The sequence below is a fragment of the Bombina bombina genome, chromosome 7 (assembly GCF_027579735.1).
Source record: "Bombina bombina isolate aBomBom1 chromosome 7, aBomBom1.pri, whole genome shotgun sequence".
In the NCBI taxonomy this organism is placed as follows: Eukaryota; Metazoa; Chordata; class Amphibia; order Anura; family Bombinatoridae; genus Bombina; species Bombina bombina.
Window position 1 is genome coordinate 34,433,862 of NC_069505.1, and position 144,179 is coordinate 34,578,040.

The following is a 144,179-nucleotide window of genomic DNA, read 5'->3' on the forward strand; positions in this document are numbered from 1 at the left end:
ACGTACACATCTGCTGATCACACAGCCTGGCACCGTATTGGCACACACAGACAGGCCCTCTGGTTATATAGTTATTTACATCAGATTCTGTATGGTGCATGCGCCTCTCTCCTGCGGCACGTACACATCTGCTGATCACACAGCATGGCACCTTATTGGCACACACAGACAGGTCCCTCTGGTTATATAGTTATTTACATCAGTGAGATTCTGTATGGTGCATGTGCCTCTCTCCTACGGCACGTACACATCTGCTGATCACACAGCCTGGCACCTAATTGGCACACACAGACAGCCCCTCTGGTTATATAGTTATTTACATCAGATTCTGTATGGTGCATGCGCCTCTCTCCTGCTGCACGTACACATCTGCTGATCACACAGACAGGCCCTCTGGTTATGTAGTTATTTACATCAGATTCTGTATGGTGCATGCGCCTCTCTCCTACGGCACGTACACATCTGCTGATCACACAGCCTGGCACCTTATTGGCACACACAGACAGCCCCTCTGGTTATATAGTTATCTACATCAGTGAGATTCTGTATGGTGCGTGCGCCTCTCTCCTACGGCACGTACACATCTGCTGATCACACGGCCTGGCACCTTATTGGCACACAGACAGCCCCTCTGGTTATATAATTATTTACATCAGTGAGATTCTGTATGGTGCATGCGCCTCTCTCCTGCGGCACGTACACATCTGCTGATCACACAGCCTGGCACCTTATTGGCACACACAGACGGCCCCTCTGGTTATATAGTTATTTACATCAGATTCTGTATGGTGCGTGCGCGCCTCTCCTGCTGCACGTACACATCTGCTGATCACACAGCCTGGCACCTTATTGGCACACACAGACAGGCCCCTCTGGTTATATAGTTATTTACATCAGATTCTGTATGGTACGTGCGCCTCTCTCCTGCTGCACGTACACATCTGCTGATCACACAGCATGGCACCTTATTGGCACACAGACAGCCCCTCTGGTTATATAGTTATTTACATCAGTGAGATTCTGTATGGTGCATGCGCCTCTCTCCTGCGGCACGTACACATCTGCTGATCACACAGCATGGCACCTTATTGGCACACAGACAGCCCCTCTGGTTATATAGTTATTTACATCAGTGAGATTCTATATGGTGCATGCGCCTCTCTCCTACGGCACGTACACATCTGCTGATCACACAGCCTGGCACCTTATTGGCGCACACAGACAGGCCCTCTGGTTATTTACATCAGTGAGATTCTGTATGGTGCATGCGCCTCTCTCCTGCGGCACGTACACATCTGCTGATCACACAGCATGGCACCTTATTGGCACACACAGTCAGCCCCTCTGGTTATGTAGTTATTTACATCAGTGAGATTCTGTATGGTGTATGCGCCTCTCTCCTGCTGCACGTACACATCTGCCTTTTTTGTCTAACCATCCTAAAGGACATAAGCACAAAGTCGCACTCTAGCCACGCAATGTAGTTGATAGTGGCATACACAAGTATTCACCAATCGGTATTTATTTGTCTCTGTCTTAGAGGCTGCAGTGTGTTGATGAGGCACATTAAATTTATATTCTAGTTGTGGCTCTTGTAGGTTGTGTAACATATTTTGATTGACTGAAGTTACTGGGAACTCCTGACCTATGTTACCATATCTGTATAGCTGTTATTTAACACCTGTCTCCTGCTTTTTGACAGATATGGACGACATGGATTGCGAGCGGCGCAGAAACGAGTGTCTGGATGAGATGTGTCACCTGGAGAAGCAGTTCTCGGAACTGAAAGAGAAGTGTGTACTGTGTTTGTGGAGGGGGGAGCTGTATAATAGCTCTGTTTATTTTTATGGGGGGGGCAATGAATACTATCTTCTTGAGCTGGTGACTGCTATGGGGGCAGTTGATAGTAATTCATAGCTGGTGGGTTCCGGGGGGTTTGATGGTAATTCTGAGCTGGCGGCTGCCCCGTGTGTGTGTGGGAGGGTTAATGGTAATTCTGAGCTGGCAGCTGCCCTGTGTGTGTGGGGAGGGGTTTGATAGTAATTCATAGATGGTGGGTGCCGTGGGGTTTGATGGTAATTCTGAGCTGGCGGCTGCCCCGTGTGTGTTGGGGGGGTTTGATAATTCATAGATGGTGGCTGCCCTGTGTGTGGTGGTGGGGGGGCAGGGTTAATAGTAATTCTTAGCTGGTGGGTGCCGGGGGGTTTGATGGAAATTCTGAGCTGGCGACTGCCCTGTGTGTGTGGGGGGTTGATAGTAATTCATAACTGGTGGCTGCCCCATGTGTGTGTGTGTGGGGGGGGGGGGGGGGTGCAGGGTTGATAGTAATTCTTAGCTGGTGGGTGCTGGGGTGTTCAATGGTAATTCTGAGCTGGCGACTGCCCCGTGTGTGTGTGGGGGGGTTGATAGTAATTCATAACTGGTGGCTGCCCTGTGTGTGTGTGCGGGGGAGGGCAGGGTTGATAGTAATTCTTAGCTGGTGGATGCTGGGGTGTTCGATGGCAATTCTGAGCAAGCGGCTGCCCTGTGTGTAGGGGGGCGGGGTTCATGGTAATTCATAGCTTGTGGGTGCCGGTGTGTTTGATGGTAATTCTGAGCTGATGGCTGTCCTGTGTGTGTGTGGGGGGGATGATAGTAATTCTTAGCTGGTAGGTGCCGGGTGTTCGATGGTAATTCTGAGCTGATGGCTGCCCTGTGTGTGTGTGTGTGTGGGGGGGGGGCAGGGATGATAGTAATTCTTAGCTGGTGGGTGCCGGGTGTTCGATGGTAATTCTGAGCTGATGGCTGCCCTGTGTGTGTGTGTGTGTGGGGGGGGGGGGCAGGGATGATAGTAATTCTTAGCTGGTGGGTGCCGGGGTGTTCGATGGCAATTCTGAGCTGGCGGCTGCCCTGTGTGTGTGGGGGGGTTGATGGTAATTCATAGCTTGTGGGTGCCGGGGGGTTTGATGGTAATTCTGAGCTGGCGGCTGCCCCGTGTGTGTGGGGGTTTCATAGTAATTCATAGCTGGTGGCTGCCCTGTGTGTGTGTGTGTGTGTGGGAGGGGGGGCAGGGTTGATAGTAATTGTTAGCTGACGGTGCCCTGTGTGTGTGTGTCGGGGGGTTGATAGTAATTGTTAGCTGGTGGGTGCCGGGGGTTTGATGGTAATTCTGAGCTGAACTCTTTGTTCCCAGGTTATTTAAAGAACGATTAAACCAATTAAAAGCCAAATTAGAGGAGGTGACATCAGGCCGAGCCCTGGAGTATATCAACCCCTTAGCTGAGCTACAGAACAACATGAAGATCCGCATTGAAGTTGCAGGTATTCCGTGACTGCGCTTGACGGTGACATTTCATTGGTTCCCCTTACTTACCGGTGTCTGAGCTTTGTTGCTTCATTATGAGGTCAGCATGGTCTAAACTAAGTACTTTCTGATAGACTTTGAGTTTGTTTACTGTATATTACACAGTTAACATCACTGGTTATACATTTTTGCATAAGAAGTGCTGCTTCAGATCCAGCATTTTGTTTCTCTTTATGAATTTGGCTCCATCTCTTGTCTTTATTTGTTACCTCATTACTAGATGTGTCGGCCACTAGTGCTTGTTCATTAAAGTAATAATAAAAACACTGCGTTTCACCCATTCTCATCGGGTCAGCGCTACATGTACGCCCAGCATTTTTAGTGCACATACCTTGTATGTAGTATACGTCATGCTGCATGAAACAACAAAGAGCTGTGGGCGGAGACTGTTAAAGCCTTAAAGTAGCAAAATAAGTGCACAGTGTGTTAATACGCCATGCTCCTGCGCAGGTATCTACAAGGGCTTCTGCTTGGACGTCATCAAGAATCGCTACGAATGTGAGATCCAGGCGGCCAAGCAGCACCTAGAGGTGAGACTGACATCGCATTGGCCTTAAAGGGACATTCAGATTTTTTTCTTTCTTTTACCTTAACAGGACAGTCTAGTCCAAAATAAACTTATTATTCAGATAGGACATGTAATTTTAAATCACTTTCCAATTTACTTTTATCACCAACTTTGCTTTGTTCTCTTGGTATTCTTAGTTGAAAGCTAAACATAGGTGGCTCATATGCTAATTTCGAAGCCCTTGAAGGTCGCCTCTTATCCGAATGCATTTTGACAGTTTTTCACCACTAGAGGGTGTTAGTTCATGTGTGTCATATAGATAACCTTGTGCTCACGCACGCAGAGTTACCTAGGAGTGAGCACTGATTGTCTAAAATGCAAGTCTGTCAAAAGCACTGAGATAAGGGGCAGTCTGCAGAGGTTTAGATACAAGGTAATCACAGAGGTAAAAAGTACATTAATATAACAGTGTTGTTTATGCAAAACCGGGGGATGGGTAATAAAGGGATTATCTAGCTTTTAAAACAATCACAATTCTGGTGTAGACTGTCCCTTTAAAAAGTGCACTTGATAAACTCCTGTTCCCAGATGTCCTTGCCCACCAGTAAGGCAGCAGGAAGGAACAATAGGCTGTGCACAAACATCCACTTCCTGGGAAAATGTTTAACCTGTAGAGCTGCTGCTGTTTTATGTCTGACTTCTGTGAGGTGCACGTTGTATAGGCGCACGTACTAGTGCCATAGTCGCCCTTTCTTGCCTGAGGGTGGGGAGCAGTGTCGTCCTCTGCCTGTCAGAGTGCGCTGTACCTATGATCGGTTTTCCCTCTAAGGCCAGTTTTGTGAGCAGCCCAGCAGTGAAACGGTTAATTAGAGCAATTAGCAAACACTACACAATGCAGAATGCAAGGTGTGGTTCCCTTATTAACCGTTTCGCTGTTGGACTGCTCACAAAATTTGCCTTAGAGGGAACACTGCCTATGATATTGGGATTTTACTTCTAATATTCACCAATCTCTCTTGCCTTTCTTTTCCATGAGAGCATACTGAGGTAGGAACGTGCACGTCTGACTATATGAATAATACAATTCCAAACACTATGCTTCACATGCATACTCATAAGCCTACCTCAGTATGCTGTTTAGAGTTTAGAGATGCAAATGATGAAAGGGTTTTCCCTGGTACAACATTCGTGATTCACGCTGTGCTGCTTTAGTTGGTTTAGCAGTTTCGCACATTTTCACGTACTGCGCAGTAATCTAGCTGTTTGTCTCGCTGTTCCCATTACAGAGTGAGAAGGTTCTCCTGTTCGATAACATGCAGTGTGAGCTGCTAGAGCGTATCCAGAGGCTGGAGGAGGACCGGCAGAGCATTGATATATCCTCAGGTGCGGAGCACAGACCTCTGTGTACATTCTCTAGTTGCTGAACCCAAGAGCTTACACTCTGTCCTTCTCTACATTCCCTGCAGAATGGTGGGATGAGGAACTGAGGTCCAAACGCAGCCGCAAGAAGTGGGATCCTTTCCGCTCTGAGAAGAAGAGGAGGGTCCCCTTGGTGTCTGGTATCCTTTTCCTGACTTACAAAGTGTCAAGTACAGGGGGCACACGAGAAACCTCTCAACCATCTTCTTTCTTATTAATCCTTTTTTAGCTTTTAAAGGAGCAGTATAATGATTTGTCATTAGAATGTTACATTTAACCTTTTCAGATCATTTAGTTTATTGTTAATTTATTCCAGCATATAGTGCGCAAATGTTTACAGATCGGCATCCGTTTTTCTCTCTGGATTGTCATTTTATCTGCATATAAGTTGCATATTAGCCAAATGTTGAAAATGTTACTTTAGAGTTAGGTGTTAGCTGATATTGAGGCTCTACCTTGGACTCTACCTAAGTATACCATTGGAAATTCTACATCATATTTTCACTGAACCTGGGATTACAAATTACACTCAACTGATAGGAACAATTTGTGACTTCTTACTACACCACGGCCAAGACCCCGCTGGACGCTTAGTGCCCCATTTGTGTACCAAGGTGGTGTAGTAGTGCTTTAGTGGTACTTTCTTTAGTGGTACATATATATCTATGTATATATCGCTTTTATTTGCATATTATTATCAATATTGTCTACTGTCACATCTTACCAGTCTTTTTGTATGTTGATAAGCATGGATCCATGTTAATGTACTATTTGAATATTCCACATAGGTACCTTTGCATATTGCATATTATTTATTGTTTTAAACTTTTGTTTTAATTATTGTTTTAATTGTTTTAACTGTCAACAATTATTGTGATTACTAAATACACGAGTACTACCTATTCACATCCTAGCCCACTTCTAGTTGAGGCGCTCAGGCTACATCCATATATTCTTAGAGTTCCTTATTGACAGCTAGAGGTCAAGACAGGCGGAACATATAGGATTACACAGGCGCTAGGTATATATTCCATCAATCCTTGATATTGAGGCACACATGGTTCGTTGTTAGTGAGCAGATGGTTTTATACTTGTACTGCATTATCCTACGAGCTAGGAGCCTAAAGTAAAATACTATTAGCTGGGATTTGTTGCACATAGTTGTAAGATCTCTCGGACATTGCTGTCATTTCCTTTTGGTTTTTCTCTCCCTCTGTCTCCTGCCACCGGCAACTGAACCGCTTCTTCCTTCTGTTGACAACTAAAATCCCATACACACACGTGTGATAGCGCAGCAGGATTGTCACATAAAATGCAGAGAAAATAATAGATTTTCAGAAGACAAATACTCTTATATGCTAAAAATATGATTTGTTTGCCCTCTATTACCTTTTAGCTAATAAATGGCGTCTAAAGGAGGGAATTATTGTATTGGTGTAAAAGACATTAAAGGTTCACCAACCCCAATCTTTTTTTTCTTTTATGATTCAGATAGAGCAGCAATCTCAAGCAACATTTGATTCTCTTGAGATCTTTATTTGAAAAAGCAGGAATGTAAGCTTGGGAGTCAGTCCATTTTTGGTTCAGCCACCAGTCACCAAGCGCTTCCCAAGTGCTGAACCAAAAACAGAATTTATTCTTACCGAACAATAAATTTCCTTTGTGCTGATGAAAGTCCAAAGCTTCATAACCTGTGGGATATATTCCAGCCTATCAGCAGGCGGTCAATAACTCTCAGCTTTAGCCCTTCCCACCCACTCTCCCTCCGCAGGACCATAAATAGGCCAGCTCCTAAGCTTACACTTCTGCTTTTTCAAATGATACCAAGAGAACAAAGAAACATTTGGGTTTCATATCCCTTGTGTGCGTGATAAAATCCTGAGCAGAGGATTTTTGTCTTCACATAATGAGTAGTTATACTGACAAGATACTTGAACGTTTCCCCCCGGTACCCAGTGTGTCGGGTGTTTATTGCTGTGGTTGAGGGGCAGATAGTTTGGTGATGTAGCGCTCTTTCAGCCTTTGTTGTGTTTCCATAACGATGTACCTAGGTCCCTACATTGTGTACATGTTGCGGGATTTGGACATCCTGGAAGACTGGACTGCCATAAAGAAGGTAACGGGGTCATGTGTGTGTCAGACAGAGCACCCTGACTAAGCACTAGGTTTTAGCTATTTGCTCTCAGGGTGCACTCGTCTTGTAGAGCCTGGGGTGGCAGAGCCGCACTGAATACTTTCTTTTGGTAGGTTGTGACCAGGTGCACAACCCCCCTTAATGCTCTAAGCTCTTTGTCAACACCTGCCGCTTCCTCATATTACAGTCTAGCCTTAGTGTTGATACCACTAGTATTGTAATTGCTCTCTTGTTGTCTATCTTACCGTTTTTGCCTCTCGTCTCTATCTCTCATTCTCTTGTCTATCTCTGTCTCTCATTCTCTGTCTCTCATTCTCTATCTCTCATTCTCTGTCTCTATCTCTCATTCTCTTGTCTATCTCTGTCTCTCATTCTCTCTCCATCTCTCATTCTCTGTCTCTATCTCTCATTCTTTGTCTCTATCTCTCATTCTTTGTCTCTATCTCTCATTCTTTGTCTCTATCTCTCATTCTCTGTCTCCATCTCTCATTCTCTGTCTCCATCTCTCATTCTCTCTCCATCTCTCATTCTCTCTCCATCTCTCATTCTCTGTCTCCATCTCTCATTCTCTGTCTCCATCTCTCATTCTCTGTCTCCATCTCTCATTCTCTGTCTCCATCTCTCATTCTCTGTCTCCATCTCTCATTCTCTGTCTCCATCTCTCATTCTCTGTCTCTATCTCTCATTCTCTGTCTCTATCTCTCATTCTCTGTCTCTATCTCTCATTCTCTGTCTCTGTCTCTCATTCTCTGTCTCTATCTCTCATTCTCTGTCTCTATCTCTGTCTCTCATTCTCTGTCTCTCATTCTGTCTCCATCTCTCATTCTCTCTCCATCTCTCATTCTCTCTCCATCTCTTATTCTCTGTCTCTATCTCTTATTCTCTGTCTCTATCTCTCATTCTGTCTCCATCTCTCATTCTCTCTCCATCTCTCATTCTCTCTCCATCTCTCATTCTCTGTCTCTATCTCTCATTCTCTGTCTCTATCTCTCATTCTCTCGTCTCTATCTCTGTCTCGCTCGCCACTCTCACTTGCTGTGTATATAACATATAAAACTTCTCCCCCTGTGTTTTCCATTCAGGCGAAGGCTGCAGTTTCACCACAGAAACGAAAATCAGACGGTGAGTGCGGTTTGTGGCCTTATGCTTGTGTGTTCTCCTCTCTAGCTACCCAGTTCCTGATGTTCGTCACACACCCCCTCCACTAACTCCCTGTGCTCCCCCTATAGGTGTGAAGGTTGAAAAGCAGCAGTTCAGCGCCCGCTGTGAGGACGGCTGTCTATATTACGAGGGCGAGAGTTTTACCAAAGGCGAAGCCATCGTACTACATGTGAAGGATGAACCTCCGTCACAGTAAGTTTTGTAAACCTCTGTCTGGACTTATCACAAACATTTTATTGCTCTTCTAACTAGTGATGTCACTTCTCCTTAGGGCGATTATCACCGCGGTGAGCACCGGAGAGGTCTGGCTGAGACGAGGTGACAGCAGCAAGACAAAGATCTACGTCTCGCAGCTACAGAAGGGCAAATACTCTGTCAGGAGAGCTGGGAAATGACGTACGGATATTTAATGGACATTGCAGGAAGATTAGTCCACAATGCTGTGTGTGCACAGGGGACGTGTGATCTGAGAACAAGACCTGTACGGATGCTGTGCAAAGGGCGGGGCCTGTAAGGATGAGGCGCATGGTGTGTGTAGGGTCTGTAAGATTGGCATATTTATGTATAGGATGCTGTGTGTGCAGAAGGGGAGTGGGCTATAGCTGAGAATGCTGTTTAGTTACCAGCTAAAATTATTTTACTATATTTACATTTTTTTCCCACAAACCTAAATATGTATTTTTGTAACTGCCTAAATTTAGTACCTAATAAAGAGCTGTGTTTATTCCTTTACTGTGTCGTCATGATTTACATGTCTGTTATTTACCATTGTTACATTAAAGGGACATTAAACACTTCTGAGATGGTAATATAAAATGATAAATTGTATATATAAAAACAACTCTGCAATATACTTTCATCATTTATTTTTTCCCCTTTTCCTGTAATCCTATTATGAAATTGTGAGCTTTTCAGTCCCTGTTAGAAATGGAAGTGCAGAACACTGTTAAATCCAGCACAACCATTGGCTGCACACTCTAGTGACCTATTTAGAACTGACCCTAATTGGCCACAGCAGATAATGTAACCTAAGTTACAACATGGCAGCTCCTATTGTTTTATAGACACTAAAACTTTACACTTATTTTGTCAATATTTACACAGCTAATGAAACTTTATAAAATACATAAACATGTTATTCTCAGGCTAATCTTTTACGTTTTTGAACACATCATTCTATCTAGCATTTATTTAATGTTTACTGTCCCTTTAAGGTAATCACCCTTGTCACTGTACATGGACTCCATACATTTTCATGTGAAACTCACTCTTTCATGATTCAGATAGGGCATGCAATTTTAAACAAATTTCCAATCAAATTTGCTTTGCTCTTTTGGTATTCTTTGTTAAAAGCTAAACCTAGGTAGGCTCATATACTAATTTCTAAGCCCTTGAAAGCCGCCACTTAGCTCAGTGCATTTTGACTGTTTTTCACAGCTAGAGGGTGTTAGTTCATGTGTGTCATATAGAATCTAGTGGATTTACCTAGGAGTCAGCACTGATTGGCTAAAATGCAAGTCTGTCAAAAGAAATGAGATAATTAGCAGTCTGCAGAGGCTTAGATACAAGGTAATTACAGATGTAAAAAAAGTGTATTAATTGTGTTGGTTATGCAGAACTGGGGAATGGGTAATAAAGGGATTATCCATATTTTTAAACCTTTCTGGAGTACACTGTCCCTTTTAAACCCCCCTCCCTTTTCTGGCTTTGTTACTCCTTTCAAGGTTATTATGGACAAAGCAAATAATCTTTGTATCTCACTGTAACATCTACTGATACCCAACGGCTGATGACAGTAAACCTGCTGGATACATTGTATTTTGTTACTAACACAATATAAACACAAACTGCCAAAAGTATCCTGATAAATATTATACCCAGTTAAAGGGACCTCTCTATACTGTGTCAGTAACTGAAACAACTGCTCGGATTTTATTGTGCGTGTCCACAGGCGGGTCAGGGTTACATTTTTATTTATTTAAGCTTTGGGATTGTAAAATGATGGCTATTTGAGATTCTCAAGGGATGGGTTTGGTCAGGGCTGAGTCAGACAGTGACTACTTGTGCAGAAAGAGTAATAACCCTTTTGTGAGACAGGAGGCGCTAATACTATACAGCGAACAGCTTCATTGGTTTCTGAAACCCATCCACGTTAAAAAAAAAAAAAAAAAAAAAAAAAAAAAAAATCAGTGTGGTCCAAGAGATGGACATAAGAAAAACACATAAAGGGACACTAAACCCAATTTTTTTTCCTTTCACGATTCAGATAGAAAATACAATTTTAAAAAGCATTCCAATTTGCTTAATTTTCTAGATATCCTTGAAGAAATAGCAATGCACATGGGTGTGCCAATCACATGAGGCATCTATGGGCAACCACCAATCGGCAGTTACTGAGCCTATCTAGATATGCTTTTCAGTAAAGGGTATCGGGAGAATAAAGCAAATTAGATAATAAAAGTAAATTAGGTTGTTTAAAAATGCATGTTCTTTCTAAATCATGAAAGGAAAAAAAATTGTGTTTCATGTCCCTTTTAAGCATTTTGGGTTCTATGGACAGGAAATTTCAAGTTGGCCTGGGAAGACCTAGGTTATTAAATATAAAATAATAAATATTCAGTTTTGTAAACACAAAGTGTGTGTAGATCTGTACATAACATCATTCATGGCTCTACTTAAAGGGAACCTTGTTGTTCCTGGCACCAGGTGCCTTATTGTAATGGTCCCAAAATGTTTCGCCCTTCTGTTCCTCACACACAAGGACCATAGCCTGTCAAGAATTATTAAAGGGACAGTCTAGACAAAAATAAACTTTCATGATTCAGAGAGGGCATGTCATTTTTAAACAAGTTTTCAATTTACTTATATCATTAAATATACTTTGTTCTTTTGGTATTCTTTGTTGAAAGCTAAACCTAGGTAGACATATGCTAATTTCTAAGACCTTGCAGGCTGTTTCTTATCTCGGTGCTATTGACAGTTTTTCACAGCTAGACAGTGCTAGTTCATGTGTGCCATATAGATGACATTGTGCTCAATCATGTGGAGTTATTTATGAGTCAGCACTGATTGGCTAAAATACAAGTCTGACAAAAGCACTGAGATAAGGGACAGTCTGCAGAGGCTTAGATACAAGGTAATCACAGAGGTAAAAAGTGTAATAATATAACTGTGTTGGTTTATGCAGAACTGAGGAATGGGTAATAAAGGTATTATCCATCTTTTTAAACAATAACAATTCTGGAGTAGACTGTCCCTTTAACCCAGATCAGGTGCCACCCTGGCTTGATCCCAGTCATGTATGGCACAGAGGTCGACTCTTCAATGCTGTGATTGCTTTGGGTAAAACCTTTGAGTACAACGTGTCTTATTAATACATAAATATAATGTCTTACTGAAGTATATAAAAGTAATGACAAGCCAGAGGTTATGTCCCTGCTCAGAAAGAGACGAAGCCTGGATATGTTACGCTTTGTTTTCACTCAGTTGCAAATAAACGTACAGCTTTAAATGGTCCTTCAACTCCCTCATTTTTTCTATACTTTAAAAGTGACAGAGGGGGGGCGGAGCTAGCTCTGAGTCTGGACGGCCGCACAATGCTATAGCTCCGGCTACACTACCACAAATAAATACATATTTAGCCGTCCAGCTCAGCTGATTTCATTATCACAGGGTCCCTAACTCTGTGCTGCACTCCATGGTGAAGATTGTGGGACAATGCTGAACGACGCTACGCCATGAGATTTTGTGGCGATCTTAGCTGGGGCCTATGTGAGCGGCCATTTTACAACCCCATAAGGAGACTCTCGCAAAAGAAAAGACCCATAAACAATTCTACCGAGCGACTATATGCTACTTGAGGAGGCAGAGAGTCTTTGCTCTTGGTAATCCAGTACGGCAGATATGTTAGCACCTTGCTCCATAAGGATTAAGCCTTTACAATGCTCCTGCTGACCAACCATACTGGCGGACAGTAAGAGAACTGTAGTTCAACTTAATACAAATCCACAGTTCCCCAGCTAGACGCCATCAACCCCACCGTCAACCCGACATAACAGCAAGCTATCCTAATACCGGATACATCAACTTTTATTCTGATACCTACTAGAGGGGCAATACCCACAACCTAAACATGACTCCTAGTGAACGCATCTCTACTCGCACTTATATGGATCTGAAGCTATGTTTAAAGATACTTGCCGAAGAGGTGGAGACTTATTTTACCCCTGTATGCGTCCCTCATGGGGCCACGGATTCAGCGTTTTTAAGCCAGCAGGTTCAGGAGTTAGTGTCACCTCCCCAGACGGGCAGCCTTGAGCCTCTAAAGACCGAGCCTTACTTCTCTCATAGCAATGTCTACGCGGTCTCTTCTAACCTAAATGTTGCGACCCGTGACATACACCCGCTCTGGGTTCCTGCTCACTCCACAGATCTAACTGAAGCTAAGTCCCCCTCATACTTACAGCCTCCGGCGGGTACCCGGAACATACCCGACCACTAAGACGCCTCAGAAGACTCGGACACTTTCAGGGTCAATATCGATTGGGACAATGGCTTGACCGAGAGGGAGGCGATCAGGCTCACTCACCAATGGTAGCACTAGTCATCTTTTCTGCAACCCTCGGCCTCAGCATTAGGCCGACAGGACAATACGATCATAGACAGCTTGCACTTCCTGTCTTCACGCTGAGAACAGGTGTCAGCTAGCAGGCTCGCAGATCGACTGTTTCCACAGATTCCTTTGCCGCTCTTCATTGCTCAGGGAAGGCATCGGTGGATGTCGGAGACAATGCTTTTTTTTGCTAGAGTTGTTAATACCTTGTCTGTGCATTATCTTTATATACAAGGCTCCGTTTCTCCAATCACACCTTAGTTCCTATGCCAAATGTTATTCCTCCCATGTTTGAGTGTAACATTTTAGTGTATTACATATCTAAGTTTAGAGAATATACATAATCTTAGCTAAGTGACAATAACTGCCAGAATATGTGTTGTACCCCCAACGCTCACGCCCTTATCCTAGTTCATATCTCTTAACAGGTGAATATCTTGGTGTCTATCGCCTTGTAACTTAGTTCGAAGATATATGCACATTGAGGAACTATTCACTGAGGGCCATTTGCACACCGTTAAGAATAAGTCTCATGGTCAGTCTCACCATATACACACATTGGGTTCCAGAGGGGCAATGGAGGGCTTTATATCCCGAAGCTCCTGTAAACATAGCTTTAAATGTGGGAATTGTAGAGTCTGTGAGCCCCACCTCCCTCTATATTTTACTTCCCCATAACTCAGGTTAGCCTACAATGCTATATCTAAGCAGCTCCTTAGATACTGTATTAGTTACAGGTCTCACTAAGAGGGGAGAATGTACCTATTCAGTTTGCACCAATGCCACCATACAGGATTATAGTAGGTTTATGGATGTTTGTATGCACTGCTTTATCCAGCCTATATTGGGCACATTATATTCATCTGAGTTTGCCTTACCCTCTAGACCATATATCATGACACATTACTGTAACTTACCTGAAGGTAGTTCCCATCCGAGACCCCAAAAGGTTATACCCTTTATGTCAATGTCATATAGTGCCCCCTATTAAAATATAGGTCCCTGTCTAGCTCTATAGGAGGGATATCAGAGTCATAATGGATACACATACAATTACCTACTCCTAAGATACACCGGCTAGTGAAATAATCTTTTGTTAGACTTCCAACTTTGGTGCTTCATCAAATAGTTTTAAGCTAAATAATGATAATTAACAAATAGCTTCCTCCCCTCCCCTCCTGGTCACAGATATTTAATACCAGAAATAACCACCGCCTACGTACACATTTGGGATGTTTGCCTATCCCCCCTCCTCCTCTGGTTACTATATTATGATGCCCATGTTGGTACGGCTCTCCCCCCCCCCCCTTCTCCTCACCCTTTCTCTCTTTTGTTTCTCCTTTTTTCTTCTTTCCCCTATACTCCGAGCGGCTCTTGCCCGCTGCCTTTTCTCTCTCTTCTTTACATAATATGGCCTAGGTGTAGCCAGTACAGTATCTAACTCCCCACTTCTAGTTACTATTGGTATAGAAAGTTACTGAGTACCCTTCTCATAGTTGTGGGGATCATCCTCTGCTTAATATAAAATAAAATGAAGTTCCACTTTATATAGCTCCAACATTGCTATCCTATCTAACCAGGACATGATACATAGTCTCCTAATTGTATATTAATTTTTTTGTGTTCTCGTTTTTAAGATTTTGTGTTCTCGTTTTTATCTATAAAGTGCAGCTCTTCTTACTATATTCACAAGTCCTTTCGTTAATATTTATGTATTCTTCAATAATAGAACATGGACTTAATATGTGATGCCACATTTTACATGTCTTAATAGGATATCCTTCAAAATATGAGAGTAATGTATATCGTGCCTTGTTGTACCTGATCTTAATGGGCGAATCCTGTATGTTATGTTACCTTGAAACTTCAATAAAAAATTGTTATATTATATACAGTCATTATTTATTCTTCTAGTTCCAGTCGGGCTACAGTACTTCCATCATACCTAATACTCGAGTACAAATCTTCATAGTTTTATTCCTTGTTTTGCAGAACAGCCATTTTTTCCAATATAATTTGCGGCAATGAACAGAATAAGCAAACAAGTTTGTTTATTTGCAGAACAAATAAACTATTACCAAGATTTGTACGTGTCTAAAATCCTATTGGCTGTTCAAATCAGCCAATAGAATTTTAGCAGCCCTAATTCCTATTGGCTGATTCAAATTTTTCAGCCAATAGGAATGCAAGGGACGCCAATTCAAATCACGTCCCTTGCATTGAAGATTCAGTGTAAGGTGGCGAACGTATGGAGAGGATGCTCCGTGCCGGATGTCTTCCGGACGGACACGCTCTGCGCCTCTGCTTCAAGATAGAAGATGCCACCTGGATGAAGACTGAAGAGGCTGCCTAGATGAAGACTTCTCACCTCTTAAATCAGGACTTCGCCGCCGGGATGAAGATTGAAGAGACCGCCTGGATGAAGACTTCTCGCGGTCTGGATCAGGACTTCAACTCCGGGATGAAGATCGTTCAAGTGGGAATTCAAAAACTGTAAGTGGATTGTCGGGGTTTAGTGTTAGGCTTTTTAAAGGTTTTTTTGGGTGTTTTTTTTTTTTTTTAAGTTTAGGGTCTGGGTAGTAAAAGTGCTAAATGCCCATACAAATGCCCTTTTCAGGGCAATGGGTAGCTTAGGTTTTTTTAGATAGTTTTTTTTATTTTGGGGGGGTGGGGGTTTGTCATGTTAGCGGGTGTTTTTAATTCTTTTTCATAAACAGAGCTGATTTCTTTAGGGGCAATGCCCTACAAAAGGCCCTTTTAAGGGCCATTGGTAGTTTATTCCAGTTTAGGTTTTTTTGTGTTGGGGTGTTTTTTTTATGGGTATTAGAATAGGATTTTTTAAAAAAAATTTTGATAATTTGTTATTTTGTGTAATGTATATTTAGCTTTTAGCAAAAGAGCTGTTTAACTTAGGGCAATGCCTTACAAAAGGCCCTTTTAAGGGCCCTTGGTAGTTTGGGGGGTGGGGGTTTATATATATTTTATTTGGCGCAAAAGAGCTGTTTAACTCAGGGCAATGCCCTACAAAAGGCCCTTTTAAGGGCCCTTGGTAGTTTATTCTAGATTAGGCTTTTTATTTTGGGGTGTTTTTTTTTTTTTTTTTTTGTAAAGAGTATTAGAATAGTAATAATCTTTATTTTTTGGATAATTTCGTTTTTGTGTTTTTTGTAATTGTAGTTTTTTTATTTTTTGTAATTTTAGGTTTTAGTGTAAGGCAGGTTAGGTTTTATTTCACAGGTAAGTTTGTATTTATTTTAGCTAGGTAGTTATTAAATAGTTAATAACTATTTAATAACTAGTCTACCTAGTTAAAATAAATACAAACTTACCTGTGAAATAAAAATAAAACCTAAGCTAGCTACAATATAACTATTAGTTATATTGTAGCTAGCTTAGGTTTTATTTCACAGGTAAGTATTTAGTTTTAAATAGGAATTATTTAGTTAATAATTGTAAATTTAATTTAGATCTATTTTCATTATGTTAGTTAGGTGGTGTTAGGGTTAGGGGTAGGTTTAGGGGTTAATATAGTTTAATTTAGGTTTTTTGCGATGTGGGGGCTGGCGGCAGTTTAGGGGTTAATAGGTTTATTTAGTGGTAGTGATGTGGAAGGACAGAGGTTTAGGGGTTAATAACTTTATTTAGTTGTGGCAATGTTGGGAAGCGGCGGAATAGGGGTTAATAACTTTAGTATAGTTGCGGCAATATCGGGAGCGGCAGACAGGGCCGCCACTAGAAATTTTGGGGCCCCTGACTTGACCATTGATCAGCCCCCCCCCCCCTTTGACATGTGCAATTTTTTACCAAGTGACTAAAACGTATATGCACTTTATTCTTAAGTGTCTATTTAAACTTGGAAATGTTGTAAAGGTAGTAACATACAAACACACAGACACACTCATACACTGAAACACACACTCACACATAAGGATTCACATATAGACACTCTAGCAGGCACGCAAAGAAACACACAAACACACTCAGACACAGACACCCACACAGACACTCAGCGCTTGATTACATTGACCTGACAAGTAGACTACAGTTTTGTATAAAAAAAAGGAGATTTAGAAAACAAAATATGGAGTTCTGATTATCTTTTTGTAAAGGAAGATGCCAACTAAATGATGGCAACAGCATGCAGTGGCTGAAAGGAAGGGCCCTGAACTGCCTAAACAATAATTTAAAGGTTAAATGGTGGATTGGTGACTTCCGTAAAGGTCTCATTAGTCTCAAAGTCTGTAGAAAGATGTGAATAATCAGTAGTAAGGTCAAAATGTCCTAAAAAGGAACAGATAATGTACACACACACACAAACTCAAACTTGCACATACACCCAAGGAAACACTGACAGAGACAGCCTCAGAAAACACACAAAGACATACAAACACACACACAGAGACAACTGCATAAAACACAGAAAATACATGGATACACACACCCTCACTGAGACATCCACAAAAAACACACAAAGACATACACACACCCTCACAGAGACACCCACAGAAAACACACACCCTCACTGAGACATCAAAAGAAAACACACAGACATACACACACCTCACAGAGACACCCACAGAAAAAACACACCCTCACAGAGACATCCACAGAAAACACAGACATACATACATATACACACACACACCCTCACAGAGATGTCCACAGAAAACACAGACATACACACCCACCCTCACAGAGGCATCCAGAGAAAATACACAAAGGCAAACATACACACACCCTCGCAGAGACACCCATAGAAAAAGCTCAAAGACATACACACCCACCCTCACAGAGATACCAACAGAAAAAAAAATACGTACACACTCATAGAGACACAAACCAAAGCACAAAGAAATAAACACAGACACCCACAGAAACACTCACAGGAGGAAACATTTATGCACCTTGCATCCCCTAAATCAACAGTGTGTGACATGCATGATAAACAAATTGCAGAAATAAAGAGATCACTTTTTAAAGAATCATATTTGTAAATGTGTAAACAAAAATAATTCTGTGAATTCAAAATTGTACATTAATGATCTGGGTAGATTGCTAGATGAAGAAAAGTACTTTTAAAAGGTTGACATATGTTTGTATGTTTTTTCCCCATTTTCCCCAACCAAGAGCACCACTTCAAATATAGTGTACAAATGTTCCCATCTGTCAGCTGTACTTATGGATTTTGAAAATGCTGTACTTTATATGGTCTTGGTGGAACCATAAGCTGTGGTACTCATACCATTAGATCTGGTTAAATGCATAATTTAGGCTTGTTGGTATGTATTTAAAAATAAAGTCAGCTGTAGTGTAAACTGAACAGTTTTAAGTTAACCTGTCTCATTTCAAACACTGAGCAATCTTAGTCTGAGAGTATAACATTTTATGCAGATGTAAAAATCTTAGATAAAATGTCTCCTTGCATCTGGAAAGTCCTTGCATAAAGGGGCAGTAAACTGTAATGTTTTATATATATATATATATATATATATATATGTTATCCCAAATAGATCAAGCACATCAAACAGTTTTTAGCAGCAGCCAGGGTGCACTTTAAAGGTTATCCACAGGTCCAGCAAAAAAAGGCACTCACTGTTCACATAAAATTTAATACTTAATAAGTTTTCAAAAATTTAAAATGACGTCATTTTAAATTTTTGAAAACTTATTAAAAGTTAAATTTTATGTGAACAGTGAGTGCCTTTTTTTGCTGGACCTGTATATATATATATATATATATATATATATATATATATATATATATATAAATAAAAAAATGCATATCTGCCAAAAGGGCACCTACCATTTGTGTATTGAGGAGGAAACATTTCTACATAGTTTTAAATATAGAATTTCTACAGCATTGTCAAATAATCATAAATACACTGCTGCTAAAAAAAATAAATGTTTTTTATGGACCCCTGGCCCCACCATACAACTACTATCACACTGAAGTTACAATCCGAAATTGCACAAAGAAATAAAAAACATTTGCTAAGTAAGTCCTACCTCCTCTGCAAAAAGTTATCTGCAGTCTGACTCAGGCACACGCTGAACAAACTTAAGTGCCAAGTCTGTCTCACACTGTGCATAGTGGTTTAGTACACATTCAGAAATCCTCTCAAATGCTAATACTTTACTCATGGTAATAACATTTCCCTTGCTCAATTAGCACTCTGCTGTAGAACCCACTGGTGGCTGCCAAAATAAAAAAAATAATAATTTTTATTTCTTTATTTTTTTTTAGTTCTTGCCTCATGGGGGCCTCCCTGGCCCATTGGGCCCCTGACAGGAGTCACCCCTGTCTCCCCCTGATGGCGGCCCTGGCGGCAGATTAGGGGTTAATAATTTTAATTAGGTGGCGGCGATATCGGGAGCGGCAGATTATGGGTCAATAACTGTAGGCAGGCGTTGGCGATGTCAGGGGCAGCAGATTAGGGGTGTTTAGACTCTGGGTTTATGTTAGGGTGTTAGGTTTAAACTGTATTTTCTTTTTCCCCCTAGACATCAATGGGGCTGCGTTACGGAGCTTTTGTTTCCGTGATCACAGGTGTTAGACTTTTTTTTTTGCTGGTTCTCCCCAGTGATGTCTATGGGGAAAGCATGCACGAGCACGTCAAAATAGTGCTTGTATTTGGTGTGGTATGGAGCTCAAAATCTCCATATCGCCCGCACAAGCCGTTTTTTTTTATTTTTTAAACTTGTAATGGCAGCGCTATAGGGGGTTAAATAACGCAGCTTTTGTTGCGTTCGTTAATTTACCTATAGCGCTCAAAGCTCGTAATCTAGGTGAATGTTATCTATATGACACACATGAAAGAGCGCTGTCTAGCTGTGAAAAACTGTCAAAATGCACTGAGATAAGAGGTAGCCTAGGGCTTAGAAATTAGCATATGAGTCTACCTAGGTTTCGCTTTTATCAAAGAATACCAAATGTGATGCTAAAAGTAAATTAGAAAGTTGTGTAAAATTGCATGTCCTATCTGAATCATTAGTTTAATTTTGACTAAACTGTCCCTTTAAGCTACACATTTCTAATATGTGCGTATATCTGTAATTAAAGGGACACTGAACCCAAACATTTTCTTTTGTGATTCAGATAGAGCATGACATTTTAAGCAACTTTCTAATTTACTCCTATTATCAATTTTTCTTCATTCTCTTGGTATCCTAATTTGAAATGCAAGAATGTAAGTTTAGATGCCGGAACATTTTTGGTGAGCAACCTGGGTTGTTCTTGCTGATTGGTGGATAAATTCATCCACCAATAAAAAAGTGCTTTCCAGAGTCTCAACCAAAAAAAAGCTTATATGCCTTCTTTTTTAAATAAAGATAGCAAGAGAATGAAGAAAAATAATAAATAATTAATAGGAGTTAATTAGAAAGTTGCTTAAAGGGACAGTATACACTCATTTTCATATAACTGCATGTAATAGACACTACTATAAAGAATAAGATGCACAGATACTGATAAAAATCCAGTATAAAACTGTTTAAAAACTTACTTAGAAGCTTTCAGTTTAGCTTTGTTGAAAAGGTAGCTGGAAAGCCCACTGCAAGTGGGAAATTAGACACTTTTCCCCCCTCCCCCTTCTTTTGCATATGAAAAGACCCTTTACACAAACAGGAGCAAGCTGGAGAAGGTATACATCAGTACTCACATAAAACTTTGGGGCTTGGTTAGGAGTCTGAAAATCTGAGCAATGTTATTTAAAAATAAGCAAAACTAAACATTTTTTTTTTTAAAAAACTTCATGGGCTATATAAATAGATCATGTACAAAGCATTTATGCAAAGAAAAAGTGAGTGTATAATGTCCCTTTAAAGGGACAGTAAAGTTAAAACTAAACTTTCATGATTCAGATAGGGCATGCAATTTTAAACAACTTTCCAATTTACTTTTATCATCAAATTTGCTTTGTTCCCTTGGTGGTATTTTTGAAAAGCTAAACCTAGCTAGCTTCAAACTGATTTCTAAACAGTTGAAAACCGCCTCCTAGCTTAGAGCATTTTGAAAAATGTTCACAGTTAGACTGTGCTAGTTCACATGTGTCATATAGATAACATTGTGCTCACTCCTGTGAAGTTATTTAGGAGTCTTCACTGATTGACTACACTTCATGTCTGTCAAAGGCACTTAGATAAGGAGGCTGTCTGCAGAGGCTTAGATACAAGGTAATCACAGAGGTAAAAAGTATATTAATATAACTGTGTTGGTTATGCAAAAACGGGGAATGGGTAATAAAGGGATTATCTATCTTTTTAAATAAGAAAAATTTTGGTGTAGACTGTCCCTTTAAAATTGCATGCTCTATCTGAATCACGAGAAAAAAAAATTGGAGTTCAGTGTCCCTTTAAGCGCTGCATTGCATAATAAACAGTGTTACCGCTGTCACTTTGTCAGCATTAATTACAAGGTTTTTCAAATCGGTAGAAGTTCAGGGATGCACCTCTTAAAAAGTAAGTGTGGTGCAAGCTCCTTTGCTGTGGTAGATAAGAAAGAGGTTTAAATGATCTTATGCTCTGAACTAACCAATCATATCCATTTCACCACGTATACCTAGTTGCAGGGTTAGGAGCAGAATGCACTCCAGCCTTTCTGCAGAGGTAAATTACAGGACATGACAACTAATACCTGGGTATTATTTACTGAACTGTTTGGGATGTTTTCTGCTAACATTACTGTCCCTTTAATGACAGATGCACCACAAGCTGGCCTTAGTGTGGTGACATAATGATTTGTGCAGCAAACAGTTAACTCTAGTTTGTGATGCTCCGGCCTGCACAATATGTGCCTGGGCATGCAGCAGGGCGCGTCTCACACGTGTGTGCGTCAGTAGCAGTCGGTTATTGAGAGGAATGTGCTACCCAGCACGGAGAGGAGGGGGCAACCAGCCAGGAAAGCCCCAGAATTCCCACCACATGAACATGCAGAAAATGTGTTTGTAGAGCAGCAACACCCTGTGCACCCAGCATGAAATATAAATTATTTGTTCATCACTTGCAAACTTCTGCTCCCATGCACCTGATGAGCCAATCAGAACCAGGCATACATGGGTATTTTCCAGTCACTGGCAGTATACTCATCTGGAGCAGGGAGTTTCCAGGAGTACATCTTCTAATATCTGTTTAACATTTGTGTAACGGCTAAATACATAGTAGAAGTAGGAAACTTAGGTTTAACTGACATTTCATAAGGAAACAGGTGTGTTTAATTATCTCCCACCCCTCAGTATTATCATCTCTATCACTTATTCCCTTTATCTGCTCTCCCCAGTGAGTGACCTCTCTACCCTCTGTTATCATCTCTATCACATTCCCTTTATCTGCTGTCCCCAGTGAGTGACCCCTCTACCCTCAGTATTATCATCTCTATCACTTATTCCCTCTGTCTCTATCACATTCCCCTTATCTGCTGTCCCCAGTGAGTGGCCTCTCTACCCTCTGTTATCATCTCTATCACATTCCCTTTATCTGCTGTCCCCAGTGAGTGACCCCTCTACCCTCAGTATTATCATCTCTATCACTTATTCCCTCTGTCTCTATCACATTCCCTTTATCTGCTGTCCCCAGTGAGTGACCCCTCTACCCTCAGTATTATCGTCTCTATCACTTATTCCCTTTATCTGCTCTCCCCAGTGAGTGACCTCTCTACCCTCTGTTATCATCTCTATCACATTCCCTTTATCTGCTGTCCCCAGTGAGTGACCCCTCTACCCTCAGTATTATCCTCTCTATCACTTATTCCCTCTGTCTCTATCACATTCCCTTTATCTGCTGTCCCCAGTGAGTGACCCCTCTACCCTCAGTATTATCGTCTCTATCACTTATTCCCTTTATCTGCTCTCCCCAGTGAGTGACCTCTCTACCCTCTGTTATCATCTCTATCACATTCCCTTTATCTGCTGTCCCCAGTGAGTGACCCCTCTACCCTCAGTATTATCATCTCTATCACTTATTCCCTCTGTCTCTATCACATTCCCCTTATCTGCTGTCCCCAGTGAGTGACCCCTCTACCCTCAGTATTATCGTCTCTATCACTTATTCCCTTTATCTGCTCTCCCCAGTGAGTGACCTCTCTACCCTCTGTTATCATCTCTATCACATTCCCTTTATCTGCTGTCCCCAGTGAGTGACCCCTCTACCCTCAGTATTATCATCTCTATCACTTATTCCCTCTGTCTTTATCACATTCCCCTTATCTGCTGTCCCCAGTGAGTGACCCCTCTACCCTCAGTTTTCTCATCTCTATCACTTATTCCCTTTATCTGCTCTCCCCAGATAGTGACCTCTCTACCCTCTGTTATCTTTATCACATTCCCTTTATCTGCCCTCCCCCGTGAGTGACCCCTCTACCCTCAGTATTATCATCTCTATCACATTCCCTTTATCTGCCCTCCCCCATGAGTGACCCCTCTACCCTCAGTATTATCATCTCTATCACTTATTCCTTTTATCTGCCCTCCCCCGTGAGTGGCCTCTCTACCCTCTGTTATCATCTCTATCACATTCCCTTTATCTGCTGTCCCCAGGGAGTGACCCCTCTACCCTCAGTATTATCTCTATCACTTATTCCCTCTGTCTCTATCACATTCCATTTATCTGCTTTCCCAGTGAGTGACCCCTTTAACATCAGTATTATCATCTCTATCACATTCCCTTTATCTGCTCTCCCCAGTGAGTGACCCCTCTACCCTCAGTATTATCTCTATCACTTATTCCCAGTGTCTCTATCACATTCCCTTTATCTGTTCTCCCCAGTGAGTGACCCCTCTACCCTCAGTATTATCATCTCTATCACATTCCCTTTATCTGCTCTCCCCAGTGAGTGACCCCTCTACCCTCAGTATTATCATCTCTATCACTTATTCCCTCTGTCTCTATCACATTCCCCTTATCTGCTCTCCCCAGTGAGTGACCCCTCTACCCTCAGTATTATCATCTCTATCACTTATTCCCTCTGTCTCTATCACATTCCCTTTATCTGCTGTCCCCAGTGAGTGACCCCTCTACCCTCAGTATTCTCATCTCTATCACTTATTCCCTCTGTCTCTATCACATTCCCCTTATCTGCTGTCCCCAGTGAGTGAACCCTCTACCCTCAGTATTATCGTATCTATCACTTATTCCCTTTATCTGCTCTCCCCAGTGAGTGACCTCTCTACCCTCTGTTATCATCTCTATCACATTCCCTTTATCTGCTGTCCCCAGTGAGTGACCCCTCTACCCTCAGTATTATCATCTCTATCACTTATTCCCTCTGTCTCTATCACATTCCCCTTATCTGCTGTCCCCAGTGAGTGACCCCTCTACCCTCAGTATTATCATCTCTATCACTTATTCCCTCTGTCTCTATCACATTCCCCTTATCTGCTGTCCCCAGTGAGTGACCCCTCTATGCTCAGTATTATCATCTCTATCACTTATTCCCTTTATCTGCCCTCCCCGTCAGTGACCCCTCTACCCTCAGTATTATCACTTATGCCTTTTATCTGCCCTCCCCTGTGAGTGGCTTCTCTACCCTCTGTTATCATCTCTATCACGTTCCCTTTATCTGCTGTCCCCAGTGAGTGACCCCTCTACCCTCAGTATTATCATCTCTATCACTTATTCCCTCTGTCTCTATCACATTCCCCTTATCTGCTGTCCCCAGTGAGTGAACCCTCTACCCTCAGTATTATCGTATCTATCACTTATTCCCTTTATCTGCTCTCCCCAGTGAGTGACCCCTCTACCCTCAGTATTATCATCTCTATCACTTATTCCCTCTGTCTCTATCACATTCCCCTTATCTGCTCTCCCCAGTGAGTGACCCCTCTATGCTCAGTATTATCATCTCTATTACTTATTCCCTCTGTCTCTATCACATTCCCTTTATCTGCTCTCCCCACTGAGTGACCCCTCTACCCTTTGTATTATCATCTCTATTACTTATTCCTTCTTTCTCTATCACTTATTCCCTTTAGCTGCTGTCCCCAGTGAGTGACCCCTCTACCCTCAGTATTATCATCTCTATCACTTATTCCCTCTGTCTCTATCACATTCCCTTTATCTGCTGTCCCCAGTGAGTGACCCCTCTACCCTCAGTATTATCATCTCTATCACTTATTCCCTCTGTCTCTATCACATTCCCTTTATCTGCTCTCCCCACTGAGTGACCCCTCTACCCTTTGTATTATCATCTCTATTACTTATTCCTTCTTTCTCTATCACTTATTCCCTTTAGCTGCTGTCCCCAGTGAGTGACCCCTCTACCCTCAGTATTATCATCTCTATCACTTATTCCTTCTTTCTCTATCACTTATTCCCTTTAGCTGCTGTCCCCAGTGAGTGACCCCTCTACCCTCAGTATTATCATCTCTATCACATTCCTTTTATCTGCTGTCCCAGGCGTTTCTGTCCTTCTGTCTGTGGTTCCCTGTCAGGAATGTCTTAAACTTTCAGCCAGTTAGAGTAAGTGGGAAAGGAAAGGGAGGGAGAGAGGGAGAAGGAGGTGGCATGGAAATAATGAGTTAGGAACTGAATATACACCTTGCAACACCCTAAGGTTACTCACTCAGGGAACACCCATAGGGGCGGGAAATGGAATCAGGAAAGGAGCCTAGGATCCCGGACATAGTGTCCCAAGGGAAGGAAAAGGTAAGTTTGACACTCTGACCCCAGGAGCTGACAATCTATATATACAGAGTACTGCAGAACATAGATCATACGAAGTACACATCGTACGATGCACAGATATATATTGTAGTGCTGCTAGACAGCTTACAGCTGGTATACAGATATAGTATAGGGATATGCAATACAGAGAGGAGCAGTGGCCATACAGTAAAACTGGGGGAGAATCTAGGCACAGAGCTGACAATCTATATACAGATACAATACAGAGACTAGCTGTGGTCATACAGTAACACTAGGGGAGAATCTGGGCACAGAGCTGACAATCTATATACAGATACAATACAGAGAGGAGCAGTGGTCATACAGTAACACTGGGGGAGAATCTGGGCACAGAGCTGACAATCTATACACAGATACAATACAGAGACTAGCTGTGGTCATACAGTAACACTGGGGGAGAATCTGGGCACAGAGCTGACAATCTATATACAGATACAATACAGAGAGGAGCAGTGCTCATACAGTAACACTGGGGGAGAATCTGGGCACAGAGCTGACAATCTATATACAGATACAATACAGAGAGGAGCAGTGGTTATACAGTAACACTGGGGGAGAATCTGGGCACAGAGCTGACAATCTATATACAGATACAATACAGAGACTAGCTGTGGTCATACAGTAACACTAGGGGAGAATCTGGGCACAGAGCTGACAATCTATATACAGATACAATACAGAGAGGAGCAGTGGTTATACAGTAACACTAGGGGAGAATCTGGGCACAGAGCTGACAATCTATATACAGATACAATACAGAGAGGAGCAGTGGTCATACAGTAACACTAGGGGAGAATCTGGGCACAGAGCTGACAATCTATATACAGATACAATACAGAGAGGAGCAGTGGTTATACAGTAACACTGGGAGAGAATCTGGGCACAGAGCTGACAATCTATATACAGATACAATACAGAGACTAGCTGTGGTCATACAGTAACACTGGGGGAGAATCTGGGCACAGAGCTGACAATCTATATACAGATACAATACAGAGAGGAGCAGTGGTTATACAGTAACACTGGGGTAGAATCTGGGCACAGAGCTGACAATCTATATACAGATACAATACAGAGAGGAGCAGTGGTCATACAGTAACACTGGTGGAGAATCTGGGCACAGAGCTGACAATCTATACACAGATACAATACAGAGAGGAGCTGTGGTCATACAGTAACACTAGGGGAGAATCTGGGCACAGAGCTGACAATCTATACACAGATACAATACAGAGAGGAGCTGTGGTCATACAGTAACACTAGGGGAGAATCTGGGCACAGAGCTGACAATCTATATACAAATACAATACAGAGACTAGCTGTGGTCATACAGTAACACTAGGGGAGAATCTGGGCACAGAGCTGACAATCTATACACATACAATACAGAGAGGAGCTGTGGTCATACAGTAACACTAGGGGAGAATCTGGGCACAGAGCTGACAATCTATACACAGATACAATACAGAGAGGAGCTGGGGTCATTTAGTAACACTAGGGGAGAATCTGGGCACAGAGCTGACAATCTATATACAGATACAATACAGAGAGGAGCTGGGGTCATACAGTAACACTAGGGGAAAATCTGGGCACAGAGCTGACTATCTATACACAGATACAATACATAGAGGAGCTGGGGTCATACAGTTACATTGGGGGACAATCTGGGCACAGAGCTGACAATCTATATACATATACAATACAGAGAGGAGCTGTGGTCATACAGTAACACTAGGGGAGAATCTGGGCACAGAGCTGACAATCTATACACAGGTACAATACAGAGAGGAGCTGGGGTCATACAGTAACACTAGGGGAGAATCTGGGCACAGAGCTGACAATCTATATACAGATACAATACAGAGAGGAGCTGGGGTCATACAGTAACACTAGGGGAGAATCTGGGCACAGAGCTGACAATCTATATACAGAGAGGAGCAGTGGTCATACAGTAACACTAGCGGAGAATCTGGGCACAGAGCTGACAATCTATATACAGGTACAATACAGAGAGGAGCAGTGGTTATACAGTAACACTAGGGGAGAATCTGGGCACAGAGCTGACAATCTGTACACAACAACAATAAAGAGAGAAGCACTAAACCTGAAAGAGAATTACTGACCAGCAGAGCTGACAATCTGTATACAGATGCAATAAATAGACCAGGCAATGACATTTAGGAAAACAGAGAAAAGTGCCCTTTGCCTGTAGAGCTTACAGTCTTACAGCACTGACTACAAATACATACAACGTTAGTTATTTTGTTTTGCACAATAATAATGATCCTTTCATGTTGGTGATAATCTCTTTCTGATTAATTCTAGCGTGATCGCATAATCCCCTAAATACAGGGCTGGAAACGGCCGGACACACAGATCTTGGCATGGGGACATTAGACTCTGAGCAGTCAGTCATAAGGTAACTACCCAACTTAAAGTCATTTGTATATATGCTCAGGATCATTATACAATGCAGTGTGCTCATTATCAGTGTATAGATACATCATTATACAGTGCAGTGTGCTCATTATCAGTGTATAGAGACTCACATCATTATACAGTGCAGTGTGCTCATTATCAGTGTATAGATACTCACGTCATTATACAGTACAGTGTGCTCATTATCTGTGTATAGATACTCACATCATTATACAGTGCAGTGTGTTCATTATCAGTGTATACTCACATCATTATACAGTGCAGCGTGCTCATTATCAGTGTATAGATACTCACATCATTATACAGTGCAGTGTGCTCATTATCAGTGTATAGATACTCACATCATTATGCAGTGCAGTGTGCTCATTATCAGTGTATAGATACATCATTATACAGTGCAGTGTGCTCATTATCAGTGTATAGATACTCACATCATTATACAGTGCAGTGTGCTCATTATCAGTGTATAAATACTCACGTCATTATACAGTACAGTGTGCTCATTATCTGTGTATAGATACTCACATCATTATACAGTGCAGTGTGCTCATTATCAGTGTATACTCAAAACATTATACAGTGCAGCGTGCTCATTATCAGTGTATAGATACATCATTATACAGTACAGTGTGCTCATTATCAGTGTATAGATACATCATTATACAGTGCAGTGTGCTCATTATCAGTGTATAGATACATCATTATACAGTGCAGTGTGCTCATTATCAGTGTATAGATACATCATTATACAGTGCAGTGTGCTCATTATCAGTGTATAGATACATCATTATACAGTGCAGTGTGCTCATTACCAGTGTATAGATACATCATTATACAGTGCAGTGTACTCATTATCAGTGTATAGATACATCATTATACAGTGCAGTGTGCTCATTATCAGTGTATAGGTACTCACATCATTATACAGTGCAGCGTGCTCATTATCAGTGTATAGATACTTACATCATTATACAGTGCAGTGTGCTCATTATCAGTGTATAAATACTCACATCATTATACTGTGCAGTGTGCTCATTATCAGTGTATAGATACTCACATCATTATACAGTGCAGCGTGCTTATTATCAGTGTATAGATACTTACATCATTATACAGTGCAGTGTGCTCATTATCAGTGTATAGATACTCACATCATTATACAGTACAGTGTGCTCATTATCAGTGTATAGATACTCACATCATTATACAGTACAGTGTGCTCATTATCAGTGTATAGATACTCACATCATTATACAGTGCAGCATGCTCATTATCAGTGTATAGATACTTACATCATTATACAGTGCAGTGTGCTCATTATCAGTGTATAGATACTCACATCATTATACAGTGCAGTGTGCTCATTATCAGTGTATAAATACTCACATCAATTTACAGTTCAGTGTGCTCATTATCAGTGTATAGATACCCACATCATTATACAGTGCAGTGTGCTCATTATCAGTGTATAGATACTCACATCATTATACAATGCAGTGTGCTCATTATCAGTGTATAGATACTCACATTATTATACAGTGCAGTGTGTTCATTATCAGTGTATAGATTACTCACATTATTATACAGTGCAGTGTGTTCATTATCAGTGTTTAGATACTCACATCATTATAAATTACAGTGTGCTCATAACCAGTGTATATATACATCATTATACAGTGCAGTGTGCTCATTATCAGTGTATAGATACATCATTATACAGTGCAGTGTGCTCATTATCAGTGTATAGATAGATCATTATACAGTGCATTGTGCTCATTACTAGTGTATAGATACATCATTATACAGTGCAGTGTGCACATTATCAGTGTATAGATACATCATTATACAGTGCAGTGTGCTCATTATCAGTGTATAGGTACTCACATCATTATACAGTGCAGCGTGCTCATTATCAGTGTATAGATACTTACATCATTATACAGTGCAGTGTGCTCATTATCAGTGTATAAATACTCACATCATTATACTGTGCAGTGTGCTCATTATCAGTGTATAGATACTCACATCATTATACAGTGCAGCGTGCTTATTATCAGTGTATAGATACTTACATCATTATACAGTGCAGTGTGCTCATTATCAGTGTATAGATACTCACATCATTATACAGTACAGTGTGCTCATTATCAGTGTATAGATACTCACATCATTATACAGTACAGTGTGCTCATTATCAGTGTATAGATACTCGCATCATTATACAGTGCAGCATGCTCATTATCAGTGTATAGATACTTACATCATTATACAGTGCAGTGTGCTCATTATCAGTGTATAGATACTCACATCATTATACAGTGCAGTGTGCTCATTATCAGTGTATAAATACTCACATCAATTTACAGTTCAGTGTGCTCATTATCAGTGTATAGATACCCACATCATTATACAGTGCAGTGTGCTCATTATCAGTGTATAGATACTCACATCATTATACAATGCAGTGTGCTCATTATCAGTGTATAGATACTCACATTATTATACAGTGCAGTGTGTTCATTATCAGTGTATAGATTACTCACATTATTATACAGTGCAGTGTGTTCATTATCAGTGTATAGATACTCACATCATTATAAATTACAGTGTGCTCATAACCAGTGTATAGATACATCATTATACAATGCAGTGTGCTCATTATCAGTGTATAGATACATCATTATACAATGCAGTGTGCTCATTATCAGTGTATAGATACATCATTATACAATGCAGTGTGCTCATTATCAGTGTATAGGTACTCACATCATTATATAGTGCAGTGTGCTCATTATCAATGTATAGATACTCACATCATTATACAGTGTAGCATGCTCATTATCAGTGTATAGATACTCCCATCATTATACAGTGCAGCGTGCTCATTATCATTGTATAAATACTCACATCATTATACAGTACAGTGTGCTCATTATCAGTGTATAGATACTCACATCATTATACAGTGCAAAGTGCTCATTATCAGTGTATAGATACTCACATCATTATACAGTGCAGTGTGCTCATTATCAGTGTAAAGATACATCATTATACAGTACAGCATGCTCATTATCAGTGTATATATACTCACATCATTATACAAGGCAGTGTGCTCATTATCAGTGTATAGATACATCATTATACAATGCAGTGTGCTCATTATCAGTGTATAGATACATCATTATACAATGCAGTGTGCTCATTATCAGTGTATAGATACTCACATCATTATAAAGTACAGTGTGCTCATTATCAGTGTATAGAAACTCACATCATTATACAGTGCAGCGTGCTCATTATCAGTGTATAGATACTCACATCATTGTACAGTACAGTGTGCTCATTATCAGTGCATAGATACTCACATCATTATACAGTGCAGCGTTCCCATTATCAGTGTATAGATACTCAAATCATTATACAGTGCAGTGTGCTCATTATCAGTGTATAAATACTCACATCATTATACAGTGCAGCGTGCTCATAATCAGTGTATAGATACTCACATCATTATACAGTGCAGCGTGCTCATTATCAAGGTATAGATACATCATTATACAGTGCAGTGTGCTCATTATCAGTGTATAGATACTCACATCATTATACAATGCAGTGTGCTCATTATCAGGGTATAGATACTCACATCATTATACAGTGCAGCGCGCTCATTATCAGTGTATAGATACTAACATCATTATACAGTGCAGCATGCTCATTATCAGTGTATAGATACATCATTATACAGTGCAGTGTACTCATCATCAGTGTATAGATACTCACATTATTATACAATGCAGTGTGCTCATTATCAGTGTATAGATAGTCACGTCATTATATAGTGCAGTGTGTGCTTATTATCTGTGTATAAATACTTAGTATCATTATACAGTACAGCATGCTTATTTTCAGTGTATAAATACTTAGTATCATTATACAGTGCAGCATGCTCATTATCAGTGTATAGATACTCACATCATTATACAGTGCAGTATGCTCATTTTCCGTGTATAGATACTCACATCATTATACAGTGCAGTGTACTCGATGTCAGTATATAGAAACTCACATCATTATGCAGTGCAGTGTGCTCATTATCAGTGTATAGATACTCACATAATTATACAGTGCAGTGTGCTCATTATCAGTGTATAGATACTCACATCATTATACAGTGCAGTCAGTGTGCTCATTATCAGTGTATAGATACTCACATCATTATATAGTGCAGTATGCTCCTTATCAGTGTATAGATACTCACATCATTATACAGTGGGGTGTGCTCACTATCAGTGTATAGATACTCACATCATTATACATTTCAGTGTGCTTATTATCAGTGTATAGATAATCACATCATTATACAGCGCAGTGTGATCATTATCAGTGTATAGATACATCATTATACAGTGCAGTGTGCTCATTTTCAGTGTATAGATACTCACATCATTATACAGTACAGTGTGCTCATTATCAGTGTACTGATACTCACATCATTATACAGTACAGTGTGCTCATTATCAGTGTACTGATACTCACATCATTATACAGTGCAGTGTGCTCATTATCAGTGTACTGATACTCACATCATTATACAGTGCAGCGTGCTCATTATCAGTGTATAGATACTTACATCATTATACAGCGCAGTGTGCTCATTATCAGTGTATAGATACTCACATCATTGTACAGCGCAATGTGATCATTATCAGTGTATAGATACTCAAATCATTATACAGTGCCACTTGCTCATCAGTGTATAGATACTCACATTATTATACAGTACAGTGTGCTCATTATCAGTGTATAGATACTCACATCATTATACAGTGCAGCGTGCTTATTATCAGTGTATAGATACTCACATCATTATACAGTGCAGCGTGCTTATTATCAGTGTATAGATACTCACATCATTATACAGTGCAGCATGCTCATTATCAGTGTATATATACTCACATCATTATACAGTGCAGTGTGCTCATTATCAGTGTATATATACTCACATCATTATACAGTACAGCGTGCTCATTATCAGTGTATAGATACTCACATCATTATACAGTGCTGCATGCTCATTATCAGTGTATATATACTCACATCATTATACAGTACAACGTGCTCATTATCAGTGTATAGATACTCACATCATTATACAGTACAGTGTGCTCATTATCAGTGTACTGATACTCACATCATTATACAGTGCAGTGTGCTCATTATCAGTGTACTGATATTCACATCATTCTACAGTGCAGTGCTCATTATCAGTGTATAGATACTTACATCATTATACAGCACAGTGTGCTCATTATCAGTGTATAGATACTCACATCATTATACAGTGAAGCATGCTCATTATCAGTGTATAGATACCCTCATCATTATACAGTGCAGTGTGCTCATTATCGTTGTATAGATACTGACATCATTATACAGTGCAGTGTGCTCATTATCAGTGTATAGATACTCACATCATTATACAGTACAGTGTGCTCACTATCAGTATATAGATACTCACATCATTATGCAGTGTGCTCATTATCAGTGTATAGATACTCACATCATTATACAGTGCAGCTTGCTCATTATCAGTGTATAGATACTCACATCATTATACAGTGCAGTGTGCTCATTATCAGTGTATAGATACTCACATCATTATACAGAGCAGCGTGCCCATTATCAGTGTATAGATACTCACATCATTATACAGTGCAGTGTGCTCATTATCAGTGTATAGATACTCACATCATTATACAGTGAAGTGTCTCATTATCAGTGTGTAGATACTCACATCATTATACAGCGCAACGTGATCATTATCAGTGTATAGATACATCATTATACAGTGCAGTGTGCTCATTTTCAGTGTATAGATACTCACATCATTATACAGTGCAGTGTGCTCATTATCAGTGTATAGATACTCACATCATTATACAGTACAGTGTGCTCATTATCAGTGTATAGATACTCACATCATTATACAGTACAGTGTGCTCATTATCAGTGTATAGATACTCAAATCATTATACAGTGCAACTTGCTCATCAGTGTATAGATACTCAAATCATTATACAGTGCAGCATGCTCATTATCAGTGTATAGATACTCACATCATTATACAGTGCAGTGTGCTCATTATCAGTGTATAGATACTCACATCATTATACAGTGCAGCGTGTTCATTGTCAGTGTATAGATACTCACATCATTATACAGTGCAGCGTGCTCATTATCAGTGTATAGATACTCACATCATTATACAGTGCAGTGTGCTCATTATCAGTGTATAGATACTCACATCATTATACAGTGCAGCATGCTCATTGTCAGTGTATAGATACTCACATCATTATACAGTGCAGCGTGCTCATTATCAGTGTATAGATACTCACATCATTATACAGTGCAGCATGCTCATTATCAGTGTATATATACTCACATCATTATACAGTTCAGCGTGCTCATTATCAGTGTATAGATACTCACATCATTATACAGTACAGTGTGCTCATTATCAGTGTACTGATACTCACATCATTATATAGTGCAGTGTGCTCAATATCAGTGTACTGATACTCACATCATTCTACAGTGCAGCGTGCTCATTATAAGTGTATAGATACTTACATCATTATACAGCGCAGTGTGCTCATTATCAGTGTATAGATACTCACATCATTATACAGTGCAGCATGCTCATTATCAGTGTATAGATACTCTCATCATTATACAGTGCAGTGTGCTCATTATCGTTGTATAGATACTGACATCATTATACAGTGCAGTGTGCTAATTATCAGTGTATAGATACTCACATCATTATACAGTACAGTGTGCTCTATTTCAGTATATAGATACTCACATCATTATACAGTGCAGCGTGCTGATTATCAGTGTATAGATACTCATATCATTATACAGTGCAGAGTGCTCATTATCAGTGTATAGATACTCATATCATTATACAGTGCAGAATGCTCATTATCAGTGTATAGATACTCACATCATTATACAGTGCAGTGTGCTCATTATCAGTGTATAGATACTCACATCATTATACAGTGCAGTGTCTCATTATCAGTGTATAGATACTCACATCATTATACAGCGCAACTTGATCATTATGAGTGTATAGATACATCATTATACAGTGCTGTGTGCTCATTTTCAGTGTATAGATACTCAAATCATTATACAGTGCAACTTGCTTATCAGTGTATAGATACTCACATCATTATACAATGCAGCGTGCTCATTATCAGTGTATAGATAGTCACATCATTATACAGTGCAGCATGCTCATTATCAGTGTATAGATACTCACATCATTATACAGTGCAGTGTGCTCATTATCAGTGTATAGATACTCACATCATTATACAGTGCAGTGTGCTCATTATCAGTTTATAGATACATCATTATACAGTCGAGTGTGCTCACTATCAGTATATAGATACTCACATCATTATACAGTGCAGCGTGCTCATTATCAGTGTATAGATACTCATATCATTATACAGTGCAGAGTGCTCATTATCAGTGTATAGATACTCATATCATTATACAGTGCAGAGTGCTCATTATTAGTGTATAAATACTCACATCATTATACAGTGCAGTGTGCTCATTATCAGTGTATAGATACTCACATCATTATACAGTGCAGTGTCTCATTATCAGTGTATAGACATTCACATCATTATACAGCGCAACGTGATCATTATCAGTGTATAGATACATCATTATACAGTGCAGTGTGCTCATTTTCAGTGTATAGATACTCAAATCATTATACAGTGCAACTTGCTCATCAGTGTATAGATACTCACATCATTATACAGTGCAGCATGCTCATTATCAGTGTATAGATACTCACATCATTATACAGTGCAGTGTGCTCATTATCAGTGTATAGATACTCACATCATTATACAGTGCAGCGTGCTCATTATCAGTGTATAGATAGTCACATCATTATACAGTGCAGCATGCTCATTATCAGTGTATAGATACTCACATCATTATACAGTGCAGTGTGCTCATTATCCTTGTATAGATAGTCACATCATTATACAGTGCAGCATGCTCATTATCAGTGTATAGATACTCACATCATTATACAGTGCAGTGTGCTCATTATCAGTGTATGGATACTCACATCATTATACAGTGCAGCGTGCTCATTATCAGTGTATAGATATTCACATCCTTATACAGTGCAGTGTGCTCATTATCAGTGTATAGATACTCACATCATTATACAGTGTAGCATGCTCATTATCACTGTAGATACTCTCATCATTATACAGTGCAGTGTGCTCATTATCAGTGTATAGATACTGACACCATTATACAGTGCAGTGTGCTCATTATCAGTGTATAAATACTTACATCATTATACAGTGCAGCGTGCTCATTATCAGTGTATAGATACTTACATCATTATACAGTGCAGCATGCTCATTATCAGTGTATAGATACTTACATCATTATACAGTGCAGCGTGCTCATTATCAGTGTATAGATACTTACATCATTATACAGTGCAGCGTGCTCATTATCAGTGTATAAATACTTACATCATTATACAGTGCAGCATGCTCATTATCAGTGTATAGATACTTACATCATTATACAGTGCAATGTGCTCATTATCAGTGTATAGATACTTACATCATTATACAGTGCAGCGTGCTCATTATCAGTGTATAGATACTTACATCATTATACAGTGCAATGTGCTCATTATCAGTGTATAGATACTCAAATCATTATACTGTGCATTGTGGTCATTATCAGTGCATAGATACTCACATCATTATACTGTGCAGCGTGCTTATTATCAGTGTATAAATACTTAGTATCATTATACAGTACAGCGTGCTTATTATCAGTTTATAAATACTTAGTATCATTATACAGTGCAGCATGCTCATTATCAGTGTATAGATACTCACATCATTATACAGTGCAGTGTGCTCATTATCAGTGTATAGATACTCACATCATTATACAGTACAGCGTGCTCATTATCAGTGTATAGATACTCACATCATTATACAGTGCAGCATGCTCATTATCAGTGTATAGATACTCACATCATTATACAGTACAGTGTGCTCATTATCAGTGTATAGATACTCACATCATTATACAGTGCAGCGTGCTCATTATCAGTGTATAGATTCTCACATCATTATACAGTGCAGCATGCTCATTATCAGTGTATAGATACTCACATCATTATACAGTGCAGCGTGCACATTATCAGTGTATTTATACTCACATCATTATACAGTGCAGCGTGCACATTATCAGTGTATAGATACTCACATCATTATACAGTACTGTGTGCTCATTATCAGTGTATAGATACTCAAATCATTATACAGTGCAGTGTGTTCATTATCAGTGTATAGATACTCACATCATTATACAGTGCACTGTGCTCATTATCAGTATATAGATACTCACATCATTATACAGTACAGCGTGCTCATTATCAGTGTATAGATACTCACATCATTATACAGTGCAGTGTGCTCATTATCAGTGTATAGATACTTACATCATTATACAGTGCAGTGTGCTCATTATCAGTGTATAGATACTCACATCATTATACAGTGCAGCGTGCTAATTATCTGTGTATAGATACTCACATCATTATACAGTGCAGTCTACTCATTATCAGTGTATAGATACTCACATCATTATACAGTGCAGTGTGCTCATTATCAGTGTATAGATACTCACATCATTATACAGTTTAGTGTGCTCATTATCAGTGTATAGATACTCACATCATTATACAGTGCAGTGTGCTCATTATCAGTGTATAGATACTCACATCATTATACAGTGCAGTGTACTCATTATCAGTGTATAGATACTCACATCATTATACAGTGCAGCGTGCTCATTATCAGTGTATAGATACTCACATTATTATACAATGCAGTGTGCTCATTATCAGTGTATAGATACTTACATCATTATACAGTGCAGCATGTTCATTAACAATGTATATATAGTCACATCATTATACTAATCTGTTGGCGCTCTACAAATAACCGATAATAATAATAATAATAATATACAGTGCAGTGTGTGCTCATTATCAGTGTATAAATACTTAGTATCATTATACAGTACAGCGTGCTTATTATCAGTGTATAAATACTTAGTATCATTATACAGTGGAGCATGTATAGATACTCACATCATTATACAGTGCAGTGTGCTCATTATCAGTGTATAGATACTCACATCATTATACAGTGCAGTGTGCTCATTATCAGTGTATAGATACTCACATCATTATACAGTGCAGAGTGCTCATTATCAATGTATAGATACTCACATCATTATACAGTGCAGTGTGCTCATTATCAGTGTACAGATACTCACATCATTATACAATGCAGTGTGCTCATTATCAGTGTATAAATACTCACAGCATTATACAGTTCAGTGTGGTTATTATCAGTGTATAGATACTCACATCATTATACAGCGCAATGTGATCATTATCAGTGTATAGATACATCATTATACAGTGCAGTGTGCTCATTTTTAGTGTATAGATACTCAAATCATTATACATTGCAACTTGCTCATCAGTGTATAAATACTCACATCATTATACAGTACAGTGTGCCGATTATCAGTGTATAGATACTCACATCATTATACAGTGCAGCGTGCTCATTATCAGTGTATAGATTCTCACATCATTATACAGTGCAGCGTGCTCATTATCAGTGTATATATACTCACATCATTATATAGTGCAGTGTGCTCATTATCAATGTATAGATACTCACATCATTATACAGTGCAGTAGCTCATTATCAGTATATAGATACTCACAACATTATACAGGGCAGTGTGCTCATTACCAGTAAATAGATACTCACATCATTATACAGTGCAGCGTGCTCATCATCAGTGTATAGATACTCTCATCATTATACAGTGCAGTGTGCTCATTATTGTTGTATAGATACTGACATCATTATACAGTGCAGCGTGCTCATTATCAGTGTATAGATACTCATATCATTATACAGTGCAGAGTGCTCATTATCAGTGTATAGATACTCACATCATTATGCAGTGTGCTCATTATCAGTGTATAGATACTCACATCATTATACAGTGCAGCTTGCTCATTATCAGTGTATAGATACTCACATCATTATACAGTGCAGTGTGCTTATTATCAGTGTATAGATACTCACATCATTATACAGAGCAGCGTGCCCATTATCAGTGTATAGATACTCACATCATTATACAGTGCAGTGTGCTCATTATCAGTGTATAGATACTCGCATCATTATACAGTGCAGTGTCTCATTATCAGTGTGTAGATACTCACATCATTATACAGCGCAACGTGATCATTATCAGTGTATAGATACATCATTATACAGTGCAGTGTGCTCATTTTCAGTGTATAGATACTCACATCATTATACAGTGCAGTGTGCTCATTATCAGTGTATAGATACTCACATCATTATACAGTACAGTGTGCTCATTATCAGTGTATAGATACTCACATCATTTACAGTGTGCTCATTATCAGTGTATAGATACTCAAATCATTATACAGTGCAACTTGCTCATCAGTGTATAGATACTCACATCATTATACAGTGCAGCATGCTCATTATCAGTGTATAGATACTCACATCATTATACAGTGCAGTGTGCTCATTATCAGTGTATAGATACTCACATCATTATACAGTGCAGCGTGCTCATTATCAGTGTATAGATAGTCACATCATTATACAGTGCAGCATGCTCATTATCAGTGTATAGATACTCACATCATTATACAGTGCAGTGTGCTCATTATCAGTGTATAGATAGTCACATCATTATACAGTGCAGCATGCTCATTATCAGTGTATAGATACTCACATCATTATACAGTGCAGTGTGCTCATTATCAGTGTATAGATACTCACATCATTATACAGTGCAGCATGTTCATTATCAGTGTATAGATATTCACATCCTTATACAGTGCAGTGTGCTCATTATCAGTGTATAGATACTCACATCATTATACAGTGTAGCATGCTCATTATCACTGTAGATACTCTCATCATTATACAGTGCAGTGTGCTCATTATCAGTGTATAGATACTGACACCATTATACAGTGCAGTGTGCTCATTATCAGTGTATAAATACTTACATCATTATTCAGTGCAGTGTGCTCATTATCAGTGTATAGATACTAACATCATTATACAGTGCTGTGTGCTCATTATCAGTGTATAGATACTCAAATCATTATACTGTGCATTGTGGTCATTATCAGTGCATAGATACTCACATCATTATACAGTTCAGCGTGCTTATTATCAGTGTATAAATACTTAGTATCATTATACAGTACAGTGTGCTTATTATCAGTTTATAAATACTTAGTATCATTATACAGTGCAGTATGCTCATTATCAGTGTATAGATACTCACATCATTATACAGTGCAGTGTACTCATTATCAGTGTATAGATACTCACATCATTATACAGTGCAGTGTGCTCATTATCAGTGTATAGATACTCACATCATTATACAGTGCAGTGTACTCATTATCAGTGTATAGATACTCACATCATTATACAGTGCAGCGTGCTCATTATCAGTGTATAGATACTCACATTATTATACAATGCAGTGTGCTCATTATCAGTGTATAGATACTCACATCATTATACAGTGCAGCATGTTCATTAACAGTGTATAGATAGTCACGTCATTATACTAATCTGTTGGCGCTCTACAAATAACCGATAATAATAATAATAATAATAATAATATACAGTGCAGTGTGTGCTCATTATCAGTGTATAAATACTTAGTATCATTATACAGTACAGCGTGCTTATTATCAGTGTATAAATACTTAGTATCATTATACAGTGGAGCATGTATAGATACTCACATCATTATACAGTGCAGCAAGCTCATTATCAGTGTATAGATACTCACATCATTATACAGTGCAGTGTGCTCATTATCAGTGTATAGATACTTACATCATTATACAGTGCAGCGTGCTCATTATCAGTGTATAGATACTCACATCATTATACAGTACAGTGTGCTCATTATCAGTGTATAGATACTCACATCATTATACAGTGCAGTGTGCTCATTATCAGTGTATAGATACTTACATCATTATACAGTGCAGCGTGCTCATTATCAGTGTATAGATACTCACATCATTATACAGTACAGTGTGCTCATTATCAGTGTATAGATACTCACATCATTATACAGTGCAGTGTGCTCATTATCAGTGTACAGATACTCACATCATTATACAGTGCAGTGTGCTCATTATCAGTGTATAAATACTCACAGCATTATACAGTTCAGTGTGGTTATTATCAGTGTATAGATACTCACATCATTATACAGTGCAGTGTGCTCATTATCAGTGTATAGATACTCACATCATTATAAAGTGCAGCATGCTCATTATCAGTGTATAGATACTCACATCATTATACAGTGCAGCGTGCTCATCATCAGTGTATAGATACTCACATCATTATACAGTGCAGCATGCTCATTATCAGTGTATAGATACTCACATCATTATACAGTACAGTGTGCTCATTATCAGTGTATAGATACTCACATCATTATACAGTGCAGCATGCTCATTATCAGTGTATAGATACTTACATCATTATACAGTGCAGCATGCTCATTATCAGTGTATAGATACTTACATAATTATACAGTGCAGCATGCTCATTATCAGTGTATAGATACTTACATCATTATACAGTGCAGCATGCTCATTATCAGTGTATAGATACTTACATCATTATACAGTGCAGCATGCTCATTATCAGTGTATAGATACTTACATCATTATACAGTGCAGCGTGCTCATTATCAGTGTATAGATACTCATATCATTATACAGTGCAGAGTGCTCATTATCAGTGTATAGATACTCATATCATTATACAGTGCAGAGTGCTCATTATCAGTGTATAGATACTCACATCATTATACAGTGCAGTAGCTCATTATCAGTGTATAAATACTCACAACATTATACAGGGCAGTGTGCTCATTACCAGTGAATAGATTCTCGCATCATTATACAGTGCAGCGTGCTCATCATCAGTGTATAGATACTCACATCATTATACAGTGCAGTGTGCTCATTATCAGTGTATAGATACTCACATTATTATACAGTGCAGCGTGCTCATTATCAGTGTATAGATACTCACATCATTATACAGTGCAGTAGCTCATTATCAGTGTATAGATACTCATATCATTATACAGTGCAGCGTGCTCATTTTCAGTGTATAGATACTCACATTATTATACAGTACAGTGTGCTCATTATCAGTGTATAGATACTCACAACATTATACAGGGAAGTGTGCTCATTACCAATGAATAGATACTCACATCATTATACAGTGCAGCGTGCTCATCATCAGTGTATAGATACTCACATCATTATACAGTGCAGCATGCTCATTATCAGTGTATATATACTCACATCATTATACAGTACAGTGTGCTCATTATCAGTGCATAGATACTCACATCATTATACAGTGCAGCATGCTCATTATCAGTGTATAGATACGTACATCATTATATAGTGCAGCATGCTCATTAACAGTGTATAGATATTTACATCGTTATACAGTGCAGCATGCTCATTATCCATGTATAGCTACTTAGTAGTTATGTAGAGTGTAATGTGTATAGATAATTAGTGCTGTTGTAGAGTACATCGTGTGCAGATACTCAGTGCTATTGTAGAGTGCAGAGTGTAAAGATACTCAGCGCTGTTGTAGATTGCAGATTGTATAGATACTCAGCGGTATTGTAGAGTGCAGTGTATATAGATACTCAGCGGTATTGTAGAGTGCAGTGTCTATAGATATTCAGTGGTATTGTAGAGTGCAGCATGTATCGTTACTCAGCACTTTTGTAGAGTGCAGTGTGTATAGATACTCAGTGCTGTTGTAGAGTGCAGTGTGTTTAGATACATAGCGGTATTGGGGAGTGTAGTGTGTATAGATACCCAGCGCAGACTGCAGCGTGTGTAGATACTTAATGTAAAGTTCAGTGTGTATATATTGTTATCAGTATTGTAGAGTTCAGCGTGTATATATACTTAGCGGTATTTTACAGTGCAGTGTGTATAGATTCTTAGTGGTATTGTATAGTGTAGTGTGTATATATATTTAGCGGTGGTGTAGAGTGCAGCGTGTATAGATACTTAGTGGTATTGTAGAGTGCAGTGTGTATAGATACTCAGTGCAGTGTGTATAGATACTTAGAGGTATTGTAGGTTGCAGCGTGTATAGATACTCAGCTGTATTATAGAGTGCAGTGTGTATAGATACTCAGCGCAGAGTGCAGGGTGTATAGATACTTAGCGGTATTGTAGGGTTTAGTGTGTATAGATACTCATCGCAGAGTGCAGTGTGTATAGATACTTAGCGGTATTGTAGAGTGCAGTGTGTATAGATACTTAGCGGTATTGTGGAGTGCATTGTGTATAGATACTTAGCGGTATTGTAGGGTTCAGTGTGTATAGATATTTATCGCAGAGTTCAGAGTGTAGAGTGTATAGATACTTAGAGGTATTGTAGAGTGCAGTGTGTATAAATACTTAGCAGTGTTGTAGAGTGCAGTGTGTATAGATACTTAGCGGTATTGTAGGGTTCAGTGTGTATAGATACTCATCTCAGAGTGTAGTGTGTATAGATACCTAGCGGTATTGTAGAGTGCAGTATGTATAGATGCTTAGCGGTATTGTAGAGTGGAGTGTGTATAGATACTTAGTGCTATTGTAGAGTGCAGTTTATGTAGATACTCAGTCCACAGTGCAGTGTGTATAGATACTTAGCGCTATTGTAGAGTGCAGTGTTTACAGATACTTAGCTCTTTTTTTGAGTGCAGCGTGTATAGATAGTTAGCTGTATTGTAGAGTGCATTGTGTATAGATAGCGGTATTGTAGAGTGCAGTTTGTATAGATACTTAGCACAGAGGGCATTGTGTATACATACTTAGCGGTATTGTAGACTGCAGCATTTATAGATACTTAGCTCTTTTGTTGAGTGCAGTGTGTATAGATATTTAGCGGTATTGTAGAGTGCTGCGTGTTTAGATACTTAGCTCTTTTGTTGAGTGCAGTGTGTATAAATACTTAGTCCAGAGTGCAGTGTGTATAGATATTTAGCGGTATTGTAGAGTGCTGTTTGTATAGATATTTAGTCCAGAGTGCAGTGTGTATAGATACTTAGTCCAGAGTGCAGTGTGTATAGATATTTAGCGGTATTGTAGAGTGCTGTTTGTATAGATATTTAGTCCAGAGTGCAGTGTGTATAGATATTTAGTGGTATTGTAGAGTGCTGTTTGTATAGATATTTAGTCCAGAGTGCAGTGTGTATAGATATTTAGTGGTATTGTAGAGTGCTGTTTGTATAGATATTTAGTCCAGAGTGCAGTGTGTATAGATACTTAGTCCAGAGTGCAGTGTGTATAGATACTTAGTCCAGAGTGCAGTGTGTATAGATACTTAGCGATATTGTAGAGTGCAGCGTGTATAGATACTCAGTAGAGTGTAGTATGTTACTATAGTGATAATCCCCTCTCCACATCCCACCTTAAATATATTACCCGCAGGATGACTGAGCCAGTGTATGATTTCCCATCTTTGAACTCACCGTGCTCCAGATCTGCAGGGGGTTCACCAACCATGGTCAGTATCAGTGACCGGCTCCTCCTAACCCAGACAATCTGGTTTCATGCCAGTGTGAACTCAGCTACAGCTCTACACATTCTGCAGAGGGAGCCTCCTGGGGTAGGTACTGGGGTGACAATGGCAGTTTTGGGGACGTTTTCCTGTTCTCCTCTCTCACTGCCACCTTCACATTCTCAGGATCTCTCCTTGGTGACACCATCCTGCTTGCACTTTATCTCACTGACCATCACTGTTCCTTTATAATTCTTTCATCTCTCCCACTGATCCTCCATCTCTTTTGCCCACCATAACTTACAGCATTTATTTAATCATCTTCTTCTGCTCTGAGGTGCAAGGTTGCTGTTTTTTCTTATGTTGAAGGCATAAGTGTAGAGATGTCTCATCTGCCAGAGAGTTGGGAAGAGCATGGGGGGGGGGAGTGGTTTATCCTGACAAACTCAGGGTCATGAGTAGATTTGGGGATCCCCCACTACCATTGGCTTGTGTCTGACACCACTAGGGCTAAACCTTTACTGCTAGGACAGCTCATGAGGAAACAGATATGTCCCACTCCATCTGTATATTATCCAGTGTAGAGCACAGAGAGACATCTCCAAGGTTGGTGCCCAATATAAGCCCCTATGACTTGGCACAGCACCTGTAGGATGTCACCTCACTATGTCTAGGGTAGGGCACACTGAGAGTGGTATCTCCAAGTTTGGCACCGTACATTTCTATGGATGTCCCAGTCATGAGGTGCCATCTCAATTATATCTAGGGTTGGGTACATAAAAGTTTGTTTCTGAATTTAGATCTTTATAACTTGGCATGAGCACCTGTAAACTGTCCCCCTCATGAGATGCCATTTCTGCCCTGACTTTGGTAGGGCACTACAAATTTAACATATCCAGGGTTTTTGCTCTAGATGTAAACCTCTATTATTGGGCATGGGGAGCTGTAGAATGTCCTCCTCTTGAGGTACCATCTCTGCCATATATAAGATAGAGCGATGTAGTGATATCTCCAGTAATTGTACTGGGTATAGACCTCTATAACTGTACATGGGTACCTCTAGAATATCCAACTCATGAGATACAATCTCTGCCATATATAAGATAGAGCACTATAGTGATATCTTCAGTAGTAGTACTGGGTGTAGACCTCTATAACTGAGCATGGGCACCTCTAGAATGTCCAACTCATAAAAAACTATCTCTGCCATATATATGATAGAGCACTATAGTGATATCTTCAGTAGTAGTACTGGGTGTAAACCTCTATAACTGAGCATGGGCACCTCTAGAATGTCCAACTCATGAGGTAACATCTCTTCCATATATAAGATAGAGCACTATAGTGATATCTTCAGTAGTAGTACTGGGTGTAGACCTCTATAACTGGTCATGGGCAGCTTTAGGATATCTTACTTACTCTTCTCTTCCACAGACGTTCCTGGTGAGAAGATCCAACACTCGGCAGCATATGGCCCTGTGCGTGCGCTTATCTAATGACTGTGGGCCGAGCTTCATCCATCAGACGTATATAAACGAAGGAGCTGAAGGTACTTTAAACATTTAGGGCCAGATTACAAGTAGAGCAGTATGTAACGCTCCTGCTCGAGCGCTAACTTACGATGCATGTAAAAAGCTGACCTTAAAATATTGTGTGTGCGATAAGGTATTCCCCCATAGAAGTAAATGGAACAAAAAAGTGAAAAAACCTAACACCCTACTCACTCACAAACACAATCGCATATTCTCAAGTGCGCTAACCTGACATTAAAATATTAATATTTCACATTCCAATGTTCTTCACATAGAAGAATATGTTCTATTTTTTCATAAATACATATTTCTACATATATCTGATGTTTTTTTGGTACAATATATATCTATACCTATATACCAGTATATATACACAATTATATAAAGGTATATATAAATATATATATATATATATATATATATATACAGATATACAGTATATCACAAAAGTGAGTACACACCTCACATTTTTGTAAATATTTTATATCATTTTATATGACAACACTGAAGAAATGACACTTTGCTACAATGTAAAGTAGTGAGGGTACAGCCTGTATAACAGTGTAAATTTGCTGTCCCCTCAACATAACTCTACACACAGCCATTAATGTCTAAATTGTTGGCAACAAAAGTGAGTACACCCCTAAGTGGAAATGTCCAAATTAGGCCCAATTAGCCATTTTCCCTCCCCGGTGTCATGTGACTCATTTGTGTTACAAGGTCTCAGGTGTGAATGGGGAGCAGGTGTGTTAAATTTGGTATTATCGCTCTCACACGCTCTCATATTGGTCACTGGAAGTTCAACATGGCACCTCATGGCAAAGAACTCTCTGAGTATCTGAAAAAAAGAATTTTTGCTCTACATAAAGATGGCCTAGGCTATAAGAAGGTTGGCAAGACCCTGAAACTTAGCGGCAGCACGGAGGGCAAGACCATACAGTGGTTTCACAGGACAGGTTCTACTCAGAACAGGCGTCGTCATGGTCGACCAAGGAAGTTGAGTGCACATGCTCAGCGTCATATCCAGAGGTTGTCTTTGGAAAATAGACGTATGAGTGCTGCCAGCATTGCTGCAGAGGTTGAAGGGGTGGGTGGTCAGCCTGTCAGTGCTCAGTCCATACACCGCACACTGCATCAAATTGGTCTGCATGGCTGTTGTCTCAGAAGAAAGCCTCTTCTAAAGATGATGCACAAGAAAGCCCTCAGTTTGCTGAAGACAAGCAGACTAAGGACATGGATTACTGGAACCATGTTCTGTGGTCTGATGAGACCAAGATAAACTTATTTGGTTCAGATGGTGTCAAGCGTGTGTGGCAGCAACCAGGTAAGGAGTACAAAGACAAGTGTGTCTTGCCTACAGTCAAGCATGGTGGTGGGAGTGTCTTGGTCTGGGCCTGTATGACTGCTGCCGGCACTGGGGAGCTACAGTTCATTGAGGGAACCATGAATGCCAACATGTACTGTGACATACTGAAGCAGAGCATGATCCCCTCCCTTTGACACTGGGCCACAGGGCAGTATTCCAACATGTTAACAACCCCAAACACACTTCCAAGACGACCACTGCCTTGGTAAATAAGCTTAGGGTAAAGGTGATGGACTGGCCAAGCATGTCTCCAGACCTAAACCCTATTGAGCATCTGTGGTGCATCCTCAAACGGAAGGTGGGGGACTGCAAGGTCTCTAACATCCACTAGCTCTGTGATGTCATCGTGGAGGAGTGGAAGAGGACTCCAGTGGCAACCTGTGAAGCTCTGGTGAACTCCATGCACAAGAGGTTTAAGGCAGTGCTGGAAAGGAGGCCACACAAAATATTGACACTTTGGGCCCAATTTAGACATTTCCACTTAGGGGTGTACTCACTTTTGTTGCCAACAGTTTAGACATTAATGGCTGTGTGTTGAGTTTTTTTTGAGGGAATGGCAAATTTACGTTGTTATACAGGCTGTACACTCACTACAATGAAATTAATTTGTATACAGCGCCAACATTACAAGATACAAGCTCCCAAAATGAGATCCCTAAAAACTCAAAGATAATAGATATGAATAGGAGGGAGCGCCTAAAAAAAGGGTAAAGTATCTACATATGCTAAAATATCAAGGTTAAAAATGTATTTATTACAAACTTAACATACGGTAGGGTACCCTATACACAATTCAGAATGACAGATAAAAACTATTAAAAACAATTAAAACCAATTATGATCAATTGATTAGGGGTAGGTCAATTCCTCAAAACAGGTATCATCAAATTTGTGAGTAAATAATATAGCTGTGAATAAAAATAAGTGTACAAGAATATATATATATAATGTCCAAAGTGAATATGTGTCCTTGATAAGTGACCTCTGTGAATGTCTAATGTGTCCATATGGAGACTCCTAGTTTGGTGAATCCTAATTAGGTTGTATCCAGTGTTCCCAAAAAATTTATAAAAACAAAAATAAAATAAGTATGAAAAATGAAAAATATTGAACCAAAAAGTGAATCTCCAAAAATCCAATATAATATCCATTATATACACTCACTACTTTACATTGTAACAAAGTGTCAATTCTTCAGTGTTGTCACATGAAAAGATATAATAAAATATTTACACAAATGTGAGGGGTGTACTGAATTTTGTGAGATACTGTATATATAGGAATATCTATTTATAAATATATAGAACAGATTCTGTATATATAGCAATATCTATTTATAAATATATAGAACAGATTCTGCTATGTGCAGAACATTGGAATGTGAAATATTTACAGTAAATTCACAGTTTATTAGTTTATTAAATACAAATATTGCATGTTTTCATCTACTTAAAGGGATATGAAGCCCAAATTTTTTCTTTCATGATTCAGATTAAGCAGCAATTTTAAGCAACTTTCTAATTTACTCTTATTATCAATTTTCTTTGTTCTCTTTGTATATTTATTTGAAAAGCAGGAATGTAAACTTAGGAGCTGGCCCATTTTTGGTTCACCACCTGCGTAGCAATTGCTGATTGGTGGCTAAATATATATACACACAAACATCTTTAGACATGTATCTGTATGTTAAAGCCCTTTGCAGACTTTTTTCACCTGAGACCTCATATCTTTGAGCCCTTATTACTTGTTTTTTTTTATTAGACAGTGTTATTATGAGTAACTTTACTTTGTAATGTATTTTTTATATGTTTTGTGACACTTTTTTCTCTCTCGCAAAACAGTTAACCCGAGCTCTGAGGTCACAGTAATCATTCTTGCGTAAGCCGTGATTGTGCTCACGTGTTTACTTTCAACTTGTAATACGAGCGGTATACCTGACGTGTCCAAACAGCCGCGATAAACCCCTTTTCGCTTGCACGTAACCGTTAATGCTCCACTTGTAATCTGGCCCTTAATTGGGATGACGTAGAGAAAGACACGCAGAAACAAACACTAACACACACATAAGCACAAACAAATGGAAACACACATACATAGTAACACACACAGAAACATACTCATAAACACTCACAAAGACACACACACAAATAGACGCACACAAAAACACATAAACACTCACAAATACACACACAAATAGACACACACATAGAAACACACACATAAATACTCATAAACACACATAGAAACATAAACACTCACAAACACAAATAGAAACACTCATAAATACACATAAACACACATAGAAACATAAACACTCACAAACACACAGAAACACTCACAACCACAAATTGAAACACACTCATAAATACAGATAAACACACACACGCACACACATAGAAACATACACATAAACACAAATACACAGAAGCACACATAAACACTCACATAAATACTCACAAACACACAGAAACACACACACACACACAGAAACACACACACACACACACACACACACACACAGAAACACACACACAGAAACACACACACACAGAAACATACACATAAACACAAACACACAGAAACACGCGCATAAATACTCACACACACACAGAAACACACAGAAATACTTACAAACACACAGAAACACAAACACACAGAAACACACACACACAGACAGAAACACACACACACAGACAGAAACACACACAGAAACACAAACACACAGAAACACACACATAAATACTCACACACAAACACACAGAAACACACACACACAGACAGAAACACACACAGAAACACAAACACACAGAAACACACACATAAATACTCACACACAAACACACAGAAACGCTCACATAGACACACACATACATACTCACAAACACACTCACACAGTGGCAATCAGATGATGTTCCAGCACCTTCAGTAATTTTGGCATTTGCATGGACATGAGATTTATGTAACAGGGTTGGTGTTATTGGAATATCGCTGGGGTCACCACCAGTGTTGGTATTGCACAGTGTCCGTAAGATGCCGCAGTGGTCATATCTGGCTGTGGCGAGGAAGGCAAAATCACTGCCAACTGTGTGTGTGAGAAGTTTATTGTCTTCCTCTTATCTACTCACCCTCTTTCAACCAATTAGATTTTTTACGCATGGCCAGGTAACCTGCCACACACCTGAAATAGCAATCGCACCTGAAATGGCTGGGCAAGAACCCAGCTGTGTGCAGTAAAACTCACACTCTGGGCTCCCTGTGTGCGTGCAGACGTGTGCCAACTGCCCTTCGTATGTCAACTGTGCACAGTTAGGGGAAAGTGCACAGTTAGGGGAAAGTGTTTTCAGTGTTAAAGGGACACTGAACCCTATTTTTTTCTTTCATGATTCAGATAGAGCAGCAATATTAAGCAACTTTATAATTTGCTCCTATTTTCAATTTTTCTTCGTTCTCTTGCTATCTTTATTTGAAATAGAAGGCATCTAAGGTTTTATTTTGGTTCAGTACTCTGGACAGCACTTTTTATTGGTGGATTAATTTATCCACCAATCATCAAGAACAACCCAGGTTGTTCACCAAACATGAACCGGAATCTAAACTTACATTCTTGCATTTCAAATAAAGATACTAAGAGAATGAAGAAAAAATTTGATAATAGGAGTAAATTAGAAAGTTGCTTAAAATGTCATGCTCTATCTGAATCACAAAAGAAAAAAATTGTGACGTAATCACTCTTAATCATGCTAGTTACATTGTATCATGTTACACACTTTAAAAGAATTCAGTTTCGCACCAACCACCAGACAATGTGGCTCTGCTGCCATCTACTGACAAAAACTAATTATTACAAACATACTCAAAAATACATAGAAGAATGTGACCTAGATTTGGAGTTTGGCGGTAGCCGTGAAAACCAGCGTTAGAGGCTCCTAACGCTGGTTTTAGGCTACCGCCGGTATTTAGAGTCACTCAAAATAGGGTCTAACGCTCACTTTTCAGCCGCGACTTTTCCATACCGCAGATCCCCTTATGTCAATTGCGTATCCTATCTTTTCAATGGGATCTTCCTAACTCCGGTATTTAGAGTCGTGTCTGAAGTGAGCGTTAGACATCTAACGACAGAACTCCAGCCGCAGGAAAAAAGTCAGTAGTTAAGAGCTTTCTGGGCTAATGCCGGTTCATAAAGCTCTTAACTACTGTACTCTAAAGTACACTAACACCCATAAACTACCTATGTACCCCTAAACCGAGGTCCCCCCACTTCGCCGCCACTCGATTAAATTTTTTTAACCCCTAATCTGCCGACCGCCACCTACGTTATCCTTATGTGCCCCTAACACCGCCGACCCCTGTATTATATTTATTAACCCCTAATCTGCCCCCCACAACGTCGCCGCCAGCTACCTACACTTATTAACCCCTAATCTGCCGTCCGCACGCCGCCGCCAGCTACATTATCCCTATGTACCCCTAATCTGCTGCCCTAACATCGCCGACCCCTATATTATATTTATTAACCCCTAATCTGCCCCCCACAACGTCGCCTCCACCTGCCTACACTTATTAACCCCTAATCTGCCGACCGGACCGCACCGCTACTATAATAAAGTTATTAACCCCTAATCCGCCTCACTAACCCTATCATAAATAGTATTAACCCCTAATCTGCCCTCCCTAACATCGCCTGACACCTAACTTCAATTATTAACCCCTAATCTGCCGACCGAATCTCGCCGCTATTCTAATAAATGTATTAACCCCTAAAGCTAAGTCTAACCCTAATACTAACACCCCCCTAAGTTAAATATAATTTAAATCTAACGAAATTAATTAACTCTTATTAAATAAATTATTCCTATTTAAAGCTAAATACCTGTAAAATAAATCCTAATATAGCTACAATATAAATTATAATTATATTATAGCTATTTTAGGATTTATATTTATTTTACAGGTAACTTTGTATTTATTTTAACCAGGTACAATAGCTATTAAATAGGGCCCTTTGCGGGGCATGCCCCAAGAAGTTCAGCTCTTTTGCCTGTAAAAAAAAACATACAATACCCCCCCAACATTACAACCCACCACCCACATACCCCTAATCTAACCCAAACCCCCCTTAAATAAACCTAACACTAAGCCCCTGAAGATCATCCTACCTTGTCTTCACCTCACCAGGTATCACCGATCCGTCCTGGTTTCAAAATCTTCATCCAACCCAAGCGGGGGTTGGCGATCCATCATCCGGTGCCTGAAAAGGTCCAGAAGAGGCTCCAAAGTCTTCATCCTATCCGGGAAGAAGAGGCGATCCGGACCGGCAACCATCTTGATCCAAGCGGCATCTTCTATCTTCATCCGATGACGACCGGCTCCATCCTGAAGACCTCCACCGCGGACCCATCTTCTTCCGGCGACGTCCAACTGCAGAATGACGGTTCCTTTAAGGGACGTCATCCAAGATGGCGTCCCTCGAATTCCGATTGGCTGATAGGATTCTATCAGCCAATCGGAATTAAGGTAGGAATATTCTGATTGGCTGATGGAATTAGCCAATCAGAATCAAGTTCAATCCGATTGGCTGATCCAATCAGTCAATCAGATTGAGCTCGCATTCTATTGGCTGTTCCGATCAGGAACCGTCATTCTTCAGTTGGACGTCGCCGGATGAAGATGGGTCCGCGGTGGAGGTCTTCAGGATGGAGCCGGTCGTCATCGGATGAAGATAGAAGATGCCGCTTGGATCAAGATGGTTGCCGGTCCGGATCGCCTCTTCTTCCCGGATAGGATGAAGACTTTGGAGCCTCTTCTGGACCTCTTCAGGCACCGGATGATGGATCGCCAACCCCCGCTTGGGTTGGATGAAGATTTTGGAGCCAGGACGGATCGGTGATACCTGGTGAGGTGAAGACAAGGTAGGATGATCTTCAGGGGCTTAGTGTTAGGTTTATTTAAGGGGGGTTTGGGTTAGATTAGGGGTATGTGGGTGGTGGGTTGTAATGTTGGGGGGGGGGTATTGTATGGTTTTTTTTTTACAGGCAAAAGAGCTGAACTTCTTGGGGCATGCCCCGCAAAGGGCCCTGTTCAGGGCTGGTAAGGTAAAAGAGCTTTTAACTTTAGTAATTTAGAATAGGGTAGGGCATTTTTTATTTTGGGGGGCTTTGTTGTTTTATTAGGGGGCTTAGAGTAGGTGTAATTAGTTTAAAATTGTTGTAATATTTTTCTTATGTTTGTAGATATTTTTTTATTTTTTGTAACTTAGTTCTTTTTTATTTTTTGTACTTTAGCTAGTTTATTTAATTGTATTTATTTGTAGCAATTGTATTTAATTAATTTATTGATAGTGTAGTGTTAGGTTAATTGTAGGTAATTGTAGGTAGTTTATTTAATTAATTTATTGATAGTCTAGTGTTAGGTTTATTTGTAACTTAGGTTAGGATTTCTTTTACAGGTAAATTTGTAATTATTTTAACTATTTTAGCTATTAAATAGTTCTTAACTATTTAATAGCTATTGTACCTGGTTAAAATAAATACAAAGTTACCTGTAAAATAAATATTAATCCTAAAATAGCTATAATATAATTATAATTTATATTGTAGCTATATTAGGATTTATTTTACAGGTAAGTATTTAGCTTTAAATAGGAATAATTTATTTAATAAGAGTTAATTAATTTCGTTAGATTTAAATTATATTTAACTTAGGGGGGTGTTAGTATTAGGGTTAGACTTAGCTTTAGGGGTTAATACATTTATTAGAATAGCGGCGAGATACGGTCGGCAGATTAGGGGTTAATAATTGAAGTTAGGTGTCGGCGATGTTAGGGAGGGCAGATTAGGGGTTAATACTATTTATGATAGGGTTAGTGAGGCGGATTAGGGGTTAATAACTTTATTATAATAGCGGTGCGGTCCGGTCGGCAGATTAGGGTTTAATAAGTGTAGGCAGGTGGAGGCGACGTTGTGGGGGGCAGATTAGGGGTTAATAAATATAATATAGGGGTCGGCGATGTTAGGGCAGCAGATTAGGGGTACATAGGGATAATGTAAGTAGCGGCGGTTTACGGAGCGGCAGATTAGGGGTTAATAATAATATGCAGGGGTCAGCGATAGCGGGGGTGGCAGATTAGGGGTTAATAAGTGTAAGGTTAGGGGTGTTTAGACTCGGGGTACATGTTAGAGTGTTAAGTGCAGACGTCGGAAGGGTTACCGCATAGCAAACAATGGGGCTGCGTTAGGAGCTGAACGCGGCTTTTTTGCAGGTGTTAGGTTTTTTTTCAGCTCAAACAGCCCCATTGTTTCCTATGGGAGAATCGTGCACGAGCACGTTTTTGAGGCTGGCCGCGTCCGTAAGCAACTCTGGTATCGAGAGTTGAAGCTGCGTTAAAAATGCTCTACGCTCCTTTTTTGGAGCCTAACGCAGCCTTTATGTGGACTCTCAATACCAGAGTTATTTTTATGGTGCGGCCAGAAAAAAGCCGGCGTTAGTTTTTCGGGTCGTTACCGACAAAACTCCAAATCTAGCCGTGTAACTTATATATTTTTATATTTAGTTTGCTTACACAGCCCTATTTATAGTTTTTCAACCTTAACTTAGTAATATTTGTTACCACTTTTTTCATTAGCTATTTCACATCATAGTAAAATTTAACTCTAACAAATATCAATCTACAGGAAAATTGACCAATCATACTCTCTGTTAAGCCCTCTAGGTATCATACTACTAACTCATAAATCCAAAACATTTCTTTTTGTTTTAGGAGTTTTTCCCTATTTACTCCATTTCTTTGTTGGCTCACACTATCAATTATTTGCCATCTCAATTGGCTTATTTGATGTCCACATTTTAAGAAGTGGTAGGACACCGGTGCTTCTACATTTTTACACCTTATATTTGAGCGGTGTTGACATATCCTGTCCCTGATCATACGGGTAGTTTCCCCTATGTAGATCAGGGAACAGGAAGATTCTATAAGGTATATCACATATGTTGATTCACATGTGTAGTATTCTTTTATCTCATATTTTTTCCCATTTCTAGGGTGAAAGAAATATTTTCCCTTTATCATGGAATGACAGCTTATACAGCCTAAACAGGGGAAACATCCCAAATTCCTTTTGTTCAAAAATACCTGTCTCTCTTTTATCTTTGACCCTACATCTGTACTAGTGAGTTGATCTCTAACGCCTAGATTTAGAGTTCTGCGGCCAAAGGGGTGCGTTAGCTACGCATGCTTTTTTCCCCCCACACCTTTTAAATACCGCTGGTATTTAGAGTTCACAGAAGGGCTGCGTTAGGCTTCAAAAAGGGAGCGTAGAGCATATTTACCGCCACTGCAACTCTAAATACCAGCGGTGCTTACGGACGCGGCCAGCTTCAAAAACGTGCTCGTGCACGATTCCCCCATAGGAAACAATGGGGCCGTTTGAGCTGAAAAAAAACCTAACACCTGCAAAAAAGCAGCGTTCAGCTCCTAACGCAGCCCCATTGTTTCCTATGGGGAAACACTTCCTAAGTCTGCACCTAACACCCTAACATGTACCCCGAGTCTAAACACCCCTAGCCTTACACTTATTAACCCCTAATCTGCCGACCCCGCTATCGCTGACCCCTGCATTTTATTATTAACCCCTAATCTGCCGCTCCGTACACCGCCGCAACCTACATTATAGCTATGTACCCCTAATCTGCTGCCCCTAACACCGCCGACCCCTATATTATATTTATTAACCCCTAATCTGCCACCCCCAACATCGCCGCCACCTACCTACAATTATTAACCCCTAATCTGCCAACCGGACCTCACCGCTACTATAATAAAGTTATTAACCCCTAATCTGCCTCACTCCCGCCTCAAAAACCCTATAATAAATAGTATTAATTCCTAATCTGCCCTCCCTAACATCACCGACACCTAACTTCAAGTATTAACCCCTAAACTGCTGACCGGACCTCGCCGCTACTCTAATAAATGTATTAACCCCTAAAGCTAAGTCTAACCCTAACACTAACACCCCCCTAAATTAAATATAATTTTTATCTAAGGAAATAAAATAAATCTTATTAAATAAATTATTCCTATTTAAAGCTAAATACTTACCTGTAAAATAAACCCTAATATAGCTACAATATAAATAATAATTATATTGTAGCTATTTTAGGATTAATATTTATTTTACAGGCAACTTTGTATTTATTTTAACCAGGTACAATAGCTATTAAATAGTTAATAACTATTTAATAGCTACCTAGTTAAATAATTACAAAATTACCTGTAAAATAAATCCTAACCTAAGTTACAATTAAACCTAACACTACACTATCAATAAATTAATTAACTAAACTACCTACAATTATCTACAATTAAACCTAACACTACACTATCAATAAATAAATTAATTACATACAAATACCTACAAATAAATACAATTAAATAAACTAACTAAAGTTCAAAAAATAAAAAAAGAACTAAGTTACAAAAAATAAAAAAATAATTTACAAACATTAAAAAAATATTACAACAATTTTAAGCTAATTACACCTACTCTAAGCCCCCTAATAAAATAACAAAGCCCCCAAAATAAAAAAATGCCCTACCCTATTCTAAAATAAAAATTGAAAAGCTCTTTTACCTTACCAGCCCTTAAAAGGGCCTTTTGCGGGGCATGCCCCAAAGAATTCTGCTCTTTTGCCTGTAAAAAAAAATATACAGTATCCCCTCCAACATTACAACCCACCACCCACATACCCCTAATCTAACCCAAACCCCCCTTAAATAAACCTAACACTAAGCCCCTGAAGATCTTCCTACCTTATCTTCACCACGCCGGGTATCACCGATCCGTCCAGAAGAGGGTCCGAAGTCTTCATCCTATCCGGGCGATGCCTTCATCCAAGCGGGGGCAGAAGAGGTCCATCATCCGGCTGAAGTCTTCATCCAAGCGGGGGCTGAAGAGGTCCATCATCCGGCTGAAGTCTTCTATCAAGCGGCATCTTCAATCTTCTTTCTTCCGGCTCCATCTTCATCCCGCCGACGCGGAACATCCATCCTGGCCGACGACTTCCCGACGAATGACGGTTCCTTTAAGGGACGTCATCCAAGATGGCGTCCCTCGAATTCCGATTGGCTGATAGGAGAATTGCCTGGTATTTCGGGGCTGGACTGACCTTACTTGGCAGGATCAGACTGATATACTTCAGGAAAGTTTTCTTCTGTGAAAAGCACACTGGTCTAAAAGAGGCTGCTTCCGGGTGGTAAATCGCCATAGAACAAGCCACTGAGCTGTTGTTCGTTCCTGGTAGAGCGCTTCTCTCTTTGTATGCAAATTATTTAGCTGTATGTCTGATCAGTATGTTATTATTTAGCTGTATGTCTGATCAGTATGTTGTTATTTAGCTGTATGTCTGATCAGTATTTTATTATTTAGCTGTATGTCTGATCAATATGTTATTATTTAGCTGTATGTCTGATCAGTATCTTGTTATTTAGCTGTATGTCTGATCAGTATGTTATTATTTAGCTGTATGTCTGATCAGTATGTTATTATTTAGCTGTATGTCTGATCAGTATGTTGTTATTTAGCTGTATGTCTGATCAGTATGTTGTTATTTAGCTGTATGTCTGATCAGTATGTTATTATTTAGCTGTATGTCTGATCAGTATGTTATTATTTAGCTGTATGTCTGATCAGTATGTTATTATTTAGCTGTATGTCTGATCAGTATGTTATTATTTAGCTGTATGTCTGGTCAGTATGTTGTTATTTAGCTGTATGTCTGATCAGTATGTTGTTATTTAGCTGTATGTCTGATCAGTATGTTGTTATTTAGCTGTATGTCTGATCAGTATGTTATTATTTAGCTGTATGTCTGATCAGTATGTTATTATTTAGCTGTATGTCTGATCAGTATGTTATTATTTAGCTGTATGTCTGGTCAGTATGTTGTTATTTAGCTGTATGTCTGATCAGTATGTTGTTATTTAGCTGTATGTCTGATCAGTATGTTGTTATTTAGCTGTATGTCTGATCAGTATGTTATTATTTAGCTGTATGTCTGATCAATATGTTGTTATTTAGCTGTATGTCTGATCAGTATGTTATTATTTAGCTGTATGTCTGATCAGTATGTTATTATTTAGCTGTATGTCTGATCAGTATGTTGTTATTTAGCTGTATGTCTGATCAGTATGTTGTTATTTAGCTGTATGTCTGATCAGTATGTTATTATTTAGCTGTATGTCTGATCAGTATGTTATTATTTAGCTGTATGTCTGATCAGTATGTTGTTATTTAGCTGTATGTCTGATCAGTATGTTATTATTTAGCTGTATGTCTGATCAGTATGTTATTATTTAGCTGTATGTCTGATCAGTATGCTATTATTTAGCTGTATGTCTGATCAGTATGTTATTATTTAGCTGTATGTCTGATCAGTATGTTGTTATTTAGCTGTATGTCTGATCAGTATGTTGTTATTTAGCTGTATGTCTGATCAGTATGTTGTTATTTAGCTGTATGTCTGATCAGTATGTTATTATTTAGCTGTATGTCTGATCAGTATGTTATTATTTAGCTGTATGTCTGATCAGTATGTTATTATTTAGCTGTATGTCTGATCAGTATGTTGTTATTTAGCTGTATGTCTGATCAGTATGTTGTTATTTAGCTGTATGTCTGATCAGTATGTTATTATTTAGCTGTATGTCTGATCAGTATGTTATTATTTAGCTGAATGTCTGATCAGTATGTTATTATTTAGCTGAATGTCTGATCAGTATGTTATTATTTAGCTGTATGTCTGATCAGTATGTTGTTATTTAGCTGTATGTCTGATCAGTATGTTGTTATTTAGCTGTATGTCTGATCAGTATGTTGTTATTTAGCTGTATGTCTGATCAGTATGTTGTTATTTAGCTGTATGTCTGATCAGTATGTTGTTATTTAGCTGTATGTCTGATCAGTATGTTGTTATTTAGCTGTATGTCTGATCAGTATGTTGTTATTTAGCTGTATGTCTGATCAGTATGTTATTATTTAGCTGTATGTCTGATCAGTATGTTATTATTTAGCTGTATGTCTGATCAGTATGTTATTATTTAGCTGTATGTATGATCAGTATGTTATTATTTAGCTGTATGTCTGATCAGTATGTTATTATTTAGCTGTATGTCTGATCAGTATGTTATTATTTAGCTGTATGTCTGATCAGTATGTTATTATTTAGCTGTATGTCTGATCATTATGTTGTTATTTAGCTGTATGTCTGATCAGTATGTTGTTATTTAGCTGTATGTCTGATCAGTATGTTATTATTTAGCTGTATGTCTGATCAGTATGTTGTTATTTAGCTGTATGTCTGATCAGTATGTTATTATTTAGCTGTATGTCTGATCAGTATGTTATTATTTAGCTGTATGTCTGATCAGTATGTTATTATTTAGCTGTATGTCTGATCAGTATGTTATTATTTAGCTGTATGTCTGATCATTATGTTGTTATTTAGCTGTATGTCTGATCAGTATGTTGTTATTTAGCTGTATGTCTGATCAGTATGTTATTATTTAGCTGTATGTCTGATCAGTATGTTATTATTTAGCTGTATGTCTGATCAGTATGTTGTTATTTAGCTGTATGTCTGATCAGTATGTTATTATTTAGCTGTATGTCTGATCAGTATGTTTTTATTTAGCTGTATGTCTGATCAGTATGTTATTATTTAGCTGTATGTCTGATCAGTATGTTATTATTTAGCTGTATGTCTGATCAGTATGTTGTTATTTAGCTGTATGTCTGATCAGTATATTATTTAGCTGTATGTCTGATCAGTATGTTATTATTTAGCTGTATGTCTGGTCAGTATGTTATTATTTAGCTGTATGTCTGGTCAGTATGTTGTTATTTAGCTGTATGTCTGATCAGTATGTTGTTATTTAGCTGTATGTCTGATCAGTATGTTATTATTTAGCTGTATGTCTGATCAGTATGTTATTATTTAGCTGTATGTCTGATCAGTATGTTATTATTTAGCTGTATGTCTGGTCAGTATGTTGTTATTTAGCTGTATGTCTGATCAGTATGTTGTTATTTAGCTGTATGTCTGATCAGTATGTTATTATTTAGCTGTATGTCTGATCAGTATGTTGTTATTTAGCTGTATGTCTGATCAGTATGTTATTATTTAGCTGTATGTCTGATCAGTATGTTATTATTTAGCTGTATGTCTGATCAGTATGTTGTTATTTAGCTGTATGTCTGATCAGTATGTTGTTATTTAGCTGTATGTCTGATCAGTATATTATTTAGCTGTATGTCTGATCAGTATGTTATTATTTAGCTGTATGTCTGATCAGTATGTTATTATTTAGCTGTATGTCTGATCAGTATGTTATTATTTAGCTGTGTGTCTGATCAGTATGTTATTATTTAGCTGTATGTCTGATCAGTATGTTATTATTTAGCTGTATGTCTGATCAGTATGTTATTATTTAGCTGTATGTCTGATTAGTATGTTATTATTTAGCTGTATGTCTGATCAGTATGTTATTATTTAGCTGTATGTCTGATCAGTATGTTGTTATTTAGCTGTGTGTCTGATCAGTATGTTATTATTTAGCTGTATGTCTGATCAGTATGTTATTATTTAGCTGTATGTCTGATCAGTATGTTGTTATTTAGCTGTATGTCTGATCAGTATGTTATTATTTAGCTGTATGTCTGATTAGTATGTTATTATTTAGCTGTATGTCTGATCAGTATGTTATTATTTAGCTGTATGTCTGATCAGTATGTTGTTATTTAGCTGTATGTCTGATCAGTATGTTGTTATTTAGCTGTATGTCTGATCAGTATGTTATTTAGCTGTATGTCTGATCAGTATGTTATTTAGCTGTATGTCTGATCAGTATGTTATTTAGCTGTATGTCTGATCAGTATGTTGTTATTTAGCTGTATGTCTGATCAGTATGTTATTTAGCTGTATGTCTGATCAGTATGTTGTTATTTAGCTGTATGTCTGATCAGTATGTTGTTATTTAGCTGTATGTCTGATCAGTATGTTATTATTTAGCTGTATGTCTGATCAGTATGTTATTATTTAGCTGTATGTCTGATCAGTATGTTGTTATTTAGCTGTATGTCTGATCAGTATGTTGTTATTTAGCTGTATGTCTGATCAGTATGTTGTTATTTAGCTGTATGTCTGATCAGTATGTTGTTATTTAGCTGTATGTCTGATCAGTATGTTGTTATTTAGCTGTATGTCTGATCAGTATGTTGTTATTTAGCTGTATGTCTGATCAGTATGTTATTATTTAGCTGTATGTCTGATCAGTATGTTGTTATTTAGCTGTGTGTCTGATCAGTATGTTATTATTTAGCTGTATATCTGATCAGTATGTTATTATTTAGCTGTATGTCTGATCAGTATGTTGTTATTTAGCTGTATGTCTGATCAGTATGTTATTATTTAGCTGTATGTCTGATCAGTATGTTGTTATTTAGCTGTGTGTCTGATCAGTATGTTATTATTTAGCTGTATGTCTGATCAGTATGTTGTTATTTAGCTGTATGTCTGATCAGTATGTTATTATTTAGCTGTATGTCTGATCAGTATGTTGTTATTTAGCTGTGTGTCTGATCAGTATGTTATTATTTAGCTGTATGTCTGATCAGTATGTTATTATTTAGCTGTATGTCTGATCAGTATGTTATCATTTAGCTGTATGTCTGATCAGTATGTTGTTATTTAGCTATATATCTGATCAGTATGTTGTTATTTAGCTGTATGTCTGATCAGTATGTTGTTATTTAGCTGTATGTCTGATCAGTATGTTATTATTTAGCTGTATGTCTGATCAGTATGTTATTATTTAGCTGTATGTCTGATCAGTATGTTATTATTTAGCTGTATGTCTGATCAGTATGTTATTATTTAGCTGTATGTCTGATCAGTATGTTATTAATTAGCTGTATGTCTGATCCGTATTTTATTATTTAGCTGTATGTCTGATCAGTATTTTATTATTTAGCTGTGTGTCTGATCAGTATGTTATTATTTAGCTGTATGTGTGATCAGTATGTTATTATTTAGCTGTATGTCTGATCAGTATGTTATTATTTAGCTGTATGTCTGATCAGTATGTTATTATTTAGCTGTATGTCTGATCAGTATGTTATTATTTAGCTGTATGTCTGATCAGTATTTTATTATTTAGCTGTATGTCTGATCAGTATTTTATTATTTAGCTGTGTGTCTGATCAGTATGTTATTATTTAGCTGTATGTCTGATCAGTATGTTGTTAATTGACTGTATGTCTGATTAGTATGTTTTTAATTGGCTGTATTTCTGATCATTGTGTTGTTAATTGGCTGTATGTCTGATCAGTATGTTGTTAGTTGGCTGTATGTCTGATCAGTATGTGGTTAATTGGCTGTATGTCTGATCAGTATGTGGTTAATTGGCTGTATGTCTGATCAGTATGTTGTTAATTGGCTATATGTCTGATCAGTATGTTGTCAATTGGCTGTATGTCTGATTGGTATGTTGTTAATTGGCTGTATGTCTGATCAGTATGTTGTTAATTGGCTGTATGTCTGATCAGTATGTTGTTAATTATCTGTACTGTATGTCTGATCAGTATGTTGTTAATTGGCTCTATGTCTCTTCAGTATGTTGTTAATGGGCTCTATGTCTCTTCAGTATGTTGTTAATGGGCTCTATGTCTCTTCAGTATGTTGTTAATTGGCTCTATGTCTCTTCAGTATGTTGTTAATGGGCTCTATGTCTGATCAGTATGTTGTTCATTGGCTCTATGTCTGATCAGTATGTTGTTAATTGGCTCTATGTCTGATCAGTATGTTGTTAATTGGCTCTATGTGTGATCAGTATGTTGTTAATTGGCTCTATGTCTCTTCAGTATGTTGTTAATTGGCTCTATGTCTGATCAGTATGTTGTTAATTGGCTCTATGTCTGATCAGTATGTTGTTAATTGGCTCTATGTCTCTTCAGTATGTTGTCAATTGGCTCTATGTCTCTTCAGTATGTTGTTAATGGGCTCTATGTCTGATCAGTATGTTGTTCATTGGCTCTATGTCTGATCAGTATGTTGTTAATTGGCTCTATGTCTGATCAGTATGTTGTTAATTGGCTCTATGTCTGATCAGTATGTTGTTAATTGGCTCTATGTCTTATCAGTATGTTGTTAATTGGCTCTATGTTTCTTCAGTATGTTGTTAATGGGCTCTATGTCTGATCATTATGTTGTTAATTGGCTCTATGTCTTATCAGTATGTTGTTAATTGGCTCTATGTTTCTTCAGTATGTTGTTAATGGGCTCTATGTCTGATCAGTATGTTGTTAATTGGCTCTATGTCTGATCAGTATGTTGTTAATTGGCTCTATGTCTGATCAGTATGTTGTTAATTGGCTCTATGTCTTATCAGTATGTTGTTAATTGGCTCTATGTTTCTTCAGTATGTTGTTAATGGGCTCTATGTCTGATCAGTATGTTGTTAATTGGCTCTATGTCTTATCAGTATGTTGTTAATTGGCTCTATGTTTCTTCAGTATGTTGTTAATGGGCTCTATGTCTGATCAGTATGCTGTTAATTGGCTCTATGTTTCTTCAGTATGTTGTTAATGGGCTCTATGTCTGATCAGTATGTTGTTAATTGGCTCTATGTCTTATCAGTATGTTGTTAATTGGCTCTATGTCTTATCAGTATGTTGTTAATTGGCTCTATGTTTCTTCAGTATGTTGTTAATGGGCTTTGTGTCTGATCATTATGTTGTTAATTGGCTCTATGTCTGATCAGTATGTTTGTTAATTGGCTGTATGTCTGATCAGTATGTTTGTTAATTGGCTCTATGTCTGATCAGTATGCTGTTAATTGGCTCTATGTTTCTTCAGTATGTTGTTAATGGGCTCTATGTCTGATCAGTATGTTGTTAATTGGCTCTATGTCTTATCAGTATGTTGTTAATTGGCTCTATGTCTTATCAGTATGTTGTTAATTGGCTCTATGTTTCTTCAGTATGTTGTTAATGGGCTTTGTGTCTGATCATTATGTTGTTAATTGGCTCTATGTCTGATCAGTATGTTTGTTAATTGGCTGTATGCCTGATCAGTATGTTGTTAGTTGGCTGTATGTTTGAGCAGTATGTTTGTTAATTGGCTCTATGTCTGATCAGTATGTTGTTAATTGGCTCTATGTCTGATCAGTATGTTGTTAATTGGCTCTATGTCTTATCAGTATGTTGTTAATTGGCTCTATGTTTCTTCAGTATGTTGTTAATGGGCTTTGTGTCTGATCATTATGTTGTTAATTGGCTCTATGTCTGATCAGTATGTTTGTTAATTGGCTGTATGTCTGATCAGTATGTTTGTTAATTGGCTCTATGTCTGATCAGTATGTTGTTAATTGGCTCTATGTCTGATCAGTATGTTGTTAATTGGCTCTATGTCTTATCAGTATGTTGTTAATTGGCTCTATGTCTGATCATTATGTTGTTAATTGGCTCTATGTCTGATCAGTATGTTTGTTAATTGGCTGTATGTCTGATCAGTATGTTTGTTAATTGGCTCTATGTCTGATCAGTATTTTGTTAATTGGCTCTATGTCTGATCAGTATGTGGTTAATTGGCTCTATGTCTGATCAGTATGTTGTTAATTGGCTCTATGTCTTATCAGTATGTTGTTAATTGGCTCTATGTTTCTTCAGTATGTTGTTAATGGGCTTTGTGTCTGATCATTATGTTGTTAATTGGTTCTATGTCTGATCAGTATGTTTGTTAATTGGCTGTATGTCTGATCAGTATGTTTGTTAATTGGCTGTATGTCTGATCAGTATGTTGTTAATTGGCTCTATGTCTGATCATTATGTTGTTAGTTGGCTCTATGTCTGATCAGTATGTTGTTAATTGGCTGTATGTTTGAGCAGTATGTTGTTAATTGGCTCTATGTCTGATCAGTATGTTGTTAATTGGCTCTATGTCTGATCAGTATGTTTGTTAATTGGCTGTATGTCTGATCAGTGTGCTGTCTTATGCAGGTCTTTCACTGGAAAAGTCCAAGCTCATCTTTCCTGATCTCGTGAAACTTGTGTCTCATTACTGCAGTGAGTGGTGAGTGATGATTTCTATTCTTTCAGGTCCAGTTTCTAAACAAAGATTTTAGCTTTTATTACAGGCATTTTCTTATCTTCTTCCTTGCTCTCGCTACCTTCATGCATTCAGAACTTTACTGTTTTTTAACACTATTTTGTAATCAATTTTTGGTTCCTCATACTTCACCTCCATGTTCTCCTTAATTTTTTCTCTCTCTTTTTCTCATTATCTGTATCTTCTCCTTCAAGTGATGTTCTCCCAAACACACTAAGACTTCCTGCAGCCATAGAGAAGGTGACCTCAAGAAAACAGCTAGAGGCCATTTCCCGCCTGGGCCTTGGTGAGTTATTGTGACCAGTGAGCAGGTCATAGGCCTTGCTTATTATTTATCACAATAAGCAATTATTACAAAACAAAATATCCCAGAACTTGAAAAATGTGTTTTTAAAAACTCTTAGTTTTATGAAGAGCTTTAAGGTTGATACATAAAAATGAACCAATACCTACAATTTAGGCTTAGCATCTTCATTGATTTCTTCTCTTTGATGTTCCCTAAGCAGAGTTTTGGAGTTCCTCACTTAATACTCGTCGGGATCATTCTGCAGTCTCAGACAGTCCTCCCCCATCCCCACCTCCTATCAATGTCCTATCACCCATTGAGCTTCCAGACCAAATCACACCTGACCTTCTTCCTTCTTTCAAAACCCGCAGCCCTCTGGAAGTTTCCCAAGGGAATGGGGAGGGTGCTCTCTGTTTTTTTAATCCTCTGTACAAACCAAAAGATAATGGGGCACTCAAGAGGAGCAAGTTTAAAAAAAGCATCAAGGTTAGGGTGTCTACAGAAAATTCAGGGTCCCTCTCACCCCCACTAAATCCTCCACCACCAGTGCCTTCTGAAGAGACTGTGAAAGAAGAAGATGAGGAGGTGCCTGCTAATGAGGACATTCAAGGTGTTCCATTGGGAAAAACTCAAGACACATCAGTAGACCAAGAATATAGAAGACCACGATCATCCCTAAGGCAACGTCTGAAGAAAAGCCTCAGCAAAGGCAGTATGGATCTCGGGTTAAAAATTTCTCAGGCTCGCTCCAAAGATATTGGGGATTATAAGGTTCCCACACCCATTACCAAGACAAAAGAGACAAAGGAGACAGGAGAGCCTACTTCTAATGGCCAAAATGATTTGGAAGAGCATGACAGTGCATCCATAAGCAGTGCAGAAGAGGGGACTTCAGAGGATGGGGGAAAGTTTTCTCCCCAATTAACGAGAAGAAGGAAGAAAAGGAGTGGTCGTTCTTCATTTAGGGCTGTCAGTGGTGCTTTCCTGTCCCTACTTTCCCCAGAGAGGAAAATCCTGGTATTAATAGAAGAAATGGGGAGGGATGTTACAACAGATTTTGGGAAGGAACTAAAGGAGTTTTTGAGGAGCTTGGAGGAGGGAGGGAGGACGAATGAGAAGGAAAAGGAGGAAGAGGAGAAAGTAAATTCATACCAGACTTTATTGAAGGAAGTCCGAAATTTCATGGATAAGATGAAAAATATACTTAGGGAAACTGCAGATTTGCAGCTGTGGGCACTTTCTCTTGAAGAACAAGGTTAGTAAGTGCATATCAAATGTAGCCAAAACCTTAGCACATATAAACAAAAAGATGTGCCAACATGTTCTATATAGATGTACACACTATCACAGCTATGCCCACTAGCAGCTAATGCATACATAGAATCAGATATAATCCCCCATGGCAATGTTATTATTATTATTAAGTTTGTGTATCTTTAACAGTGTTATTGAGAAAACTTTGAAGTACTTAGTTTCCCTTCTTGAGACTATGTCATGTATTTTATTACAAAACATATTAACTAATTAGGACCATATGCTTAACATTATGATTCATCTGCATTACATTCTTTGTTAATGTAATACTATTGTTCATATAGTAATTTCTTTGAAATATTGTCAGGTTCCACCCACATACTGCAGGCTGCATGGGCATATTATTTAAATGAACAGAGAGCAGGGAAGAGGGAATAGACTGATGTATTGCTCATTTGTTTACATATATGGAATGAAACATAGAGTTGTGCTTGAATTTCAAGGGTAGTTTAGAGTGGCTGAGACATAGACTCAGTTATATTTCACCCCACAGATCGTGTCCTAGAAAAATCCCTTCACCGACTTATCCTGAAACCATTGAGGCTTCGTCTAGTCTCTGATGTCCGAATAGGATTGGAAGAGAATGGAGAGCTAGAGAGACTTGGGAAAAACATGCAGATGGTAAGGAAGGGAGGTCCTTCACTACTAGGTGTAAATCTGGTGGCTCCGGGAGCTCAAGAGCTGGAAAAAATCCGCCAGAAGCTTCTGAGAATTCAGGAGAAATACTCACCATGTGATAAGGTCCGTTTGCTGCTTCATGCTTGTCAAGGTGTCTACCGGAGTATGGACTCACAGCATGGTGAGATGTGGGGTGTTAAGCTGAATAGTAAGACAATGGCAAATTAATAATGTCTACAAAAGTGTAGTATGAATTTCTGGTCTAGGTAGGTCCGACGACCTTCAGCAGAGCAATGCATTACCTCAGTGCTCAGGGCACAATACAGATCCTAAAATAATTACGTTTATAGTACGTGTCGTTACCACTTCTGGCACACGTCTGTTGTTCTTAATTTTATGCACACAGCAGGCACTCTTGTATTCCCTTACAGTATGTGTCATTACCGCCTCTACTGTACGTCTGTTGTTCTTAGCCTTATGCACACACCGGCTGCTCTTGTATTCCCTTACAGTATGTGTCATTACCGCCTCTACTGTACATCTGTTGTTCTTAGCCTTATGCACACACCAGGCGCTCTTGTATTCTCTTACAGTATGTGTCATTACTGCCTCTACTGTACGTCTGTTGTTCTTAGCCTTATGTACACACCAGGCGCTCTTGTATTCCCTTACAGTATATGTCATTACCACCTCTACTGTACATCTGCACACATCAGGCATTCTTGTATTCTTTTATAGTACGTGTCATTACCTCCTCTGCTGTACATCTGTTGTTCTTAGCCTTATGTACACACCAGACGCTCTTATATTCCCTTACAGTACATGTCATTACCTCCTCTGCTGTACATCTGTTGTTCTTAGCCTTATGTACACACCAGATGCTCTTGTATTCCCTTACAGTATGTGTCATTACCGCCTCTACTGTATGTTTGTTGTTCTTAGCCTTATGCACACACCAGATGCTCTTGTATTCCCTTACAGTACGTGTCATTACCACCTCTACAGTACGTCTGTTGTTCTTAGCCTTATGCACACACCAGGCACTCTTGTATTCCCTAACAGTACGTGTCATTACCACCTCTGCTGTACGTCTGTTGTACTTAGTCTTATGCGCACACCAGGTGTTCTTTTATTCCCTTACAGTACGTGTCATTACCGCCTCTACTGTACGTCTGTTGTTCTGAGCCTTATGCACACACCAGGTGCTCTTGTATTCCCTTACAGTACGTGTCATTACCGCCTCTACTGTACGTTTGTTGTTCTTAGCCTTATGCACACACCAGACGCTCTTGTATTCCCTTACAGTACGTGTCATTACCTCCTCTACTGTAGTCTGTTGTTCTTAGCCTTATGCACACACCAGATGCTCTTGCATTCGCTTACAGTACTTGTAATTACCGCCTCTATTGTACGTCTGTTGTTCTTAGCCTTATGCACACACCAGGCGCTCTTGTATTCCCTTACATTACGTGTCATTACCGCCTCTACTGCACTTCTGTTGTTTTTAGCCTTATGCACACATCAGACGCTCTTGTATTCCCTTACAGTACGTGTCATTACCGCCTCTACTGTACATCTGTTGTTCTTTGCCTTATGCACACACCAGACGCTCTTGTATTCCCTTACAGTATGTGTCATTACCCCCTCTACTGTACATCTGTTGTTCTTAGCCTTATGTACACACCAGACACTCTTGTATTCCCTTACAGTACGTGTCATTACTGCCTCTACTGTACGTCTGTTGTTCTTAGCCTTATGTACACACCAGGCGCTCTTGTATTCCCTTACAGTATGTGTCATTACCCCCTCTACTGTACATCTGTTGTTCTTAGCCTTATGTACACACCAGACACTCTTGTATTCCCTTACAGTACATGTCATTACCGCCTCTACTGTATGTCTGCTGTACTTAGCCTTATGCACACACCAGACGCTCTTGTATTCCCTAACTGTACGTTTCATTACTGCCTCTACTGTACGTCTGTTGTTCTTAGCCTGATGCACACACCAGGCGCTCTTGTATTCCCTTACAGTATGTGTCATTACCGCCTCTACTGTACGTCTGTTGTACTTAGCCTTATGCACACACCAGGACCTCTTGTATTCCCTTACAGTACATGTCATTACCGCCTCTACTGTACATCTGTTGTACTTAGCCTTATGCACACACCAGGTGCTCTTGTATTCCCTTACAGTACGTGTCATTACTGCCTCTACTGTACGTCTATTGTTCTTAGCCTTATGCACACACCAGGCGCTCTTGTATTCCCTTACAGTATGTGTCATTACTGCCTCTACTGTACATCTGTTGTACTTAGCCTTATGCACACACCAGACGCTCTTGTATTCCCTTACAGTACGCGTCATTACCGCCTCTACTTTAAGTCTATTGTTCTTAGCCTCATGCACACACCAGACGCTCTTGTATTCCCTAACTGTACGTGTCATTACCGCCTCTACTGTATGTCTGTTGTTCTTAGCCTTATGTACACACTAGGCGCTCTTGTATTCCCTTACAGTACGTGTCATTACCGCCTCTACTGTATGTCTGTTGTTCTTAGCCTTATGCACACACCAGGCGCTCTTGTATTACCTTACAATTTGTGTCATTACCTCCTCTACTGTACGTCTATTCTTAGTCTTATGCACACACCAGGCGCTCTTCTATTCCCTTACAATAGGTGTCATTACTGCCTCTACTGTACCTCTGTTGTAATTAGCCTTATGCACACACCAGGCGCTCTTGTATTCCCTTACAGTACGTATCATTACCGCCTCTACTGTACGTCTGTTGTTCTTAGACTTATGCACACACCAGGCGCTATTGTATTCCCTTACAGTACGTGTCATTACTAACTCTACTGCACTTCTGTTGTTCTTAGCCTTATACACACACCAGGCGCTCTTGTATTCCCTTACAGTACGTGTCATTACCGCCTCTACTGTACTAATATTGTTCTTAGCCTTATGCACACACCAGGCGCTCTTGTATTCCCTTACAGTATGTGTCATTACCGCCTCTACTGTATGTCTGTTGTTCTTAGCCTTATGCACACACCAGGCGCTCTTGTATTCCCTTACAGTATGTGTCATTACCGCCTCTACTGGACGTCTGTTGTTCTTGGCCTTATGCACACACCAGGCGCTCTTGTATTCCCTTACAGTACGTGTCATTACCGCCTCTACTGTACGTCTGTTGTTCTTGGCCTTATGCACACACCAGGCGCTCTTGTAATCCCTTATAGTACGTGTCATTACCACCTCTACTGTACGTCTGTTGTTCTTAGCCTTATGCACACACCAGGTGCTCTTGTATTCCCTTATAGTACGTGTCATTACCACCTCTACTGTATGTCTGTTGTTCTTAGTCTTATGTACACACCAGGCGCTCTTGTATTCCCTTACAGTATGTGTCATTACCCACTCTACTGTACGTCTGTTGTACTTAGCCTTATGCACACACCAGGACCTCTTGTATTCCCTTACAGTACGTGTCATTACCGCCTCTACTGTACATCTGTTGTACTTAGCCTTATGCACACACCAGGCGCTCTTGTATTCCCTTACAGTACGTGTCATTACCGCCTCTACTGTACTAATATTGTTCTTAGCCTTATGCACACACCAGGCGCTCTTGTATTCCCTTACAGTATGTGTCATTACCGCCTCTACTGTATGTCTGTTGTTCTTAGCCTTATGCACACACCAGGCGCTCTTGTATTCCCTTACAGTATGTGTCATTACCGCCTCTACTGGACGTCTGTTGTTCTTGGCCTTATGCACACACCAGGCGCTCTTGTATTCCCTTACAGTACGTGTCATTACCGCCTCTACTGTACGTCTGTTGTTCTTGGCCTTATGCACACACCAGGCGCTCTTGTAATCCCTTATAGTACGTGTCATTACCACCTCTACTGTACGTCTGTTGTACTTAGCCTTATACACACACCAGGCGCTCTTGTATTCCCTTACAGTATGTGTCATTACCACCTCTACTGTACGTCTGTTGTACTTAGCCTTATGCACACACCAGACGCTCTTGTATTCCCTTACAGTACGTGTCATTACCGCCTCTACTGTAAGTCTGTTGTTCTTAGCCTTATGCACACACCAGACACTCTTGTATTCCCTTACAGTATGTGTCATTACCACCTCTACTGTACGTCTGTTGTACTTAGCCTTATGCACACACCAGGCGCTCTTGTATTCCCTTACAGTTAGTGTCATTACCACCTCTACTGTACGTCTGTTGTTCTTAGCCTTATGCACACACCAGGCGCTCTTGTATTCCCTTACAGTATGTGTCATTACCGCCTCTACTGTACGTCTGTTGTTCTTAGCCTTATGCACACACCAGGCGCTCTTGTATTCCCTTACAGTACGTGTCATTACCGCCTCTACTGTACATCTGTTGTTCTTAGCCTTATGCACACACCAGGCGCTCTTGTATTCCCTTACAGTACGTGTCATTACCACCTCTACTGTACATCTATTGTTCTTAGCCTTATGTACACACCAGACACTCTTGTATTCCCTTACAGTACGTGTCATTACCGCCTCTACTGTACATCTGTTGTACTTAGCCTTATGCACACACCAGGCGCTCTTGTATTCCCTTACAGTACGTGTCATTACCTCCTCTATTGTACGTCTGTTGTTCTTAGCCTTATGCACACACCAGGCGCTCTTGTATTCCCTTACAGTATGTGTCATTACCGCCTCTACTGTATGTCTGTTGTTCTTAGCCTTATGCGCACACCGGCCGCTCTTGTATTCCCTTACAGTATGTGTCATTACCGCCTCTACTTTACGTCTGTTGTTCTTAGCCTTATGCACACACCAGGCGCTCTTGTATTCCCTTACAGTACGTGTCATTACTGCCTCAACTGTACGTCTATTGTTCTTAGCCTTATGCACACACCAGGCGCTCTTGTATTCCCTTACAGTACGTGTCATTACCGCCTCTACTGTACATCTGTTGTACTTAGCCTTATGCACACACCAGACGCTCTTGTATTCCCTTACAGTACGTGTCATTACCTCCTCTATTGTACGTCTGTTGTTCTTAGCCTTATGCACACACCAGGCGCTCTTGTATTCCCTTACAGTATGTGTCATTACCGCCTCTACTGTATGTCTGTTGTTCTTAGCCTTATGCGCACACCGGCCGCTCTTGTATTCCCTTACAGTATGTGTCATTACCGCCTCTACTTTACGTCTGTTGTTCTTAGCCTTATGCACACACCAGGCGCTCTTGTATTCCCTTACAGTACGTGTCATTACCGCCTCTACTCTACGTCTGTTGTTCTTGGCCTTATGCACACACCAGGCGCTCTTGTAATACCTTACAGTACGTGTCATTACCACCTCTACTGTACGTCTGTTGTACTTAGCCTTATACACACACCAGGAGCTCTTGTATTCCCTTACAGTATGTATCATTACCACCTCTACTGTACGTCTGTTGTACTTAGCCTTATGCACACACCAGGAGCTCTTGTATTCCCTTACAGTTAGTGTCATTACCGCCTCTACTGTATGTCTGTTGTTCTTAGCCTTATGCACACACCAGGCGCTCTTGTATTCCCTTACAGTATGTGTCATTACCGCCTCTACTGTACGTCTGTTGTTCTTAGCCTTATGCACACACCAGGCGCTCTTGTATTCCCTTACAGTATGTGTCATTACCACCTCTACTGTACGTCTGTTGTACTTAGCCTTATGCACACACCAGACGCTCTTGTATTCCCTTATAGTACGTGTCATTACCGCCTCTACTGTACGTCTGTTGTTCTTAGCCTTATGCACACACCAGGCGCTCTTGTATTCCCTTACAGTACGGGTCGTTACTGCCTCTACTGTACATCAGTTGTTCTTAGCCTTATGCACACACCAGGTGCTCTTGTTTTCCCTTGCAGTATGTGTCATTACCGCCTCTACTGTACGTCTGTTATTAGCCTTATGCACACACCAGGCGCTCTTGTATTCCCTTACAGTACGTGTCATTACCCCCTCTACTGTATGTCTGTTGTTCTTAGTCTTATGCACACACCAGGAGCTCTTGTATTCCCTTACAGTATGTGTCATTACCACCTCTACTGTACGTCTGTTGTTCTTAGCCTTATGCACACACCAGGCGCTCTTGTATTCCCTTACAGTACATGTCATTACCCCCTCTACTATACTTCTGTTGTTCTTAGCCTTATGCACACACCAGGCGCTCTTGTATTCCCTTACAGTTAGTGTCATTACCACCTCTACTGTAAGTCTGTTGTTCTTAGCCTTATGCACACACCAGGCGCTCTTGTATTCCCTTACAGTAAGTGTCATTACCGCCTCTACTGTAAGTCTGTTGTACTTAGCCTTATGCACACACCAGGCGCTCTTGTATTCCCTTACAGTAAGTGTCATTACCGCCTCTACTGTACGTCTGTTGTTCTTAGCCTTATGCACACACCAGGCGCTCTTGTATTCCCTTACAGTACGTGTCATTACCGCCTCTACTGTACGTCTGTTGTACTTAGCCTTATGCACACACCAGGCTCTCTTGTATTCCCTTACAGTATGTGTCATTACCGCCTCTACTGTACATCTGTTGTACTTAGCCTTATGCACACACCAGACACTCTTGTATTCTCTTATAGTACGTGTCATTACCGCCTCTACTGTACATCTGTTGTTCTTAGCCTTATGCACACACCAGGCGCTCTAGTATTCTCTTACAGTACGTGTCATTACCGCCTCTATTGTACATCTGTTGTTCTTAGCCTTATGCACACACCAGGCTCTCTTGTATTCCCTTACAGTATGTGTCATTACCGCCTCTACTGTACATCTGTTGTACTTAGCCTTATGCACACACCAGACACTCTTGTATTCCCTTATAGTACGTGTCATTACCGCCTCTACTGTACATCTGTTGTTCTTAGCCTTATGCACACACCAGGCGCTCTAGTATTCCCTTACAGTACGTGTCATTACCGCCTCTATTGTACGTCTGTTGTTCTTAGCCTTATGCACACACCAGGCGCTCTAGTATTCCCTTACAGTATGTGTCATTACCGCCTCTGCTTACATCTGTTGTTCTTAGCCTTATGCACACACCAGGCGCTCATGTATTCCCTTACAGTTAGTGTCATTACCGCCTCTACTGTACGTCTGTTGTTCTTAGCCTTATGCACACACCAGGCGCTCTAGTATTCCCTTACAGTTAGTGTCATTACCGCCTCTACTGTATGTCTGTTGTTCTTAGCCTTATGCACACACCAGGCACTTCTGTATTCCCTTACAGTATGTGTCATTACCCCCTCTACTGTATGTCTGTTGTACTTAGCCTTATGGCCTTATGCACACACCAGGTGCTCTTGTATTCCCTTACAGTACGTGTCATTACCACCTCTACTGTATGTCTGTTGTGCTTAGCTTTATGCACACACCAGGCGCTCTTGTATTCCCTTACAGTATGTGTCATTACCGCCTCTACTGTACGTCTGTTATACTTAGCCTTATGCACACACCAGGCGCTCTTGTATTCCCTTACAGTATGTGTCATTACCGCCTCTACTGTATGTCTGTTGTACTTAGCCTTATGCACACACCAGGCGCTCTTGTATTCCCTTACAGTATGTGTCATTACCACCTCTACTGTACGTCTGTTGTTCTTAGCCTTATGCACACACCAGGCGCCCTTGTATTCCCTTACAGTATGTGTCATTACCGCCTCTACTGTACTAATATTGTTCTTAGCCTTATGTACACACCAGGCACACTTGTATTCCCTTACAGTACGTGTCATTACCACCTCTACTGTACGTCTGTTGTACTTAGCCTTATGCACACACCAGGCGCTCTTGTATTCCCTTACAGTATGTGTCATTACCGCCTCTACTGTATGTCTGTTGTACTTAGCCTTATGCACACACCAGGCGCTCTTGTATTCCCTTACAGTATGTGTCATTACCACCTCTACTGTACGTCTGTTGTTCTTAGCCTTATGCACACACCAGGCGCCCTTGTATTCCCTTACAGTATGTGTCATTACCGCCTCTACTGTACTAATATTGTTCTTAGCCTTATGCACACACCAGGCGCTCTTGTATTCCCTTACAGTATGTGTCATTACCGCCTCTACTGTATGTCTGTTGTTCTTAGCCTTATGCACACACCAGGCGCTCTTGTATTCCCTTACAGTATGTGTCATTACCGCCTCTACTGGACGTCTGTTGTTCTTGGCCTTATGCACACACCAGGCGCTCTTGTATTCCCTTACAGTACGTGTCATTACCGCCTCTACTGTACGTCTGTTGTTCTTGGCCTTATGCACACACCAGGCGCTCTTGTATTCCCTTACAGTATGTGTCATTACCACCTCTACTGTACGTCTGTTGTACTTAGCCTTATGCACACACCAGGCGCTCTTGTATTCCCTTACAGTTAGTGTCATTACCACCTCTACTGTACGTCTGTTGTTCTTAGCCTTATGCACACACCAGGCGCTCTTGTATTCCCTTACAGTACGTGTCATTACCGCCTCTACTGTACTAATATTGTTCTTAGCCTTATGCACACACCAGGCGCTCTTGTATTCCCTTACAGTATGTGTCATTACCACCTCTACTGTACGTCTGTTGTTCTTAGTCTTATGTACACACTAGGCGCTCTTGTATTCCCTTACAGTACGTGTCATTACCACCTCTACTGTACATCTGTTGTTCTTAGCCTTATGCACACACCGGCTGCTCTTGTATTCCCTTACAATTTGTGTCATTACCTCCTCTACTGTACGTCTATTCTTAGTCTTATGCACACACCAGGCGCTCTTCTATTCCCTTACAATAGGTGTCATTACCGCCTCTACTGTACCTCTGTTGTAATTAGCCTTATGCACACACCAGGCGCTCTTGTATTCCCTTACAGTACGTGTAATTACCGCCTCTACTGTACGTCTCTTGTTCTTAGCCTTATGCACACACAAGGTGCTCTTGTATTCCCTTACAGTATGTGTCATTACCGCCTCTACTGTATGTCTGTTGTTCTTAGCCTTATGCACACACCAGACGCTCTTGTATTCCCTTACAGTATGTGTCATTACCACCTCTACTGTACGCCTGTTGTTCTTAGCCTTATGCACACACCAGGCACTCTTGTATTCCCTTACAGTATGTGTCATTACCGCCTCTACTGTATGTCTGTTGTTCTTAGCCTTATACACACACCAGGCGCTATTGTATTCCCTTACAGTACGTGTCATTACTAACTCTACTGCACTTCTGTTGTTCTTAGCCTTATATACACACCAGGTGCTCTTGTATTCCCTTACAGTACGTGTCATTACTGCCTCTACTGTACGTCTGTTGTTCTTAGTCTTATGCACACACCAGGCGCTCTTGTACTCCCTTACAGTACGTGTCATTACCACCTCTACTGTACGTCTGTTGTTCTTAGCCTTATGCACACACCAGGCGCTCTTGTATTCCCTTACAGTACGTGTCATTACTGCCTCTACTGTACGTCTGTTGTTCTTAGTCTTATGCACACACCAGGCACTCTTGTATTCCCTTACAGTACGTGTCATTACCGCCTCTACTGTACGTCTGTTGTTCTTAGCCTTATACACACACCAGGCGCTCTTGTATTCCCTTACAGTACGTATCATTACCACCTCTACTGTATGTCTGTTGTTTTTAGCCTTATGTACACACTAGGCGCTCTTGTATTCCCTTACAGTACGTGTCATTACCGCCTCTACTGTATGTCTGTTGTTCTTAGCCTTATGCACACACCAGGCGCTCTTGTATTCCCTTACAATTTGTGTCATTACCTCCTCTACTGTACGTCTATTCTTAGTCTTATGCACACACCAGGCGCTCTTCTATTCCCTTACAATAGGTGTCATTACCGCCTCTACTGTACCTCTGTTGTAATTAGCCTTATGCACACACCAGGCGCTCTTGTATTCCCTTACAGTACGTATCATTACCGCCTCTACTGTACGTCTGTTGTTCTTAGACTTATGCACACACCAGGCGCTCTTGTACTCCCTTACAGTACGTGTCATTACCGCCTCTACTGTACTAATATTGTTCTTAGCCTTATGCACACACCAGGCACACTTGTATTCCCTTACAGTACGTGTCATTACCGCCTCTACTGTACTAATATTGTTCTTAGCCTTATGTACACACCAGGCACACTTGTATTCCCTTACAGTACGTGTCATTACCACCTCTACTGTACGTCTGTTGTTCTTAGCCTTATGCACACATCAGGCGCTCTTGTACTCCCTTACAGTACGTGTCATTACCGCCTCTACTGTACTAATATTGTTCTTAGCCTTATGCACACACCAGGCACACTTGTATTCCCTTACAGTACGTGTCATTACCGCCTCTACTGTACTAATATTGTTCTTAGCCTTATGCACACACCAGGCGCTCTTGTATTCCCTTACAGTATGTGTCATTACCGCCTCTACTGTACGTCTGTTGTTCTTAGCCTTATGCACACACCAGGCGCTCTTGTATTCCCTTGCAGTATGTGTCATTACCGCCTCTATTGTACGTCTGTTGTTCTTGGCCTTATGCACACACCAGGCGCTCTTGTAATCCCTTATAGTACGTGTCATTACCACCTCTACTGTACGTCTGTTGTACTTAGCCTTATACACACACCAGGCACTCTTGTATTCCCTTACAGTATGTGTCATTACCGCCTCTACTGTACGTCTGTTGTTCTTAGCCTTATGCACACACCAGGCACTCTTGTATTCCCTTACAGTACGTGTCATTACCGCCTCTACTGTACGTCTGTTGTTCTTAGCCTTATGCACACACCAGGTGCTCTTGTATTCCCTTATAGTACGTGTCATTACCACCTCTACTGTATGTCTGTTGTTCTTAGTCTTATGTACACACTAGGCGCTCTTGTATTCCCTTACAGTACGTGTCATTACCGCCTCTACTGTACTAATATTGTTCTTAGCCTTATGCACACACCGGCTGCTCTTGTATTCCCTTACAGTACGTGTCATTACCACCTCTACTGTACATCTGTTGTTCTTAGCCTTATGCACACACCGGCTGCTCTTGTATTCCCTTACAATTTGTGTCATTACCTCCTCTACTGTACGTCTATTCTTAGTCTTATGCACACACCAGGCGCTCTTCTATTCCCTTACAATAGGTGTCATTACCGCCTCTACTGTACGTCTGTTGTTCTTAGCCTTATGCACACACCAGGCACTCTTGTATTCCCTTACAGTACGTGTCATTACCGCCTCTACTGTACATCTGTTGTTCTTAGCCTAATGCACACACCAGGCGCTCTTGTATTCCCTTACAGTACGTGTAATTACCGCCTCTACTGTACGTCTCTTGTTCTTAGCCTTATGCACACACAAGGTGCTCTTGTATTCCCTTACAGTATGTGTCATTACCGCTTCTACAGTACGTCTGTTGTTCTTAGCCTTATGTATACACCAGGTGCTCTTGTATTCCCTTACAGTACGTGTCATTACCGCCTCTACTGTACGTCTGTTGTTCTTAGCCTTATACACACACCAGGCGCTCTTGTATTCCCTTACAGTACGTATCATTAATGCCTCTACTGTACTAATATTGTTCTTAGCCTTATGCACACACCAGGCTCTCTTGTATTCCCTTACAGTACGTGTCATTACCGCCTCTACTGTACGTCTGTTGTTCTTAGCCTTATACACACACCAGGCGCTCTTGTATTCCCTTACAGTACGTATCATTAATGCCTCTACTTTACTAATATTGTTCTTAGCCTTATGCACACACCGGCTGCTCTTGTATTCCTTTACAGTACGTGTCATTACCACCTCTACTGTACATCTGTTGTTCTTAACCTTATGCACACACCGGCTGCTCTTGTATTCCCTTACAATTTGTGTCATTACCTCCTCTACTGTACGTCTATTCTTAGTCTTATGCACACACCAGGCGCTCTTCTATTCCCTTACAATAGGTGTTATTACCGCCTCTACTGTACCTCTGTTGTAATTAGCCTTATGCACACACCAGGCGCTCTTGTATTCCCTTATAGTGCGTATCATTACCGCCTCTACTGTACGTCTGTTGTTCTTAGACTTATGCACACACCAGGCGCTATTGTATTCCCTTACAGTACGTGTCATTACTAACTCTACTGCACTTCTGTTGTTCTTAGCCTTATACACACACCAGGCACTCTTGTATTCCCTTACAGTACGTATCATTAACGCCTCTACTGTACTAATATTGTTTCTCCTGTTAAGTGTAGTCAGTCCACGGGTCATCCATTACTTATGGGATTATAACTCCTCCCTAACAGGAAGTGCAAGAGGATCACCCAAGCAGAGCTGCTATATAGCTCCTCCCCTCTACGTCATACCCAGTCATTCTCTTGCACCTAACTAACGATAGGACGTGTGAGAGGACTGTGGTGTGTTAAACTTAGTTTTTATTTCTTCAATCAAAAGTTTGTTATTTTAAACGGCACCGGAGTGTGTTGTTTGTTCTCAGGCAGCATTAGAAGAAGAATCTGCCTGAGTTTTCTATGATCTTAGCGGTCGTAACTAAGATCCACTTGCTGTTCTCGGCCATTCTGAGGAGTGAGGTAACTTCAGAACAGGGGATAGCATGCAGGGCCCACCTGCAAGGAGGTATGTGCAGTAAATTATTTTCTAAGGAATGGAATTGACTGAGAAAATACTGCTAATACCGATGTAATGTAAGTGCAGCCTTAAATGCAGTAGTAGCGACTGGTATCAGGCTGATATGTATGTATGTATACTCTGAGGTATTTCTGGGGAATGGAATTTCACTAAGAAAATACTGTCAATATTAAAGTAATATTTGAGCCTGCACTGCAGTGAAAGCGACTAGCAGCAGGCTTATTAATAACACTTCATAATTTTCAATTTTAAAACGTTTACTGGCATGTTAATCGTTTTTTCTGAGGTACTTGGTGATAAAACTTTATGGGCATGATTTTTACCACATGGCTATCGTTTTTTTCTGCATAAAAACAGTTTACTGAGCTTCCCCACTGTTGTAATATGAGTGGGAGGGGCCTATTTTAGCGCTTTATTGCGCAGTAAAAATTTAGTCACAGTCTTCCTATTTCTTCCTCCATGATCCAGGACGTCTCTACAGAGCCCAGGGGTCTCCAAAACTAGTTTTGAGGGAGGTAATCAGTCACAGCAGACCTGTGACAGTGTGTTTGACTGTGATAAAAACGTTTATTATTTCAACTGTTATCCGTTTTGGGTATTAAGGGGTTAATCATCCTTTTGCTGGTGGGTGCAATCCTCTGCTAACTTTATACATTTTCTGTTAAAATTTGGTTGTTTTAACATATTTGGTTCATTGTTAATTCAACTGTGTCACATTTTTATGTTTCTTAAAGGCGCAGTAGCGTTTTTTATATAGCTTGTAAATTTATTTAAAAGTTTTTTCCAAGCTTGCTAGTGTTATTGCTAGTCTGTTTAAACATGTCTGACACAGATGAATCTGTTTGTTCACTATGTTTAAAGGCCAATGTGGAGCCCAATAGAAATTTGTGCACTCAATGTATAGATGTTACTTTGAATAAAAGTCAAACTTTATATGTTAAAAAAATATCACCAGACAACGAGGGGAAAGTTATGCCGACTAACTCTCCTCACGTGTCAGTACCTTCGCCTCCCGCTCAGGAGGTGCTTGATATTGTGGCGCCAAGTACATCAGGGCGGCCCATACAAATCACTTTGCAAGACATGGCTAATGTTATGACTGAAGTACTATCTAAATTGCCAGAGTTAAGAGGTAAACGCGATCACTCTGGGGTGAGAACAGAGTGCGCTGATAATAGTAGAGCCATGTCTGATACTGCGTCACATTTTGCAGAACATGAGGACGGAGAGCTTCATTCTGTGGGTGAGAGATCTGATCCAAGTAAACTGGATTCAGAGATTTCAAATTTTAAATTTAAGCTTGAGAACCTCTGTGTATTACTAGGGGAGGTATTAGCGGCTCTGAATGATTGTAACACGGTTGCAATTCCAGAGAAAGTATGTAGGCTGGATAAATATTTTGCGGTACCGGCGTGTACTGATGTTTTTCCTATACCTAAAAGGCTTACAGAAATTGTTAACAAGGAGTGGGATAGACCCGGTGTGCCCTTTTCACCCCCTCCTATATTTAGAAAAATGTTTCCAATAGACGCCACAACACGGGACCTATGGCAGACGGTCCCTAAGGTGGAGGGAGCAGTTTCTACTCTGGCTAAGCGCACCACTATCCCGGTGGAGGATAGCTGTGCTTTTTCAGATCCAATGGATAAAAAGTTAGAGGGTTACCTTAAGAAAATGTTTGTTCAGCAAGGTTTTATATTACAACCCCTTGCATGCATCGCGCCTGTCACTGCTGCGACTTCATTCTGGTTTGAGTCTCTGGAAGAGACCCTTAGCACAGCTCCATTGGATGAGATTATGAACAAGCTTAAAGCCCTTAAGCTAGCTAATTCATTTATTTCTGATGCCGTAGTACACTTAACCAAACTCACGGCTAAGAACTCCGGATTCGCCATTCAAGCGCGCAGAGCGCTGTGGCTTAAATCCTGGTCAGCTGATGTGACTTCTAAATCTAAATTGCTTAATATTCCTTTCAAAGGGCAGACATTATTCGGGCCCGGCTTGAAAGAAATTATCGCTGACATTACTGGAGGTAAGGGCCATGCCCTGCCTCAAGACAGGGCCAAACCAAAGGCTAAACAGTCTAATTTTCGTGCCTTTCGTAATTTCAAGGCAGGAGCAGCATCAACTTCCTCCGCTCCAAGACAGGAAGGAACTGTTGCTCGCTACAGACAGGGCTGGAAACCTAACCAGTCCTGGAACAAGGGCAAGCAGGCCAGAAAACCTGCTGCTGCCCCTAAGACAGCATGAAGTGAGGGCCCCCGATCCGGAAACGGATATAGTGGGGGGCAGACTTTCTCTCTTTGCCCAGGCTTGGGCAAGAGATGTCCAGGATCCCTGGGCGTTGGAAATCATATCTCAGGGATATCTTCTGGACTTCAAAGCTTCTCCTCCACAAGGGAGATTTCATCTTTCAAGGTTATCAGCAAACCAGATAAAGAAAGAGGCGTTTCTACGCTGTGTACAAGACCTCTTACTAATGGGAGTGATCCACCCAGTTCCGCGGTCGGAACACGGGCAAGGATTCTATTCAAATCTGTTTGTGGTTCCCAAAAAAGAGGGAACCTTCAGACCAATCTTGCGGTACTAAGACCGCGAGGCATAGCGGTAGCTCCGTACCTAGACGACATTCTGATACAAGCGTCAAGTTTCCAAACTGCCAAGTCTCATACAGAGTTAGTTCTGGCATTTCTAAGGTCGCATGGGTGGAAGGTGAACGTAGAAAAGAGTTCTCTATTGCCACTCACAAGAGTTCCCTTTCTAGGGACTCTTATAGATTCTGTAGAAATGAAAATTTACCTGACGGAGGACAGGTTATCAAAACTTCTAAATGCTTGCCGTGTCCTTCATTCCATTCAACACCCGTCAGTGGCTCAGTGCATGGAGGTAATCGGCTTAATGGTAGCGGCAATGGACATAGTACCATTTGCGCGCCTGCATCTCAGACCGCTGCAATTGTGCATGCTAAGTCAATGGAATGGGGATTACTCAGATTTGTCCCCTCTGCTAAATCTGGATCAAGAGACCAGAGATTCTCTTCTATGGTGGCTTTCTCGGCCACATCTGTCCAAGGGGATGCCCTTCCGCAGGCCAGATTGGACGATTGTAACAACAGACGCCAGCCTTCTAGGTTGGGGCGCAGTCTGGAATTCCCTGAAGGCTCAGGGATCATGGACTCAGGAGGAGAGACTCCTTCCAATAAACATTCTGGAATTAAGAGCAATTTTCAATGCTCTTCTGGCTTGGCCTCAGTTAGCAACTCTGAGGTTCATCAGGTTTCAGTCGGACAACAAGGAGTTCCCTAGCGATGATGGAAGTCTCAAAGATAATTCGCTGGGCAGAGTCTCACTCTTGCCACCTGTCAGAGATCCACATCCCAGGCGTTGAGAACTGGGAGGCGGATTTTCTAAGTCGCCAGACCTTTCATCCGGGGGAGTGGGAACTTCATCCGGAGGTGTTTGCCCAACTGCTTCATCATTGGGGCAAACCAGATCTGGATCTCATGGCGTCTCGCCAGAACGCCAAGCTTCCTTGTTACGGATACAGGTCCAGGGACCCGGGAGCGGTGCTGATAGATGCTCTGACAGCACCTTGGGTCTTCAACATGGCTTATGTGTTTCCACCTTTCCCGATGCTTCCTCGATTGATTGCCAGGATCAAACAGGAGAGAGCATCGGTGATTCTAATAGCGCCTGCGTGGCCACGCAGGACCTGGTATGCAGATCTAGTGGACATGTCGTCCTGTCCACCATGGTCTCTGCCTCTGAGACAGGACCTTCTGATTCAGGGTCCTTTCAAACATCCAAATCTAATTTCTCTGAGGCTGACTGCATGGAGATTGAACGCTTGGTTCTATCAAAGCGTGGATTCTCGGAGTCAGTGATTGATACCTTAATACAGGCTAGGAAACCTGTTACCAGGAAAATTTACCATAAAATATGGCGTAAATACTTATATTGGTGCGAATCCAAGAGTTACTCATGGAGTAAGGTTAGGATTCCTAGGATATTGTCTTTTCTACAAGAGGGTTTAGAAAAGGGTTTATCTGCTAGTTCGTTAAAGGGACAGATTTCAGCTCTGTCTATCCTTTTACACAAACGTCTGGCAGAAGTTCCAAACGTTCAGGCTTTTTGTCAGGCTTTGGCTAGGATTAAGCCTGTGTTTAAGACTGTTGCTCCGCCGTGGAGCTTAAACTTAGTTCTTAACGTTCTGCAAGGTGTTCCGTTTGAACCCCTTCATTCCATCGATATCAAGCTGTTATCTTGGAAAGTTCTGTTTTTAATGGCTATTTCCTCGGCTCAAAGAGTCTCTGAGTTATCGGCCTTACATTGTGATTCTCCTTATCTGATTTTTCATTCAGACAAGGTAGTTCTGCGTACTAAACCTGGGTTCTTACCTAAGGTAGTCACTAACAAGAATATCAATCAAGAGATTGTTGTTCCATCATTGTGCCCTAACCCTTCTTCAAAGAAGGAACGACTTTTGCACAATCTGGACGTCGTCCGTGCCCTGAAATTTTATTTGCAGGCAACTAAAGATTTTCGTCAAACTTCTTCCCTGTTTGTCGTTTATTCTGGACAGAGGAGAGGTCAAAAAGCTTCGGCTACCTCTCTCTCTTTTTGGCTTCGTAGCATAATACGTTTAGCCTATGAGACTGCTGGACAGCAGCCTCCTGAAAGGATTACAGCTCATTCCACTAGAGCTGTGGCTTCCACTTGGGCCTTTAAGAATGAGGCCTCTGTTGAACAGATTTGCAAGGCTGCAACTTGGTCTTCACTTCACACTTTTTCAAAATTTTACAAATTTGACACTTTTGCTTCTTCGGAGGCTGTTTTTGGGAGAAAGGTTCTACAGGCAGTGGTTCCTTCCGTGTAAAGATCCTGCCTGTCCCTCCCGTCATCCGCGTACTTTTAGCTTTGGTATTGGTATCCCATAAGTAATGGATGACCCGTGGACTGACTACACTTAACAGGAGAAAATATAATTTATGCTTACCTGATAAATTCATTTCTCCTGTAGTGTAGTCAGTCCACGGCCCGCCCTGTCTTTAAGGCAGGTCTAAATTTTAATTAAACTCCAGTCACCACTGCACCCTATAGTTTCTCCTTTCTCGTATGGTTTCGGTCGAATGACTGGATATGACGTAGAGGGGAGGAGCTATATAGCAGCTCTGCTTGGGTGATCCTCTTGCACTTCCTGTTAGGGAGGAGTTATAATCCCATAAGTAATGGATGACCCGTGGACTGACTACACTACAGGAGAAATGAATTTATCAGGTAAGCATAAATTATATTTCTTAGCCTTATGTACACACCAGGCACACTTGTATTCCCTTACAGTACGTGTCATTACCGCCTCTACTGTACTAATATTGTTCTTAGCCTTATGCACACACCGGCTGCTCTTGTATTCCCTTACAGTACGTGTCATTACCACCTCTACTGTACTAATATTTTTCTTAGCCTTATGCACACACCGGCTGCTCTTGTATTCCCTTACAGTACGTGTCATTACCACCTCTACTGTACATCTGTTGTTCTTAACCTTATGCACACACCGGCTGCTCTTGTATTCCCTTACAATTTGTGTCATTACCTCCTCTACTGTACGTCTATTCTTAGTCTTATGCACACACCAGGCGCTCTTCTATTCCCTTACAATAGGTGTCATTACCGCCTCTACTGTACCTCTGTTGTAATTAGCCTTATGCACACACCAGACGCTCTTGTATTCCCTTACAGTACATGTCATTACCGCCTCTACTGTACGTCTGTTGTTCTTAGCCTTATGCACACACCAGGCGCTCTTGTATTCCCTTACAGTACGTATCATTACCACCTCTACTGTACGTCTGTTGTTCTTAGCCTTATGCACACACCAGGCGCTCTTGTATTCCCTTACAGTACGTGTCATTACCGCCTCTACTGTACTAATATTGTTCTTAGCCTTATGCACACACCAGGCGCTCTTGTATTCCCTTACAGTACGTGTCATTACCGCCTCTACTGTACTAATATTTTTCTTAGCCTTATGCACACTAATAAAAGATACAGGTTACTGTAAGACCATTTGGTGCCTTTACTTGTAGGACAGCTCATTGAGTACAATGTATGTTGCCTTCAGACCTTTGCACTCACAGCACATTCCCTTTTGTTGTATCTTTTCCTCTCTCAGATGATGCCTGTGGAGCGGATGAGTTCCTCCCTGCCCTGTGTTACGTGCTAGCCCTGTGCGACCTGCCTCACCTTCTGATACACACACACTACACCATGGAGCTGCTGCCTCAGGACACTCTGGTGGGAGAGGGTGAGGAAATCATCTGACAACTTCATGATGCTTCTCCTATATCCACATCTTTGGGATACATTTATTTTTTGTTGTACAGGGGTCTTGTGTGTTTGATTAGATGCTAAAGAAAGATTTAGAGGTAGATTTACTATATGTCGAGCGGATATGATTCGCTAAAGCATACGCTGTTGCCATTGTTCATTGCACAAGCATTTTTAGTGAAATGCTTGTACAATGCCGCCCCCTGTTCACTGACGTCCATTCGGCTGCCAGCAGGGGCTGTCAATCATCCCGATCGGATCAGATTGGTATGATTTCAATCCGCCACAGGTTAAAGGGATAATACATGTTTCTTTCATGATTCAGATAGTGCAGCAATTGTAAGCAACTTTCTAATTTACTCCTATTATCATTTTTTTCATTCTCTTGGTATCTTTATTTGAAAAAGCAGGAATAAAAGCATTCTAGTCGGACAATTTTTGGTTCAGCACCCTGAGTGGGGCTTGCTTGATTGGTGATTACATTTAGCCATCCAATCAGCAAGCGCACCCAGGTGCTGAACCTAAAGTGGGCCGGCTACAATGCTTTTATTCCTGCTTTTTCAAATAAAGATACCAAGAGAACGAAGAAAAATTGGTAATAGGAGTAAATTAAAAAGTTGCTTAAAAAAGCGTGCTCTATCCAAATCATGAAAGAAAAAATTGGGTTTTAATATCCCTTTAAGGAGCAGCGGGTCTTATGACCGCTGCTTCTTAGCTTCCTCTAAAAGCAGCATTTAATAATATCAATGTCCTATTGGGGATTGTATTGTGCAGGGTCGGCTCCAGAACGAATGAAATGGGGGGGCATTTTTTTTTCACGAGGGGGCACGCATTTAAAAAGCATGTATGAGAGTCAAAATAAGAGCAGACCTACTGTGGCAGTCCAGGGGTTACATTTATCAGATCTCTGGCTGTGCAGGAGTTAAATTTGTTTATATTTCTGGAAGTGCAGCGGTTACATGTGTCATATCTCAAGGAGTATAGGGGTTACATTTATAAGATGTCTGGCAGTGCCGCAGCAGTTACATTTACCAGATTTATGGCAGTGCAAGGGTTACATTTGTCATATCTCAGGAATGTCTCCCACATATGATACAGCCAGTGGACACATATACACACACACACACATGGTATATATGTATATACACACACATATATATATATATATATATATATATACACACACAAACAATATATATATATATACACACACAGTGTGTGTATTGTGTGTATGTATGTATGTATGTGTGTATATATATATATATATATATATATATATATAATAAAACAACATTGGGGACAAATAGATGTTTTGAAACATGTAAATAATAAACATAAGGCTATTTCACTCATTGTCCAACAGCTACATTTGAAGTGTGTGTATTTGAGCACCTATAATCTGACACACATTTTACACTGATCACTGCAGATAAAGCAGGCACAATGCACACTTGTTTTGTGTGACCTGCAGTGGGGAAACCAAGGAATTCCCAATTTGCTTCTTTATCTGTGGCTGCCAGGATATAAAGCACAATAGGGAAGGGATACTACTCTAACACACACATTGGTTATACGGCTGTGTTTTCACAAAATTACTTCTGCCTTCCCTCTCACTGACTGTTAGCTTCTCCCAGCACTTCCTGCAGAGGTCTGATGATGTCATCATCTCACTTCAGCTCCGTAGTAAGTGGGCTAGCAGGAGGAGGGGCATTGCAAGCCCTAGGTTAACTGTGAGAGCACCAGCAGGGAAATGCAACTTTATTTCTTATCTGGTTGTAAATAGAGGAGAGTAAAGAGATTAGCTGGGCCCTCCAGTGGAGGATCTCTTTTAAAATGTAAAAAAAAATAAAAAAAAAAAATATTTTTTTTTAAATCACTTCTTTTGCCCTGGGGGGCACAACATTCCATTTGGGGGGGCATTGCCCCCCAAAGCCCCCCCTTAGAGCCGACCCTGGTATTGTGCTGTATGAAATGTACATGTGACAAATACGTCTCTTGTCCTTTTTGCTCTCTCTGTTATCCTTCAAATCCTTCACTATTTTCCCTCTCTTGTCCTTACCAGGCGGTTATTACCTAACCAGCATATCTGCCGCACTCTCGGTGCTAATGTCTCTGCACACTCACCCTCAGGGTTCTGGTCTGTCTCTCAGTGAGTGGCACCGCAGGAGACAAGGTCTTCCCTCACTCAACGACTTGCAGGTGAGTGCGAGAGTAAAGAGAGGATGAATTTAAAGGTTGGGAAGGAGAATGGGCGCGACTAATGTGGCTTCAGCTATTCATTTATTATTCCAAGATATTTTATAGATATATTTATAGAATTGTATTAAATATTAGTTGTTGTTAAGTTAGCAGGTCATGACTAAAGTGTGTTGTTTTTGTATGCATTGTATTGATGAGGAGTGCAAGGTTTAACTTGTAAATGTATGAAAATATATATATATATATATAATAAGAATTTATTGGTTTTGTTCAGCACCTGGGTAGCGCTTGCCGATTGGTGGCTAAATGTAGCCACCAATCAGCAAGCCCTATCCAGGGTGCTGAACCAAAAATGGGCCGGCTCCTTAACTTTCATTCCTGCTTTTTCAAATAAAGATACCACAAGAACGAAGAAAAGTTAATAATAGGAATAAATTAGAAAGTTGCTTAAAATTGCTGCTCTATTCGAATCATGAAAGAAAAAAATTGGGTTTATTATCCCTTTAATCAATTTATAAAGTTGTATTTACCACTCAACATTTTATTTTTCTGTTTTGAACTTTATGATACTTAAAACCAGTGACAAATAGTGGGATAAACTTGACATTAAATGATAATATTTCTAGTTTATTAAGTAGATATAAAAACATAAATATTACATGACTCCTCGAGGAATTGAGTTGGGTAGATCCAACCTTACATCATTTCAATATCCGTTGCAGTTGAATACTTTTGCAAATGCCAACTAGGCCTGTGCCTAGGGCTGCAGCATTTTGGGTGGAAGCAGATATTGTGGTTTAGTTGTCAAGCATGATACCTTCTCATTCCTGAGTCATTCAAATGCTTTACTCATTAATTGTATTACAATGCAATGACCATGATTCCACCATATGTCTCTGGTCTGTGAGAAATATATAAGACTCTGGGAGATGGGGTGGTTTAATATATTTCCCAGTACTAAAACTAAATGCAGTATTTCCCTCATTCCAGAACTTTTTACGTGTTGCGCATCAAGATCCGGTCAACGGTTGCACGACAAAGACCATCCTTCTCCGTCCCTCACAGACTGTGGAAGATCTAACTCAGCTATGTTCACTTAAATTCAAGACGGCACAACCTGAAGAATACGGTATCTTCCTGCACACTGGTGGAACCCAACAACTCCTCGCTCCTGACACTAGACCTCAGGAGATAAAATCAAAACTAAAGGAGGAAGGTTCAAGCTTCTACTTTTGTTACCAGCATCTGGAAGGAGAGACCGGTTCAGAAAATGGGGAGACACAGGAGTTACCAAGCCATCTTTGATAAAAAAAAAAGAGAACCAATGAAAACAAAGTGCTGATCAAAAAATAAATGGAACCCATCAATATTGAACCACATAGAACTTATTGTTTGGGTCCTGTGTTTACATTAAATGCTACTATCACCTACATGTTTGAGGAGCATAAAAATGGACCATCTATGGTTTGAGCTTGACTCTATACTTTTGGCCATTTTACTACAAATGTTGGAGCTTGTACTTAAAGAGAATCAGATTTCTGCAGCCTAACAGAGGAAAGTGACTGCTGATTTGTTTGATAACACATTTCCCCTATACCACTATGTCCTCTTCAGTATCAAGTAGATATGGGGTCCTCCCTTACACCAAGCAGACCTTGCAAAATGCCATCTGCCCTAACAGCTGGACATTCCTGGAAGCCTCCGCCATCAGTTTGTGACTGTTACAGCCCTAAGCTTGTGCAACTGACTGGTTCCTTAAAGGGGCGTGTACTAGGGTTTTCAGAGTATTTGTAGTGTATTACCTGCTCTGTCTAGTAAGTCCTTGCTCCAACTAGCCAGTGAGCAATGAATACCTCGGTATCATCAGCAGCGCACAGACACTTTTTCATGTAAAAAAACTGTTAACATCATGCAGCTTTTTCACATGTGCAATGGAAACAATTTGACTGTAATGTCTTTTTAAGGTTTTAATATGGCCTCTGTTGTTACCGGCCTCTATCTCTGGATATAAAATATAACCTCATCAGAAATGGTCAAAAATGCAGCTTAGCTGGGAATAAAACATGACATGAGAGTAAATGTGTAGTCCTCGCAAGTACAGGGTACTGACAGTTGATGCCCACAAGTACTGACAGGTGATGCTCACAGGGTACTGACAGGTGATGCCCCCAAGTAATGACAGGTGATGCCCACAAGTACTGACAGGTGATGCCCACAAGTACTGACAGGTGATGCTCACAGGGTACTGACAGGTGATGCCCCCAAGTACTGACAGGTGATGCCCACAGGGTACTGACAGGTGATGCCCAAAAGTACGGACAGGTGATGCCCACAAGTACTGACTGGTGATGCCCAAAAGTACTGACAGGTAATGCCCACAAGTACTGACAGGTGATGCCCACAGGGTACTGACTGGCGATGCCCAAAAGTACTGACAGGTGATGCCCACAAGTACTGACTGGTGATGCCCATGGGTTACTAACTGGTTAAGCCCATGGGGTACTGACAGGTGGTGCCCACAAGTACTGACTGGTGATGCCCATGGGTTACTGACTGGTTGAGCCCATAGGATACTGACAGGTGCTGCTCACAAGTACTGGCTGGTGATGCCCATAGGATACTGACTGGTTATGCCCATGGGGTACTGACATGTGATGCCCAAGGTGTACTGACTGGTTATGCCCATGAGGCACTGACTGGTAATGCCCATAGGGCACTGACTGCTTATGCCCATGGGGTACTGACAGGTGATGCTCACAGGGTGCTGACAGGTGATACCCATGAGGCACTGACTGGTTATGCCCACGGGGTACTGACTGGTTATGCCTACAGGTACTGACTGGTTATGCCTACAGTTACTGACTGGTTATGCCTACAGTTACTGACTGGTTATGCCCACAAGTACTGACTGGTTATACCCACAGGTACTGACTGGTTATACCCACAGGTACTGACTGGTTATGCCCACGGGGTACTGACTGGTTATGCTTACAGGTACTGACTGGTTATGCCTACAGTTACTGACTGGTTATGCCTACAGGTACTGACTGGTTATACCCACAGGTACTGACTGGTTGTACCCACAGGTACTGACTGGTTATGCCCACAGGGTACTGACTGGTTATGCCCACAGGTACTGACTGGTTATGCACACAGGGTACTGACTGGTTATGCCCACAGGGTACTGACTGGTTATGCCCACAGGGTACTGACTGGTTATTCCCACAGGGTACTGACTGTTTATGCCCACAGGTACTGACTGGTTATGCCCACAGGGTACTGACTGGTTATGCCCACAGGTACTGACTGGTTATGCCTACAGGTACTGACTGGCTATGCCCACAGGGTACTGACTGGTTATGCCCACAGGTACTGACTGGTTATGCTTACAGGTACTGACTGTTTATGCCTACAGGTACTGACTGGTTATGCCTACAGGTACTGACTGGTTATACCCACAGGGTACTGTCTGGTTATGCCCACAGGTACTGTCTGGTTATGCCCACAGGGTACTGACTGGTTATGCCCACAGGGTACTGACTGGTTATAGCCACAGGGTGCTGACTGGTGATGCCCACAGGGTACTAACTGGTTATGCCCACAGGGTACTGACTGGTTATGCCCACAGGGTACTGTCTGGTTATAGCCACAGGGTACTGACTGGTTATGCCCACAGGTACTGACTGGTTATGCCCACAGGGTACTGACTGGTTATGCCCACAGGGTGCTGACTGGCTATGCCCACAGGGTACTGACTGGTTATGCTCACAGGGTACTAACTTTTTTATGCACACAGGGTACTGACTGGTTATACCCACAGGGTACTGACTGGTTATGCCCACAGGTACTCACTGGTTATTCCCACAGGGTACTGACTGGTTATGCCCACAGGTACTGACTGGTTATGCCCACAGGGTACTGACTGGTTATGCCCACAGGGTACTGACTGGTTATACCCACAGGGTACTGACTGGTTATGCCCACAGGGTACTGACTGGTCATGCCCACAGGGTACTGACTGGCTATGCCCACAGGGTACTGACTGGTTATGCCCACAGGGTACTGACTGGTTATACCCACAGGGTACTGACTGGTTATACCCACAGGGTACTGACTGGTTATGCTCACAGGGTACTGACTGGTAATACCCACGAGGCACTGACAGGTGATGCCCACAGGGTGCTGACTGTTTATGCTCACGAGGTGCTTACAAGTGATGCCCTCTGGGAACAGGAATAATGTTAGTTTTAAATGCTTACATGGACACTGAACCCAATTTTTTTTTGTGATTTAGATACAGCATGCAATTTTAAGCAACTTTCTAATTTTCTCCTTCTATCAAATTTTCTTCATTCTCTTGGTATCTTTATTTAAAAATCAAGAATGTAAGTTTAGAAGCCGGCCCATTTTTGGTGAACATCCTGGGTTGTTCTTGCTGATTGGTGGATAAATTCACCCACCAATAAACAAGTGCTAACCAGTGGTCTGAACCAAAAATTGGCTGGCTCCTTAGCTTAGATGCCTTCTTTTTCAAAAAAAGATAGCAAGAGAACGAAGAAAAAATTGATAATAGGAGTAAATTAGAAAGTTGCTTAAAATTGCCTGCTCTATCTGAATCATGAAAGAAAACTTTTGGGTTCAGTGTCCCTTTAACACACACAATTTTATAGTCAATAGAAGATTGGTTCTCTTTAATATTATATTTAAAATTATATATGTTTTAAATTTCCTGTTTTTAAGGAATCAGAAAAGTTTATTTATTTTGCCAAAGCAGATATTGAAAATCTCATCTTTTCTTCTTGACAAACTTACACTATGTTTATAAAAGGGTGTGTCAGACACAGCCAATCAGAGGTTGCACAAGATTATGTCCTGTAGAGGGAGAAAACTACAGCTTTGTGGTTTCAGCTTAATTAGTGAATTTGAGTAAACCCATAGCAAAATAGTTAGTCAATGAAAAGGAAATTTGTGAACACTCATATAATATTGCAGTTCAGGCAGGTGCAGCACTTTCAGTATATTTGTGTCTATGCTTTGTTTGCACAGATTTAGCGAATTAATTTATAGGACATATGTAGCATTTATTCTGAATATATTTTATAACATTTGCTTGCAATTTGTAATATGAAATGTCTCTGTAACAGAGCCCCCCCATTGGCCTATATGGATGTAAAGTGTATGTAAAATCGTTTTGTTTTTGTCACTGTACTGTATTTTATCCTTTCCCATTGTCTTGAGCAAAACTGATACAAAAGTCCATACTTTGCACAATAAAGCTATGCAGTCTGCACTATAAATAGAGCTCCACTTGTAATCTAGGCCTTTATGTTTAAGTTTGGTCCATTAAATTACTGGATATATACTTATATTCTGTCTATGTCATTGACTGGTGATATATGTGTGCTCAGAGTCTGGTATTACTGATTATATACCTGCCCTAAGAGTCTGGTATTACTGGCTATATACCTGTCCTCAAAATCTGGTATTACTGGCTATATACCTGCCCTCATGGTCTGGTATTACTGGCTATATACCTGCCCTCAGAGTCTAGAATTACTGGCTATATACTACCCTTAGAGTCTGGTATTACTGACTAGATACGGCCCTCAGAGTCTGGAATTACTGACTATATACTGCCCTCAGAGTCTGGTATTACTAGCTTTATACTGCCCTAAGAGTCTGGTATTACTGGCTATATACTGCCCTCAGAGTCTGGTATTACTGGCTATATACCTGCCCTTAGAGTCTGGTATTGATGACTATATATTGCCCTCAGAGTCAGGTATTACTGACTATATACTGCCCTCAGAGTCTGGTATTACTGACTATATACCTGCCCTCAGAGTCTGGTATTATTGACTATATACCTGCCCTAAGGGTCTGGCATTACTGGCTATATACTGCCCTTAGAGTCTGGTATTACTGGGTATATTCTGCCCTCAGAGTCTGGTATTACTAGCTATATACTTGCCCTCAGAGTCTGGTAGTACTGGCTATATACTGCCCTCAGAGTCGGGTATTACTAACTATATACTGCCCCCAGAGTCTGGTATTACTGGCTACATACCTACCCTCAGGGTCTGGTATTACTGGCTATATACCTGCCCTCAGAGTCTGGTATTACTGGCTATATACTGTCCTCAGAGTCTGGTATTACTGACTATATACCTGTCCTAAGAGTCTGGTATTACTGGCTAGATACTGCCCTCAGAGTCTGGTATTACTGGCTATATACTGCCCTCAGAGTCTGGCATTACTGGCTATATACTGCCATCAGAGTCTGGTATTACTGGCTATATACTGCCCTCAGAGTCTGGTATTACTGACTATATACCTGCCCTAAGAGTCTGATATTACTGGCTATATACTGCCCTCAGAGTCTGGTATTACTGGCTATATTCTGCCCTCAGAGTCTGGTATTACTGGCTATATACCTGCCCTCAGAGTCTGGTAGTACTGGCTATATACTGCCCTCATAGTCTGGTATTACTAACTATATACTGCCCCCAGAGTCTGGTATTACTGGCTATATACCTGCCCTCAGGGTCTGATTTTACTGGCTATATACCTGCCCTCAGAGTCTGGTATTAATGGCTATATACTGCCCTCAGAGTCTGGTATTACTGACTATATACCTGCCCTAAGAGTCTGGTATTACTGGCTATATACTGCCCTCAGAGTCTGGTATTACTAGCTATAAACCTGCCCTCAGAGTCTGGTATTATTGGCTATATACCTGCACTCAGAGTCTGGTATTACTGGCTATATACCTGCCCTCAGAGTCTGGCATTACTGGCTATATACTGCCATCAGAGTATGGTATTACTGACTATATACTGCCCTCAGAGTCTGGTATAACTGACTATATACTGCCCCAAGAGTCTGGTATTACTGGCTATATTCTGCCCTCAGAGTCTGGTATTACTTACTATATACGGCCCCAAGAGTCTGGTACTACTGGCTATATACTGCCCTAAGAGCCTGATATTACTGGCTATATACCTGCCCTAAGAGTCTGGTATTACTGACTATAACCTCTGGCAGGCTGAATTCTCCTGGCAGAATTCTGCATTGCACACAAGCGCTATTTTGAGCTTGCATGCTATCCCGTCCCCTGCCTATGTATAGCCAATCATGCATGGACAGGAGCCATCAATCTCCCCGGTCAGACGAAACCGGGAGATTAAAATTTGTGGCGAAAAGGGTAGGGATGACCACTGCTTGTTAAATACAGCGTGCAGGTTCTCTTGTGAGAACCTGCAGTTGTAGGCAGGCGAAAGCCTGCCAAAGTGGTTGATAAAATGACCCCTTAGTATAACAGACTGGCAGTACCACGGTCTGCATTACACCAGGCTGCACACCAGGGGCTAACTTGCCTACAGAAGCAGAATGGGAGACCACCTACTTATAACTGCTACTGATAAAACAGGCTCAAGGTATTGTATTCTATGTGAGGGGCCTACTTACAAGGGATTGCATAGATTTATGTTGCCCCAGCCCCTGGCTAACATTACACTATAAAAGACAATGCCCATATTCCTCCCTCTGTGGTCCACTGGCTCATACTAATCAAAGTAAAGGATACTGTATTGACTGATATCATTTGGTATAAAGCACCTATTGGTTTACTATACCTACACTTTTTAACATTATAGCTGTTGTCGCTGGATATTACTTATTACAGCTATGTTTACCTGTGGAACGTTTTCTCTTGCAAGAGGTTAAATCTTAATACACTGCTATTGCACAGTTGAAGATATGCTATTATTCACAAGCTGTATGTACTCTTTGCGTCACATTTAAACCATAAACAAGATGGACCCTGGGAACGAATAGTTCATATTGTTAAAGGGACAGTCAACACCAGAATTTATGTTGTTTTAAAAAGATAGATAATCCCTTTAATACCCATTCCCCAGTTCTGCATAACCAACACAGTTATATTAAGATTCTTTTTACCTCTGTAATTACCTTGTATCTAAGCCTCTGCAAACTTCCCCCTTATTTCAGTTCTTTTGAAAGACTTGCATTTTAGCCAATCAGTGCTTACTTTTAGTTAACTTCACGTGCGTGAGCTCAATGTTATCTATATGACACACATGAAATAATGACCTCTAGTGGTGAAAAACTGTCAAAATGCATTCAGATTAGAGGCGGCTTTCTTCTTCTTACATATAGAAATGTTTGCATGATGTTCTCTTGTAAACCCTCCATCTTGCATTGTGTATACTATATATTATAAGTTACTTACGGCTAAATTACAAGTTTTGCGGTAAGGGGGGGGGGTGTTGCTAACTTGCACGTTATTGTCACCGCTCATTTACCTACAGCGCTGGTATTACAGATTTTAAAAGACAAGAAGTGAGCGTAGAGCAAAATTGTGATTTTTTATTTTGATAGGGCTATTAGATTAGGTGTAATTAGTTTAAATATCTTGTAATTTGTTTTTTATTTTGTGTAATTTAGTGTGTTTTTTTTTGTTTGTAATTTAGGTACTTGTATTTAATTTAGTTAATTGTATTTAATTTAGGTACTTGTATTTAATTTAGTTAATTGTATTTAATTTAGGTAATTTATTTAATTGTAGTGTAGTGATAGGTGTTAGTGTAACTTAGGTTAGGTAAATTTGTATTTATTTTAACTAGGTAGTTATTAAATAGTTAATAACTATTTAATAACTATTGTACCTAGTTAAAATAAATACAAACTTGCCTGTAAAATAAAAGTAAACCCTATGCTAGATACAATGTAACTATTAGTTATATTGTAGCTATCTTAGGGTTTATTTTATAGGTATTTAGTTTTAAATAGGAATTATTTAGGTATTAATAGTAGATTTTAATTAGATTTATTTTAATTATATTTAAGTTAGGGGTTGTTAGGATTAGGGTTAGACTTAGGTTAAGGGGTTAATAAATATAGTATAGTGGCGGCGATGTTGGGGGCGGCATATTAGGGATTAATAAATGTAGGTAGGTGATTGCGATGTTAGGGACAGCAGATTAGGGGATTTATAATATTTAACTAGTGTTTGCGAGGCGGGAGTGCGGCGGTTTAGGGGTTAATATGTTTATTATAGTGGCTGCGATGTCGGGAGCAGCAGATTAGGGGTTAATACATTTATTTTAGTGTTTGCAATGCGGGAGGGCCTCGGTTTAGGGGTTAATAGGTAGTTTATGGGTGTTAGTGTACTTTTTAGCACTTTAGTTATGCGTTTTATGCTACAGCGTTGTAGTGTAAAACTCATAACTACTGACTTTAGAATGCGTTACGAATCTTGCTGTACCGCTCACTTTTTGGCCTAAAAAAAGGCTTGTAATATCGGCGCTATGGAAGTCCCATTGAAAAAAGACTATACGCAAATTGTGTAAGTTGTTTGTGGTAAGGCCAAAAAAGTGTGTGGGACAGCTGTACTTACAAGACTCGTAATAGCAGCGTAATAGCAGCGGTAATGAAAAAGCAGCGTTATGAGCCTTAACGCTGCTTTTTTACTCATAACGCAAAACTCGTAATCTAGCCGTTAGTCATGTAAATGGCTTACTAAAGGAAAACACCCTTTCTCTGCATGATATATTTGAAAAGTGATAATACGCTGTTTAGGAGAAATAGAAAGTGTTACCTATAATAATAGTACATAAATTTAATAGTTTGATATTGCAAACTTAATAGAAGAGATATTTGAAATCTCATAACAATTTAAAGTATTTTGGATTGATAATTAAAACCTGATATTCTGAAATCTTTGGTTTTACTCAATAGGGGTCAACCTACTCCATATATTTGACACAATATCTAATAGAATTTACAAGGTATTCAAAGGGACAGTCTACACTGAAGTTAAAGGGACACTGAACCCAAATTTTCTTCATTCTCTTGGTATCTTTATTTGAAATGCAAGAATGTAAGTTTAGATGCCGGACCATTTTTGGTAAACAACCTGGGTTGTTCTTGCTGATTGGTGGATAAATTCAATCACCAATAAAAAAGTGCTGTCCAGAGTACTGAACCAAAAAAGAAGCTTAGATGCCTTCTTTTTCAAATAAAGATAGCAAGAGAATGTAGAAAAATTGATAATAGGAGTAAATTAGAAAGTTGCTTAAAATGTCATACTCTATCTGAATCACGAAATAAAAATTTTGGGTTCAGTGTCCCTTTAAGTTTAACTGTACAGATTTATTATCTTCTATAATGCTCCCTCATCCGGTTCCCCATACTGCAGGACCAACGGCAAATTACATTTCCAAACAAAATATCCATTATTTGGCCGTTAGGAAATGGCCACCTGACTCCGTCTATTAATGACTAGTGATGTCGCGAACAGTTCGCCGGAGAACAGTTCCCGGCGAACATAGCTTGTTCGCGTTTGCTGCGGCGGGCGAACATATGCGATGTTCGATCCGACCCCCATTCGTCATCATTGCCTAAACTTTGACCCTGTATCTCACAGTCAGCAGGCACATTCCAGCCAATCAGCAGCAGACCCTCCCTCCCAGACCCTTACACCTCATGGACAGCAGCCATTTTAGATTCATTCGGAAGCTGCATTGCTAGTGAGAGGGGGAACAGTGTAGCTGCTGCTAATTTAATAGGGAAATCTATAGCTAGGCTAGTGTATTCAGTGTCCACTACAGTCCTGAAGGACTCATCTGATCTCTGCTGTAAGGACAGCACCCCAAAAAGCCCTTTTTAGGGCTAGAACATCAGTTTTTTCTTCTTCTTAGTAATCTAATTGCATTTGCCTGCCTGTCAGCGTGTGTCAGGCTCAAAGCATATACTGTGCCTACTTGCTCAGTGCCACCACTCATATCTGGTGTAACATTAGTGTAAATTTAAAAAACAACAACTTTTACATCAGCCTGCTAGTGTAATCTAATTTCAGTTGCCAGGCCAGCCTGCCACTGCCAGCCTGTGTGTCAGGCTCACAGCATATACTGTGCCTACTTGCTCAGTGCCACCAGTCATATCTGGTGTAAGAGTAGTGTAAATTTAAAAAAAAAAACTTTTACATCAGTCTGCTAGTGTAATTTAATTTCAGTTGCCAGGCCAGCCTGCCACTGCCAGCCTGTGTGTCAGGCTCACAGCATATACTGTGCCTACTTGCTCAGTGCCACCACCAGTCATAACTGGTGTAACAGTAGTGTAAATTAAAAAAAAAAACTTTTACATCAGTCTGCTAGTGTAATCTAATAGCAGTTGCCTGCCTGCCACTGCCAGCCTGTGTGTCAGGCTCACAGCATATACTGTGCCTACTTGCTCAGTGCCACCACTCATATCTGGTGTAACATTAGTGTAAATTTAAAATAAAAAAAACTTTTACATCAGTCTGCTAGTGTAATCTAATTTCAGTTGCCAGGCCAGCCTGTGTGTCAGGCTTACAGCATATACTGTGCCTACTTGCCCAGTGCCACCACCACCAGTCATATCTGGTGTAACAGTAGTGTAAATTAAAAAAAAAAACTTTTACATCAGTTTGCTAGTGTAATCTTATAGCAGTTGCCTGCCTGCCACTGTCAGCCTGTGTGTCAGGCTCACAGCATATACTGTGCCTACTTGCTCAGTGCCACCACTCATATCTGGTGTAACATTAGTGTAAATTAAAAAATAAAAACTTTTACATCAGTCTGCTTGTGTAATCTAATTTCAGTTGCCAGGCCAGCCTGCCACTGCCAGCCTGTGTGTCAGGCTCACAGCATATACTGTGCCTACTTGCTCAGTGCCACCACCAGTCATATCTGGTATAACAGTAGTGTACATTTAAAAAAAAAAAACTTTTACATCAGTCTGCTAGTGTAATCTAATAGCAGTTGCCTGCCTGCCACTGCCAGCCTGTGTGTCAGGCTCACAGCATATACTGTGCCTACTTGCTCATTGCCACCACTCATATCTGGTGTAACATTAGTGTAAATTTTAAAAAAAACAACCTTTTACATCAGTCTGCTAGTGTAATCTAATTTCAGTTGCAGGCCAAGCCTGCCACTGCCAGCCTGTGTGTCAGGCTCACAGCATATACTGTGCCTACTTGCTCAGTGCCACCACTCATATCTGGGTGTAACATTAGTGTAAATTAAAAAAAAAAAAAACTTTTACATCAGTCTGCTAGTGTAATCTAATTTCAGTTGCCAGGCCAGTCTTCCACTGCCAGCCTGTGTGTCAGGCTCACAACATATACTGTGCCTACTTGCTCAGTGCCACCACCAGTCATATCTGGTGTAACAGTAGTGTAAATTTAAAAAAAAAAAAAACTTTTACATCAGTTTGCTAGTGTAATCTAATAGCAGTTGCCTGCCTGCCACTGCAGCCTGTGTGTCAGGCTCACAGCATATACTGTGCCTACTTGCTCAGTGCCACCACTCATATCTGGTGTAACATTAGTGTAAATTAAAAAAAAAAAAAAAACTTTTACATCAGTCTGCTAGTGTAATCTAATTTCAGTTGCCAGGCCAGCCTGCCACTGCCAGCCTGTGTGTCAGGCTCACAGCATATACTGTGCCTACTTGCTCAGTGCCACCACTCATATCTGGTGTAACATTAGTGTAAATTTAAAAAAAAAAAACTTTTACATCAGTCTGCTAGTGTAATCTAATTTCAGTTGCCAGGCCAGCCTGCCACTGCCAGCCTGTGTGTCAGGCTCACAGCATATACTGTGCCCACTTCCCCAGTGCCACCACTCATATTATCTTGTTTAATAGTAGTGTAAGTGTACATTTAAAAATAAAAAAACTATTTTGACTGTGAAACATCAGTCTGCTTTTTTGTGTCACGCTCACAGCGTATACTGTGCCCACTTGCCCAGTGCCACCACTCATATTATCTTGTGTAATAGTAGTGTAAGTGTACATTTTAAAAATAAAAAAACTATTTTGACTGTGAAACATCAGTCTGATTTTTTGTGTCAGGCTCACAGCGTATACTGTGCCCAATTGTCCAGTGCCACCACTCGTATTATCTTGTTTAATAGTAGTGTAAGTGTACATTTTAAAAATAAAAATAAATATTTTGACTGTGAAACATCAGTCTGCTTTTTTGTGTCAGGCTCACAGCGTATACTGTGCCCACTTGTCCAGTGCCACCACTCATATTATCTTGTTTAATAGTAGTGTAAGTGTACATTTTAAAATAAAAAACTATTTTAACTGTGAAACATCAGTCTGCTTTTTTGTGTCAGGCTCACAGCGTATACTGTGCCCACTTGCCCAGTGCCACCACTCATATTATCTTGTTTAATAGTAGTGTAAGTGTACATTTTAAAAATAAAAAAACTATTTTGACTGTGAAACATCAGTCTGCTTTTTTGTGTCAGGCTCACAGCGTATACTGTGCCCACTTGTCCAGTGCCACCACTCATATTATCTTGTTTAATAGTAGTGTAAGTGTACATTTTAAAAATAAAAAAACTATTTTGACTTTGAAACATCAGTCTGCTTTTTTGTGTCAGGCTCACAGCGTATACTGTGCCCACTTGCCCAGTGCCACCACTCATATTATCTTGTTTAATAGTAGTGCTCTGTCTTGCATCGGCACCCGGGGTCAGCCAGACAGCACGCCAATCAACGCATGCTGTTGCCACCACCAGAATGGCGTCATCGCAGAGGTCAGCAGTGTGGCATTTTTTTTATGTGTCTGCCTCTGACAACAGCAATGCCATTTTCAACCTGTGCCAAAAGAAACTGAGTCGTGGGAAGTCCAACACCCACCTAGGTACAACTGCTTTGCGAAGGCACATGATCTCACATCACAAACGCCTATGGGATGAACACATGAGGACAAGCAGCACACAAACTCAAAGCCGCCATCCTCCTCCTGGTCCAGCATCTTCAGCCACGTCAACCACTGCTGTGCTCCTTGCCCCCTCTCAACCATCCGCCAATCCGTCTCTCTTCCGGAGCAGTTCCTGCTCATCTGCCCACAGTCAGGTGTCTGTCAAGGACATGTTTGAGTGTAAGAAGCCAATGTCACCAAGTCACCCCCTTGCCCGGCGTCTGACAGCTGGCTTGTCTGAACTTTTAGCTCGCCAGCTTTTACCATACAAGCTGGTGGAGTTTGAGGCGTTCAAAAAATTTGTAGCTATTGGGACACCGCAGTGGAGGGTACCCGGCCGAAATTTCTTTGCACAAAAGGAAATCCCCAACCTGTACTCGATTGTGCAAAAGGAAGTAATGGCATGTCTGGCACATAGTGTTGGGGCAAGGGTCCATCTGACCACTGATAGCTGGTCTGCGAAGCATGGTCAAGGCAGGTATATCACCTACACTGCGCATTGGGTAAACCTGCTGACGGCTGCCAAGCATGGAATGCCTGGCTCTGCAGAGGAGTTGGTGACACTGCCACGACTTGCAGGCAAGCCTGCTGCCACGTCCTCTACTCCTCCTACTCCATCCTCTTCCATAACCTCCTCGGCTGAGTCCTCTTCTGCTGCTGCGTCTTGCTCCACATCAACGGCACCCCCCCAGCTCCCCAGGTACTATTCCACATCCCGGATATGGCAGTGTCACGCCGTCTTGGGGTTGACTTGCCTGAAAGTAGAGAGTCACACCGCAGAAGTACTCCTGTCCGCCCTGAACGCACAGGTGGATCAGTGGCTGACTCCGCACCAACTGGAGATCGGCAAAGTGGTTTCTGACAACGGAAGTAATTTGGTGGCGGCATTGAAATTGGGCAAGTTGACACATGTGCCGTGCATGGCACATGTGTGTAATCTGATTGTACAACGCTTTGTGCATAAGTACCCAGGCTTACAGGACACCCTGAAGCAGGCCAGGAAGGTGTTTGGCCATTTCAGGCGTTCCTACACGGCCATGGCGCACTTGTCAGATATCCAGCGGCAAAACAACCTGACAGTGAGGCGTTTGATTTGCGACAGCCCGACACGTTGGAATTCAAAACTCTTAATGTTCGACCGCCTGCTCCAACAAGAAAAAGCCGTTAACGAGTATTTGTATGACCGGGGTGCTAGGACAGCCTCTGGAGAGCTGGGATTTTTTTGCCACGTTACTGGATGCTCATGCGCAATGCCTGTAGGCTCATGCGTCCTTTTGAGGAGGTGACAAACCTAGTCAGTCGCACCGAAGGCACCATCAGCGACATCATACCATTTGTTTTCTTCCTGGAGCGTGCCCTGAGAAGAGTGCTGGATCAGGCCATAGATGAGCGTGAAGAGGAAGAGTTGTGGTCACCATCACCACCAAAAACAGCCTTATCAGCATCGCTTGCTGGACCAGCGGCAACGCAGGAAGAGGATTGTGAGGAAGAGGAGTCAGAGGAGGAATGTGGCTTTGAGGAGGAGGAGGAAGACCAAGCATAACAGGCATCCCAGGGTGCTCGTTGTCACCTATCTGGTACCCGTGGTGTTGTACGTGGCTGGGGGGAAGAAGATACCTTCAGTGAGATCAGTGAGGACGAGGAACGGGACATGAGTAGCTCAGCATCCAACCTTGTGCAAATGGGGTCTTTCATGCTGTCGTGCCTGTTGAGGGACACTCGTATAAAAAAGCTGAAGGAGAACGAACTGTATTGGGTGTCCACGATACTAGACCCCCGGTATAAGCATAAAGTGCTTGAAATGTTACCGAATTCCCGCAAGTCGGAAAGGATGGAGCAGTTCAAAAATAAATTAAAAAGTATGCTTTACACAGCGTATAAGGGTGATGTCACAGCACAATGGGAATCTAACAGGGGAAGAGGTGAAAGTAATACTCCTCCTCCCACGACCACGCCGGCAAGGACAGGACGCTTTACAGACGTGTTGTTGATGGAAGACATGCAGACCTTTTTAACTCCTATGCATCGCCACAGCCCTTCGGGGTCCAGCCTCAGAGAACGACTCAACCGACAGGTAGCAGACTACCTCGCCTTAACTGCAGATCTCGACACTCTGAGGAGCGATGAACCCCTTGACTACTGGGTGTGCAGGCTTGACCTGTGGCCTGAGCTATCCCAATTTGCCATAGAACTTCTGGCCTGCCCCGCTTCAAGTGTCCTGTTGGAAAGGACCTTCAGTGCAGCAGGAGGTATTGTCACTGAGAAGCGAAGTCGCCTAGGTCAAAAAAGTCTCGATTACCTCACCTTTATTAAGATGAATGAGGGATGGATCCCGAAGGGACTGACATTGGGCGATACATTCAAGTTAAAAAGGCCTGATGAGATGAGCTGCCTTGGGCTAAAAATGGTCCACACGCTGCTGTATTTTATCTCCGAATGCAGGATGACTTGCGTGACTTATCCGCCACCAACTAGGGTACAAGCCGCCATGTTTTAGGGCACTTTCTGCCAGGGAAACAAACTTCAATTTTTCTGACTGCTGCTACAGCAGCGTATGCAACAATACCTAATTTTTCAGGCATGTGTACATGCCAAATTTTTCTGGCCTCTGGTGCTGCACTGTGGCTTCAAAAATCAAACAAAAAAAAAAGGCACATAACAGGGATTAAACTGATAGGAATAGTACTACTTAACACACCACTTCTATCTGGTGGCACATTAGATTGCACGCGCAGTGCCCCAAATTTGAAGTAGGAGGACCGACAAAGCATCTTTTTCCATCTCCCGGTTCCTAAAATCCATGCCATATACACGTCCCCTGATAGGGGATGTAACAGGGATTAAATTGATAAGAATAGTACTACTTAACACACCACTCATATCTGTTGTCACAGTAGCTTGCACTCATTGTACCACTAATTAAAAAAAAAATGACAGGCAGAGGCAGGCCACCCCGCAGGGGCCGTCGTGGTCGTGGTGCTGTGATTCCCTTTGTCCCTAGAATAATGCCCAGTGTTCAGAGGCCACGTACCCTGAACTCGAAAACTTCGGAGCACATAGTTAACTGGCTAATACAGGACACCCAATCTTCTACAGCTTCCGCTCGGAACCTTGACGCGGTGTCTGTCAGGTGTCTGTCAAGGACATGTTTGAGCGTAAGAAGCCAATGTCACAAACTTACCCCCTTGCCCGGCGTCTGACAGCTGGCTTGTCTGAACTCTTAGCCCGCCAGCTTTTACCATACAAGCTGGTGGAGTCTGAGGCGTTCCAAAAATTTGTAGCTACTGGGACACCGCAGTTGAAGGTACACGGCCAAAATTTCATAAATCAATGCCATATACACGTCCCCTGATGGGGGACTTAACAGGGATTAAACTAATAAGAATAGTACTACTTAACACACCACTCATATCTGGTGGCACAGTAGATTGCACGCGCAGTGCCCCAAATTCAGAGCCTTGGGTCCCGCAACTGCCTCTGGGAACCTTACCATGGGTCCCAGGCCGTCCGTTTTGTAATTCTCTGTCTGGGAAATTATCTATCTATCAAATCTATCTATCAAATCTATCTATCTATCTATCATATCTATCATCAAATGTATCTATTACATCTATTGATCTATCTATCTAATCTATGTATCTATCTCGTGGCCGGACCGACCAAGCATCTTTTTCCATCTCCCGGTTCCTAAATCATCTCCGGGTTCCTAAAATCGATGCCATACCTGTACTCGATTGTGCAAAAGGAAGTAATGGCATATGGGGTCCTTTCATGCTGTCGTGCCTGTTGAGGGACCCTCGTATAAAATGGCTGAAGGAGAACTACCTGTACTGGGTGTCCAAGCATCTTTTTCCATCTCCCGGTTTCTAAAATCATCTCCGGGTTCCTAAAATCGATGCCATACCTGTACTCGATAGTGCAAAAGGAAGTAATGGCATATGGAGTCTTTCATGCTGTCGTGCCTGTTGAGGGACCCCTCGTATAAAATGGCTGAAGGAGAACAACCTGTACTGGGTGTCCAAACATCTTTTTCCATCTCCCGGTTCCTAAAATCATCTCCGGGTTCCTAAAATCGATGCCATACCTGTACTCGATTGTGCAAAAGGAAGTAATGGCATATGGGGTTTTCATGCTGTCGTGCCTGTGGAGGGACCATCATATAAAATGGCTGAAGGAGAACGACCTGTACTGGGTGTCCAAGCGTCTTTTTCCATCTCCCAGTTCCTAAAATCATCTCCGGGTTCCTAAAATCGATGCCATACCTGTACTCGATTGTTCAAAAGGAAGTAATGGCATATGGGACTTTCATGCTGTCGAACCTGTTGAGGGACGCTCGTATAAAATGGCTAAAGGAGAACGATCTGTACTGGGTGTCCAAGCATCTTTTTCCATCTCCCGGTTCCTAAAATCATCTCCAGGTTCCTAAAATCGATGCCATACCTGTACTCGATTATGCAAAAGGAAGTAATGGCATATGGGGTCTTTCATGCTGTCGTGCCTGTTGAGGGACCCTCGTATAAAAAGGCTGAAGGAAAACTACCTGTACTGGGTGTCCAAGCATCTTTTTCCATCTCCCGGTTCCTAAATCATCTCCGGGTTCCTAAAATCGATGCCATACCTGTACTCGATTGTGCAAAAGGAAGTAATGGCATATGTGGTCTTTCATGCTGTCCTGCCGTTTAAGGGACCCTCATATAAAATGGCTGAAGGAGAACGACCTGTACTGGGTGTCCAAGCATCTTTTTCCATCTCCCGGTTCCTAAAATCGATGCCATACCTGTACTCGATTGTGCAAAAAGAAGTAATGGCATATGGGGTCTTTCATGCTGTCGTGCCTGTTGAGGGACCCTCGTATAAAAAGGCTGAAGGAGAATGACCTGTACTGCGTGTCCAAGCATCTTTTTCAATCTTCCGGTTCCTAAAATCATCTCCGGGTTCCTAAAATCGATGCCATAACCTGTACTCGATTGTGCAAAAGGAAGTAATGGCATATGGGGTCTTTCATGCTGTCGTGCTGTTGAGGGACCCTCGTATAAAATGGCTGAATGAGAACGACCTGTACTGGGTGTCCCAAGCATCTTTTTCCATCTCACGGTTCCTAAAATCATCTCCGGGTTCCTAAATCGATGCCATACCTGTACTCGATTGTGCAAAAAGGAAGTAATGGCATAGGAGGTCGTTCATGCTGTCGTGCCTGTTGAGGGACCCCTCGTATAAAAAGGGCTGAAGGAGAACGACCTGTACTGGGTGTCCAAGCATCTTTTTCCATCTCCCGGTTCCTAAAATCATCTCCGGGTTCCTAAAATCGATGCCATACCTGTACTCGATTGTGCAAAAGGAAGTAATGGCATATGGGGTCTTTCATGCTGTCGTGCCTGTTGAGGACCCTCGTATAAAAAGGTTGAAGGAGAACGACCTGTACTGGGTGTCCAAGCATCTTTTTCCATCTCCCCGGTTCCTAAAATCATCCTCCGGGTTCCTAAAAATCGATGCCATACCTGTACTCGATTGTGCAAAAGGAAATAATGGCATATGGGGTCTTTCATGCTGTTGTGCCTGTTGAGGGACCCTCGTATAAAAAGGTTGAAGGGAGAACGACCTGTACTGGGTGTCCAAGCATCTTTTTCCATCTCCCGGTTCCAAAATCATCTACGGGTTCCTAAAATCGATGCCATACATGTACTCGATTGTGCAAAAGGAAGTAATGGCATATGGGGTCTTTCATGCTGTCGTGCTTGTTGAGGGGCCCTCGTATAAAATGGCTGAAGGGGAATGACCTGTACTGGGTGTCCAAGCATCTTTTTCCATCTCCCGGTTCCTAAAATCATCTCCGGGTTCCTAAAATCGATGCCATACCTGTACTCGATTATGCAAAAGGAAGTAATGGCATATGGGGTCTTTCATGCTGTCGTGCCTGTGGAGGGACCCTCGTATAAAAGGCTGAAGGAAAACTACCTGTATGGGTGTCCAAGCATCTTTTTCCATTCTCCCGGTTCCTAAAATCATCTCCGGGTTCCTAAAATCGATGCCATACCTGTACTCGATTGTGCAAAAGGAAGTAATGGCATATGTGGTCTTTCATGCTGTCCTGCCTGTTAAGGGACCCTCATATAAAATGGCTGAAGGAGAACGACCTGTACTGGGTGTCCAAGCATCTTTTTCCATCTCCCGTTCCTAAAATCGATGCCATACTTGTACTCGATTGTGCAAAAGGAAGTAATGGCATATGGGGTCTTTCATGCTGTCGTGCTGTTGAGGGACCCTCGTATAAAAAGGCTGAAGGAGAATGACCTGTACTGCGTGTCCAAGGCATCTTTTTCAAACTTCCGGTTCTAAAATCATCTCCGGGTTCCTAAAATCGATGCCATGCCTGTACTCGATTGTGCAAAAAGGAAGTAATGGCATATGGGGTCTTTCATGCTGTCGTGCCTGTTGAGGGACCCTCGTATAAAATGGCTGAATGAGAACGACCTGTACTGGGTGTCCAAGCATCTTTTTCCATCTCACGGTTCCTAAAATCATCTCCGGGTTCCTAAAATCGATGCCATACCTGTACTCGATTGTGCAAAAGGAAGTAATGGCATATGGGGTCTTTCATGCTGTCGTGCCTGTTGAGGGACCCTCGTATAAAAAGGCTGAAGGAGAACGACCTGTACTGGGTGTCCAAGCATCTTTTTCCATCTCCCGTTCCTAAAATCATCTCCGGGTTCCTAAAATCGATGCCATACCTATACTCGATTGTGCAAAAGGAAGTAATGGCATATGGGGTCTTTCATGCTGTGTGCTGTTGAGGGACCCTCGTATAAAAAAGCTGAAGGAGAACGACCTGTACTGGGTGTCCAAGCATCTTTTTCCATCTCCCGGTTCCTAAAATCATCTCCGGGTTCCTAAAATCGATGCTATATACACGTCCCCTGATAGGGGCGTAACAGGGATTAAACTGATAAGAATAGTACTAGTTAACACACCACTCCTATCTGGTGGCACAGTAGATTGCACGCGGTGCTCTGACAAAATGCAGAAGGACATTTGGCAGACGGACATTTGGCAGATGGACATTTGGCAGACGGACATTTGGCCCGACAGGCAGAAAGCTAAAGAATGTTTCCAATTTCGGACGAGGGCAGAATACACAGAGTGCTCTGTTCTAATCAGAGCCTCGGGCCGCCGCAACTGCCTCTGGGAACTTTACATGGGTCTCAGACCGCCCGTCTTGTAATTCTCTGTCTGGGAAATTATCTATCTATCAAATCTATCTATTTATCTATCAAATCTTATCTTTCTATCTATCGTATCTATCATCAAATGTATCTATTGCTTCTATTGATCTATCTATCTAATCTATGTATCTATCTATCTCGTGGCCGGGCCGACCAAGCATCTTTTTCCATCTCCCGGTTCTAAACTCATCTCCGGGTTCCTAAAATCGATGCCATACCTGTACTCGATTGTGCAAAAGGAAGTAATGGCATATTGGGTCTTTCATGCTGTCGTGCCTGTTGAGGGACCCTCGTATAAAATGGCTGAAGGAGAACGACCTGTACTGGGTGTCCAAGCATCTTTTTCCATCTCCCGGTTCCTAAAATCATCTCCGGGTTCCTAAAATCGATGCCATACCTGTACTCGATTGTGCAAAAGGAAGTAATGGCATATGTGGTCTTTCATGCTGTCGTGCCTGTTGAGGGACCCTCGTATAAAATGGCTGAAGGAGAACGACCTGTTCTGAGTGTCCAAGCATCTTTTTCCATCTCCCGGTTTCTAAAATCATCTCCGGGTTCCTAAAATTGATGCCATACCTGTACTCGATTGTGCAAAAGGAAGTAATGGCATATGGGGTCTTTCATGCTGTTGTGCCTGTTGAGGGACCCTCGTATAAAATGGCTGAAGGAGAACGACCTGTACTGGGTGTCCAAGCATCTTTTTCCATCTCCCGGTTCCTAAACTCATGTCCGGGTTCCTAAAATCGAAGCCATACCTGTACTCGATTGTGCAAAAGGAAGTAATGGCATATGGGGGTTTTCATGCTGTCGTGCCTGTTGAGGGACCCTCGTATAAAATGGCTGAAGGAGAACGACCTGTACTGGGTGTCCAAGCATCTTTTTCCATCTCCCAGTTCCTAAAATCATCTCCGGGTTCCTAAAAATCGATTGCCATACCTGTACTGATTGTGCAAAAGGAAGTAATGGCATATGTGGTCTTTCATGCTGTCGTGCCTGTTGAGGGACCCTCGTATAAAATGGCTGAAGGAGAACGACCTGTTCTGAGTGTCCAAGCATCTTTTTCCATCTCCAGTTCCTAAAATCATCTCCGGGTTCCTAAAATCGATGCCATAACCTGTACTTGATTGTGCAAAAGGAAGTAATGGCATATGGGGTCTTTCATGCTGTCGTGCCTGTTGAGGGACCCTCGTATAAAATGGCTGAAAGGAGAACGACCTGTACTGGGTGTCCAAGCATCTTTTTCCATCTCCCGGTCTAAAATCATGTCCGGGTTCCTAAAATCGAAGCCATACCTGTACTCGATTGTGCAAAAGGAAGTAATGGAAATATGGGGTTTTCATGCTGTCGTGCCTGTTTGAGGGACCCTCGTATAAAATGGCTGAAGGAGAATGACCTGTACTGGGTGTCCAAGCATCTTTTTCCATCTCCCAGTTCCTAAAATCATCTCCGGGTTCCTAAAATCGATGCCATACTGTACTCGATTGTGCAAAAGTAATTAATGGCATATGGGGTCTTTCATGCTGTTGTTGCCTGTTGAGGGACCCTCGTATAAAATGGCTGAAAGAGAACGACCTGTACTGGGTGTCCAAGCATCTTTTTCCATCTCCCAGTTCCTAAAATCATCTCCGGTTCCTAAAATCGATGCCATACCTGTACTCGATTGTGCAAAAGGAAGTAATGACATATGGGGTCTTTCATGCTGTCGTGCCTGTTGAGGGACCCTCGTATAAAATGGGCTTGAAGGAGAACGACCTGTACTGGGTGTCCAAGCATCTTTTCCATCTCCCGGTTCCTAAAATCATCTCCGGGTTCCTAAAATCGATGCCATACCTGTACTCGATTGTGCAAAAGGAAGTAATGGCATATGGGGGTCTTTCATGCTGTCGTGCCTGTTGAGGGACCCTCGTATAAAAAGGCTGAAGGAGAACGACCTGTACTGGGTGTCCAAGCATCTTTTTCCATCTCCCGGTTCCTAAAATCATCTCCGGGTTCCTAAAATCGATGCCATGCCTGTACTCGATTGTGCAAAAGGAAGTAATGGCATATGTGGTCTTTCATGCTGTCGTGCCTGTTGAGGGACCCTCGTATAAAAAGGCTGAAGGAGAACGCCCTGTATGGGTGTCCCAAGCATCTTTTTCCATCTCCCCGGTTCCTACAAATCATCTCCGGGTTCCCTAAAATCGATGCCATATACACGTCCCCTGATAGGGGGCGTAACCAGGGATTAAACTGATAAGAATAGTACTAGTTAACACACCACTCCTATCTGGTGGCACAGTAGATTGCACGCGGAGCTCTGACAAAATGCAGAAGGACATTTGGTAGACAGACATTTGGCCGACAGGCAGAAAGCTAAAGAATGTTCCCGATTTCGGACGAGGGCCAGATACACAGAGTGCTCTGTTCTAATCAGAGCCTCGGGCGCTGCAACTGCCCTGGGAACTTTACCATGGGTCTCAGACTGCCCGTCTTGTAATTCTCTCGTCTGGGAAATTTTCTATCTACTATCAAATCTATCTATTTATCTATCAAATCTATCTTTCTAATCTATCGTATCTATCATCAAATGTATTTATTGCTTCTATTGATCTATCTATCTAATCTATGTATCTATCTATCTATCTCGTGGCTGGTCCGACCAAGCATCTTTTTCATCTCCCAGTCTCCTAAAATCATCTCCAGGTTCCTAAAATCAATGCCATATACACGTCCCCTGATAGGGACGTAACAGGGATTAAACTGATAAGAATAGTACTAGTTAACACACCACTCCTATCGGTGGCACATCAGATTGCACGCGCAGTGCCCCAAATTGGAAGTAGGAGGACCGACCCAAGCATCTCATCTCTGTGTGATTCCTGTTCTTGTAGGACAGTTAATGGGTCAGTCATGTTGCACAGCTCCTCAATGTGACAAATCTTCCTGGTTAGCTCGTCGTTCTCTTTTTCCCAGCTGCTGGATCAGATCAGAGATTGTGAGTAAAACCTGCTCCTGCTGCCGGGTGATCTCACTCAGGACATCCGCTTCTCTAGGTCTTCCAGCTGTTTCCTGATGTCCCTAATCAGGGCAGTGAGTCGCTCTGTTACATCAGCTGCTTTCTCTTTGCACCCCTCTCTGTGCTTCTGCAGACTATGGACTCTTTTCTCAGTCTCCTCTCTCTTTGTGGTCAGTTTCTGCAGAACATTTCTCAGTTTCTTTTTCTTCTTCTCAGAAGCCTCATTCAGCAGCTCGACCTGGTGTCCCCTGTGCTCTCCGGCCAGGGAGCAGGACACACAGCTACAGGCAGCATCCTCAGTGCAGTATATAATAGGAGCATCTTTTTGGTGGAGCATTTTCTGTTACCCCAGGAAGAGTCATTGCCGCGGCAGTGACATCAGTGAGGACAAGGAACGGGACATGGCTAAGCTTGGTATCCAACCTTGTGCAAATGGGGAGTTTGCGGTTGTGCAAATGGACTGTTTGCGGTTGTTTGCGGTGCGTTAAAACAGGGAGTTTGGTCTGTCACTGTGAAGAGGGGCGTAACCCTTACACTACCTGAACGATACAACATCATACCTGATGTTTTAAAGCACGTTATTCCAAACATTTAGGATGTTAGGTGATTTATGCCCCTTATGGATTAAAAACCAGACTCTGCATCAACTATGTAATTTTCCATGGGAGTTTTGCCATGGATCCCCCTCCGGGCATGCCACAGTCCAGGTGTTAGTCCCCTCCCTGAAACAACTTTTCCCAACACTTTTGTTGGCCAGAAAGAGTCCCTGTGGGTTTTAAAATTCGCCTGCCTATTGAAGTCAATGGCGTTCGCGCCCGGTTCGGCCCATCGCAAACTTTTGTGGAAGTTTGCTTTCACAGTTCGCGAACGCATAATTTTAGGTTCGCGACATCACTTTTAATGACATTGTCACTCCAGCTTACTTTCTCACTGCCTATGCATATGATGGAAACCGTACATAACCCATTGAAGACTAGTCGGGAGCTGAAGAGGTCCATGATCCGGCTGAAGTCTTCTAGTCAAGCGGCATCTTCAATCTTCTTTCTTCCTCGATCCATGTTCATCCGCCGACGCGGAACATCCCTCTTCACCGACAACCTTCCCGACGAATGACGGTTCCCTTTAAGGACGTCATCCAAGATTGCGTCCCTCGAATTCCCGATTGGCTGATAGGATTCTATCAGCCAATCGGAATTAAGGTAGGAAACATTCTGATTGGCTGTGGAATCAGCCAATCAGAATCAAGTTTCAATCCGATTGGCTGATCCGATCAGCCAATCAGATTGAGCTTGCATTCTATTGGCTGTTCCGATCAGCCAATAGAATGCAAGCTCAATCTGATTGGCTGATCGGATCAGCCAATCGGATTGAACGTGAATCTGATTGGCTGATTCCATCAGCCAATCAGAATTTTCCTACCTTAAATTCCGATTGGCTGATAGAATCCTATCAGCCAATCGGAATTCGACGGACGCCATCTTGGATGACGTCATTTAAAGGAACCGTCATTCGGCGAGTAGGCGTCGGTAGAAGAGGATGGATCCGCGTCGGCTGGAAGATGATGGCTCCGGAAGAAAGAAGATTGAAGATGCCGCTTCATAGAAGACTTCATCCCGATGATGGACTTCTTCAGCGCCCGCTTGGATCAAGACTTCAGCCCGATGATGGATTTCTTCAGCCACCGATTGGATCCGGACTTCAGCTCGAGGATGGACGTCACTCTTCAGCCCCCGCTTGGGCTTGGATGAAGATTTCGGAGGCTCTTCTGGACAGATCGGGACCCGGTGTGGTGAAGACAAGGTAGGGAGATCTTCAGGGGCTTAGTGTTAGGTTTATTTAAGGGGGGTTTGGGTTAGATTAGGGGTATGTGGGTGGTGGGTTGTAATGTTGGGGGGGGGTATTGTATGTGTTTTTTTTACAGGCAAAAGAGCGGAATTCTTTGGGGCATGCCCCGCAAAGGGCCCTTTTCAGGGCTGGTAAGGTAAAAGAGCTTTGAACTTTTTTAATTTAGAATAGGGTAGGGCATTTTTTTATTTTGGGGGGCTTTGTTATTTTATTAGGGGGCTTAGAGTAGGTGTAATTAGTTTAAAATTGTTGTAATATTTTTCTAATGTTTGTAAATATTTTTTTATTTTTTGTAACTTAGTTCTTTTTTATTTTTTGTACTTTAGTTAGTTTATTTAATTGTATTTATTTGTAGGTATTTTATTTAATTAATTCATTGATAGTGTAGTGTTAGGTTTAATTGTAGATAATTTTAGGTATTGTATTTAATTAATTTATTGATAGTGTAGTGTTAGGTTTAATTGTAACTTAGGTTAGGATTTATTTTACAGGTAATTTTGTAATTATTTTAACTAGGTAACTATTAAATAGTTATTAACTATTTAATAGCTATTGTACCTGGTTAATATAATTACAAAGTTGCCTGTAAAATAAATATTAATCCTAAAATAGCTACAATATAATTATAATTTATATTTTAGCTTTATTAGGGTTTATTTTACAGGTAAGTATTTAGCTTTAAATAGGAATAATTTATTTAATAATAGTTAATTTATTTCGTTAGATTTAAATTATATTTAAGTTAGGGGGGTGTTAGGGTTAGAGTTAGACTTAGCTTTAGGGGTTAATACATTTATTATAGTAGCGGTGAGATCCGGTCGGCAGATTAGGGGTTAATTATTGTAGGTAGGTGGAGGCGACGTTGGGGGCGGCAGATTAGGGGTTAATAAATATAAAATAGGGGTCGGCTGTGTTAGGGGCAGCAGATTAGGGGTACATAGGGATAATGTAGGTTGCGGCGGTGTACGGAGCGGCAGATTATGGGTTAAAAAAATATGCAGGTGTCAGCGATAGCGGGGGCGGCAGATTAGGGGTTAATAAATATAATATAGGGGTCGGCGATGTTAGGGGCAGCAGATTAGGGGTACATAGGGATAATGTAGCTGGCGGCGGTGTACGGAGCGGCAGATTAGGGGTTAAAAAATTTTAATAGAGTGGCGGCGATGTGGGGGGACCTCGGTTTAGGGGTACATAGGTAGTTTATGGGTGTTAGTGTACGTTAGAGCACAGTAGTTAAGAGCTTTATAAACCGGCGTTAGCCCAGAAAGCTTTTAACTCCTGACATTTTTCTGCGGCTGGAGTTTTGTCGTTAGATTTCTAACACTCACTTCAGCCACGACTCTAAATACCGTCGATCCCATTGAAAAGATAGGATACGCAAATGGCGTAGGGGGATCTGCGGTATGGAAAAGTCACGGCTGCAAAGTGAGCGTTAGACCCTTTCCTGACTGACTCCAAATACCAGCGGGCGGTAAAAACCAGCGTTAGGAGCCTCTAACGCTGGTTTTGACGGCCACCGCCCAACTCTAAATCTAGGCCTATGATAGGGAGAGTCCACGGCTCAATTCCTTACTCTTGGGAAATACAACAGCTGGCCACCAGGAGGAGGCAAAGACACCCCAGCCAAAGGGACATAAAACAAGTTGGGATAGAGACAAAATATAATAATATGTACTTTAATTACTTTACCTGCAAATTTATACTGCAGTGCCTCGCCATTAACCCTTTCTTTTTAGTTTCTGAATGGTAAAGGACTAACTCCCCCCACACATTTCCTTCTATGGCTTTATTTATATCTATGGTTGCTTTTGGTAGAATACAAAAGTGCATAGGGATTATCTGCTGGAGCTGCCTAGAAGATGTGAACTCAGTGAAATACAGTGTCTGGGTCTAAACACTGATAAGGGGGGTGGAGTTGGCTGACCCAAGCATCTTAGGTATGTAATTAATTTTGCTTATTTTTGAAAATGATTTTAAAATATTAGCCAGCAATTTTTAAACAATTTTTTATGCAAACTATTTTTAATTAATTAGCCCTTTTAAGATATACACAGATCTCAACCTGTTTTATGTCCCTTTAAATATCCTTCCTACTTTCTCATTACCCCAGTCATTCTTTGCCTTTCGTCACATTAGGAGGTGGCAAAAAAGTGTCAGTAGATTCGGAGAGTTCTGAAAAAGGGTATCTGCCCTTCGAGATAGGACTGGAGTTTTAAGTAGTCATGTCAACCTCTCAGTGAAAGTATTGATCAAAGTTAGAGTCTGGAGATGCAGGGAAAGTTTTTCTGTGAAACCATCCAGACTACTGCTAACAGCTCCTAAGCAATCCGTTTTGACGAGTTTCACTGCCTGCTTTCTCCCACTCAAGTCCATGTCAGGAGCACTGCTATAAGACTGTCACACTTGAGAGGCTGTGTTCTGTTCCACAGCATGGATCCTGGAGGTAAGATTGTTTCAATTTTTACACAGCTCCTATTACTTGCTGTACTTGTAATAACAAGGGAAGTACTGTCTTGCACTCCATGTGACCGGGTGTGGCCTATGTTCATTTCCTCCATTCCGACTGAGACTTAAACATGAGGGGCGTGATCCGATATACGGCGTAGTTTGTGGCACAAGCGAGAGAACCCCCGCCGCCCGTAGTTTCAGCTCGCAACTCGAGCTATCCTATAAACTCCGCCGGCAGTTGCTAAAGTGCCGTAAGTCGGATAAACCAGCGATGTCCAGAAATCTGCGTAAGTACAAAGTTCTGGAGTCGCCAGTGACTTACGGCACTTTAGAGACTAAAGTCTAAATCTCCCGTACTGTCTAACACGCCTCCCCCAAGTAAGCCCGACACGTCTAACCCTCTATCCGCTATCCCCCCTCAATATCCTAACAATAAAATATGTATTAACCCCTAAACCGCTGCTCCCGGACCCCGCCGCCACCTAATAAAGTTATTAACCCCTAAACCGCCGCTCCCGGACCCCGCCGCCAGCTATATTAAATCTATAACCCCCTAAAGTGAGCCCTAACACCGCCGCCATCTATGTTACCTACCCCCTAATGTGAGCTCCTACCCCGCCGCCAGCTATATTAAACTATATTAACCAGTATCTAATCCCCCTACCCCGCCGCCAGCTATATTATCTATATTAACCCCTAATCTAATCCCCCTAAAATAATTATCTCTATTACCAGCCCTTAAAAGGGCCTTTTGCGAGTCTTTGCCCCAAAGTAAACAGCTCTTTTGTCCTATAACCTGCCCTCCCTACACCGCCGCCACCTATATTAATAGTATTAACCCCTAATGTAAGCCCCTTACACCGCCACCATCTATATTAAAATTATTAACCCCTAATTTAATCTACCTACCCCGCCGCCAGCTATATTATCTATATTAACCCTAAGTATATTATAGTTAATATAGTTATTACATTATATGACCTCTAGTTATCAAAGCGTCTAGTATGATGCATTCGTGACGTCAAGTACGCTCGCCACACTTCGACATACATCGCTGTCGTGGACCGTAATACGTTCGCCTTAGTTATCAAAAAACCCGTCCAAAATATGCGCGTCAAGTACGGTGCGAAGAGCCGCGGACTGTTTCCTTTTCCCAACTTTATTTATATCTCCAGTACATTCAATGAACAGAACACATAACATACCTTGTCAGCAGATGATTGAATATATATAGATAGATAGATAGATATATACACACTGCAATTTGTTTTGCTTGCAATATTTTAAATATAGCAAGTAGCGACATATTCAGATCAAAATGTATATTTTTTTTCTGCCAAATTTCATACATTTGACATATTTATCCTTATAGTTTCAAGTTTAACATGTGTATGTATATATATACAGAGTATATGTATTTAATAACTATCAATATCTAAAGGGGATATGACACAAATATTTACACCAGTGGGAGCTAGCTGATCGTTGAGCCTATTATGTTTTTCTTTTCTCTATATATTAATTCATTGCGACAAGTAAGGTCCAACACTGTACACTAACTAATTTTTAAAGAGAGACACACTTGGAGCCTAATTAATTAAAAACATTAATTTTGTATTTTCTATTTCAATTCTAATGCATTAAATGTCCAACGACCCCCCCCCCTCCCCACCCTGGTCAACATATTTTCTAATTGACATGTTTCTTTTGCAGCATCATATAGATAGATGGATATAGATAGATATAGATAGATATATATATCTATATATCTATCTATATTTATATATCTGAAGGGGATAGCAAACAACATATATCTACACCTGTGACAGCTAGCTTATCAGTGAGCCTATTATGTATTTTTTTAGTCTTTCGATATCAATTTTGTCGTTAGTTCCCACACTGTGCACAAAATATGTAATCCGTAATATTTAGAGAGAGACACACTTGTAGCCTAATTCATTACAGGCATTTTTTTATTTAAAATTATATGTAATGCATTACATGTCACCCCCCCCCTCGTGTCTACATATTATTTTCTAATACTTATTTTTCTTTTGCATCATCACATATATAAATACATATCTCTATCTCTCTATATATAGATATAGATATATAGATATAAGAGAGAGAGAGAGAGATGTCTCTCTCTCTCCCTCTCTCTCTCTCTCTCTCTCTCTCTCCCTCTCTCTCTCTCTCTCTCTCTCTCTCTCTCTCTCTCTCTCTATTTAGATATATATTAATATATATATGTCTATATATATATATTTCTATATATATTTAACTTAATATCTCTCTCTGTATATATGTACATATTTTTCAATGTCATTTTCGAATATACTAATAGATGTGTTTATGTATGTATATATATATATATCTATATATCTATATATATATATATATATATCTGTATATATCTATATCTATATATGTACATACATAGCGAGAGATATTAAGTAATAGATAAAAATAGATATAAATATTAATTATAAATATAAATATAGATATTTTAATAATTTTAAATTAATATATATATATATATTTTTTAAATAAGTTTTTTATTGAGGTTATTGACAAAACAACATCAAATAAACATGTTACATAAACATTCAGAAACATTCTTTCAAACCATGACAATATTTTGGAATTCAAAACTATTCTATGGTCACATATAGGTAAAAACTGTTCATGAGAAAACCCAAAGTAATCTCTCTATATTTATATGTAACAGGCAAAACTGAAACCTCGTTTTCTGCTTTATAGTATTTTCCTCTCTTAATAAAATAAGCCACCTTTGGGCTCCTGTCTTCTAAAATGATGTAGGAAATAGGATGGTAAGACTAGTCTCTTTTGGATATATGTCTAATTAGAAGAATTTTTTTAACTGAGTTAAAGAAGATAGTTAGGGTGCGAAACAATAAGGGTTATTATGGAGTAAAGACATATGGTGCTATTGAGAAAGAACTATGAAGAAGATGCGGCATAGGAAAGATAAGCCGCGTAGGTAGCTCTCCTGTAAAAGGAGGTTCTTTATGGTGGTGGGGGGGGAGGAGGTGGTAATGATAGTGAGATGAAGTGAATAAATAACTGACGGACTTAGAGGTTTGTTGCGAATAAAAAGGAGGGTAGGCGAACACATATAATAGACAACAGGTGCTTAATGTATTGAGTAGACTGGCTTCAGTATTGCAGGGTAGTATATACATGTATGCATTCATAAAAACATAGAAACTACTGGATTCATATCAAAATTACAATTCACATCAAGTGCCACGCAGGACCAGCCCGCATAGGCATACATGCGAAATGCATAAATAAAAGGCTACATGTAACGATATGTAAGTTCTAATGAGGGGCAAAAGTTTGAAGCCATCTGAGAGGATTGAGGTATTTAATGGGGAGCACTAGTATTTCTCATCTAATGGTTTGGACTTCTTTACCTCAGTATCGATTAGCTATATAGGGTGTGCGAAGAAGTATAAATGTACATAGATGTATTAAATCTATAGGCGGGCAGCTGGATCCTGGCTGACAGCCCTTGTATAAAACCAAGGTATATATAAACAAGGCATGGTAACTATAATTGTCTAACCCTTTAGAAACAAGTACTCCCTTAAAACTCTTTTAACCCATCAAGCAAGAATGTTGTAAAAATTGTAGCAGTTGTAACATAAATATAGCAAACAAGGGCATCAACCTTGGTAAAGGTACAAATATGACAGGAGTATTTATACAGGTCTAACAGTGGTTTCACTTCTATATATATTGCTGTATTATAGCATAATATGTGCTCAGATATATGGGAATTATAGCCTGATGTTCTAGTTAGCAGAAATGTAATACAGACTGGGTATGCACAGAAAAGAAATTTAAACCTTTGTACAATATTATTATCAAATGGAGAGAATAGCCGGTAGCGGCCAGTCTACAAAGCAACCATATTAAGTGTCCAGCAGTACACCTGAGACTTGACCCAAGTACCTGGCTGATTAGAGTCTCAATGTTTTTAGCCGACCCCCTCTTTTTTTTTGCGTATCAAGATTTGAGCAGCGGTGTGGGGAATCTCTTTGCGTAGTGTTAGTCCTGGAGGTGTCCCCAGAAAATAGTGTGCTTGGAGCAGAGCCAGGCCAAAGTGCGGGGTAAGGTAAGTTGCATAGGCAGGCGTTACTGTGATGTCGGCCATCGGGTCAGTTTTAGGGCAAAGAGGTGGTGTAGGTGAGTAGTAAAGGTTCACATTGCTATTGTCGTACATGGGCTCACCTAGGGTTCCCACCCGGGTATTTTAATAGAGTACCTGCATGTCAGACTGCGACGCAGATTCTGAATCTACTCCCGGGCCACCACAAAAGTCACGAGCAGAGGATGTTTCGGGAGAAGGATCTAAGGGAAAGGTCTGCCGAGTCACTGTTCTCCTGCTGTGCGCAAGGTTTAGCTGAGTCGGCTTGGCATCCTGCTGTGCTACTGCTGCTTCGGAGCTAGCCTTGCCCGCGGGTATGTCTAGCAAGAGCTCTCCTTCCTGGTGCATTCCGCCTTGTTGTATGTGTCGGCTAGTTGGGATACTAAAGCAGGTGGTCTCCCTCATAATGCCAGCATCCCGACCTTCTTTAAGTATACTACAGGCAGGGGATAAGAGCCGGGGCCCTACAGCACCACCCCCAAACCGTTCACACAACATAGGCTCAGCGAGGTCTGGTTGCTGTTGGGACTGACAGACGTCATTTCTGCTGGGGGCTGCGTATAGCCTGTCAGCCAAACTGGCATGATGGCTTTCAAGCAGGCGGCTCATCTCCTCCAGGATATAGAGTGAAGTCTTCATGTTGTGGTTTACAGCCTACTTCAATTTGTTTAAATGGCTAGAGGCCTGCAAATAGCATGCAGCGTCCCCAAGATGGCGGCTCTCTCTCCCAGCTCTGTAGTGTAAGGCAGTGGTGGCGGACTGGTGCAGGCTCTCCGGATCCCCAAAGGTTCATAAAAATAAATACCAGTTCTTAGGTCTAATCATATAATAAGGTTGCTGTAGATCATGAATAGACCTCTAAATTAGGATCTTGGGCCCGGGAGCTGCACTAGAACATGTCCTACCAGCTCTGCAGTTGGCTCCGCCCCCCTAATAATTTTAAATTAATATATATTTTTAACTATTAAATGGCAGACCAATATCATAGAATATAATTCAATTGAACCACCCTTTCAAAAACACTATTTCATTGTTGATGTTCAATCAGCAAGGTCAACTCATGAATGATTGCAGATGGCTAATAATGGAAATATTGCCCATACAGTCAGTTAACGGTTATCTTTTATGTCTCTAGGATGATGAGAGTATACATGTACTAAGTCTTAGAAAGCTGTGGAATCAAATTGTATAGTGCTTGCCTTATCCTAACAAGTTTGCCCACCATATATAAAATTTATATAAAAAATATCTTTGACCCGTGGTATTTAAGTAAATTTATTTAAGTATTTGAAACGTCAATAAAGGTGTAGCTCCATACTCAAAACTTACTATCTGAAGCATGAACAATAACATTTGGGGGTCGATCCGATAAAAATCGTCGCCCGCAAAAGTCGGCGACGCCAATATTTGCGCGGGTTTGGTATCCTATATACGGCGTAACCTAGAAGTTACGCGCGTATATTTCTGCCGTCGCCCGTAGTTTTTTGGGCCATAGGCAGGTATACCAAACCCGCGCAGTTTGGCATCCAATATACAGCGTAAGGACTTACATGGCGAAAATGGAGAAATCTTACTCCATTTTCACCTCGCCACAAAAAGCAGCCGTAAGAAGCCTTACGCTGACTATTGGAGCCCCGTAACTCCCTAAACTGGCTGCTAAAATAAACCTAACACCTAACGCATGCGCAATGTCTATCTCCCTGTCAACCGCGATCTGCTAAAATAAACCTAACACCTAACGCATGCGCAATGTCTATCTCCCTGTCAACCGCGATCTGCTAAAATAAACCTAACACCTAACGCATGCGCAATGTCTATCTCCCTGTCAACCGCGATCTGCTAAAATAAACCTAACACCTAACGCATGCGCAATGTCTATCTCCCTGTCAACCGCGATCTGCTAAAATAAACCTAACACCTAACGCATGCGCAATGTCTATCTCCCTGTCAACCGCGATCCCCCGCCGCAATCCCTAATAAAGTATTTAACCCCTAAACCGTCACCATCTACATAAACTAACCCCCTACTGTGAGCCCCTAAAACCGCCACCATCTAACTGATCTATCCCCTAATGTGAACCCCTTACACCGCCGCCATCTATATTAAAATTATTAACCCCTAATTTAATCTACCTACCCCGCCGCCAGCTATATTATCTATATTAACCCTAAGTATATTATAGTTAATATAGTTATTACATTATATATATTAACTATATTAACCCTAATTATATTAGGGTTAATATAGTTAATATAGTTACTATAGTATTTATATTAACTATATTAACTCTATCTAACCCTAACACCCCTAACTAAATTCTTATTAAATAAATCTAATTCATATTATAAACTAAAATATTCCTATTTAAATCTAAATACTTACCTATAAAATAAACCCTAAGATAGCTACAATGTAATTAATAATTACATTATAGCTATGTTAGGGTTTATATTTATTTTACAGGTAAATTGTTAATTATTTTAACTAGGTATAATAGCTATTAAATAGTTATTACCTATTTAATAGCTACCTAGTTAAAATAATTACCCATTTACCTGTAAAATAAATCCTAACCTAAGTTACAAATACACCTACACTATCAATAAATTAAATAAACTACAAATATCTATCTAAAAATACAATTAAATAAACTAAACTAAATTACAAAAACAAACAAACACTAAATTACAAAAAATAAAAAAAAGATTACAAGATTTTTAAGCTAATTACACCTATTCTAAGCCCCCTAATAAAATAATAAAGCCCCCCAAAATAAAAAAATTCCCTACCCTATTCTAAATTAAAAAAAAGTTCAAAGCTCTTTTACCTTACCAGCCCTTAAAAGGGCCTTTTGTGGGGGCATGCCCCAAAGAAAACTGCTCTTTTGCCTGCAAAAAACCCACAATACCACCCCCCAACATTACAACCCACCACCCACATACCCCTAATCTAACCCAAACCCCCCTTAAATAAACCTAACACTACCCCCCTGAAGATCTCCCTACCTTGTCTTCACCACACCGGGCAGAACTCCTCATCCGATCCGGGCGATGTGTTCCAGCAAGCGGCAGTGAAGTCTTCTTCCATCCGGGCGATGTCTTGAAGCAAGCGGCAGAGAGTCTTCTTCCATCAGCGATGTCTTCAAGCAAATCGGCATCTTCAATCTTCTTTCTTCGCTCCTCCACCGCGGAGCATCCATCCGGCACGACGACTTCCCGACGAATGAGGTTCCTTTAAATGACGTCATCCAAGATGGCGTCCGTCGAATTCCGTTGGCTGATAGGATTCTATCAGCCAATCGAATTATGGTAGAAAAAATCTGATTGGGGCTGATCCACAAAAGGCCCTTTTAAGGGCTGGTAAGGGTAAAAGAGCTTTGAACTTTTTTTAATTTAGAAGTAGGTAGGGAATTTTTTTATTTTGGGGGGGCTCTATTATTTTATTAGGGGCTTAGAATAGGTGTAATTAGCTTAAAAATCTTGTAATCTTTTTTTTATTTTTGTAATTTAGTGTTTGTTTGTTTTTTGTAATTTAGTTTAGTTATTTAATTGTATTTTTAGATAGATATTTGTAGTTTATTTAATTTTATTGAGAGTGTAGGGTGTATGTTGTAACTTAGGTTCGGATTTATTTTACAGGTAATTGGGGTAATTATTTTAACTAAGGTAGCTATTAAATAGGGTAATAACCTATTTAATAGCTTATTATACCTAGTTAAAATAATTAACAATTTACCTGTAAAAATAAATATAAACCCTAACATAGCTATAATGTAATTATTAATTATATTGTAGCTATCTTAGTGTTTATATTTATAGGTAAGTATTTAGATTTTAAATGAGGGAATATTTTAATTTAATAATATTAATATTAGATTTATTTTAATAAGAGTTTAGGTTAGGATGGTTAGAGTTAGATAGGGTTATTATACTTAATAAATATATAATATAATAACGATATTAACTATATTAACCCCTAATATAATTAGGGTTAATATAGTTATATATATAATATAATAACTATATTAACTATATTAACCCTAATATAATTAGGGTTAATATAGTTTAATATAGCTGGCGGCGGTGTAGGGGGATTAAGATTAGGGGTTAATACATTATTATAGGTGGCCGCGGTTTAGGGGGATGTAGATTGTAGGCAAAAGAGCAGTTTACTTTGTGACAAAGCCCCGCCAAAAGCCCTTTTAAGGGCTGGCAAAGAGCTGTTACTTTGGGGCAAATGCCACGCAAACAGCCCTTTTCAGGAGGCTATTTGTAGGGTTAGACTTAGGTTTAGTGGTAGGGATTGTTTAGTATTTAGGGGTTAAATAGATTAATATAGATGGCGGCGGGGTAGGGGGGAGTAGATTAGGGGTTAATAATTTTAAAATAGATAGCGGCGGGGGGTAGGGGCTCACTTTAGGGGGTAGTAAGGTAGATGGCGGCGGTGTTAGGGTCTCACTTTAGGGGTTATAGATTTAATATAGCTGGCGGCGGTTTAGGGGTTAATAACTTTATTAGGTAGCGGCGGGCTCCGGGAGCGGCGGTTTAGGGGGTTAATACATATTTTACTGTTAGGCTTAGTGAGGGGGGATAGCGGATAGAGGGTTAGACCGTGTCGGGGCTATGTTAGGGAGGCGTGTTAGGACAGTGCGGTGATTATAGACTTAGTCAGGTTTTGTAGGCGCCGCAGGTTCTAACGTGCCGCAAGTCACTGGCGACGCCAGAAATTTGTACTTGCGCAGATTTCTGGACATCGCTGTGGTTTGTCAGAACTTACGGCACGTTAGCATCTGACGGCGACATATATGGGATAGCGAGCTGAAAACTGCGGGCGACGCGGTTTCCCTCGCTTGCGCCGCAAACTACGATCTATATCGGATCGAAACGCCCTTGATGTGTATTTTCACTTGACTCCTCAGATAAACCTATTCTACTTGAAGTAGCAATGCATATGTGAAAGTCAATCATATAACGCTTCCAATTTTACAAACATCTTGTGGACCTGATACGACAGTGCGGATCTGGTCCGCAAGACCTTGCTGATTATCCTTTCTCTATTCAGCATTGCACCAGCAGCTCTTCTGTGCTCCTGCTGCAATGCTGCACCCTGCAGACTTGAGGATAATTGACTACCAGCAGGGAGCGTCAATCAACCCGATGGTACTGTTTCATTTCTAACGTTTGAGATTACTGTCCGCCTCATAAGATCAGTTGGACGGGGTTATTGATCATCATTCTTTATACTGCTGCTCCCTAACTTGGGTTTCTGTTGATTCCTAATTGCCAGGAATCACATCTCCTTAATAAATGTGTGTCACTGCATCTATGTGCTTTCATTAATCAGCAGCTATTGATTTATAAATATTGTAGCATATTTATACTGTTTTTTCTTGGTTTTTGTCATGTCACTATAAATTAATCGTTAGATGAATACAGTGAGACATTAATAACTATGAAATAAACTATTTTATTCTATGGGGGGTTTTTTTGGTTTTTTTTTTTTAAATAAAAAAAATATAACATTGCTCAAATATCGTTGAGGGCGTCCTGCATGTGGCGAACTGCCCTGGCAACTGCTCTTAGGGCCTCAACAAGTTCGTCCAATACTGGCTGTAAAAATGGCCCAGTTTGGGTCCCCTGATCTCGATCTAGAAAAAGAACAAAATAATGTATGTTAGATAAATTATTTATCAATATTGAATTTGTCAAACATTATATTCTTTCAACTTACATTCCACCATAGGCACCTCCTCCTCTTCCTCCCTAGGCACCTCTTCTTCACCAAAATCCACCTCCTCCTCTTCCTCCAAAGGGCGGGTACCCCTCCTCACTCCTCCTCCTCTTCCACCCTATCCACCTCTTCCTCGAAATCCACCTCCTCCTCTTCCTCCAAAGGCGGTACCATCCTCCTCCTCCTCTTCCACCCTATCCACCTCTTCCTCGAAATCCTCCTCCTCCTCTTCCTCCATAGGCACCTCTATCCTCGAAATCCACCTCCTCCTCTTCCTCCTAGGGCACCTCTTCCTCGAAATCCACTCCTCCTCTTCCTCCAAAGGCGGTACCTCCTCCTCCTCCTCTTCCACCCTATCCACCTCCACCGCTGGTGAAATTGCTTGTGGAGCTTCTATGGCCGGTATTTGGTCGTCTGTAAGAGATGAAGCATAATAATGAATAAGTATTAGTAAGATCAATGTTAACTACAAAATTTAAAAATTCTTCCATTAAAAACTATTTTCAAAGTCTGCAAAATGCCTTTTTTTTTTATAAATAAATACATCAAGTGTAAATGAGAAATGAAAAAAATCCTTTCATCTTTTATAAAGAGATTCTAAATGTTTTCAATCATGATAATTTAATTCATTGTTCTATTATATTTCTAAGAAAAGCATATCTAGATTTTCTCTGTAGTTGAAGATTTGTTAATGATCAGAGATGCCTTGATTACATGACACATCCATATGCAATGTGATTACTTCATCAAATGATAGATATATAATGAAGTAAATGGATTACCACTATACTGTCAACTTTAAAAAATATTCAAATCTTTATCTAAATTGTGAAAGTAAATCTTTGTTTTTATTGTCCTTTCAACATGCTGCCTTTAATAACATGTAAAATATCACAAATTGTACAGTTAAATAATTCAAACACAGTATGATAATTTTCAAATTACCATGAGGAGCTGTTATGAACCTCAAAGGCAAGGGTGGTGAGGAGCGGTTGCTCCGTGGCGTAGCCATGGAGACTGGCCTCATGTAGCGCGGGACCTGGGCACGCCTGCGATCTGTTAAAATATAAAGTTGTATGTACACATTAGATACAGGTTAAATATTATTGTTGAGTTATGCATCTTCAGCATCAATGCATGTAATCCTCCAAAAAAATAAGAAAAATTGAGAGATAGAGAGAAAGAGAGAGAGAAAGAGAGAGAGAGAGAGAGAGAGAGAGAGAGCAATATCTGTCTCTGTCTCTATCTCTGTCTCTTTCGTATTCTCTCTTTCTCCGGCTGTCTCTGTCTCCCTCTCTGACTCTATAGATATATATTTATATATATATATATATATATATATATATATATATATATATATATATATATAGATAGATAGATAGATAGATAGATAGATAGATAGATATATAGCTATATATAGCTCTATATACATACATATCCATATGAATCTCTCTCTGTCTCTCTCTCTATCTCTCTATCTCTCTCTATCTCTATCTCTCTCTCTATCTCTATCTCTATATATTTAAAAATATATCTTAAATATATTATTAAACTTTGTTTCATTGTTAATAAACATGATGGAGCATGAATTTTTAATTTAAAGTCTCTATAGATTCAATTATATTGATAATCTTTGGTTGAACTAAATTGTATTGCATTGATCCTCTACAGTAATATTTTTTTTTTTTGTTATGCTAATTTTTGGTATTGAAGTAAATAAAATACAAAGAAATATCAAAAATAAAAGGCCTGCTAAAAAGGCAATTAGATTCTTGAAGAAATCTAATTTATTCATGTAACACAGTCAAATAAAAAACTATTTTCAAATGAATGAACAATTAAAGGGACAGTAAACCATAAAAAAAATGTTATATAATTCTGCACATAGTGCAGAATTATACACTGTGTGCAGAATTATTAGGCAAATGAGTATTTTGACCACATCATCCTCTTTATGCATGTTGTCTTACTCCAAGATGTAGAGGCTCGAAAGCCTACTACCAATTAAGCATATTAGGTGATGTGCATCTCTGTAATGAGAAGGGGTGTGGTCTAATGACATCAACACCCTATATCAGGTGTGCATAATTATTAGTCACTTCCTTTCCTTTGGCAAAATGGGGTCAAAAGAAGGACTTGACAGGCTTCAGAAAAGTCAAAAATAGTGAGCTATCTGCAGAGGGGATGCAGCTACTCTTAAAATTGCAAAGCTTCTGAAGCGGTGATCAGTCGAACAATCAAGCGTTTCATTCAAAATAGTCAAACAGGGTCGCAAGAAGCGTGTGGAAAAAACCAAGGCGCAAAAATAACTGCCCATGAACTGAGAAAATTCAAGCGTGCAGCTGCCAATATGCCACTTTGCCACCAGTTTGGCCATATTTCAGAGCTGCAACATCACTGGAGTGCCCAAAAGCACAAGGTGTGCAATACTCAGAGACATGGCCAAGGTAAGAAAGGTCGAAAGACGACCACCACTGAACAAGACAACACAAGCTGAATACGTCAAGACTGGGCCATGAAATATCTCAAGGACTGATTTTTCTAAGGTTTTATGGACTGATGAAATGAGAGTGAGTCTTGATGGGCCCAGATGGATGGGGCACCGTGGCTGGATTGGTAAAGGCAGAGAGCTCCAGTCCGACTCAGACGCCAGCAAGGTGAGGGTTGAGTACTGTTTGGGCTTGTGGGGCCTTTTCGGGTGAGGAGGGAGTCTAGCTCAACTCCCAGTCCTACTGCCAGTTTCTGGAAGACACCTTCTTCAAGCAGTGTACAGGAAGAAGTTCTGCATTCCTTCCAGAAAAACATGATTTTCTATGCAGGACAATGCTCCAATCACACGCGTCCCAAGTACTCCACAGCGTGGCTGGCAAGAAAGGGTATAAAAGAAGAAAATCTAATGACATGGCCCTCCTTGTTTCACCTGATCTGAACCCCCATTGAGAACCTGTGGTCCATCATCAAATGTGAGATTTACAAGGAGGGAAAACAGTACACCTCTCTGAACAGTGTCTGGGAGGCTGTGGTTGCTGCTGCACGCAATGTTGATGGTGAACAGATCAAAACACTGACAGAATCCATGGATGCAGGCTTTTGAGTGTCCTTGCAAAGAAAGGTGGCTAATATTGGTCACTGATTTGTTTTTGTTTTGTTTTTGAATGTCAGAAATGTATATTTGTGAATGTTGAGATGTTATATTGGTTTCACTGGTAAAAATAAATAATTGAAATGGGCATATATTTGTTTTTTGTTAAGTTGCCCCAATAATTATGCACAGTAATAGTCACCTGCACACACAGAGATCCCACTTAAAATAGCTATAACTAAAAACAAACTAAAAACTACTTCCAAAAACTATTCAGCTTTGATACAATGAGTTTTTTGGGTTCATTGAGAACATGGTTGTTGTTCATATAATAAAATTAATCCTCAAAAATACAAGCTTGCCTAATAATTCTGCACTCCCTGTTTAACATTATAATAGCGCAAACATTGTAAAACCAAATTTCCCCTTTGAATTTAAAAAATAACTGCTGTTTTACAGACCCGCTCTCTGTGATCTTCTGAGCGGGTCTGTTTTTTTCTAACCAGAGCATCGGGCCAGCTGTATAGTCACAGCACGGCCCCGACCGCCGCCATAGCACTAAGTGCAGCTCGCTCTGCTGTCTGACAGAGCAGGAGCGAGCTGCACTTAGTGCTATGGCGCGGTCGGCTGGGCTGTGACTATACAGCTGGCCCGATGCGCTGTTAGAAAAAAAACAGACCCGCTCAGAAGATCACAGAGAGCGGGTCTGTAAATAAGCAGTTATTTTTTAAATTCAAAGGGGAAATTTGGTTTTACAATGTTTGCGCTATTATAATGTTATATATTCTGCACTATTGCAGAATTATATAACATTTTTTTTATGGTTTACTGTCCCTTTAATGTAATTGTTCATTGAATTGCGTCATTTAAGTATCCATCTATCTATTAACTTCCAAGTACAATACACAATCCACTTACATATTCGGACCTGCGCTCTTAACGCTGCATAGCGCTCTTGCGCCCGCCGCCTAAGGTCCGAAAACCTTTCTTAGGCAGCTCTCGACGTGTCCGGGTGATCCTGGACACCCTCCTCATCCTCCGCATCATCTCGTAGATGATGCGGTCTCTATCCTCATGCTGTATCCCCCGTACACCGCGTATGTGACGGGGAAAGTATCTGTTCATCCCGTACACTAAAATTAATAATTCTCCCTGGGTGAATGGGGTAGACATAATTGCACTCTATCTGAATCCAAAAAATTTTCTGAAATTTTTTGAAAGTGCGACATACATATAGCAATTATAGAGAAATGTCATTGATTGTTGCAAGTGTACATAAAAATATCAATATTTGGTTGGCGGATTATATGTAGCACGTGTTCCTGACGATGAACATGCAATTTACATTTTCACATTATCTAACACATGCGCCACTAATTACTTGCATGTCAATAACAAACTTTAAATTTAAAATACGAACGATTGTCTGGAATCATACGTCCTTTAAATTTCAAATATTAAAATATAATGTTCCTTTATTTACTGTCAATAGCACCCATCATAATCTTTTTGAAAAGTAATTCAGGTATATTGCTGCGCCTTAAAAAAATAAAAATATGTGTATTTAAAAATTTCGTCAACATTCACTCAGGCCTAACTGTTAATTATGTTTGCAATGAATATATATTTCCAAAAATCGTAAAAAAACATCAATGGCGCCATATAAATAAGTTTGCGAATGTGAATCCGTCATGCTAGTCTATAGGATGTCCTACTTGTCTACTAATATAAAAAAGTTTGACATATGCAAGGTAGAGGTGAGCGCCAAAAGAAGGCTGAGGGTAGGGGTGGGGAACGCTAAAATAGGCTAAAATTAGCTGATAGAATGTAAAATTAAAAATTACAAATTTATTTATTCCATACAATAATTATAATAATAAAAAAGAACAATATACACTGATAGTTGTTCATGGATCCATGTTACAAATGGTAGCAAATTGCAGTGTTAGGTAAAATACAATACAATATAATAATAAAAACAATTGTAAATACTGATAAATTCAGTGGCTGATGATATAGCCTTTTATGCTGAGTATCTGTTAAATGATTAACACCTTGGTTGAGTCCAGTAAGTGTAAGATGCTCCTGGTAGATAGTGTAGGGTTAATTGTAATCCAATATTGTGCAGGAGAAAAAGTAGCAAGATTTGGGTGTGATCAGTGTCCAATACAACAATTTAGAAAAAAGTGGTAGAAAAAATGTGTGTTCACTCTATGTGATGAAAAAATGATGATAAAAAAATGATGAAATCCCTCCAAAAAAATGTTATAAAAAAATGAAAAAAGGTGAAAAAGGATAAAATAGGATAAAAAAAAAATAGTGTCAATTTTGAAATCCGAAGTGATGTTGGTGATGTCAGTGCAAATCAATCAATCAGTGGTTCAGTATTGATGCAATGTTTTGAAAAAATAAGATTATGCAAAAAGAAAAAATCCTGAAAAAAGAAAACAAACAATACTCTAATATATGCAATCTGTTCAATAGATATATCAGTATTATGCTTACTCAGATCTGTCGACGCGTTTTCGGCCATATACCTCTGGCCTTTATCAAGACTGATAAACTGAGTAAGCTCACAGTATTTATAAGTATTTATAAGAGTTATGGCTGATGTAAACTGTGAGCTTACTCAGTTTATCAGTCTTGATAAAGGCCAGAGGTATATGGCCGAAACGCGTCGACAGATCTGAGTAAGCATAATACTGATATATTTATTGTACAGATTGCATATATTAGAGTATTGTTTGTTTTCTTTTTTCAGGATTTTTTCTTTTGCATAATCTTATTTTTTCAAAACATTGCATCAATACTGAACCACTGATTGATTGATTTGCACTGACATCACCAACATCACTTCGGATTTCGAAATTGACACTATTTTTTTTATCCTATTTTATCCTTTTTCACCTTTTTTCATTTTTTTATAACATTTTTTTGGAGGGATTTCATCATTTTTTTATCATCATTTTTTCATCACATAGAGTGAACACACATTTTTTCTACCACTTTTTTCTAAATTGTTGTATTGGACACTGATCACACCCAAATCTTGCTACTTTTTTCTCCTGCACAATATTGGATTACAATTAACCCTACACTATCTACCAGGAGCATCTTACACTTACTGGACTCAACCAAGGTGTTAATCATTTAACAGATACTCAGCATAAAGGCTATATCATCAGCCACTGAATTTATCAGTATTTACAATTGTTTTTATTATTATATTGTATTGTATTTTACCTAACACTGCAATTTGCTACCATTTTGTAACATGGATCCATGAACAACTATCAGTGTATATTGTTCTTTTTTATTATTATAATTATTGTATGGAATAAATAAATTTGTAATTTTTAATTTTACATTCTATCAGCTAATTTTAGCCTATTTTAGCGTTCCCCACCCTACCCTCAGCCTTCTTTTGGCGCTCACCTCTACCTTGCATATATCTTTTACACATTGGGCACGCTAGGGTACCCATCGAGGGAGAGCTAGAGGCATCCCCCACCCCCCTTCCCACCTGTTCTTTGCGCAGGATATACACCACCTTTATTAAAAAGTTTGACCACCCTGTAGAGGGATGAACATTAATCCCAAACACAAACCATTAACAGTTCGGCCTGAGTGTATGTTGACATTATTAACTACAAAAATATATCTCATTTATTAGTGCGACGGCGATATACAAAAACAAGCCAATTTGATTGGTTCTTGGGTGTAAATACACTATAATATTCTGTTCGGCTGATTGCATGTCTCACATGTTCACTATTACTGTTTCATTTAAAGTGTAACAAAAAATATTCGGTTGGCGGTTTATATGTTTCACGGGTTCATAAATACTTGCTGTTTTAATTCCTTAACATAAACAAATCATGCGACAGTATTAAAGCAACGTAAACCAATTAATTTACTTACGATTTATTCAATATCAATGGTGCGATTGCCTGCTATTCATGCGCTACAAAGTATAGAAAAATATTTAAAGAGATCCCTCTCCTGTCGGACAATAGACAAAGTAAAATAAGCTGACTCCTTTTTATAGACAACTATGGACATACTGTAGACACGTATGACACACTGTAGACAAATATGACGGATTCATCGTCATCAAATAATTTATACTGCAACATTAATATAATTTTAAACTTTATCTACGATAGCTTTAATGAGACATCAAGAGATCGTTATTATTCGATCATTAAAGTAAACGGGCGTCATAAATGACGAAATTATATTAAAGGGACACTCAATCAAAATTAAACTTTCATGATTCAGATAGAGCAGCCATTTTAAACAACTTTCCAATTTATTTCAATTAAAAAATGTGCACAGTCTTTTTATATTTAAACTTTTTGAGTCACCAGCTACTACTGAGCATGTGCAAGAATAAGTGTGTATGCATTTGTGAATGGCTGATGGCTGTCACATGGTACGTGTATGCATTTGTGAATGGCTGATGGCTGTCACATGGTACAGGGGGAGTGAAAAATACATGACTTTTAAAATTGTCACACAAAAACATCTACTACTCATTTGAAGTTCAGACTAAGTGCTATTGCATTGTCTTGTTATCTTGCATATGTTTATTATGCAAATCTACTGTGTTGACTGGTCCTTTAATAATATTAAATTTGTTACAATTATAATAAAAAATGACAATTGTTAACTGCTAATTGACAATTTTTTTTGCAGTCTATAAAAGGGAATGTAAAATGGAGTCAAATCACCTATGCTTTACAAGAGCTGTAGGTGCAACAGAGTTACTATTTATTGAGATAGATTATTTATTTATTCTCTTGCTGCTATTTTTATCTTGTTATGTCTGCGCCTGGTAAAACTAAGTCAGGGTGCAGCGTGCAATTTAATTTTGAGCAGAACAAAATTTTTGTGACCCTTGTTTTAGAACATTATGATTTTATTATTAGTTCTAAAGCACATAAGACCTCGCTCTCCAGGAAATCAGAAATCTGAAGAGCAATCGCTGACAGTGTGTCCGCCGAAGGGAATCATCCCAAAACGGTGGCCCACTGTAAGAAAAGATTTTCGGACATCAAAAGACAATTAAAGGCCAAGCTGGCCAGGGAGTTACAGTCTGCACGTCGGACCGGTGGTGGCGAGCCGTATGTGGCTGAACTTGAGGTTCAGCTGCGGGAGAAGCTGGGAGCAAACATGACGCTCGGTCTGAATTTAGTGGGGCATGATACTGACGAGTTGGCAGGTAAGATGATATTACTTGAAATATTCATGTCGCACATTTTTTTGATTGTTCCATCAAATGTTTATTAGAGGGACATGTTACGGGTACCGACAGGATACCAAGGGTTTAATACCAGGTGAACGATGTCCTGAATATGGGGATCAGCAACTCATAACCCAGCCAGTTCCCCCCTCAAACATGAGACAGGTTCCACATTGAAGGTAAAAACAGATGCACTTTATTGAAGGCTATATGCCCAGGTATTTATGCAGGTCTGACCCCAGATGGGGGGGTTGAAAGAATATTGTACATTAGATAGAGGGAAAACGCCCTTTGACATGATACAATAGAATTACATTACTTAAGCAGATAAACAATTTAGTCTTTCTTATCACTTGGGCGTCCTGCTCTCTGGATGTGATTAAACAATGTGAATGTTTATCACTTAAACTTAATTACACACACACACAATAGCTGAGGCCAGCAACCTTGTATTTAGAAAATAGCTTCTTAAAGCTGAACAAAGTTAACTCTTTCAGTACTGACAGAAGGGTCTGTCACATAGCTCCCTCCTAGTGGAACACTCCGGCAGACCCGGCTTGACCCTTTGCGGGTCAACCTGGGGATGACCGGACTAGGAGGTGGTAGGCATGGTCAGTTTGCCGGGACAATCCATCTGTATTCCCGTATGAGAGAGAATTCCTGCCCGTATAAATAAGGGTTCAACTTCTTCAGTGCCCAGACTAGGGCTAAACAGTCCTTCAAAATCTCATCAGCTTCTTTACGTGGTTTTTGTACCTGCTCTTTATAGGTATCCACAATCCCTTCATACTGACATAGGGTGCCCTTGAGTTGCGGCACCTCACTATGAGCCAGCGCCAGCTTCTCCTCCAGTGTCGCTAAGTTTGTCTTTAATGTTTCATGTTCCACTCTGAAGCTGGTGTTTTCTGCGGTCTGTCGGTGCAGCTTGTCTAGCAGAGATTCCTGTTCTAAATGTGCTTTTTCCTCTGCGCTCCTCTTCTCTCCCGCTAGCACTGTTACGTGATTGTTTATCGTGACCATTTCATCCTCTACTTGACTCTTCTCCTTCATCAGCGCATTGTAACGGGACTTCCACATATCAATAGCGGATAGAGATTTACTGAGCTCAGCGTCCTGGGGCTCAGCAGCAGGTGGGTCAGTCTCTGCGGCATGGATCTGGGCATGGGTAGTCACAGGGTTAACATCGGTGGGACCCATGGGAGCATAGACAGAAACAAGGGGGGCCAAGTTATTTCCAAGGAGAACATCAGTAGGTAAGTCCTTCTTGACCCCCAGATTCACAGGTCTAGCGCCCCCTCCCCAATCCAAATGTACCTGGGCAACAGGTAGGCGGAACACAGCGCCCCCTGCTACCCTCACAGCCACAGTGTCCCCAGTGTGCTGTTTCTCAGACACCAAGTTCTTTTGAAGCAAGGTCATGGTAGCACCAGTATCCCGTAGACCACTGACCTCCTTCCCATTCACTTTAACCAGTTGCTAGTTATTCCGGTGGTCAGCTTGCACGGGGTCTGCTTCATGTAGGATGCCCCAACATTCTTGCTCCTCTACGTAGTGGGCCGCAGGTGGAGGGTTACGTGGGATTCCGCCGGCGGGTCTTCTCCAGGACTGTGCTTGGTTCGCTGCATTTAGGGGACACTCTGGTCTTTTGTGCCCTAGTTGCTTACATCCAAAGCACCGAATAGGTTGTGAGTAGCTCCGCGAATTGAACCGGGCTCTCTGAGGGTAGTTCGTGGCTGGAGGCCGTGTGGTATAGTGGTGCGCTGGGGGTTGGTAACTGGCAGCTGCTGGGGTGACTGGGGGTCTGTACCCCACTCTAGCAGGGGGCTTAGTGGTAGCAGTGTCCAGTTTGCGGGCATCCGTATACTCATCTGCCAGGCGAGCAGCTTCATGCAGGGTGGAGGGTTTACAGTCCCGAATCCACTCTCTAACTCCTGCTGATAACTTGTCAAAGCAATGTTCCAACAGGAATAGCTGCAGCACCTCTTCCCCAGATACGGCTTGGCACCCCGCCATCCAGTAAGATGCTGTGCGGTGCACCTTACATGCCCACTCAACGTAGGAATCACCGGCTAATTTAACAGTGTCTCTGAACCGCCTCCGGTATGCCTCTGGTGTAACCGCATACCTGGAGAGCAGAGCCTCTTTTACAGTATTATAATCCCCGACTTCCTCATCTGGAATGGCCCAAAAAGCCTCTCTGGCCCGGCTGGATAATTTTCTGGATAATATCGTGAACCAGTCCTCTGCGGGTACCTTGTGTAGTGCACATTGCCTCTCAAAATCCGCAAGGTACCCATCAATCTCTCCTTCTGTTTCCAGGAAGTTTTTAAAAGCTGCAAAATTTACTTTTCTCTTTTCCACTGGGGTTGCTGTGACTTGGGCTGCTGCAGCGCCGCTTTGGCGAAGTAGGTTGGCCTCCACAGCTGCTATGACCCGGTCGATAATTTCCGCAGATGGGTTGGGGCCATAATGTGCCAGTCTTATTTTGACAGCCCGGTCAAAGCTTTCTTCTTCGGGGGTTCTGTCTGATATGCTGAGCCCATTGGTTCCTACGGTCCCTGGTACTCTTTCCATCTTTGTCAGTATTGTAATAATCCCCCTCTTCCTGAGGTTACTGGCTTGTGTAGTTGCTCTTCTGGGCGATGAGGATCATCCCGTCGCTTGCCACCAATTGTTACGGTACCGACAGGATACCAAGGGTTAATACCAGGTGAACGATGTCCTGAATATGGGATCAGCAACTCATAACCCAGCCAGTTCCCCCCTCAAACATGAGACCAGGCTCCACATTGAAGGTAAAAACAGAATGCACTTTATTGAAGGCTATATGCCCAGTATTTATGCAGGTCTGACCCCAGATGGGGGGTTGAAAGAATATTGTACATTAGATAGAGGGAAAACGCCCTTTGACATGATACAATAGAATTACATTACTTAAGCAGATAAACAATTTAGTCTTTCTTATCACTTGGGCGTCTGCTCTCTGGATGTGATTAAACAATGTGAATGTTTATCACTTAAACTTAATTACAACACACACAATAGCTGAGGCCAGCAACCTTGTATTTAGAAAATAGCTTCTTAAAGCTGAACAAAGTTAACTCTTTCAGTACTGACAGAAGGGTCTGTCACAGGACATAATACCAACATTTTTAATTTTATGATTTAGAAAGAGAATATAATGTAAAACATCATTTTAAGTTACTTATATTATCTAATTTGTTTGATTCTATTCAGATTATTTGATGAAAAGCATATCTATATATGCTCAATAGCTGCTGATTGGATGCTGCACATAGAAGCATCATGTGATTGGAACACCATTGTGCATTGCTTTATCTTCAAATAAGGAAATTTTACAAATAGAGAAAAAGAAAATATGAAAGTCAATAGAAATGTGTTTTACATTTATATTATCAATATGAATCATGAAAGAAAGATTTTCAGTTTAGTGCCCCTTTTAAGATCAATATGTGCAATATTACTCATATTTTATTTCATGTATTTTGTTGAAGCATCTACCAGTGCAGCAGCTGCTGTTGCTGCTGCTGCAGCCAATAGTGAAGATGCTGCGGGATAGCGATGAAAACACTACTATTGCCCGTCAGTATCCACACTGAATCCAGCCACAGCTTCTCCTCGGCCGCTACGCACCCGGACATTATGTGTAGCACCCCTGATGTAGCAAGCATTGGCCGATCAACAGGTATGTTTACTATTATTAGCTTGCTTTGAATTTAATTGTTTTCACTTGTATGATTGTTCAAATTTCTAAATATGTATATTCATTTTTATTTATCTAGTTGATGTCCGAAGGGCTTTAGGACCACCTCCAAGATCTACGATCTCCTCCTCAGGTAAAAAAAAAAACAAAAAACATCCAATTAGAATGTTATCTTATTATCTTTCTTTGTAAATCCTGAATGTAAGCTTAAAAGACAGGCCATTTTGGATTTAGCAACTGGGTACCGCTTTTTCATTGTTGTCTATATGTAAACATCCAATCAAAAAACGGTCTACATTTTATGGAAAAATAATGTGCCTGCTTGTAATATTACTTTGTATAGATTTTCAAGGAAAGATAAAAAGAAAAATAATCATTATTGATAATAGGATTAACTAATAATCTTGCTTAATATGTAATGATCTATCTGAATCATGTAAGTTTAGTTCTTACTAGACTATCACTTTGATGATCATTACATATATTTTAATTTACAATTCTTTTCAAATTAAAATGAATGTAAGGTTTGGATAATCACCTGTGTATTGCATGACCATTCTTTGAGGCCTATTTAAAAAATGTCTGTCGGACATGATCCAACAGTGCGGATCAGGTCTGACAGACATAACTAAATGTGTAGAGCAATACGTTTTCAGAACTCAAAGCAGATGGACAGGGTTATGGAGCATGGGTCTTTAGACTGTTGCTTCATAAGTGTTGTTTTCCAAGAGTCAGAATACTCCCAATAAACACGGCCCTTAAAGCTACATACGGAGCTTGATAAATGGACCTGTATATCTCTCTCTCTCTCATGTATTAACCGACAAATGGAGTTGTAGGTACAAAGTTTATTGCAAGCATGCAGGCTTTACAGAAAATGCAGTTATAAGCAGACGTATAAAGAATTCTGCTCTATACCCTTGACGCTATTCACCACTATTGAGTCTGATCATGTTTATTGAACAACACAGTGCTGACGGGCCATTGTCCGTGACTCTGAAGGGGGCATTCTCTACATTCAGTGAGCTATTGTAGACATGATCTGCACTGTTGGATCATGTCCAACAGACTGAAGATAAATAGGCCTAGAATATATTCTCTGTGCAACATCATTGTCAATACTCAAGATTATAACACCATTAGTGGTGCTTGTAATCATGTCATTGATTAATAAACAGAATAAAAAGATGTTGATATTGTTGAATTTATAAAATTGATGTGTTAAAAATGATGTTGTATGGTGAATAATTCAATAAAATGTTGAATATGATATATTTTTGATACTAAGCCACTTTAAAAGTAGAAATGAATATACACATTCTTATTTATTTTATACATTTCAGATAGCATACAATATACAATTCAGTAATGTTAAAATACTGTGTCTTACAAATTTTATTGTGTTATGATTTATTTAAGATATATGTTTAATATCATATGCATTTAATACTTCAAAATACATTAAGTTAACTAACAATATATATTTCCTTTTCAATTTCTTTAGATGCCGAGCGTGCATTACTGACTTCGGAGGAGATTCGACTGTTGTCTTCGTGAGTTGAGAGATTTTTACAGAGGAGTCATCCCTGGGAGAGACCCTATTTCCAGAATCACAGGATCAGGGAATCTCCCAGGGAACATCAGAATTAGATTCTCTCAGCCGTTCTGCCCCTCCTGACCCCGAACAACCAGCTGCTTTGGACCCTGGTGACCCTCAGGCCCCTGTTGGTCATGCTCCATCAGCTCATGGCCGTGCTGATCCTGGCCACCGACTGCCTCGCATCACTGATGAGGAAGCAGTCAGGGAAATGTTAGATCTGGCCAGGCAGTACCGGGCAGAACACCGTGAGTTGCGTGGGGCATTAAGCTTATCTATTGAGCAACAGGGGCAGATATTAGATTGGGTCATTTCAGTAGATAGGGAAAGATTAGATATAGAAGGGAAAGGTTTAGAGTAGATACAGCTAGATTAGATTTAGAGGAGGGAAAGATTTGAATACGAGCGATGTAGGGACAGTTGCAGAATAGAGTTAGAGAGGGAATGATTAGAATACAGATTGACGTAGGGACAGTTGCAGATTCGAGTTAGAGAGGGATAGGTTTAAATTATGAAATGCAGAGGGATAGCGATAGGTGTAAATTTTGATAGGGAAAGATTAGCTTTCGATAGGGCCAGAGCAGCAGAAGACCACCTAGGAACGGCAGCGTCGGGAGAGGGTGGACGAAGACAACAGGGTTTTTAAATCTTCAGCTGATTTTAAACTTTGGGGAGAGAGGGGAACAAGGGAGAGATCACCCCCCTCTCTCCCTCACCCAAAAGAAAAAAAGATTAGGGTGTTTTAATGTGCTCATTTTATTAGGGTTTTTAATATAATTTTTATTATGTATGTGTTTAGGTTTCAATTTTTTAAAATTTAAAAATATAATTAAAATATTTTTAAGTTTTAAAGAAATGTCTTGATGTTTTTATGATTTTTAATTTAAAAATATGTCTATAATATTTTTAAATTATTTAAAAAATGTCGATGTTTTTACGATTTTTAATTTTTAAATATGTAATGAATATTTTAAAATTAAATAAAAGTTGATGTTTTTATGATTTTTAATTTAAAAATATGTCTAGAATATTTTTAAATTATTAAATGTTTTTCTCTTTTTATGAGTTTTAATTTAAAAATATGAATAAAATATTTTTAATTTTTTTTTAAAAATAAAAATATATTTAAACATTATTAACAAATGTGTTTGTTATTACTTGATTCACACATTACAAATGACTGATGTTCTAATTGAATGCAGAAGTAATATATTAACTACTCTTAAGATTTTTAATATTGAGCTTTTGGATAAAAAACTCAATTATAATAAATTTTACTTGAATCAATATTTATATTTTAAATATTCATTGTTAACATGTGATATTATTTATTGGTGGATGAATGTATACACCAATCAACAAGAACAGCCAAGGTAGTTCAACAAAATGGGTTGGCATCTAAAGTTACAAAAATGAATTTTTTAAAAAAATATATAAAGATATTTTTTAAAACAAAATGGAATAATTACTAATTAGATTACAATTGTATGCTCTATATAAATAACACATAAAAAATCATTAACTTCAGTGTCTCTTTATTAGTTATAACATTAAAATAAATTTATTTAGAGAGAGAAATTGTGAGGGGGGAATGTGAGTAAGAGAGAGAGAGAGAGAGAGAGAGAGAGAGAGGGATTATGAGGAGGGAATGTGAGTAAGAGAGAGCGAGAGAGAGAGAGAGAGAGAGAGAGAGAGAGAGGGATTGTTAGGGGGGATTGTGAGAGAAAGAGAGAGAGAGAGAGAGAGAGAGAGAGAGAGAGAAAGAGAGAGAGAAAAACTGTGATGTAGATAAAGACAGACAGTACAAAAAACACATGTATACATTTTATAAAACTGTAGTGCATTGCTGCTAGGTCCATTAATGTAAAAAAAAAATTGGATCTTCGGTTTTATATTATTCTAATGTGACCGTTAAAATTAATATACATAACATTGAGCTCATGCACGTTAAAGGGACAATGAACCAATTAATTTGTTGTATTTTTTATGCAGATAGAGCATGACATTTTAAGCAACCTTTTAATTTACTACTATTCACTGATGTTCTTCATTATCTTGTTAGATTAATTGTAAATGCAAGAATGTAATTATTGATTCTGGGACATTTATGGTGATAAACCTGTTTATTATAAAATACAAGTATGCCTAAATAAATGAAATAAAAAGGTCATTTTTAAAAAAGGAAACAGAATATTAACACATATTAATAAATATTTCTTGTTATAGCCTTACAAATAACAAAACAGTCAAGTGTAGATCTTTAAAAATTTTGTTTAATGAGATTTTATTAAACATGTGTCTCATCAACTTTACATTAAACAATAGCAACATTTGCCAAAATAAACCATTTTCAATCAATGGCTTTACAATGATAAACAATTTCATTCATAGAAACGACAATATTTGCTCAAAGGTAATCCAAAATATAGCAGCTTTTGGATTACAAATAATAATGTAAAGTAAAGAAAAACACAAATAAAAACTGTATTTCTTTCATGTAATTAGCAAGAGTCCATGAGCTAGTGACGTATGGGATATACATTCCTACCAGGAGGGGCAAAGTTTCCCAAACCTTAAAATGCCTATAAATACACCCCTCACCACACCCACAATTCAGTTTTACAAACTTTGCCTCCTATGGAGGTGGTGAAGTAAGTTTGTGCTAGATTCTACGTTGATATGCTCTCCGCAGCAAGTTGGAGCCCGGTTTTCCTCTCAGCGTGCAGTGAATGTCAGAGGGATGTGAGGAGAGTATTGCCTATTTGAATGCAGTGATCTCCTTCTACGGGGTCTATTTCAT

General features: G+C 40.4%; 2 protein-coding genes across 2 annotated transcripts in view; both read left to right on the forward strand.

Annotated features, from left to right (window-relative positions):
• BRMS1 (BRMS1 transcriptional repressor and anoikis regulator) overlaps positions 1–9,297 on the forward strand; it is a 10,913-nt gene extending 1,616 nt beyond the window's left edge. The window contains exons 2-10 of the mRNA XM_053720027.1: positions 1,703–1,793; positions 3,173–3,300; positions 3,794–3,873; positions 5,138–5,234; positions 5,318–5,410; positions 7,322–7,386; positions 8,487–8,526; positions 8,634–8,757; positions 8,837–9,297. Coding sequence (XP_053576002.1) covers positions 1,703–1,793; positions 3,173–3,300; positions 3,794–3,873; positions 5,138–5,234; positions 5,318–5,410; positions 7,322–7,386; positions 8,487–8,526; positions 8,634–8,757; positions 8,837–8,960 — 842 coding nt within the window. The 3' untranslated portion in view covers positions 8,961–9,297. The remainder of the gene's footprint in view (positions 1–1,702; positions 1,794–3,172; positions 3,301–3,793; positions 3,874–5,137; positions 5,235–5,317; positions 5,411–7,321; positions 7,387–8,486; positions 8,527–8,633; positions 8,758–8,836) is intronic.
• Positions 9,298–25,677: 16,380 nt separating this feature from the next.
• Positions 25,678–91,639, forward strand: RIN1 (Ras and Rab interactor 1). Its single transcript, XM_053720028.1, has 11 exons — positions 25,678–25,816; positions 28,181–28,274; positions 45,012–45,189; positions 46,516–46,630; positions 66,030–66,102; positions 66,333–66,424; positions 66,645–67,679; positions 68,232–68,537; positions 87,207–87,338; positions 89,424–89,560; positions 90,551–91,639. The coding sequence occupies exons 2-11, from the start codon at positions 28,240–28,242 to the stop codon at positions 90,863–90,865; spliced, it is 2,418 nt and encodes an 805-aa protein (XP_053576003.1). The 5' UTR covers positions 25,678–25,816; positions 28,181–28,239; the 3' UTR covers positions 90,866–91,639.
• Positions 91,640–144,179: the final 52,540 nt, after the last annotated feature.

What these genes read in the sequence shown, in the direction of transcription:
- RIN1 (XM_053720028.1), top strand. Translation starts at nt 28,240, where the DNA reads ATGGGGACATTAGACTCTGAGCAGTCAGTCATAAG. An exon ending in GGACACTCTGGTGGGAGAGG is followed by an intron (nt 87,339 to 89,423) that starts GTGAGGAAATCA and finishes TGTCCTTACCAG; the next exon opens with GCGGTTATTACCTAACCAGC. An exon ending in CCTCACTCAACGACTTGCAG is followed by an intron (nt 89,561 to 90,550) that starts GTGAGTGCGAGA and finishes CCCTCATTCCAG; the next exon opens with AACTTTTTACGTGTTGCGCA.